Source organism: Panthera leo, chromosome B2, assembly GCF_018350215.1.
Source record: "Panthera leo isolate Ple1 chromosome B2, P.leo_Ple1_pat1.1, whole genome shotgun sequence".
NCBI classification, from domain to species: Eukaryota; Metazoa; Chordata; class Mammalia; order Carnivora; family Felidae; genus Panthera; species Panthera leo.
Genome location: NC_056683.1, coordinates 2,764,389 through 2,878,980, shown reverse-complemented (window position 1 = coordinate 2,878,980; position 114,592 = coordinate 2,764,389). Strand labels below are relative to the sequence as shown.

The 114,592-nt window shown below is 49.3% G+C and overlaps 7 protein-coding genes, 2 long non-coding RNA genes and 14 other non-coding genes across 25 annotated transcripts; 10 read left to right on the top strand and 13 right to left on the bottom strand.

The window, feature by feature from the left end:
• The first annotated feature begins 10,556 nt into the window (after window positions 1-10,556).
• On the top strand, window positions 10,557-10,650 carry TRNAI-UAU. Its single transcript has 2 exons — window positions 10,557-10,594; window positions 10,615-10,650. It is a non-coding gene; the product is annotated as a tRNA-Ile (tRNA).
• A 9,659-nt stretch (window positions 10,651-20,309) lies between these two features.
• Window positions 20,310-20,382, top strand: TRNAF-GAA. The gene has a single exon. It is a non-coding gene; the product is annotated as a tRNA-Phe (tRNA).
• Window positions 20,383-22,660: 2,278 nt separating this feature from the next.
• On the top strand, window positions 22,661-22,734 carry TRNAI-AAU. The gene has a single exon. It is a non-coding gene; the product is annotated as a tRNA-Ile (tRNA).
• Window positions 22,735-24,116: 1,382 nt separating this feature from the next.
• On the bottom strand, window positions 24,117-24,189 carry TRNAR-ACG. The gene has a single exon. It is a non-coding gene; the product is annotated as a tRNA-Arg (tRNA).
• Window positions 24,190-24,996: 807 nt separating this feature from the next.
• Window positions 24,997-25,078, bottom strand: TRNAS-CGA. Its single transcript has one exon. It is a non-coding gene; the product is annotated as a tRNA-Ser (tRNA).
• Window positions 25,079-26,674: 1,596 nt separating this feature from the next.
• On the bottom strand, window positions 26,675-26,747 carry TRNAV-AAC. The gene has a single exon. It is a non-coding gene; the product is annotated as a tRNA-Val (tRNA).
• A 3,440-nt stretch (window positions 26,748-30,187) lies between these two features.
• On the bottom strand, window positions 30,188-30,261 carry TRNAT-AGU. Its single transcript has one exon. It is a non-coding gene; the product is annotated as a tRNA-Thr (tRNA).
• A 2,077-nt stretch (window positions 30,262-32,338) lies between these two features.
• On the top strand, window positions 32,339-32,412 carry TRNAI-AAU. The gene has a single exon. It is a non-coding gene; the product is annotated as a tRNA-Ile (tRNA).
• A 4,840-nt stretch (window positions 32,413-37,252) lies between these two features.
• LOC122219456 lies at window positions 37,253-52,205 on the top strand. Of its 3 annotated transcripts, XR_006202372.1 has the most exons (6): window positions 37,253-37,770; window positions 38,303-38,452; window positions 39,794-40,027; window positions 42,098-42,281; window positions 49,945-50,129; window positions 51,306-52,205. It is a non-coding gene; the product is annotated as an uncharacterized LOC122219456 (long non-coding RNA). The 3 variants fall into 3 exon arrangements; XR_006202370.1 differs by having other exon boundaries at window positions 37,253-38,452; XR_006202371.1 differs by lacking the exon at window positions 42,098-42,281 and having other exon boundaries at window positions 37,253-38,452.
• A 5,029-nt stretch (window positions 52,206-57,234) lies between these two features.
• TRNAL-UAA lies at window positions 57,235-57,317 on the bottom strand. The gene has a single exon. It is a non-coding gene; the product is annotated as a tRNA-Leu (tRNA).
• A 3,571-nt stretch (window positions 57,318-60,888) lies between these two features.
• TRNAT-AGU lies at window positions 60,889-60,962 on the top strand. The gene has a single exon. It is a non-coding gene; the product is annotated as a tRNA-Thr (tRNA).
• Window positions 60,963-62,345: 1,383 nt separating this feature from the next.
• TRNAV-CAC lies at window positions 62,346-62,418 on the bottom strand. Its single transcript has one exon. It is a non-coding gene; the product is annotated as a tRNA-Val (tRNA).
• Window positions 62,419-81,660: 19,242 nt separating this feature from the next.
• On the top strand, window positions 81,661-81,732 carry TRNAM-CAU. The gene has a single exon. It is a non-coding gene; the product is annotated as a tRNA-Met (tRNA).
• A 2,592-nt stretch (window positions 81,733-84,324) lies between these two features.
• On the bottom strand, window positions 84,325-86,855 carry LOC122219460. Its single transcript, XR_006202379.1, has 2 exons — window positions 86,733-86,855; window positions 84,325-84,765 (listed from the first exon to the last, which is right to left on the bottom strand). It is a non-coding gene; the product is annotated as an uncharacterized LOC122219460 (long non-coding RNA).
• TRNAQ-CUG lies at window positions 86,467-86,538 on the bottom strand. Its single transcript has one exon. It is a non-coding gene; the product is annotated as a tRNA-Gln (tRNA).
• Window positions 86,856-89,658: 2,803 nt separating the features above from the next.
• TRNAQ-UUG lies at window positions 89,659-89,730 on the bottom strand. The gene has a single exon. It is a non-coding gene; the product is annotated as a tRNA-Gln (tRNA).
• Window positions 89,731-95,424: 5,694 nt separating this feature from the next.
• Window positions 95,425-95,873, bottom strand: LOC122219434 (histone H2B type 1-C/E/F/G/I). Its single transcript, XM_042937683.1, has one exon. The coding sequence runs from the start codon at window positions 95,844-95,846 to the stop codon at window positions 95,466-95,468; it is 381 nt and encodes a 126-aa protein (XP_042793617.1). The 5' UTR covers window positions 95,847-95,873; the 3' UTR covers window positions 95,425-95,465.
• A 283-nt stretch (window positions 95,874-96,156) lies between these two features.
• LOC122219425 (histone H2A type 1-E-like) lies at window positions 96,157-97,797 on the top strand. Its single transcript, XM_042937673.1, has one exon. The coding sequence runs from the start codon at window positions 96,169-96,171 to the stop codon at window positions 96,553-96,555; it is 387 nt and encodes a 128-aa protein (XP_042793607.1). The 5' UTR covers window positions 96,157-96,168; the 3' UTR covers window positions 96,556-97,797.
• A 1,792-nt stretch (window positions 97,798-99,589) lies between these two features.
• On the bottom strand, window positions 99,590-100,009 carry LOC122219452 (histone H3.1). Its single transcript, XM_042937706.1, has one exon. The coding sequence runs from the start codon at window positions 99,998-100,000 to the stop codon at window positions 99,590-99,592; it is 411 nt and encodes a 136-aa protein (XP_042793640.1). The 5' UTR covers window positions 100,001-100,009.
• Window positions 100,010-101,091: 1,082 nt separating this feature from the next.
• Window positions 101,092-101,551, bottom strand: LOC122219422 (histone H2A type 1-E). The gene has a single exon (XM_042937670.1). It carries the CDS (start codon window positions 101,538-101,540, stop codon window positions 101,148-101,150), a length of 393 nt encoding a protein of 130 aa, XP_042793604.1. The 5' UTR covers window positions 101,541-101,551; the 3' UTR covers window positions 101,092-101,147.
• A 289-nt stretch (window positions 101,552-101,840) lies between these two features.
• Window positions 101,841-102,301, top strand: LOC122219437 (histone H2B type 1-C/E/F/G/I). The gene has a single exon (XM_042937686.1). The coding sequence runs from the start codon at window positions 101,863-101,865 to the stop codon at window positions 102,241-102,243; it is 381 nt and encodes a 126-aa protein (XP_042793620.1). The 5' UTR covers window positions 101,841-101,862; the 3' UTR covers window positions 102,244-102,301.
• Window positions 102,302-106,617: 4,316 nt separating this feature from the next.
• LOC122219444 (histone H4) lies at window positions 106,618-107,026 on the top strand. Its single transcript, XM_042937696.1, has one exon. It carries the CDS (start codon window positions 106,645-106,647, stop codon window positions 106,954-106,956), a length of 312 nt encoding a protein of 103 aa, XP_042793630.1. The 5' UTR covers window positions 106,618-106,644; the 3' UTR covers window positions 106,957-107,026.
• A 3,596-nt stretch (window positions 107,027-110,622) lies between these two features.
• Window positions 110,623-111,013, bottom strand: LOC122219443 (histone H4). Its single transcript, XM_042937695.1, has one exon. The coding sequence runs from the start codon at window positions 110,993-110,995 to the stop codon at window positions 110,684-110,686; it is 312 nt and encodes a 103-aa protein (XP_042793629.1). The 5' UTR covers window positions 110,996-111,013; the 3' UTR covers window positions 110,623-110,683.
• Window positions 111,014-114,592: the final 3,579 nt, after the last annotated feature.

Below are 114,592 nucleotides of genomic sequence, written 5' to 3'. Positions count from 1 at the left end.
CAAGAGAAAAGAGTCCCTAGAGAACAAGGCAGGTGGTCCCCCAGTTTCCTAATGGCTCCTTGGTGACAGAGTCATTCTGTCAAGGTCAGGGGACAGCATCGATGTCCCTCCTGCCCTAACCAATCAGCGGTAAAAAGGTCTAATCAGGTGAATGGAGGGGGCGGGCCTCTAGCTCAGGAATGCGTGTGTGAGGAAAGCCCGAGCCGGAGAGACACGTTGCAGAGTCCGGAGAAGGTCACTAGAGCAGGCCCACAAGTGTGGAAATGGCCCAGGTTTCCTACCTGGGGACCCATAGACGCGTACCAGTCAGGGCGGCCCTGCGCTTCTCTCCGACAACAGGATACCCCGAGTGGGCCGTGCAGTTTTCATGTAACAGCCGGAAAGATACTGAACAGGTGGAAAGTTAAATGAGAATTCTCGCCCTTTGTTCAGAAACACAGACGGGACCCCCGGGTGCAAGGCAATGGGACAGGTGACGGGGAGAAACAAAACAAAGCTGTCTACGATGCGATCCTGAGGGGGGAGCAGTGTCCCCACACCCCTGCACGCCAGAGCGCCGTGTCCCCGGGTCCGGCCGGCTGGAGCAGGGCAGGCAGTCCGCAGCCCTCTGCTGGTGTCGCTCCGCGCGTCCTTCGTGCGTCTGTTCCCGCTCGGCCTGGCCCCTCCCACCCGCCTGCTGATCTTCCTACTTTCCCCGTGGGTGGTGGGTGAGAGATGGAAGTCCGAGGGCATAAGATCCTGCCTCACAGGTGCCTAGCGTGTGTGGGAGTGATGTGTCGCGAAATGTCCCTCGGCCTTGTTTCGGAAACGCGGAAAACATCGGGGGGAAAGGAGAGCTTGAAAATGGGGTGGTTCGGACAAGGTGTTTTAGTCCGAAGGCGGGAGCGAAGTTACACCAATAAGAAACCTCAGTGCACGGCTTACACCAGACGATGGAAAGGGCCCCGCAGTGCCGCGGGGCCCAGGAAGGTGGCGGGAAACCCTCCGCCAAGCCGGTCAGTCTGCAGAATCGGGAAGCTCAACGGCTTTCCCACCGTCGAGTCAGCTCGACCAGAGCGTATGAGAGAATCGTGAATGACTAGAGCATCTCACATTTCTGGAAGATACAAAGATCGAGTAAACCCAACACCCCCAAACCCCAGCGAAGATGAATGTCAAAGTGTAGAGGAATCTTCTGGCAACTGTCGTCTGGAAGTGTGTCTCTGGCGTTTTGCTCTGCAAGCCACCAAACGGAGAGAGAGAGGCTGTCACAAACGGGAAAATTTGTAGGAACCAGAGTGTTTGAGCCTGATGCCTCTAGACTCGCACAAAACCATGGCATACGAGGACCGTCCCACGGGAATCAGCCAGGCAAGGCAATACCCGTTGGGGCCCAGGGGCCCCAGGCTCTGCGAAGGGACACTCCGAAGCCAGAAGATACCCCAACTCTGCATCACATCCCCCAGGACGCGAGACAGGGCCCTCTGCTGGGCGCCTACGTGATATTTCAGTCACGGATCCGTTCGGGAGCGAGAATCTCCTGTCCCCTTCAAGGTCCTCCTACCCGGACGAAGACTCAAATGGACGTGAACTAGATTAGCAGAGAAAATAAAACTTAAAGCCTGTGTCTGGGGGAATCCACACAGACAGGGAAATTCCAAAGACAGTCAGGCAAAGACAGATGAGGCACACACGTCCTCATCAACCTTGGGGGTAGGGGTCTGGGACTTCAAATGGAAGGAATGGAATCCTCAGGAAGATGGAAACGAGTAAACGTCTGGTAAACAAATGTTTGCTGGGCCACCCAGAAACGGTGGGACGCAGGGAGGACATTCGTCCAACAGAGCTTGCAGGGCTCCCCCCCCCCCCCCCCCGACCCCCCGCGTGCCCTGCCTAGTTCACCCGGGAGTGTCGTCGTCCATGGCGACCGCTCTCTTCCTGGAGCGGGTTCTCAATCTAAATTCTTTATAGACAGTCGAGGGGGAGGTAAAGAGCTTTTCCTGGATCTGCTCGGTTTTGATAGCTTTTAACACAAAATAATCTTTATGCCAAAGGGACCCATCTTGGGGCGGCCTGCCCTGGGCCCCGACATATCCATGCCTAAGTATTAAAAGCGTATTTTTATTAGGGAAGGTGTGCCGGATTTATGTACTTCCTATTTGGCCTACTCAAGATTATGTCATTTTTTTTTTCCATTTGAATTGAATTAATGAATTACATTCATTAATTATGTAGTACGGAACCAACTTTAAATTGTTTAAATGACCACCTTCTGTTTTTTGCAAGTACGCTTAAAACGGGTACTGCTCGGGGCGCCTGGGTGGCTCAGTCGGTTGAGTGTCCGACTTCAGCTCAGGTCACGATCTCACGGTCCGTGAGTTCGAGCCCCGCGTCGGGGTCTGGGCTGATGGCCCAGAGCCTGGAGCCCGCTTCAGATTCTGTGTCTCCCTCTCTCTCTGCCCCTCCCCCGTTCATGCTCTGTCTCTTTCTGTCTCAAAAATAAATAAACGTTAAAAAAAAAAATTTAAAAAAAAAAACAAAAAAACGGGTACTGCTCGATTCTGTTCGTGAACACCTTCCGCAGTGGTGTTAGTTAGCTGAAGACCAGACTGTTCTACCCCACGGTGTGCCTGTTCGCCATAAGGGTTGTTTTGAGCTGATTAGTTCTGAGAAAAAAGCAGACACAGAAGAAGCTCTAAAAACAGAGTAGAAGTTACCCGTCTGTAAGGGCAGTTTATAAAGGAACTCTCTATGGGCGAGGCTTTCCTTCTCTGTACTCTAAATCACAAGAGCATCTTTTGGTAACAGCCCTCCAGTCTGTCTTTTTTTTTTTTTTAATTTTTAGACGTTTGCTTATTTTTGAGAGACAGAGCATGAGTGGGGGAGGGGCAGAGAGAGGGAGACACAAAATCCAAAACAGGCTCCGGGCTCTGGACTGTCAGCACAGAGCCCAATGTGGGGTTCGAACCCTCAAACTGCAAGACCATGACCTGAGCTGGAGTCTGAGCCTCAACCCACTGAGACACCCAGGGCGCCCCCCCCTCCGGTCAGTCTTGAGGGTTAACTTGCTTCAAGCTAACACACCCCTTACTTGCTGGCCCAAGGCCCTTCATTGTAACAGAACTAAGGTGCTCTCTCTGAGATTTGCAGACCACTGGCCTTGAGGAGTGAAGGACCAGAATGTTCCCACGCCACGGAGGCCAGCAAGCGGGTTTAAAGCCACCTTAGCTTTCCGATTAGCCTAGCAATTTTTTAGCAAAAAGTTTTCCTTTTTCAGGTCACACAAATGATTTTACTAATCTCCCTGTGGGTGTCTGCAGACCTTGTCCTCCTTTGCAGAAAGAACGGAGTCCTCCTACGTACCATGAAACAGGAACCCAACTCCCTCACACATCCCAGCACTGAGATAACATTAGCGGCTGGCACCATGGGGTCTGCGCATAATCAAGAAATGTTGCAGGCCCCTTTACTTCCTTTGCCGATTAACCCCCTAAGTCCCTTTAAAAACCCCTGGGCCGGGCAGAAACCTGGGAGTTGGCTTTTGGACAAGAGTCGGCCTTCTCCTCGGTTTGCCGGGCTCCAGAATAACGGTCGATTCCTTTCCAGTCAAAACTTGAGTATGGGTCTTTCAGTCGATGACGCTCAGCTAAACTTGGGCTTGGTAACATCATCAATGGAAAAGGCACTGACTTTACGCTGCGTGACAAACACTACCTGTGTTTACCTTGCTTTTCCTGATAACCTCAAAACTGGCGCCCCCATACCTTTCTCTTCCTCGTCTTTAACTAGGATGGTATTTCAGCTGGAGTTGGAAGTCACTTTGAAGAGTTACTCATTTTCCCCTGGGCGTCTTTCACATGTACCAGAGGTTCCATGTTCGTGAGCTTCTGTGTTTTTCTTTTGCTAATTTTTCACGACAGGGATCTCGGGCAAGAACCCAGAGGGACAGAGGGCAAATTATTTTTCCCACTCTGCAAAGCAAAATGAATCGGTGTTCGTTTTTTTAATTAGCAAGCTTTATTTTTTAGAATAGATTTTCAGAAAAATGAGCAGAAAGTACAGAGAATTCCTGTATCGGAGCTCTTTAATTGTGTTACTTTCATTTGTTGCTGGTATCAGAGTAATGCTGGTGTTATAAAATCAAAAACAAAGTCACTTCTTCCTACACTATGCTATTTTCAGTATTTAAATATTAAAAAGGTTCAAAGCATTCCACTCCAAAATATGCCGCTTTGGGAAAGGCGTTATTTTTAGGCAACGGAAGACCAGCAGAGACAAGCTCTTTACTGCACCCCCCCCCCCCAGCTGCTTAAATGCCTAAAATACAGTGTATTTTGTAAAGGAATTTTGTAAAGGAATTTGTAAATTCCTGTAAATTTTGTAAAGGAATTTACATTTATAAGGGAAACTTCCACTAGAAAAAGCATCTGTACCAAGAAGAGAGCTATTCCCAGAGACAAATTTATCCAGGAGACACTCTTAGCTGCACAGAAAGGCAACTTTATTTACCATGCATTTCCTCCTTTACCTTCCCGTAAGTTGCCTCTTCCAACTCAGAAGCTCCACATCTCGATTCCTGTGCGTCTCCCAGGATGGCACGGAGGGCTCGATCGTCTGTGAGATGCCTGCGTGTACGTACGTAATTAAGATAGCTTTTTTCCTCCTGTCAATGTTTTGTGTCAACTTAATTCTTGTGCCAGTCGCAGAACCCAGTCAGTGTCCCTCTCCTGCAACGTCATCACACACTTGGCTTTGCTCTGACAAGTCACTTAACTGTCTCCGTGGGTATTAGCCACATTAGTAATGCCCGTTGTCCTGGAAAATCACCAATTTTGTCCAGGTTCTCATTTTTTTTTGGTTGAGGTGTACAAAATACTCTTTTAAAATTATATTTGTACATTTCTCCTGCATCCTCGTTGTAATTCCCAGTTTTATGTTCCTGTTTTTAATAACCTAATTATTATCTATTTTATTTCTCTTCATGTTATCTATATATTTTTCCCTTTTGTTTTTTCCTAAAAATAATCTTTGGGGTCCTGCTTTTTTCCCTTTAGCTTTTTAAATTAATTTCTTATGCTTCCCTTGGTTCTTTAATTGTTCCTTTCCCACTATCATGTCTCAAACACTTATTTTCTTTATTCTTGTTTAATGATGTGAAGGTTTTAGGCTCTGAGCCCACATTGAGCTGTACCTAAACGTTCTCAAAATACACGTACAAGAAACACACATGCGTGCACACGCACACACACACACACACACACACACACAAGAAAGATATCTAGAATAATGTCTCCCTTACCTCATACTTGACTTTATTTAATCTATACAGTACAAACCATGAAAGCGCGTTGAAAACCACGACATGGCCCACGTAGCTATAGTTTCTTTATTCTGGGACGATCATCTCCCCGCATGGGCCAACTGTCACCTTGTTCCTGGTTTTACCCTTTAGCCAGTTACTTGGCCCAAAGGGGATGCTCAGTAGATTTACTGTGAAGGTGATAACTTTTCAAGCTGTTGGATGCCCGCTTGCACTCCCAGGCTCCGTGGGACCCAAGCAAGGTGCTCCTAAGGTTATGATGTGTTTTAATCATACTTAACATCGCCGGAGACACGTGACCTGATGTCCCTCCCTTTGTAGGTCATTTGCTGTCTTTCTGTTTATGAAGTTTGGTAACAATGACAAGATATCTCAGTTTTGACGGATTCAATATTTGTTTCTCCCGGAAGATGACTTTCTTTATAAATATTTGCAAACATTTTTGTTGAGGTTTTATTTCTTGTTTCACTTCATTTTTCTCTACTTCAGACACCGGCCACCAGATTGTTTAGCTCTCCATCGTGTTTCGGTAAAACCTACGTGATTCTGTTTCCGTGTTTGTCATTTTCCTTTGAATTTCATGAATTTTTCCCTAATCTTGTTTTGTCACAGACTCAGTTTGTTAGGGTTACTCGCTGTTTCTACTTTGTAAATGCTGTAACGCATTTTATTTGCTCTTCAGTCTCCGTTTTCATTCAGCTCTGACGTCTTTAAACTCATTTTGCTTCGCAGCCAGAGCATAAGCATGTGACCCAGCTGCCACCGGCCCCCCGACCCGCGTCAGGCTTCCGTTCAGGCGCTGTGGACGTGGAAAAGCAGGTAGTGCCAGCATCGGCTCCGCCGAGAGGGGCAGAAGATGTGTTCATTTTTCAGAAGAACCTTGCACCACTGCTTGGCGGTGCGGCTGTGCTGGGGGGGGGTGGTGGTGGGTGGATGGGGCATTATTGCTGGTTGCACAGCGTCTACACCTGGTCCTCTGGTCTCAGGAATTCTGGTGGATTTCTTACCCACTTGTTGCACAGTTGGGTTGGCCATATACAGGTAAGAACTCTGATTGGTACGATGAGTCTTTGAAACGTTGTTTAAAGGGCCATAAGAAACGCATTCTAACATGTCAGTTTTGGATAGTTTCTGATTTGGGTGAAAGTGTTGGTTTGAGGTTATCAGAGAAAGGGAGCCTTAGGACCATAGACCTCCACTAATCCTATCTCTCCCTATCTTCATCCTCACCGCCCTTCTGGGGAAAGAGAGAGAGGGGTGGGGAGAGAGAGAGGGGGACACACAGAAAGAAACAGAGACAGAGACAGAGACATAGAGACAGAGAGAGGGGGGACAGAGGGAGAGAGGGGGGAGGAGAGAGAGAGGAATTGAGATGGGGGATAGAGAGAGAGAGAAAGACACACACACACACACACACACACACACACACACACACAGAATCTCAGGGTTCTTTGGGTCTTGTACAAGATGCCGATTTCTCCACAGGGCTGGAGGGGGCTACAGACCTTTTGGGCATCTTTTCAGTAATTGACCCATTTTTCCACATTAATTTCCTTCGTTCCTTGTGACCTGCCAAGACATGGTTTATTCTTGGAGGTTAGTCATTCCAGATAATTCTTCCTCGAAGACTCTCCTAACGTCATCCTACAGGGAAGACGCCAACAGACTGAGGTTTGGCAGTTCTTTCATCTTGAGGGAAGTCCCCTGATCGGTGTTGGGGGAGATGAGTTTTCAGTCTGGAAGGATGTTGTGCAACCTTTGCCCAGGTTGCAGCCCCCACCTCCCACCGACAATCTACATGTTTCCAAATTGGGGGATACTACTGTTTGCTTTCAGCTCTTACGTAATTGATTCATTCTGTGAAGTACCTGGGAGTGTGTACAGAGAACCTGCTCAGTTCTCTTCTTTTAGATTGGTGCTCGTAACTGTTCATTCTTCGGGTGACCTTTAAAAAAATGGACATATAACTTTAGCCTTTTCTCCGCTTTGAATACTTGCTAGGGATCCAAACACTTTCTCTTATTTTTATTTATTTTCTTAGATTTAGAGACGGGGAGGGTTTATAATTATTAGGATCAACTAGGAGCTTTTTAAAAATGTTGATTTTGGGGATCTATCCCAAACCAATAAACTCAGTCTCTGAGGGTGAGGACTGTTTGCGGGTATGGTGCTAGGCAATTTTCCACTTCCTTCAGGGGGAAGAACCACTATTCTAAAAATACAGATTCAGAGGGGTTGGAATGTTTTGTGCCCCCAAAGCACATAGCAGCCAGGCTCTGAGGTGTTTCCAATGCTATTTCAACATTTCCGCATTATTAATATGGTCTTAAAGACTTGTGAAGAGAAGATACACCCAAAGGTAAATGGCATTTTCCCTGGGTTATAAAAAGACACCACTTTTCTCAAATGGCAAATGAAGTCCAGCCACATCTGCCTCTGGCAGACACAGAATAATGAGGACCTTGAATCATGGACTCTATAGAATCATCTTTTTGAGACAGAATTTGAGTATTTCCTAGAGTTACTGGCTGAGATGACTTTAATGGGACATTTCAGTTGCTACCATATGTCCATTGTCTTCTTGAAAAGTGGGTTAAAGACCCAGTGGTTGCCCTTTATTTGTATTGCTATTATGCAAGGGAGGGAAAAAGGTTTTCCTTGACCCTCGTAGGGTCCCTGGCCGGCTCTCAAAATTAAACTGACAAAGACAGATTCACAGGAGGAAAGCACACGAGTTTATTTGACATAAGGTGTACGTGATCCAGGAGGCTTCATAAGGAAATAAGACCTGGAGGCAGGGTTAAGCCTGATTATTTTTACGCCGAGCTTGATGAAGAATGGACGAGCATGCAGACCCGTGACAGGCCGAAAGGTAAACCGGGAGACACTGTTTGGATTCTTCCCGGGGTCCGGGGTCCCTTTCTTTGTCTTTGGAGATAAGGATGCTGTTTTCCTCAGGGTACCTCTGACACAGGAGTTTTATGACCTGCTTCAGGGCAGATGGGCAGGGGGCGGGTCAGAGTGACCTTCCTGCTTCTCACATTTTCTCAAGCTCCTTCCGCTTGAAATAGTTGATTTGCCAACTTGCCATATTTTGAGCTAGCGTGTTCTGAACCCCATCAATCACAACAATATGCCTATTTCCACGTTGGTGCCCCCCCCCCTCAAAACATAATATCACACACTACCTCCCAAACCACGGCCAGTCATTCCGAACACTGCCATTTATATCACGGCTCCTATCACCCAGGAACTCAGGTGCGGAGGGAACCTTCACAATGGATAGTCTTAGAAGGGGTTCATAAACAGGCTACTTGACAAACGTGTGGGCATAAACAGGCTACTTGACAAACGTGTGGGCAGGTTGAGGGGAAGGACAGAGAACACAGCTACTGCTGACGGGTGGTTAGCATCCCTAGGGCCTGAAGCAGCAGGGAAGAAGCCATTATTGGAGATGAAGGAAAGGTCCACTTGGATGACCTAGACGGAGGTGAGGCCCAGAAAGGAGTGCAGAGAGATAGATACCCCCACCTCCGTGTCCTCTCTGACCTCCCTCCCGCTGGTGCCCCCACTGTGAAACTGCAGCTGATGTCAGCGGCTGGTGGGGAGCCCATGATGTCATCCAGACGGGCCAGCCTTCCACATGACAGAAGGTGGAGATCAGAAGACGGTTATTATTATTTTTTTTTACCATTGACGATTCTAAGCATTTAGCTTCCTGCTTTTCCCCACGCACACGATTTTATGCTTTAAGGCCTATGTTGTGTCACAGATTTGGCTTCTCTGATGAAAATCAGCTTAAGATCCGGTGGCGCCCCAAGTCTTGTAAGTTTCCACGTCTTAAGAACAGTAATTCCCAAGATGCGGGCTCTTATCTGGATCCGGATCCGGGACACGGGCCCATGGACGCTGCCCTGGGATCTACACGCGGCCGTAGAACAGTGCCTGCCGACGGCTGCTGTTCAGATGGGATGGTCTCTAGAGGTCAGGCCAACTTGGTCTCTGCAGGGCGTGGAGGGGGTTGGGGGCGGGGCGGGGGAGGACTTCTCCGGTTGAGGGTCATCTACCGAAGATCTAGTGTTGCTTCTCACCTCTCGTGTTCAGGTGTCACACACGTGGAATGACAGCGGCCCAGCGATGGTCTGCGCTCCCCTCCCCCGCCGTGCGTGTGTCCCTGGTCGCCGGTCTATTCCGCTCAGCCCCGACTGTGAGGCAGTGTGTGGTCAAGAATACTGGGCAGGCTATTCTCCTCTTTAAACGATTCCGCTTCTCCTGCACAGGAATTATTCCATAAAAGCAAAAAGGCCTCGCATCTCGTGTGTACTTCCACTTTAATGGTTGCAATTTCCGCGGGCCCAAATCAAACGAATAAGCCAGCAGACCAATGCACACAAGGGGCTTTTATGATTAAAGGCCACATGGAGGGGACGAGGGTTGTGGGTGGGCATGACATCACAAACAGCCAGGCAAACAGCCAGGAACCTGCAAGACCGAGCGGGGTGGAGGAGGGGGGTTGGGGGGTGGAGGAATGCGGGTGGGGAGTGGAGTAGAGTGGGGTGGAGGAGAGGGAGGTGGGGGGTAGAATGGGGTATGGGGGGGTGGAGGAGAGGGGGGTGGGGAGGTGGAGGGGTTTGGGGGTGTATAGAGGTGCGGTGGGGTTGGGGTGTTGAAGGGGGTGTTGAGGTGGGGGGGTTGGAGGGGTGGGGGGGAGGAGCAGGGTGAGGATGGGGGTGGGAGTGTGAAGGAAGGGGGGTGGAGGGAGGGGGGGTGGAGGAGGGGGGTGGAGGGATGGGGTGGGGGTGTGTGGACCCGGCCTTGGCCGCCGTGACGCGCAGCACGAGCGAGGAGGGGTCTCGACTCCAGCGGTTCCCGCGGGGGCTGCCGGAGCGGCGGGCTGGGACCCGGGCTCGCGAGGAGCCGGCGGGCGCGGACTCCAGGGGGCGCGCGGAGCCGGGGCCGGGGACGCGGCTCGTCGGCGCCCCGGGCGCGGCGGGAGCCTCTCGGAGCTGCGGGCGGGGCGGCCCCACGGCTCCCGCCCACGGACGCCGGCCCCGCCCCACGGGGGAGGGGGGGGGGGGGGGCGGAGCCGGGAGGGCGGAGCGCGCGCCAGTCCCGGGGGGGAGGGGCAGGCGCCGGGACGGCGGCGTGCGTCGGCTCGCAGCGGGGCGGCGGGTGCGGGCGGGTCCCCGCGCGTCCGCGTGCCCGCGCGCCGGCCCCAGGCTCTGTAGAGCGCGCGCTGGCGGTGCGGGGAAAGCATGCTCCAGTGGCGCAATCGGTTAGCGCGCGGTACTTATACAGCAGTATATGTGCGGGTGATGCCGAGGTTGTGAGTTCGAGCCTCACCTGGAGCATGTTTTCTTCCCTTTGCGGTTTCACACTCCTTTTCTTCGGGTGCGTTTTCCCCTCCTCCTCCGGACAAAGCGCTGGAGGGAGCTTGTGTTCTTTTCCGTGGCGAGACCGCGGATATGGAGGGCATTTGGTAGTTTTCGAACGGGACGAAACCGCACACCAGAGGAGGCAAATTGAATTTATCCAGGCAGAGGCGCTTCTCCCGGGTCAGGGGGCCTCACAGCCATTGCATATCGGCGGAGGAGGCCCCATCCTTCCCCCGCTCCTTTCCTTAACGGATTCCGCAGCTCTTTGGGAAGTGGGCGGGGGAGCGGAGCGCCGGGGCGTGCTGTCTGCTGTCAGCTCCGGGGGTGCGGATGGGGGCAGGGGGGGCGCTCCCGCATCTTAGTTCTGAAGCCGCAGGGCGCCGTCTGGTGGCCGGATTCCACCTGTGACATCTTCGTGGGATTTGAGTCGCCCAGGCCGGCCTCCAGCAGTGAGGCACCGGGCACAGGTCGCTGGGTACGTACTTCTTCCTAATTTCATCAGAAAGTAAACAGACAAGGCCTGTTTGCAGAGCTGCTCTCATTCTGACGCTGTGTCTGAAATAAGTGATTCAAGGTTGCCTGTTTCTTTGTCCAGGCTGTCCTGGATTTATTCTGTCTCAGGGCCTCCTCCTCTTCTGTTCCTTAAATACGACATTCCCTACAGTTCCGTCCTCCGCTTTCCTCTCGGCTAAGGATATACGCAATCTTTGTGTGGCATTCGTTCCCTTGGTTACAGCCTCTCCCTAAGAACCGAGGTCTACCCTTTCTGTCGCACCCAGCCCTCTCGTTTGAACCCAGAGCCCAGCATCCTGCTGACCTCTGCGCTGTTCTGACCTTAACCCCGTCGGGTCTGTAACATCGACACGTGGGAAAATTATCAACCTTAAACCCACTCCCGCTCCTGGGCTCTTTACTTCAAAGGCGGTCATTTAACATATGTGGAATGCCTGCGTTTTTACTGGGTCCGTGCTACGTGCTGAGGTTACCCACTGAGGTAAAAAGATGAAGCCTCTGTGCTCTGGATGCTGAGTTCTAGGAGGGAGGAATCCGCAGTGACCAATTAAAAATAAACATCCAAGTAGACAGAGTGGTGGAGTGTTCCCTGGAGAAAAACAAAGACAGGCGACAAGGGACAGGAGGCACCAGAGTATGTGCTGGGAGTGCTGTATCGTGTAGGGTTGTGAGGGAAGGCTCGCTAAGCCAGTGGCCTGTAGGCAGAGGCCTGAAGGAAGCAAGGAAGCGAGTCTCAGGTCTCCACCTCGGAAGTCTTGCCCAGGCCCAGGGAAGAACAAACACGCGGCCTAGCTGTGGGATGTCCCCAGAAGCTCACTGCCGTGTATTTTTCCACAGAAGAGCCTCTTCGATAATTTTTGAAAAGCTAATACGTGACATGATGTTATATACGGTACCGGTTAGGACCGAGGCCAAACGATGTTCGAGGAGACGGTGTGGAAGCAGAATCCCAGAGGCACAGAGCAGTGTCCCCAGGGCTTTCCCGCGTGCTGTCCGAGGCTGGGCTGTCCCTGGCTTCCGAGGCTTGATTTTAGAGCACTGCCGCGGGTTGTTCAAAACAGAAGACAGCCATGCAGTTTTCTAGCAACTCCTTTTTCGTGAGGTTCTCACCAACTTAGTGGCTTAAAAGAGCGCAGGATCATTGCGTTGCAGCTCCTTAGGCCGCGAGTCCACGGTGGCTCTCGCTGCCCTGAGATCAGGCTGCTGGCCAGGCTGGGACCTCCTGGAAGTTCTGGGGGAGCATCCTTCTTCTTGCCTGCTCGGCTTTCAGCCTTCTAGAGCCCGCCGGCGCCTTGGCCCTGGGCCATTCCATCTCCAGAGCCAGCCACTGAATGACCCTGATCGCTGCTTCTGTGGTCACCTCTCCTTTCCTGACTCTAGTGTTTCTCCTCTTCCATCTTTTAAGGACCCTTATGATTGTATTGGAGCCCCTGGATAATCCAGGATAATCTCCCTATTTTAAGATCCTGAATTAGGCACATCTGCAAAATTCCGTTTGCCGTGTGAGGCAGCACGTTCCCAGGATCTGGGGGTGGTGGTGTGGACATCTTCACGGAGGCCTTACTCTGCCCAGCAGGATGATCGTATCTCAGGGGTAAACTCCACCACCGTCGACGGGGAGCAGCGCCTTCCCCCAGCATCTCACCTTCCCTGGTGTAGCCTACTTCCCCTGCACGCCCCCCTGGCCACCACTCACCTGCTCTCCGCTGCCATCCGGTTGCCTTTTCTAGAATTTCGTGTAAGTGAGATCATACAACTTGTGGGGTTTTGGTTCGACCTCTTCTACTTGGCATCGTGCTGTGCTGATGTCTGTGGCCGAGACTCATGTTTGATTCCTCGCATTTGTCTGTTACGCGGTCTTCTTGACTCCACCTTACCTCCTAACGTCTCTCTCTATTCCCCTGCCTATGAGATTCTCTTCATCTGGTCCATGTGCCAGATTCCTGCTCCTTCTTCGTGGCCCGGAAACAGACCTGATGGTTTCTTCCCTCTTCCTAATAGATAACTTGTAGTGCTGAATTCACATTTATCTCATGGTAAAAAAGATGTGTTTACATACACAGCCGTCTTTCCTACGAGTTTGCTTATTAAGGGCAATTACCATGACTTTTTGCTCAAAAGTGCTCAAAATGCTCAAAAATATCTATAGAGTCTCAAAATGGTACAGGAGAAGAATGCAGAACTTTGAAGAGAAAAGGAAGATAAAAAAGGAAGGAGGAAGAAGTAAGGTGGTTTGGATGGGAATGATGAGAAGGAAAAAAAAAAAAGGGTTTCTGTTGGCTGTTCCAGGTGAAAATATCAGATATTTTAAACACTATAACTCGAGGTTTTTGTAGAGTTGACACACACTTCCACCAAATGAGGATTGATTTACACGCTTGGCTGAGAAATAGAACTGGTAATGAGTTTGTTTTAGCCACTGTGAGACCTCGTGTGCCATCAGAAAAGGCCACATAGGGGCGCCTGGGTGGCTCAGTTGATTGAGGGTCCGACTCTTCATTTGGGCTCAGGTCATGATCCTGGGGTCGTGGGATCCAGCCTGTGTTGGGCCCCATGTTGGGTTCCACACTGGGCACTGGGCGTGGAGGCTGCTTAAGATTCTCTCTCTTCCTCTGCCCCTTTCCCCAGCCTGTGTGCACTCTCTCTAAAATTAAAAAGAAAGCGGGGGAGGAGGAGGAGGAGGAGGAGGAGGAGGAGGAGGAGGAGGAGAAGAAGAAGAAGAAGAGGAAACAGCCAAATATTCTACTTCAAAAATTTCCCTCTTCATTGTGTCCAGTAAAATTTTGTGACTATTTATGGAGTGATAGAATTTTAAATAGTTGAACAAGAAACTTTCTCACAATTTTGACCTGTGGGTGTCTTTACTATTTGCTTATTTCTCCCCAGTTTCCATTTCTATTTCTGGTGCAAACTGAAAAGATCCATATCCTTAAAAAGCCCTGTAAGTGATTTTATCCATAACTTAAATATGGCCCACTCTTGCGTCTTCTGTCACATCCAAGTTATGGTTCATGTAACAATTTTGTGAATTTTTATTTATTTATTTATTTTGCCTAGATAACACATTTCCTTGGCTCTGAATATTTGTGAGTATCAAGGTCCTCCCTGGTTCTATCTCCCAGCCCCCAGGTCCCCGAGCACAGGCTGTTGCTTTACGTTGTGGACGCAAATTGAATAAGCTTTTTAAAAATCTTTAAAGAGAAAGGAAAAGAGTTTCATTTGAGCACAAGTTAGTTCAGGTGCCTGGGATACACAAACCTTGCAAAGAAGAGAGAGCTCTTAGGAAGGAACATTTGGTGCAGTTATATATGTTTTTCACATTTAAAAAAGTTATGGGGGCGCCTGGGTGGCTCATTCAGTTAAGCGCCAGACTTTGGCTCAGGTCAGGGTCTCGTGGTTCATGGATTCAAGCCCTGTCAGGTTCCGTGCTGACAGCTCAGAGCCTGGAGCCCGCTTCAGATTCTGTGTCTCCCTCTCTCTCTGCCCCTCTCCTACTCATGCTCTGTCTCTTTCTCTCAAAAATAAATAAACATTAAAAAAATTTTAATGTTACAAATCATCATGATGAAGAACACTCTAGAAAGTTAGACTTTATCTTACATTTTTAGTATGTGCAACACCGCGTGACTTTAATCTTACAGGAACCAGGGAGGTTTTGAAACTTTTCTTATCTTTATGTTAGGAATGCTCCTTTTTGGTTATTATTATTTTTTTAAATAAAGCAGATGTACCGTGTGTGTTCAAGGCAGAAATAGAGCCCCTGCTTTGAGGTTTTGCTGAGTCATTTTGACCTTGGTAAATGTTAAAGCATGGCTTCCCTGGGAGCCCAGAAGCAGGGCCCATAAACATGAAAAGTTGACAATCTTCTTTGTTTTACCAATGTTGTTAGTTTCTTCAAAAACTAGAGTGACTTACATTCTCTTCTTTGCCAGATATCATTCGAGGTGAACATGTGGAGAGGACCCCACCCCTTCCCAGGTAGTGAAAACGGCCAGAGAGGTCTGTCCTTTGCTTCAGATATTGGAAGCTAATCTATGTCATACCCAAAAGTAGCAGTGAAACCTTGGTCTGTGAGCCTAATTCGTTTCAGAAACATGCTTGTGATCTAAAGCACTTCACTGCAAATATATCCAATATGTATTTGTATATTCAAGCGAACTTCAAAACCATTGGCTCAGTTGTGATCACCTGACGTTCGGCGTCACGTACGACTCGTTTTGCAAGACATCGCTCGTGTATCAAGTGAAAATTTATCAGAAACGTTTGCTTGTCTTGTGAAACGTTTGCGGAACAAGATACTTGCAATCCCAGGTTTTACTGTGTATATATTTTAGGATGGGTCTGGCCACATACCACAGCTATGTCAGAAAGACCAACCATGTGATCTAGGGTGGGGGCTTTAGGTCATGCTCTCAGGCAGCCTGGAGAGTGAGTTCAAGCACATGCGTAATCGATCACTTATGCCTGTACAATAAAGCCCGATAAAAACTCTGGGCACAGAAACTCAGGTGAACTTCCTGAGCTAACAATAAATACTCTGCATTGTCACATGTCGATGCAGAACGATCGCTTATCCTGAGGATGACAGCAATTTCATTTGGAACTCTGCCAGAGTCTGCTGGATGTGTGTCTCCTTTTGGCTGATTTTAATTTGTGTCCTTTCCCTTTAAGACACTGTAACCAATGAGTATAATAGCTCTGATGAGCTCCGGGACCCCCTTTAGCAAATTATCGAGCCCAATGGTGTTTTGCAGAACGAAAACTTGCAAATACGTGTCAGAAGCGAGGGAAGCCTAGGGACTGTGCCCTCACACTTTGCTGTTTGGCCAACTCCAGGTAGAGGAGTCAGGTAGAAATCTCCCCCGATCTGACAGTGCTTCCCATGAAACGGATCAATAGTAACATAGGGAATAAGCTTAATTATTTCTAACACCCTCTTTTTACAATATTAAGGAGCAAATTGTGGCTGATTCTCTAGGAGCCCTCTGGGAAATCTCAGTCAGTGTTAGGTGCAAACTGCGTCAGGAGTTGAAGTGAGGAGAAAAAAATGTCAAAAGTTTCCAGGTAGTAACACCTAATTAAATAGGTTCGCAAGTTAATACTTGGCTACCTATTTAACCAAGTGACAATAAGATCTTAAAGGTAAACACAGGGGACTTTCAGTTTCTGCTCCAACGTGTAAACAGTTTGGGAGCCATCACTCTCATCCTCACCACAAGAGAAAAGCTGAAAATCAATAATTCTCCCTAGAGGTATCAGGATATTGAGGTCACAGGGCGACCTGGTAACCCAAAACCTGGAGAGGAAGGAGAGCGGCAGAGGGAATCACGGTCACTGATCACAGTCCGTGAGCATCACAGAAGGTGGAATCACAGCCAATGCTCAAGTAAGCCCCAGAAGGTGGAAACGGAGCGGGAGACAACTAACAAAACAAAGAACAAGGGAAATGAGTGGAAAATGTTTACAAATACGGATGTCCTTGACTTGCAGAGGGGTTACGTCCTGCTAAACCCATCATAAATGGAAAATGTAAGTTACAAATGCATTTAACGCACTTCCTACGGGACATCAGTTTCGCTCGCCTCACATGTGTTCAGAATGCTCCCATCAGCCTACAGTTGGGCAAAATCATCTAACACCCAGCTTATTTTATACTAAAGTGTTGAATGTCTCATGTAATTCACTCAATGCTGTGCTGAAAGTGACCAGCAGAACGGGGTCAGAATGGCCGTGATACTTCCCAGCATCACGAGAGAGGACCCCACCCACATCACAGACTGGAAAAAGATCGAAATCCAAAGTCTGCTTCCTCCTGAATGTGTATGGCTCTTGCACCAACGTAAACGGAACCATCATAAATGGGGACTGTCTGTGCGGTAATCCCTCCGTACACGTGGTTCCACTTTTGACAGTTTCCGCTGCCCGCGGTCAGCTGAGGTCTGGAGGCAGACGACCCTCCTTGTGACGTGTCATCAGAAGGTCAAGAGCAGCCTAACGCCTACATCGCAGTGGCTGCCTCATTCAGCCACTGCATGTTTCAAAACCTATGGGCCTGTACAACACAAAGAGTAAATCCTAGGAAACTGTGGACCTCGGCTGCCAACAATGTATCACTCTTGGTTTATCCATTGTAACAAATGTATCATACTAATGCAAGATGCTACTAAGAGAAGAAACTCTGAATTTGGGGGAATAGGGAACCTGGGAACTCCCTGAACTTTCTGCACAATTTTTTTTTTGTAAACCTAGAAATGCTCTGAAGAATAGCCTATTTTAAAAAGTCAACATAGAAGGTAATGCCATTATAAATAACCGTAGCTGTGTCAAAGGTGGAAAGACTTTGTTATCTTACATAATCAAGGGCATACTAAAAACAGATAGTTGTAGGAGTTAAATTCTGCCATTTGGGGAGGAAATGAACTGAATTGTCACCGTTGTGCCAAAGCATGTAATGGCGGGAGCTTTTGAAGGGGGCTTGGGGTGCATTTAGAGTTACCCATAATATCAAGGTGAAAAGCCAGAGCAAAATAACTGTCAAACAAAGAAGCAAAATTAGATCCTTACTGAGCTGCCCCAGACGAATGTCTGGAGCACCTGTATCAGCAGGTGGTCTTTCTGGGATCGATCCCAGAGCCACCGTCAGGAAAGGACGACAGCAGGCTGGGAGCCCTCAGCGTCTGGGTGGATGAGACGGGTGTCCCAGGTGGGCTTTTACTCCCGTGTGACCCAGGACACCAAACGGCCAAAGACAAAAGCCAGATAGATGAGGACACCGACTTTCTTTAGGCCCTCATGAACGGGAGAGTGCCCCAGAATGCGGGATGGCGGCGTTCTCTGCAGGGTGGTTTGCCTTAGACTTTTATAGGGAATATACACAGCGTCCACATGAGGTTGTGTGGAATCGTTTAGCAACTGGGGAAGTTTCAATCAGATGAGTGGGAAGTGTTCAGTTGTGTGTCTGGCTACTTTCAAGGGGATGGTACAGAGTTCACGCAGCAGGCCTGGGACTGCTGTCCTTAGAAGGGCCTGCTTGCAGGATGGGCCTGTGGCTGGCATCTGGGAACTTAGATTCTAAGAGATTCCGACCGTTTCCCAAATGGCGGGAGCGCCTCACTGTGCCTGAGCTGTTCATGCAAAGCATACAGTTCTGCCGAACACCTGCCTTCTTCCTGGGTCTGCAGTTTTGATATATGCTAGGCAGTCTCCCCCCACCCCCAAGTATTTGGGCACCGGGTCTCTAACGAACTTCCCTGGTGGACATTTTCCATGTCTTGTCACAATTTTCGGCTGTGGGAATTAAGCCTGTCCTCTCTGACTCGCCCCTGGTTTCCCCAGACTTTGCGCCTGGTGCCTTTTTCCTTTGGTGACTTTTGCTGTGATAAATCATAGCTATGAGGACACCTATATGCTGAGTCCCGTGAGTCTTTCTCGAATCATTGAACGGGGGGGTGGGGGTGGGGGGACAGAGGGACAAACAGTTCTCATCTTAGTCAATCACTCATGTCACAAAGGCATGACATGAGAACTTGGCGAGGAGTGACAGGGGAAGGGTCTGTGTTTGGTCTTACCAGCAGGTTTGGGCAAAAGAGGAAAGATTTGTGTTTGGGCTTGTCTGCGCTTAAATACTATGATGATGTTTTGCATTATATAGGAGGTGGGGTTTGTTGACTGCAAGTTGCTCATATAATTTTTGATACAGGGTATGCTAAATTATTATTTTTTTCAGTTATCCAAATAACAGATACCCCCATAGTGTAACTATTTTAAACAATACAGAGAAACACCAAAAATATCTTATTCTCCCCTCTGTTAATAATTAATATCATTAGTCATCAAAAAAAAAAATACAAGTGAACATCACAAAGAAACTGCACGACATCCTGGCCTGAATAGCCAAAATTAGAATGGCTGACAATATCCGGTACTGGCTAGTCTATGAAGTAACCAGAAGCCTCACACATCGCCGTTAAGAGTGTATACACTTAATACGTGCATTTTGGAAAACTGTTTAGCAACATCTAATAAAGTTAAACATACATATATCCTGTGACCCAGCAATTTCATATTCTATCTGTGTATTTATGTATCTAGGTATTTATCAATGTATCTATCCATATACCTTTGTATCTATCTATGTATCTATCTGTGTATGTATCTATCTATTTATATGATGAATGAGTGCTTATGTTCACCTGAAACCATGCACAAGACGGTTCAGTGGCTTTTGTAGCCTAGAACTGGAAACCAAATGCCATCATCAGCATTAGAATGAACCGGTGAATTGTGGTGTAACCAAATGGAAGTTGATGTAAAGGAACAAACTGTCTTCACAGATAAAAACACAGATGAATCTCAAAGACAATATTGAGTGAAAGAAACCAGACATAAGAATGCAGATTCAATTTGTTTTAATGTGTATGAAGACACAGTAAAGGACAGCACATACAGTGAGAGCCCGGACCAGTGGCTGACTTTGGGAGGACAGCAAATGAGAGGGAGTCTGACAGTGCTCAGGTGCTTACACAGGGTGTGTGCTTGTAAAAATCATCAAGCTGTGCACTTAAGATTTGCATACTTTACGCTATGTAATTTATACTTTCGTAAAATGAAAGGGGAAAGGAATAAAAACAACTGAAAGAATAAAAAAATTGGGGGGGGGGTCCAAACTAGAAATTACCCCAAATGGTGTTTTCTTGAATTCTTCCAGCAGGAAGCTTTGAACCCCTACACTCCCATGGCTATCTAATTCATACATTAGAAACCCAGTACAAAATTTTCTTTATCACCTTTTTTTTTTTTGTTCTTCCTACAATACTCAGGAAACCTTAAATATGGTCACACATTGTGTAAATTTGTTTAACTTTTTTTTCGTATAGTTAACATACAGTATTGTATTACTGTATGTATAGTCACCCCCCCCCCCGTCTGATTTCTTTTTCCGTAGGATTAGTTTTGAAATGGGCAAAATGTAACATTTTCAGAAGATTATTTTTGTGTTACATTTTCAGAAAACAACACAAAAAATTTACTGACTTTCCTGAAACGTATCATCCTAAAAAGCAAATAGGCTGTTCAGAAAAGCTTATTTAAGGAGTAATTGACAAGAAACGCTCTCAGGGCTCGCCGAGATAGCTCAGTTGGGAGAGCGTTAGACTGAAGATCTAAAGGTCCCTGGTTCGATCCCGGGTCTCGGCAGGCGTCCCGCGCCCCTTTTGCAAATGTTGAGTTTCCTATTACTGATGGGCCTCGGAAACCGTGAACTCACAGCAAATGTCAGTCACCCTCAAATAAGTTCAGTCCACAGCACCATTTATGTGGAAAGGAGCCACATACATTTACCCTTACTTTATTGGAAAGGGCTTTTGTAAACTCTGGCAAAACGCAATTCTACATCTATACACTAAGTTCCTCCAGTTCCTTCAGGTAAAGAGAGCTCAGTGCCTTTTTCAGAGCACTGGGGTGTTATTAAATGCATCCATAAGAATCAGGGCATGAGCACTTAGAGTTCTTCACTTAATTACCTCTGTTTCTGCTTTCATTTAGGGTCCTTACATGGTCAGCACTTTGAATCTTGTAAGAAGTTTTGCTTACTGTATACAGCATTTTGGTTTTCAGCTCTAGGGACAGTCCTAGTGCGTCGTTTTACTGTGCAGAAAGGCGAGAATGATAGTTTAAACACAAATTGAATTGTATTTATTTTTAAAGAAGCTCGGTTTATTTTTTAAAATATAATCTATTGTCAAATTGGCTTCCGTACAACGCCCAGTGCTCATCCCAACAAGTGCCCTCCTCCATGCCCATCACCCACTTTCTCCTCTCCCCCCCCACATGAACTGAGTTTTACTAGTATTTATTAAGATTATACGTGACTATATATATGCTATAAAATAGCACGGGAATTGTGAACATTGATCTATCATTTTTCCCAAGGCAGCGCTGGATACTTAACGGAATCTAATCTGAAACATAACGCGCATCGTGTGAAATTCTCTTACAAGACATTTGCTGCACACGCTACAATATATGGCCGAGGGTGTAGGTGGGGACGTTAAAGGAACGCTTGACTAGGGGTAGGATATTTGGCGGGGGGGGGGGGGGGGGGAAGGAAGCAGACGAGCGCTCTGGTGGTCTCCGAGGACGATCTGAGGGTAGAGGCTAGGATCAATGGATTCGTTCTATGCCATTATGTTAAAGGGGGTCTTTTCACGAGCCCCTCTTCTGATCCGGAATCACTACGTTCACACGCAGTATTTCACTTAAAAGCAGGCACGGAAAAATACAGTTGTGGACGTGGGACCTTCGGTCCACGTGGGCAGGGGACCGAGGTGGGGTGAGGACAGCTGACCCGCACCCTAGGTTTCCCCAGCTGGGAGGGGCTGGGTCTGCAGGGGAGCGAGTGCGGGCCCCGCGGTGGGCCCGGAGACCCAGGGGCGGGGTCGGAAAAGTCAGGGGGCCGGGCCGCCCTGGAAACTCCGTTCTTCCCGGAGGAAGGAGTCCAGGGTAATCCCTTCGGCGTTTCAAGGCCCGGAAACCAGCGACGTGCGTCGCGGCGGCTTTGCCTGCGGAGCCCGGAGCCCGGGACGCGGTGGGGGGGCGCGGCTGCCGTGCGGACCCCGCGGTCAGGTCGCGGTGGGGCGCGCGGCTCCCCGCGACGACGAGGAGGACGCAGACCGCGGAGGCCACCTCGGGGACTCGGAAGCCCTGGGCCCCCAGTCTCTACCCGTCGACCCTGGACACTTCCAGAGCGGACCCTGGAGGCGCGTGCTTCTGTCCTGCGCCAGCGTCGGCTTTGAACCCAACAGTCGTCATCACCTGTTGATTCTCTTAGCTTTAAATAAAAGTATTCTCGGAAAAGTATTCTCAGCACGAAAGTTCGACAAATACGTGGGGAGTAACTCACGCCGGGAACACCTTCAACCTGTCTTCGGGGGACCGGCCAGGAGGCTCGTGGGACGCCCAGCGCGCAGCTGGCTGACTCCGGGGGTCCCCCCGCTCGCACGCCGCGATCCGAGGGACACCCAGCAGGTGCCGTCGGCGGAGAATTAACAGCCGGGCGCCGCCTGCCCCTCGCCCTCTGCAAACCTCCGCGGCCCTGCTCTCCCGCCCCCAAACAGGACAACTCACGGTGGTGACCCGTGCTGCTGGGGGCCGCCGTCCCGGCTCATGACGTCGGGGCAGGTGTCTGCGGGGCTTCAGAGACCCCGGGGCACAGGGCCTTTCCTGCCTCGCGCTCGTCTGCGTTTCCTTGCCTGGAACCGACCTGAACTGGACGCGTCACTAAGGTACAAGTCTCTCCGTGGATTTCCTAGTCCAAATCCGAAGAACTGGGAGTGTAGACTTCTCATTACAGGCTATGGATACAGTTCAAAATGGCCCTTAGAAGCGGGAGAAGAAAAAGAAGACATTCCCCTTAGTTTTAGGCAAACAAAACTGTAGATGAACTTATTCTTTTAGAAAGCATCCCCCATCGGGTGGACGGTTAGCTCAGTTGGTTAGAGCGTGGTGCTAATAACGCCAAGGTCGCGGGTTCGATCCCCGTACGGGCCACGCAGGGTGACCTTTTTGGCCTTCCTGGCGCGTGGACTTGGCCAACTCACTCGTCGGACCCCAAATCGCCGCGGATCAGAATCAGAAGTTCAGACCTTCCTCTTCCCAACAAGAAGGCTATGTATCTTCGCTTCGCTTGTTCTTAATTAAAAGTAACTACACCCGCTGCGAAGAGTTTCCTGAAGCAACCCGAGGGAGTGGTGTGGGAACGAGGCGGCTGTGTTTTAGGAAAGGGGGGCGTCAAGGACAGTTGTAGCAATGTGCCTGCTCGGTTTTCGGTGAAACTCCAGGAGACGGTATTATCCGGGCGCGTGAGAGAAGCTGCTAGAGAGAAAAGGAGGCAGGCGGAGGTTGGCGGTGACTCGGTTGGCTGGGGCAGCGACACACGGGCTTCGCTCCGGTCGGGTCTCCGCCCCTGCACCTGCGGGCCCCCCCGGCGAGGCTGCACCCGCTTTCTTCGGTTCCGTCCCCGCCCGCCAAGGCGCATGCGCTGACCGCAATTCACCTGCCACGCCGAGCGAGGAGACAGGCTACACATTGGGAAATCGGTCCACGTATGAGGATGATCTTCTGGGCTGGTTTGAAGAATTTCCCCCACTTGGCAGTGATTCCCCCCCAGCCTCTATGCTGGGCCCCGACGCACAGGGAGGAGGCAGGTCTGTTGAGAGCCCCCTCCACACCCCACCCCACCCCACCCCCGGAGCTGCCACCTCCCAGGTCTTCCTCATCTTCTCCCGCAGTTTACTTTTGTAAAAGAAGGGATTCCTGTCGGCTCTTCGTCCCTCGGGGGCGGGGGCGTCTGTCCCCACGATGGCCTGGCCGGGCACGTGGGGACATGTCGGGGAGGGGTGGCGACTGCGGCCGGCCGTCAGGGCCAAGCTCTAAGGGGCCCCACTGAGGCAAAGAGCCGCTCGCACCCGTGTCCCCACAGCCCAACCTTCCTTGAGGGGTTCCCCAGGAGGGGTTCCCTTTCTTGGCTGGTAGCCGTGGGAGGAAGCAGCTCGCAGGAGAGACCTCTGGGGTGAGGACCTTTCCCACCGGGAAAAATGTGGGTGGAGAAGATACTGGAAGAACAGCTTTTATTTTTTAGAGCTTCTTTGATTTTAAAACCTTCCTTCTAACGGTCTTTTTGGGCCAATCTCCTGTCTCAAGTTCAAGAGATGAAGGAAGAAAAAGCTTAGAGGATCGTTCCTTCGATGCTTCTGACGCGTCTCTTTCAGACTCAACCCACAGCCGATGTGGCACAGCATCGCGAGGGCGAAGGATCATGTTCCAGGAAAATGTGTTCGGAGGACTTTGAGGATTGTTCCAATCTTTCTTTTTTCTTTTTCTTTTTTTTTTATAGGTACCTAGAAAGCATGAAGAGAAAAAAGTGAGCCCGACGAGCCAGCCAGGAGTCGAACCTAGAATCTTCTGATCCGTAGTCAGACGCGTTATCCATTGCGCCACTGGCCCGCGCTTGCTCAGGTGGCCTCAGTGTCAGTATTTTCGTTACTTTACACAATTCACACCAGCCGAGGAAGTGGTTGACTAGGAACAAAATCTGTACCAATTCTGGGAAAGCATAATTGATTTTATGACTTGCTTGCAGAACACATTTACATAAAATGTTTTCATTGAAGACAGAGGGCGACCTGCGCTTCTCTGACTGTCCCCACGGGACACTTGTTTGGCGCCTCGGGGCTGTTTGCTTTGCTTCGTTTTGGTTTGGCTTTTGCTTGAACAAATCTCCACGGACGCAGGGTTCACGTTCCCTCTGGACTCTGTCTTCACTCCAGCTTATACTGGTGCCTGGCTTTGGGGCTCCTCCTCACCGCCCCGCCCGCAGACGTCGCCCACAGACTGCAAGAAACACCAGATGCAATAAGGAGGCGAGAATTCAGTGGAAGTATACATTTTAAGATTCGCACTTGACGGAGAAACTTGGAAACCAGGAACTCATTTACTAACAAACACAAAATTGGCTTAAATTGTACTTGGCTCTTCGAGGGAGGCAGAATAGTCGCCAGCGTGAGCAGGCGTTCGTCAGATTTCACAGCCTCACGATCAGGCAGCTGGTGTTTTTGAGCTCTCCAAGGCCGGATCTCGGCATGGACGGTGGAGACGTGGAAATCTGGAGGTTCTCAGGCGCCCAGACCAGGGAAGGGGAGGGTGGAAGTCACACCGGGCTGGTGGCCCAGGCGCCTCAAACATTCAGGGTTATAATTTGGGACCGTGGCTGAAGGGAGGGGGCCAGTTGGGACCCTCACCAAAAAGCTGCAACGCTGTGAGCAGGATTTGAACCTGCGCGGGGAGACCCCATTGGATTTCGAGTCCAACGCCTTAACCACTCGGCCATCACAGCCCCCATGGAGAAGGCCTCACTCGCTGGACTGAAGACAAGGGTCTGTCATTGACCTGGTGGCGTGGCAGAAGAGATAGGGGTGGCTGATGCCAGAGGGTCCCCTCAAAACCTTCTTCAACTTCATGGCTCTTTCAACTTTTCAGATATTTAGGCAAAAATCTTGGCAACACGCTTGACTTCAATTATTCTTTCATTCCACACAGGTGCGGGAATTCTCTTTCCCTCTGCCCTGAGAAGCATCTAGATCCAAAAACGCTCTCACCACCCAGCTGCTAGCAGCCTGGTGCACAGAACCTGCACGTCTAACGCGGAATATGCTGCAAGCATCTCCTAACGGGTCCCGCATCCGGCCTTTCCAGCCCTCACCGAACACTCCACCATGAGCAGCCAGCGGATCTTTCTGAACCTACTCCTCTTGGTGGCCCAGCTGTGCTCACAACTCAGTGGCGTCTCCTCCTTTCATCAGAGTAAGCGCCCAAGTCCCCACCTGGGTTTCCGGGCCCCTGAAGACCTCGGGTGTCACCCTGCACCCCTGCTCACCTGGCTGCAGTCGCTCTCAGCCTTGTTCTTCGCTGTAAGCATCAGGCTCCTCGCTGTCCCGTGCTTTGCCCTGCCCAGTCCCAGCCCCTTAACTACTGCAGGTGTTTCCTCAAATAACACCTGAAACTCACACCTGAAACTTTCACCTCCCCTCTTTCCAGTGCTTCTCCTCATTCTCTGCTTTATTTTCCCCCATGTCACTCATAACCACTGTAACACACTGTGTAACTTATTTATTTTGTGTGGGACCATGTGAGTTAGTTCATGGGACCATGGGACCGTGTGTTGAAATGTGAGTACTCCTGGCTCCCCATTACATGCTTATTCCTTCACATCCTTTTGGATATGCGTGTATTTTCTTCAAATTCCCAAGGCCCCGATGTTCACAATTTCCATATGTAAGGAAGAAGAATGTTCCCTCTCTTCTCTTAGGCTGGGGGCTGGGGCCTACGAATGCAACTGACAAAAGACAGACTAACCGGAGAAAAGGTTTACAAAGTTTGTTGATGTTGTTTTTTTTTTTTATTTTAATTTTACAGGCGTGAAGGCTTCACGTAAAAGAAGTGAGAACCCAAAGAAGCAGTTAGACTGGAAAGCTTTTATGCCATTTTAGCAAAGGGTGATACATTGTAGGGAAGCGGGTAGACCAAGAAAAGGGGAGCGTGGGCTCCAAGGGGCAACAGTTGTGGGAAGGAAAACAGCGGGGAAAGAATGGAAGACCGGGTTGGTTCGCAGTTTATCTCCTCAGGCTCCTCTTGGCGCTGACTTCCTACCTCCAGTCATCGGGGTGGTTCTCTCTCTGGCAGAACATGGGGGGTGGGGGGGAACCTTCACCAAGGGACACTTACGTCCTGTTTCAGGCACACAGGAGGACAGAGGGCTCTTCCTGTTTGCTTTTTCTCAGTTGCTCTCAGTTCAAGATCATCTTTATACTAAACTGACGTATTTGGGTGTAGCAAATGTTCGCGTGTGTTTTTAAGTCTGAGACCCCAGAAAGGGAGTGCAGGTTCACGTCTAAAAGGATGTAGGCTCAGGAGCAAAACGAAGGCCAGCGGCTGTTTCCGCCCGGTTTCGAACCGGGGACCTTTCGCGTGTTAGGCGAACGTGATAACCACTACACTACGGAAACCCCGTGATGGGAGAACCTGGTAAAAGTAAATATTTCTTGATGCCCCCAGGTCTTTTTCGTAGGGGAATTTTCCCTTTACAAGATTAAAGGGAAAAGATTAAAGGATTAAAGATTCCCAGGAGAAATGCGTTCACCAAAGGTATCTACCATAATGTTCAGAGAAGCCTGTTTAGCCAAAAAAATTGGAAACTACCCCAGTGCCCATGAAGGCTTTCTACAGAAAATGACCCTTGATCTGAGACTTCATAGATGAAAAGACTATGAAGCATGATGCAGAGACATCAGAAAGGGGGGTCTTGTCATTGGGAACTGAGTGGAGTGGGCGTGATCTTGGGAGGCGGGGAATGGTGGGTGGGCGGGGATGGAGGCGTGGCGGGGGGGGTGGTCAGGAGGCAGGTGGGTGGATATCCAAGGATTTGAAGGAGGGCATGGAAAGAAATGAGATTACATGGGAATATGTGGGCCAGACCAGAGACGATGAGGTGTGTGCCTTCCACAGAGGGGAAGGTATAATTTAATCTGAATGTGATGAGACAGGTTGGAGCCTAAGCTTTAATTCTTGGAGTGTAGACGTCATCAGTGAAGATTTCCTTAAAAAAAAAAAAAAAAATCAAGGTGTACTTTACACTATTAAAATGCACGAATCTTAAGGATACAGCTCAATGAAAAAATAAAAGTCACATCACCTCATTGATTCAAGAAGCCCAGCAAATGACAGCCAGGATAATCATAAGGGAAATCATAACCACCTAAATTATATTGAAATGCTTGGAAACCAAAGATTTAAAAAATCTTAAAAAGGAGGTGGAGAGAAAAGATAATACATTTTAGGTTAAACAAAGGTTAAATGGAATAATAACTATTCATTCAAAGAAACACAGAAAAAGAGGAACATAAAAAGGGGGGACAAATGGACAAAAAAATAACTTGACGATGGACTTAAATCCAAATATAAATAACTTCATATCGTGTGAGTGGGATAAACACGTAATTAAGTGGCAGAGATCGGCTGGCAGAATAGCAAAATAAGAAAAACCGGAGCCAACTGTTCCCTGCTTACAAGAGACGCGCAAGATGACTAATGATGACAGGTTGAAGGTAGAGTGACGAGGAAAGCTTCCCTTGAAATCACTAGGCATTAGAAAGCTGGTGTGGCCATATCAATATCAGCCAGAGTAGACCTGAAGGTAAAAAGCAAGACCAAGGTTAAAGAGAAACGTTCAACAACAATTCAATGATCAATTCACCAAGGACACTTATTAATTCTTGGATGAAGCGAAACTGAGAAAATTAAAATAAGAAATAGAACAACCACGACTATGGTTGGTGATTTAAAAGACCCCTTGGAGTAGCTGGTGAGAAGCTGAAAGAAAAGGGGGAATAAGTAGGATATAGAAGATTTAGGCCATGGCTAGTAACTTAGCAATTTAACCTAATTAGCACTTCTAAGATACTATGCCTAACTCTTGCAGAATACACATTATTTTCAGGTGCACCTGAAAAATTCACCAAAACAGGGCCATCGAACAAGTCCCCCAAATTTTTAAAGGACTAAAATAAACCTTCAGATATTTTCTGACAACAGAATTAAACAGGAAGTCAGTAACAAAAAAGTAGAAAATGCCCAGATATAGGGAAACTTCAGCATGACACTTCTATATAAGCCACAGGTCAAAGTCAAAGTATAATGGAAACCAGAAGGTAATTCTAACTAAAAGCTACTAGAACAATACTTAGTGGAAAATATACAGGTTTACATGCATCTATTAGAAAAAGAAGAGAGGGTTAAAATTGGGAAATTTTAAGAAGGAAGTGATGTCTTGTATTTTAAGACAGAGACTTTGGTGTGTCGAGAATGGCTTTCGATGGCCAATCTGGAAGACAGGGACAGCTAAGAGATGTTGAAGACCCAGAGAGGGACCACTAGAAGGACAGATGGCAAGGACATCTTACGCACGTTGAAGGCACAATCAACAAGACTTTGTGGTGACTTCATGGTGGGAAAGGCAGTGGGAGGAATTGAGGTTAATTTTAACCACAGGTTTCCAATGGGATTGATGTCACTTGAGTTTAGGGCGCATTGTGCTAATAGCGCCTACGTGAAATCTAAGTGCAGATGGAAATAATGAGTTTCAAGCTTGGGCGAGATCTGTTTTGGATGTGCCTATTTGGGGAGATCAGCTCCAGGCAGGCCGCCAAGATGCTTAGAGTTGATGAAGAAATTCTAAAGGATGAAGGATCAACTCCAGAGATTCTGCAATGGGTCAGCGCTGGGGACATCAGCCCTGGAAAGCGCCAAGGTGCTTGAGATTTTTTCCAGGTGTAATCATGGTGTAGGTACAAGGCTCAAGAACTTAAAACTTAACCATCTGAGAGTGTTCGACACTCCTAAGTTTGATGTGCTGTTTATGTGGAATTGCAGACACAGACTCAGCATTAAACAATACCAACACAGAGAAGAACGTGTGACAACAGGGAACAGGGACAGATGAATCCAGAAGATCTCAGCTGAGTCTGCTGAGTAATGATTTGTGCAAGTAATTATCTACAGGGTGGTCATTATCACATCCATTTCACACCTAAGCTTTCCTGGTGAAAGCTGGACGTACTTCCCAATCATTTCCCTTTCTCCAACACTTTTCATCATCACCATACTTTACCTTTCACCTTTTAATGGACATTTCATTCAGATGAATTCACCAACCTCTCCAGTGCCCAATTTTAGCAACGAATACCTGAACACGAAGAAGAAAGAAGCGCACAGCTGACCTAAAACAACACCATGTCTCCTGTAAGAGCACAGAAGAGAGCTGTCTGTTTGAGGATCCCAAGTCAGGGAACATTTAATAGGGGAGGAGGTTTGAATAAAGAATAACTTATGTCAGGAAATAAATGGTATTTAGTTAGAACTCTCTTCAGCAAAGACACAATTTTGAACGTTCAGGACTTGATTAAAATTATCTTATAGAGGAACTACCTTTTATTTTCTAGTACTGTTAACCACTCAACTCTCATGGAGTCCATTAGATTCAAATCCACTTTAAGGAGTTTTAATAAAATATTAGTCTTCTAACACCTTTGCCTTTCCTGATGGTCAAAAATCAACAGGAAAGTAATTAATCCTTTCTTAGTCATCAGTAATTTCTTAGTAATACAAAGAATATCTGAAAGGGTGTTTTCACAGCGGTTGAATCTCTGTCACTTGATCTCAAATGGCAGGGCAGAGGGGCAAACCTCAGCTAGGCTAGGTGAGGCTCCTTGCCTTTTCCTGATACGTCACCCCTAGAACAAATATTCTGGGTCTTTAAATTACTCTTACGATGTATAGGATATGCGTCTCAAAGGCGTGAGTATTCCCAGGTAAATTCAAGTTGGTACCTACCCACCTGGAGAAAACATGGGAGGTTAAATCACAAAAGCCAGAAAGAGAGCTGAGGCACAGGCCCCGCTGGGATTCGAACCCAGGATCTCCTGTTTACTAGACAGGCGCTTTAACCAGCTAAGCCACGGAGCCAGGTATGGTAGGCCTGTAAGTTACATATTATTTCAGTATGATTTCACACACCTCAACTGTAATGAACTTAGTAACTAGTTCACCGGATGTTTCAGAAATGAAAGAACAGACATGTCTCGGTCAAAACCAAAGAAGAACGTTCTCTTGGAAGGATGAACAGAGGGCCTGGATTGAAATGATTGTCTCTTTTTGGATCATTGTTTCAAGGTGGACACCACTAGACCCACTGAGGTCTGCTGGGGACACAGACCTCTGTTGAACCCTAAAGGAACAATGAGTTGACTTTCTGCTAATCATCCTCTTCTCTTAACCACACCTGCTCTCTCCTCTATTAGTGTGCAAAAGGAGAGGTCACTGGTCAAAGACTAGCACGTGTCTGACACGTGGCTCTGAAAGAGCTGTGAGGATTTGTTTGCGCCTGTCAGAGGGCCCTCCAAAATGCCGGCACTCCTTTCTCCACTCACAGACGTTGACTGCCCATGGTTCACTCACGGCTGGGTTGGCCTCTGGGAACTTCCTCCACAGAAGAGGCACCTTGCGCAAAGTTACACCCACCTCCGAGGGGCGCTCCCATCCAAGACTGGGTGATGTTAGAGTACAAATCTTTCCCCCACTCCCCTCTGCCTCGACGCAGGACATTCCTGAAGCGCCATTCCAAGCTCAAATCCCCCTGAGACATCAGCTTGAGGCCTCTGTTAAACTACACGCAGCTCAGCTTCTGCCTCTCCCCAATCCCACTTCCCTCACCCTCCCGTATTTACTGATTCTGAGAGCGTTCCCCATGAACTCAGAGCGTTTCCCGGGGAACCGACCCTTGACAAAAGGCAAGTAATGACTGATGCATACTTTGGTCTCTAGAGGTCAAAGTGAAGTCTGAATGGGGTCCGGACTTTCAGAAATCATTTACCATAGCAAGTGCCCCGGGAAAACAAGAATGATCATAATATTAATCTTCTACTCTGCAAACTTTCAGAATTCTCACCGCAGAATAACAACAAAAAACATGAAGATACCTGCTAGTTGCTTCAAACGGTATACAAAGTTGCCAAAAGAGTGCTAAATGGCCAGAAGAATGATTTATATGTATGATATTAAACGCAAATACTTGAAATGGAAAGTTAGGAAATAAAAGGCAAAGTTAGCTGGTCAAAGAATATGGTTCTCATTTCTAGGGAGAAATAGCGCATATCAAGTCCTAAACACCTTACATACTATAGTGCATATCCGAGAGAAGCCCATATAATACATACACGTGCTCACAGGTACTTATAAATGGAGGGGAAAGAAGGCTTTGAGAATGTGCACAGACCGATGAACTTCTGAAAATATTAGTACCCCTGGCTTAGAAAGCGCCGTGGTGGGAAGCCAGGGGGAAGCGGGACCTAGCAGAGAGCGGAGGATGGCAGGACTCCGCGCCCCGCGCCCCCTGCCGGCCCCTCCCGCGTGGGCGCGTCCCGGCAGGTGCATCAGGCCGTGCTGGGAAGGGCGTACCTGCTCCGAGGTTTCCCTCCTTCCTCCGGAGTCGCCCAACCGGGGCCTCGGCTCCTCCTCCGGTTTCAGTCCCGGCGCTGCTCCCGGGCCCAGGACGCGCCCCGCCTCCCCCTTCCCTCCGGCTGGGTTCGGGAGCTCAGGTCGCGCTCCGGGTCGCGGTGGGTCAGCAGCCCCGCCGACCCCAGCCCCGCTCTCGGGCGCCACCACGCGTCCGGGAGCCACACTGCAGCTCCAGCTCGGCGACACTGAGGGGCGGACTCGGCGCGGCGCGGCGCTGCGCGGGGTCCGAGGTGCGGCGTCCCCAGGGTCCGGGCGGAGCCGGCCTGTCTCGACGGTCCCCGGGAGCGCCGAGGCGCCCGGATCCCGCTCCCTGACGTTGGCCTGAATCTTCTCGGGTTTTCCCGGAAGAAGCCCGATCCCTTGAGGCCGAATATGGAGCTTTCCCCGTCCCTTCTCCCCCCTCGGCCCCTCCAGACGGGAAGGACGCGAGGAATAGGAGCGATCCTCTCTTCTTCCCGAGATTAGCCTCGAGGAAGCAATGCTGTTTGAGTGCCGTTTACCGTGGGAAAGAGCCCGTACGTGTCCTGGCCGGTTAGCTCAGTTGGTTAGAGCGTGGTGCTAATAACGCCAAGGTCGCGGGTTCGATCCCCGTACGGGCCAGCTTTTGCGCTACACGTGGAGGGTACCCGCGGGCCTGCACACCCTCTGGGTGCGGGCTTTGCTGGGTGAGCGAGTCTCCGAACTCCTTTGCTGCGGTGCTGGCCCCCAAGGTGGGCACAGTCCCCGCCCCCAGCTTGCCGGTGCCCTGCACCTGTCTCGGCCCCCGCGCTCTCGCACACTAGCGGGGGCGACAGAGCAGAGGGCTTTGTTTTCCTGTGACGAAACTCTTCTGGAAGGAGAAAAACCTGAATTATTTGTTTCCTCTGAAAACCAGTTGTGGAATCGCCCTTCCTACCACTCACCGTGGGTCATTCTGCATTCCCCGGTTCAGTCTAAAAGACAGAAAGGACTACAAAATGAGAAAAATTTTCCAAAACTTTAATAGTAAGGATTGACAAAGATCTCGGTTTCCTACACTCTCACACTTATTCTGACATGAAAGGGTTACATAACTTGAAACGTTATTTGAGGTTTCTGTTTTTGCGTTAATGATACATACATTGATGGTTTTGAAGAAAGAAACTTTAAAAAGATAAATGCAAACGTTTCCCTTTCAGCGGTATTCTTCCTTAGCCCACTTCTCACCATCACCTTCTGTAGGTCAACTCTGTTCTTAACTTCTCATTTATCCTTACTGGTTTTCATAGATACAAATATTTGTATTTATTATTATTTTTTCTTCTTTTCCCCGCAAAAGATTCATAATCATTTACCCATTGTTTGCCCTTGCACTTTTCTCTTAGTATATCTTGAGTATTTCGAATTGCACTTTCCACTTTGTACACAGTCAAAAATTAAAGCTTATTTTCAAATGAGTTGGTCCTGCCAGCCAGGAGTTGAATCTAGAAATTTCTCAACATCATACAAAGTGTCGGGTTTTCCAACACAGGGAAGGAGGTAGTGGAAATGGTATCCTTAATTTTCTCTAATGTGAACAAAGCGCTTTCTTTCTCAAGCCATATCACATTTAGAGACTTGAATAGGCACTCCTAAGCTGCTCAATTATCGAACAAAATTACAATTTTGACAAATGTGTATCGATCTTTCACTCCAGTATGGCACTGTGTTGTCCTTCATGAAAAGATGTGAAGGAAATATGAAGTGACAGACTGGAGTCCGAAAGACTGTGTGCATGACTATGATCTCTTTAAAACTATCCTGCGACTAACTCTCATGTGGTTTGGGGGGAAATGGGTAACGTAAGACAAGGGGCAAACGTGGAAAATGTGTTCCCAATTGTTGAAATTGGATGAAGAGTATATAGGAGTTCTTTGTATTACTTTTGCGTTTTTTTTTTTTTTTGAGTGTGACATATATGTTTTTTAAAACTTTAAAACTAAAGAATCAATAAGAATGTTTCACACATGTCTCAGGACATTATTAAATGTGCTAAATAGTCATTCCCTTTAGATGGTGGAGTTATGAACCATGTTTAGTTTTTTCTTTTTGCTTAGCCACATTTTCTGCAATGAGCCCCTATATATACTTATATAATGTAAAACAAACAATAACAAAAAAATTTAGAAAAAAACAAAGAAAGAGAATAAAAAAGAATCATCAATCTGTAGGATGTTTACACTCATTATACTTCTTTTCCTTATTGGGAAACTAAATAAAAGGAAGTAACCTACTAAGTAATTAAAGTGAAATTCCCAGAAAGAATTCCTCATGACAATCGTGCAGGGTACATGGCTCACATATGCTCAGAGTTTCTTATCTAGACAGGAGTTTTCAAGTCCACGGTTCATATTCGGTATTAATGATGAGATTAATATTAATTTAAAATTGGAGCAATTAATATTCTAAGGTACAATTCAAGATGCTGTGAACTTGGTTATTTGAATAGGACGATTCCTTGGAATATGATCATCCACTGACAAAATGACAAACATGCCTTTGAGAAACAGCATAGTGACTTCGTTAAAAGGAAGTTCTGTAGAGCTATCTGATTAGAATGCTGACTCAGTTTTTTATCTGTAAAATGAGCATGATTATAATATCTACCTCATAGGTTTGTTGTTATGTTTCGATATGTTAACTCATTTAAAACACACAGATAGTGCTTGATACATAATAACTGTTATATAAGATTTTAGTTACAACTGTTATTTTAAACTGTAAGATACTGAAAGACTGGAGCTGAAGTATACTGTAGCAACTCTGGGATCAACCCAAAACTGCTGGTCCATTTTATTCCTATAACACCGTGTAGGATCAGAAAAATTTTTGCCTTCTTCCTATCCAGGTTCTTTGGCTGGTCTAGTAATTAAATTGAGATAAGACTGATCCACAGGAGGAAGATAAATTTAATTTTATACATGTGAGAACCCCACAAAGAAAGGAAACTCAAAAATGTGACCAGAGCAGGAAGCTTTCCTACCGTGTAGGCAAATAAACAATCAGTTTGTGAAGAACTGACAGCACAAAGGGGTTTGGACTTGGGATAATTCACGGTGGAGAAGTGACAAGGTTTATTTGTACAGGCTTCTCAAACAGAATCTTGTAGACCCCGAATCCTTATCTCTAGTGCTAAGGATGTCCTCTACCTTTCTGGTACAGGGAGGGGACCCTTCACATGGGAGACTTCGCTCCTGCTTTTGGCAGGACAAAGGAGGGTCAGAGTGTTGTTCATGCATGAATTGTTTCTCAAACACCTTTAGTTACAAATAACCGGTATGTTAAAATGGCATATTTTGGGGTGTGATATTCTGCTCACCTTCAACCACATTCACTTCCAAATTCAATTTATGTTCTTCTCTACCTGTCCTAAGAATCACTGGTTGTTTCATCTCAGATCTGACTTCCCCGTTTGCTCGCACAAAGTTTTGTCCTGGGTTCTTTTAAAAAACTTTTCATGTTAACTTTTTTTCTAGTTCAGGTGCATTATCGTAGTCATGTGTCTCGTTTATCATTGACATTTGATTTGCATTATTTCCTTGTGGAAGGAAGCTTTTAATTTTGTTCATTATTGGGCCCCCGTATGTACGTAATTAAACTTTGGGGTTTCTCCTCCTGTTGATCTGTCTCACGTGACTTAATTCTTAGACCAGCTGGAAGAAACTTGAAGGGTAGAGGAAATTCTTCCCCTCCATCAGCACAGCAACTCAAAGGCCACGAAACCAAGTGAATAGGCCGTACTGTAGAGCCAGATGACCAGTGTGGCTGGTGAGGGAAAGGGTCTGGGTCTCTGGCCTGCCCTGCCCATTCCAGTCTCTGCTCGATCTCTAGCTTCAGGTGGTCCAGCTGAAGATTCTCCTTTTGTGAGGTAGGTTGGCCGATCTATGGGCTTTGGCATTAAGAAATAAGGAAGAAGCTGGTGAAGGGTGGCAGACAATGCCAGCCCGAAACATGCCCCTGGGGCGCAATGGTCATTTTGAGCGAAACGCTTTTGAAAAGCAGCAGATGCAAGAAAAATACTCCAGCCTTTCTTCTTATTCTTAAAAGTGGGAGATAAAATTCTCCTGTGAAAGATGTCTTTAAATATTGCTTTAAAATATTATCTCGATTGGTAATTATCTCGATTCCTTTTACCAGGAGAAGAGTAACATTTTGATTCTCAAGGATAGAAAGTTGAGGCTGAGGGAAATCCGTACAAACAAACCTTGTTAAATTCACCCTTATCTTCTGGTCACTTCACCCAATTACCTCCCTAGCCCCTGCCACCTTGCCTCATCACATTTTCTTAATTTTACTGCTCTTTGTCCAATTCCGTGTAAGCATGTGCAACTCTAACTTTGGGACATTCCCTGTGAGGCCTCCCGTGTCACATAAATCATGTTAAATAAAGTGCGTTGTTAATTGTCGTTACATTATAGGGGCCCACATCGAGAACTCAGAAGGGCAGAAGGAAAGAGTATTTTCCTTCTCTTCATTGAAGTGAGAGACTGGTTTTCTGATGTGTGCATTCTTAAAAGTCCTTGGGAAACAAAACCCAGACTGGGAAACCTCAAGTTTCTTCTACAAATAAAAGGAGGGGAGAGAGAGAGAAACTATAGATTCAAGGAACTGAAGAGACATATATGTCCAATCACTTGTTTTTTAAAATGTGTATGTGTATCTTATATACATGCTTCTTATAATATAGTCTATATTATATAGAATATTATAATTTTAATACCTCTATATAACTATATTATACAACACATTTATAAGATATATCAAACAAGTGGCAAAATTGGAACAATAATTGAATGCTTGATCTTATTTTTGTTATATTTAGATGTGATCATACTGTGATTATGTTTTTTAAGAGTCCTTATCTTTTTGAGATACATAAGTATTAGCCTTGTTCCAGTCATAGTGGAGCCTGAGACAAAAGGAAAATCAGTAATACTGATTATTAAGAATTTTGATATTGTATTCATTATGGATCTTTTGCATTAACTTTGATTTTTAAAATATTGCTTTAAAATATTATCTCGATTGGTAAGCTTTTTGGTAGCCTTGTAAATTTTGTGCCCAAGGCAGTGCTCGCTTGCCTCACCCTAGCCCCGGCTGTGCTAAATTTATGGAAGATCCATGTCTGAGATTTACTGCAAAGTGTTGGGGGAATGAGGGTTGGGGTTATAGATTAATAAGATTGCCATCAACTGATAATTATTGAAAGGGTTAGATATGGTTATCGGATTCATTATACGATTCTCTCTTTGTATGCATACTTCTGAAGTTTTCCAAACAATTTCTGGCAAATCCAACCCCTCCGGGCCCAGGTTGAAGGTAAGGAGGAGAGAAAAAGGCAGGCGGAGCAACTAACCATAGAGGCGCAGACTCCTCCCAGGTTCCTAGAGCGGACCGGAAGTGACTCCGCGGAGGGAAGCCTAGCCGTCCCGCTCGGCGGTGGACTCGGAGGTGGCTGTGCGGCGGGGAGCTCCAGCGCAGTTGGCCGCCAGTTCTTCGATCCCGGGGCCCCAGCGGGACCCCCCTCCGCGCTTCGAGGCTGCTCGAGGAGGGCCGGGCTTCGCAGCCTACAACCTGACCAGGGCGGGACGTGGGGGCAACTGTCGTGGACGTGGGTCTGGGACACGAGCTGGCCCCCACGGTCCCTTTCCTCGCTTGGGAAGCGGCCGGCGCGGGGCAAGGCACGGAAGGGCCTCTCCTCGGCCTTTGGGAGGGAACCGAGTGCGCGGATGACCGGGCCGAGAGGCGACTCTGGCCCGGGAGCCGAAGGCACCTCCCCGCCCCACCAGGGGAAGTCCCTCCGGAGCAGTGTGGCCTTTTCCCTGCGGAGGAGGGTTCGGGGTCTTGAGCGGCAGGTGCTGGAGTTTACTGCCCCGGATAACAGCATCTTCTGGAAGAGTATTCCGTGGGAGGCGAAAATGGGGCTGCGTTCAGGGACCGACGATTCTGGGCATCAGATGAGTACGAGATGGTAGTTATGGGGCGGGGGTTGGGGGGACAGGTGGTCGTCACTACTGCAGCCCCTCTGTCTCAACAGCCGGCCTCGACCTTGAGATCATCTGAAGTGTCCATGTGCGGACGGTGGTGGTCACCCCTGGCTGCCGTCCGAGCCCCCTCTTTATTCCGGGCAGAAACCCTTCTTTGACGCGGTGCCTGGTGGAGGAGACATTGTGGCTTAACCGGCACTTAATCCGTTGGCCCAGGGAAATTTACCCGCACGGTACTGAGTCACAAACTTGGGTCATGCAAGCAACGAGTAGAGGGAAAGAATCTTACCTCTTTTTATCGAATTTGAAGAACGCCGCGATATTTTTCTCGGTTTAAGCAGAGTTTTCTTCAGCAAAGGTGGAATCCGTGTAAGGATTTCCTGGCAGTGTTAGGAGCTCGGTGATGGAATTTTAGTATCTTTTCTGTCAGGAGTTAATGTGGAAATCCAGCGATGTTCTTGAAAGCTCTAGTGATTGGGGAAAAAATGACCTTTGTTCTGTTGCAGTAATTACAACACCAGGTGGAGGGATTGTATGCCAGCTGCTGCCGAACCGGTTTACACGGGTGTTCCTTCATCCTCACAACCCTGAGCGAGAGATGCTTTTGTTAAATCCATTTTTCACGCTGGTGAAGCCAAGGCCCAGAGTTTAACTCGGTGAGTAGCTCCAGATCCTATCGCTAGTAAGTGGCAGAACCAAGGGTTTGAATTCCTGTCCGTCTGACATCAAAGCCTGTGTTTTTTTACTGTGAAGCCAGTGGGGTGCTTCTGCTATAGGCTCTCTCTTTTTTTTTTTTTTTTTAATTTTTTAAACGTTTTTTTAAAATTTATTTTTTGAGAGGGACAGAGACAGAGTGAGCGAGGGAGGGGCAGGGAGAGAGGGAGTCACAGAATGTGAAGCAGGCTCCAGGCTCTGAGCTGTCAGCACAGATCCCGATGCGGGGCTGGAACTCACGAACCGTGAGATCATGACCTGAGCCGAAGTCGGATGCTTAATCGACTGAGCCACAGGCGCCCCTTATATATTTGTTTTTGAAAACCCAATTTATTTATGTGTTTCAAAATGAAAATAATAAAGAAGGTACACAGTAAAGTCTCACTCCTACCCTCCCTCCCATCCACGCCACTCCCTTCCCCGGCACAGCAAACAGGGAACTGTTTTTGTTAGTGTTTTTAGTTGTCTCTCCAGAATTCCTTTGTGGAAATACAAGCAAATACAAAGATATGTTATTTTCACTCTTTCTTATATGTTATGTGACACTCGCTTTTTTCCACTTAATGTTATATCTTAGAGATTTCCATATTAGTAAAGAAAGTTTATTTATTTATGAATAAATTATTATGATACATTAGGTATATATTTTGGTCTTCCTCCATGGTTCTTGGCTCGTAGCTCCCAAAACCTTTGTCATTTCCTAAGAGACTAGAGTAAGAGGGGCGTCTTTGGTTATAATATTTGGTGTTACACTTGGTTCCTGAAATAGCTTTTGAGTGCTAAATGTGAAAAGAGTATCTTTTATTATTCATTACAAACTTCTTTCAGCCACACCTGAGCCTATGTTAATGAAGTGACTTTTTTGGAAAGCTCTAGGAACCGGATTTTGAGATTAGAGTATTGGAACTTTCAGCTCTACCCACTGACCTCCAGGAAGGGAATGGGGCTGGAAGTTGAATCGACCACCAGTGGCCAACGCCTACATGCTGTGCTGTCTGTCTTGTATCCAAATTTGTTTCTCCTTTGGTTTCCGCCACCGTAATAGCTAGAGCCAGAAAGTCTTTCCTTCCCCAACTCCCTTGTAGTTGGAGTAGCTGGCATGTGACCTGGGTCTGACCATTGAGATTCAAGTGGAAATCACTTGTGAGGGGCTTCTAGAAACATTTCTTTAAAGGGAGTGACTTCTCTAAAGAGAGTGAAGTCTTTGCAAAGGTGGAGGGTGACCTGGCCGTCATGCTCCATCACCTCCTTGGCCTGTGCTTTGTTCTCTATCTGGAATGCAGACAGGATTCCGGGAGGAACAGAAGCGCTCACGGGTCTATGACGACGAAAGCCACAGGACGACGGCGGTTAAGCAAGAAGACAGAAGGTGGTTGGGAACTTCGTGGCTTTCTTGAACAGTGGTGCCAGCCCTAGATGATTTACCTGAGGACTTCTTGATAAATGACATACTTACCCCAGAGAAAAACTAGACTTTTCTGTCGCAGTGAGTCCCATCCTAACTGACCACCCGGCAGGTAAGTAGTAGCCCCTGCTGTGTGCCACTGCCCTTGTCACCACGTTATGTACTAGCCCAGAAAGTCCTCACAATGATCTCCTGAGATAGACCAGATGTTCTCCAAGCGCGGTCCCCGAGCCAACAGCGTTAGCATGACCTGGAAACTCGTTGGAAATGCAAATTTGGGTGCCTGACCTCAGACCTTCTGAATGAGACTCTGGGAGCAAGGGTCCAGCAATCTGTTTTAACAAGCCTTCCAGGTGATTCTAATGCATACTGAAGTTCGACAGATTCATCTCTGTACATAGAGTACTGTCCCCATTTTACACATAAGTAGACTGAGCCGAACTTAAGTGACTTGCCAGTGTCCTAAAACTAGTAAGACGAACTACTAGTGTTTCTATAATGACTACGTTACATCCCATGTTAAGAACTCCTATTCTAGAGAAGTGATCTCCAGAATTTGAAAGCATACCCCTTTGAAAGATAATAGATAATGCACCCCCTTGAACATTTTTACATTGACATATAAAATTCTCCATCATAAGTTTAAACGATGGTAAAGAATATGATTGCCAGATTGTAAATGATGACATTTTAAAATGTGTTCTGACACTCTCCTAAATTAAAAAAAATTTTTTTTTAATGTTTACTTATTTTTGAGAGAGAGAGAGAGAGACAGACACAGAGCACAAGTGGGGGAGGGCAGAGAGAGAGGGAGACACAGAAGCAGAAGCAGGCTCCAGGCTCCGAGCTGTCAGCACAGAGCCCGATGCGGGGCTTGAACTCATAAGCTGTGAGATCATGACCTGAGCTGAAGTCAGACACTTAACCGACTGAGCCACCCAGGCTCCCCTAACACTCTCCTAAATTTATCCAGTGGAATCTAAATACCATAGTGATGATTATTTTAAATGAACTATCATCCCTTTATTTATTTAAGTTTATATATTTTGATAGCACCAGCAGGGGAGGGGGAGAGAGAATCCCAAGTAGGCTCCACACTCTCAGTGTAGAGGCGACTTGGGCCGATCCCATGAACCATGAGATCGTGACCTGAGAGGAGTCAAGAGTCAGATGCCTGACCAACCGAGCCACCCAGGCGCCCCAGCTATCATCCATTGAAAAAAATAATTTGCTTTAACATCTGAAATTTTACATCCTCGTCTTTTGTGCCTGAACTTGTATTTTCATTCGCCACCCCACACAAATAAATTCTACTGTAACGTGGCTGTTTTTGGTCTACCCTGTCTTCTCTGCAATAAAATAGTATAAACAGTGAACTTAATTTTTTTAAAAAGTTCCATTGACCATAATAACTTTAAGAGTTCATTTGCTCTCAGCATTAAGTTATAATTTTTATTAGTGTAAAATCAAGTCATTGTGGATATATTTGATTATTAACTTATAGGTTAATAAAGTAAAATTGAGTTGCAAATTCACTCTTAATGAGATGGATGTGGCTGAGATATTCTAATTAATGCACGTATCTGTGGATGAATATTCCTCATTGCAAGAATGGGACAAGTTCAGTATCAATTTTATGTCTCTTTTCATTACTGTAGATGAGAGACTATATCAGTTTACGTGAATCAGTAGGTAGGAATTCAAGGATTTTGAAGTGGGAATGCTATTCTAATTTTTCCGATGCCTGTGTTACATGCCCACATCACATTATGCGTCATAAGATTGTTACTCTGATTCTGACAGCTGGGTTAGACCCTCCTCACTTGTGTGCAAAGCAAATAGGGTAGAAACCATTTTGTTACAAGTCACGGAAGGCTCACTTGCTCACCGACGCCGTCATTTCAGGGTCCTCTCACGAGACGTCTTGAGGAGGCTGTGCCTCTTGGGTCGGTGTGAAGGGCGTGACTCGGGACGGCTGGGTGGAGAGCGCTGTGACGAAAGGGAAGGTGGGAAAGCAGCAGGTTGCGGGCAGATCGTCACGAGCCTCGTGGGAATCCACGGTCACAAGCCGGTTCCTTTACAGTGTCTGTGGCCACGTGTTCCCAGGGGGGCACGTGTGTCCGGGTTCGAAAACTCCGGGAGCTGGGAGAGAGCTCTCGGAATCATCGCTGTTGTTCTACAGAGTTTAAACGGATAGATCCCTTCGGGTTTGAAGTCTCTCGCTTGGGAAGTACGCGTTTCTGCAAAGAACAACACGGAGCCAGCCTGCAAATCGCGAATTGTACTCGCGGCGTCAGTACGCTGCTGAGAGGTGATTGGTCTCATTTGAGTATCTCGGGGGCATCTTCAGCCTTCACGTATTTCAGGTAAATATTCACATGGTCTGAATACGTCCTAAATTCTGCAGACCTCTTGGCCCGGTAGCAGCAGTCACCGGCCAGTTCTTGAGTTCTGAGGGAGAAACCTTCACGTCACTTAGGACTTCTGGCCTCGCCTCCGAAGGGGGTTTCTGTGGACTCCGCACGAGGGGAAGTGAGTTGGGAATCACAGGTGTTCGGCCCGTCTCATTCTTTGCTGGCCCCACAGCCTCCTGCAGTTTCTCCTGTGTCTGTACGAACTTGCTTTTCTCTCATCCGTCACTACACGGATTCATTTCTCTTTTTTTATTGTGGAAAGAACACTTAACGTGAACCCTGCCCTCTTAAACGTACAATAGATGGTCGTTGGCCGGAGGTCCGTGTTGCGCAGCACGTTTCCGGAGCTTGATATGTTCCTTGACTGGAACCGTGTCTGTGGTAACTCCGTATGGCCCCCGGCAACCCCCGTCCTACTCTGATTCTGTGAATTTGACTCGACTATATTCCTCAAATCGCGGAATCATGCAGTATTTGTCCTGAAGTGGCTCATTTCACTTGGCATGCTATCCTCAGGGTTCATCCGTGTGGTGGAATAGTGCGAGGTGCCACTGTTTTAGGGCTGGATGACCTCGCGTTGTCTGCAGAGACCAGGTTTTCTTTAACTGCTTGAAAGTCTAGGTGGTGTTCACACCTGGGCTACTCTGATCATTGTTGCAGTGGCCACGGGAGTGCTAATCTCTCTTCCAGACCCTGATTTCGTCTCTTTCGGAGAAATCCCAGAAGTGGGGTGGCTACCGCGTGATAGTTCCGCTTCTAATATTTTGAGAAGACGCCTTCCTGTTTTCATAGCAGCTGCATCATTTCCTTCCTACCAACAGGGTGCGGGTGTTCTGTTTTCCCCACATCTTCACCAGCACCGTTGTCCTTTTTTTTTGTCTTGTTTTTTTGATGATAGCCATCCTCACAGGTATGAGGTAGCATCTCATTGTGGTTGTGTGTGTGTGTGTGTGTGTGTGTGTGTGGTTTCGATTTGCATTCCCCTGATGATTAATGCCATTGAGCATCTTTTCATATACTTGTGGGCCATTTATATATCTTCTTTGGAGAAATGTCTTTTCAAGTCTTTAGCCCATTTTTTAATTGGACTACTAGTTTTTTGTTTTATTTATTGCTATTGAGCTGTAGCAGTTCCTTACGTATTTAGAGAATTACCCCTTATCAGATACATGGTTTGCAAATATTTTCTCCCATTCTGCAGGTTGTCTTTTTGCTGTGTTGGTTGTTTCCTTTGCTGTGCAGGGCATTTTAAGTTGATGTAGTCCCACTTGTCAGCTTTGGCTTTTGTTGCCTGAGCCTTTGGTGCCTTATCGATGAAATCCTTGCCAAAACCAATGTCATGAAGCTTTCCCCCGTGTTTTTATTGTAGCAGTTTTAAAATCTCAGGCCTTACATATAAGTTTTTACTGTATGTTGTTTGTTTTTTATATGTGGTGTAAGATAAGGGTCCAGTTTCATTCTTTTGCATGTGAATATTCAGTTTTCCATCACCATTTGTCGAAGAGACTATCCTTTCTCCATCTTGTATTCTTGCTGAAGATTGGCGGACCGTAGATGCATGGCTTTATTCCTGGATTCTCCACCCTGTTCTTTGGTCTATATGTCTTTTTATGCCATTACTGTACTCTTGATGACTGTATCTCTGTAGTATTTTTGAAACCAGGAAGTGTGATGCCTCTGGCTTTGTTCTTCTCAAGATCGGTCTGACTCTTTAGGGTCCTTTGTGCTTCTGTATGAATTATAGAATTGTTTTTTCAGTTTCTGTGAAAAATGCCTTTGGGATTTTGATAGGGATTACATCGATTCTGTAGATCTCTTAGGAAGTGTGGCCGTTGGAACAATATTAAGGTTTCCACCCAATAGGAAGTCTGTTTGTAAGTTCTTTGTTTCATCTTTGTTTTGTAGTTTTCAGTGTACAGGTGTTTTATGTCCTCAGTTAAGTTTTTTCCTGAGTATTCTTTTTTGTAATAAGCTGCATTGTTTACCTAATTTCCTTTTTGTAGAGTTTGTTATTTGTGTCTAGTAGCACACATGAGTTTTGTGGGCTGATATCATATCCTGTAATTTTATTGAATTCATCTGTTCTAACAGTTTAAAGTTTTTTAATGTTTATTCATTTTTGAGAGAGAGAGCACAGGTGGGGGGGGGGGGCCGAGAGAGGGAGGGAGGGAGACACAGAATCCGAAGCAGGCTCCAGGCTCCGAGCTGTCAGCCCAGAGCCTGATGTGGGGCTCAAACCCACAAACCATGAGATCGTGACCTGAGCCGACGTCGGACACTTAACTGACTGAGCTACCCAGGGGCCCCTATTCTAACACTTTTTAAAATGGAGTCTTTAAAATTTTTCTCTATGTTAGATCATGTCTGCTGTAAACAGGGATCATTTTACTTCTTCATTTCTGATTCGTATGCCTTTTCTTTCTCTTTCTTGCCTAATGGCTCTGACTGGGGCTTCCGGTGCTGTGATGACCAGAGGTGGCAAGAGTGGCCATCCTTGCCCTGTTCCTGATCTTAGAGGGAATCTTTCATTTATTCACCTTTGACAATGATGTTAGCTGTGGGCTCATATTTGATCTTTATTACGTTTAGGCACATCCTTCTAAACCTAGTTTGTCGAGAGGTTTTATCATGAGAGGTTGTTGAGTCTTGTCAGATGCTTTTTCTGCACCTCTTAATTAGTCCTTTGTTCGGTTAATGTGTTGTATCAGGTATTCACTGACTCTGGTATGTTGAAGGTGATGAATATCCTTGCAAACCCAGCAAGAGTGTGTCCCAAATCTACTAGTTTTGGTGAGTCGAGTTCTGTGATCCCCGAGGATGAAGAAACCTTTTAGTTTTTGATTTCTTAAAAAGGGAATTTGGTGGGGGTGGGGGGTGGGGACTCAGTCAGTTGACTGTCCAACTCTTGATTTTGGCTTAGGTCATGATCCCAGCCAGGGATGGTGGACGAGCCCCGCGTAGGTCTGTGCACTGAGCATGGGGCCTGCGTGAGATGCTCTCTGTCCCTCTGCCCTCCTCCACTCACTCGTGCTCTCTCAAAAGAAAAAGTCGGGGGCGGTGGGGGGGTTGTCCTTGCATTGTTGCTAGTTGGTGGGTGTGTGGGGAGAAGGAGATCCAGGGTTTCTCGCTCCAGAAATACCATCTTCCTTCGTGTACCTTGACCAAGTCAGCCAGCTCCTGGAGCGCGGCCCAGGTGCTCGTGGTGGACTTTTATCCCCGCTGGCCACCTAGCTCCAGGGACCGCCCCCTGCTGGTGCTGTGGCCGTCCCGGAAGCTCAGCTAGTTCCTCGCAAAGCAGCTCTGCCTCTCGACGGGTCCAGTTTTGGCGATCCCACTTGTGATTTATCATTTCTGAGCGCTGGTGCAGTCATTCTGTGACGGGCCCGTTCATTCACCCGGTATTACAGGTGACTGCGTGCCAGACTGTTCTAGGCGAGGGGGACCCACACGAGGTCCCTGCGCCCGGTGACCTTACGGGCCGGTGGGAGGAAACAAAAAGTGACCTTTCTGCTGGAAAAGAGCCATGAAGCAACATCAAGTGGAGTCAGCGGACGGAGGAGGAGGAAGGACGGCAAAGGCCCCTGAGCGAAGGACTGCATGTCAAACAACACTGACAAGGAAGTGCTCATGCGGGGAGGTGGGCACTTAAGAGACTCCATCATTGCCTTGGCCTCGTATTTTGGACGCCTGGATCTCAGTTGCTTAGTGGGGATAGAGAAGCCAGGAAGGGGGGTGGGGGCGGGGGGGGGGGGAGGGGTCCGGAAGTCTTCCCCGCACTCCCACTCCGGCGTTGTGACACTTCCCCTGCCCCCAGCCCCGAATCTGTCAGCTGCTCGCCACTTACTCAGTGACCCTGACGTCGCTCTCAGTCGCGTCTGGACTTGTTCACAAGCGTGGGGTCTCCTCCTCCTTCCAGAGCAGAAAAAGGGACACTGACAAAGGATGGCTTTGTGTTGAGCGAGTGCCAGAGGAAGAGAACATGAGATCATGCACTGTGCTGGCAGAGGCAGGTTAGATCGAAATGCTGGGTCCGTAAGGATTTCCCCACTTTATGATGTCACCCCGTGGGCCGCCAATGAGCAGGCACAGTGGCCTGTGTTCTCAGTCTCCGACTGGTCCTTCTGTCCACTTCCTCACCAGAGCCGGGTTCTCTCCCGGTGACCCCGCTCCCCCTGCTGGCTCCTCCCCAGTGTGTTAGCCCCTTGCTCCTCCTCACCTCTTCCAGACTGTTCTCTCCCCCTCCGTAAAAACTCCTAGCCTGGAAGCTTTTCCCCAGGACTTGGCCACACCTTCTCCTTATTTTTGCTGTCATCTACAGCCTGTTGGGATAAGTCCTCCCGTTTTTTGAAAATGTAAGCCCTTGGAGTACTCTCACTCTGATACGACCCCTGGCGTGATTCTTGGTGAGGTTAGTACCCGGGAAGGCCGTTCCCAGTACTCCTGGCCTCCCAGCTCCCTGGTCGCTCATCCCGTGATCTTGTCTCCGCCCCTTCCTCGCAGCCCCTCATACGGCCCAGGCTCAGACCAGGGCTTTCCAACCTGAGCCTCGGCTCAGGGCCATAAATCTGTCTTGCGTGTAGACTGTACGTGCGCGTGTGTATAGTTTGCACGTTTTGTAACCCACTACTTGCCTTTGCTACTTACAAGTAAAAGGTAGAAAGTACCAAATGTGTGTTTACTCATATTTAAATAAATTTTAAAAACTCCAAAACGAACAACGGACGCACAAAGTCAGAAAGGTTCGGTGTGACCTCCAGAGCCGATCTGTCCGTCACAGTGTCTTGCTGAGAGCTGCAGGTTTAAAACTGCCTTAGACATGGTTAGACCCTCAAGCGTCTCGCTCTGTCCGTGACCTCTTCCCACTCATCCCCTCTCAGGCCTCAGCTCTATCAGCCCCCTGACCCCAGGGCACCTGTGTCCACTCCCCCCTCCCCCCGTGTTGCCCACCCCCCTCGTCACGTCCTCGCTTCCCTCCTTACCCGACGCCATTAGAGCCACCCTCTTGCACACCCCCTCGACCCACCTGCCTCATCAATACTCGTATGCAATGCCAACCCATCAAAAATCTGCATTTCTGTTTATTCACTGCCTACACCCATACAGTGAATGAAACTGGAAGAAAGCAGGCTGACTTGTCTAGCTGTAAACTCATGACCATAAACCTTGAGTGAGCCCTTCGTGCTGCCCCGTGACCCACACCATTCCCCAGCCCTCTCTTCTAGGTAACTTCTCACCTGTCACCGTCTCCAGAACCTCCTGCCCCGTGCTCACCTCGGCCAGGACCTTGCCGTCTCTTCCTCTGAGAAAATAGAAGGCGTTTTCCACACAGTCTCATGACCTCATCTATGACCTCACGGGTGTGTGTTCTGCCTTTCTTCCTAGTTACCGTGGGTAATTTGCTCATCCTCTCATCTGGGGCTAGCCTCGGGAATATTGCCGTCTCCCTCAGGTTACCAGGCTCTCTTCTGTGTGTTAAAAACAAAAGACCTTTTGATCCCACAAGCTCTTCAAAGACTTGTCTATTGTTATTGTGTCCGTCCGTCCTCTGTCCGTTCTTCCAGGGGGCCTCCTCTTCCATCCGTCTTTCTGATGAGCTCTGTCGTTCCATTCAAACAGTGTCAAGGTCGCAATGACCTTTTCATTGATGAATTGAGGATCCATTTTCATTCCTCACCTTACTTGTCTTATCGATGACATTTGGCACAGACATTTCCTCCTTCTTGAAACATTTTCTTATGGCTTCAGGGACACCTCTCTCATTTGGTCTCTTCCTATTTCACTGGCTACTTCTTCCCGGTCATCTTCGTTGGGTACTTCTGTCCCTGGGTCTCTAAATCCTGGAAAGCCTAGGATCATTCCTAGGAGCCTAGGAGCTCAGTCCTAGGATCGTTTCTCTCCTTGGGCCACACTGAAACTCACTTACTCGCGATGGTTTTAATTCCCATGTCTCCTGGGGCCCCTGGGTGGCTCAGTCGGTTAAGCGGCCGACTTCGGCTCAGGTCATGATTTCACAGTCCGTGAGTTCGAGCCCCGCATCGGGCTCTGTGCTGACAGCTCAGAGCCTGGAGCCTGTTTCAGATTCTGTGTCTCCCTCTCTCTATCCCTCCCCTGTTCATGCTCTGTCTCTCTCTCTGTCTCAAAAATAAATAAACGTTAAAAAAAAATTATAAAAAAAAAAATTCCCACGTCTCCTGACATTTCTCAGATTTAAATCCCTGTGTCTCTACCCTGGACCTCCTTCTTAATCCCCATGCGAGTATATACCATCACCTAACATCCTTGGAGGTCAAAAAGGTATGTCTGATGTAACATGTCCGAAATCAAAATGCTTCTCACCCCCTTGTGCCTGCAACTTGATCTCACCCATATCAGCAAAAAGCAACGTGGTCCTTACAGATCTGAATCCAAAACCTTGAGCTCATTCCTGACTCACGTGTCTAATCCATCACTAAGCCCAGTGGCTCTACCTGCCAAGTAAACCCAGTGGGAGACTGGCAGCGCCCTCCTCAATAAGCACATGCTCCAGACCACCATGATGTCATACGGTGTCCCTATCGCAGTAGCTCCCTGAGTCCCTTGCTTAAACCTTGCCCAGTAGTCTAATCATAAAACAGCAACTGAGTGAATCCATAGAAATGTGAGTCCGACCTTATTTCTCTGCTGCAATGGCTTCTCGGAATAAAAACCAAATTCTTTAATGTTACTGCTGGATCCTACAGTCTGGCCCTCATCACCTTGGTGATGTCCTCTCTGTCTCCACTCCAGCCGCATGCTGGCCTCCTTGCTGGAAGTGATACACGACTTCATTGTCATATGTATTCACACAGGCTGCACACAGTTTGGACATGGGGGTTGGGTAAGCTTCCAACCGAAGCTTGGGCCTTGAAGGATAGATTCACACTGGCTGATGAGGGAAGAGAAGCAGGGGGACCAGGTAGATGGGGACGAGCAGAGCCCAGGGGCTGCGCCACTCTTGGGAGATCTCCCTCTGGTAACCATATTTGTTTGCAGACCAACACCAGGCATCTGGAACAGTGTAGGCACCGCAGGGGGTAGTCAAGACATATCCGCTTACTAAGGGAATGAGATACTTGGATGGTACTTAGTGGGCAATGGGACAGAAGGTTTCAATGGAGCCCATACCGGAACTCTTGCCTATACAGGATTTGGGAAACAGTATGGTGAACTTTTTTTGGCAGAGAGGCTGAATTTTTGGAGGAAGTAGACAGAAATAAAGCTGGAGAGATAGGGTGAAGCTAGATTAAGGAAGGGCTTGGATGCTACTCAAAGGATTACATCACATGTGCTGGGGAGACTTTAGGAGGCTTCTAAGCAGAAGGACCTGATAAAGTTATGGGGGGAGAGGCTGTTAGTCTGCGGTCTGGATTGGTGGGGATGACAGCCGACCCGGGAGCGGTGTTAGAAGGCAGTATTACAGAATGTCGGGCATGACATGGGCATACGGTAGTTGTTAAATAAGGAATTAAACTGTGGGCCAGGATGGGAGATTCAAGAAAGTTTTAGGAATGAGGGATCATTAGGAATTGTTTTTGAAGGGTAAGGAGTTAATCTGGAGAGTCTGGGGAAACTCCCCCCTGCCCCTTCCCTTTCTTAGGTGATGCCTTTCCAGCGGTGGTTTAGCATGAAGACACCGAGCAGAGACAGGGTCCTCAGCTGTCATTTCCTGGCCAGCTCCTAGGTGTGGTGGTCTTTCCTGGTGTCCTGGGTGGAAATAGAGCTGCCTGGAAATAGAGCCTTGTCAGCACGCTCTTCGAAGTCTGGGCGCCCGGCACAAGCCAGGTGAGACGAGGTTCGACCTGCAGCCTCAAGTCCCCTCCTCCCCAGCTCCCCCACAGCCGCTCCTGCCCGCCCGACACCCACCCGCATTCATGGGCTCCCCTCACCTGGGGCCTGGACAGCCGGGGAGTGGGTCCTAGAGAAGGAGGGCTTCTCAGACTCTGCCATTCGTCCCTGGTTCTAGCCTCCTTAACACCGGGTGGGATTTTCATGGTCAGCGCCCTTCTCGGCTCGCTCGTTCTGCTTGAACTTTCTGTTGCTGGTTATTCCCTGAGGCCCAGAAACGGTGTTTCCTATGCGTTTATCTTCACCGTCAGGGGTAAGGACAGGCTGGAGCGAACTCCGAACATCTTGCCCTTGGGTTAGAGGGAAGATTTTAGCTTGATGAGCTTTTTAAAAAAACGTTGAGGAGGGGAGCCTGGGTGGCTCAGTCGGTTAAGCGTCCGACTTCAGCTCAGGTCACGATCTCGCGGTCCGTGAGTTCGAGCCCCGCGTCGGGCTCTGGGCTGATGGCTCAGAGCCTGGAGCCTGCTTCCCATTCTGTGTCTCCATCTCTCTCTGCCCCTCCCCCGTTCATGCTCTGTCTCTCTCTGTCTCAAAAATAAATAAACGTAAAAAAAAAAAAAAAATTAAAAAAAAAAAAACAAAAAACGTTGAGGAGAGTGCCAAGGAAAAGAAAAATCTAGGAGAAAACAGTGGTCTCGCAGTATGGAGGACAGTTTGGCTCACGGATCACGTTTCTGCAGTGGAGCCGTGAAGTGTCAGCACAGGCTGATCAGAAGGTCTGTCTCTCCCGCGTCTTGGGTTGGCACGTGCTCTTGTGTTCCTCTCGGTATCTACGCACTATCTGCAAACTTTGGAAGTGGCTCGGGGACCTGACCCACCAGAAATCACCAAAAGTGTCCTTACTTCATACACCTGTCCGGCTCGGCCATCTTTCTCCTGTCTGGGGAGTGGTCATCGGGTTCTGATTGAGGAAGGTCAGTCAGCCTCCCGGGAAGTGGATAAAGCTTGTTTCTTTGGTCTTCCTTTTCCTTAGTCTCAAGTTCCGTCAGTAGTCACTTTCCTTACTTTCTCCTTTTCCTCTTTGGTTCTGAGCATTAGTGTCCCTTATGGTGCTTGCCCATGATTTCGGGATGTATGTTAAAAATTTTGTTCTTGCTTGATTTCTTCCTGCAGTTCGGTTTTGCAGTATAAACCCCAGAAGTGGGATCAAGAAGCACTCTCTGCACCAAACGCACTTTGGACAAGGGGTAGAATGCAGAATCCGGGGAAGAATTACTTCCTTTTCTTGACAGCAGAGTGTAGAACATAGCACGTAGGACCAGCTACATACTTTGTGAGGCCCGGTGCAAAATGCAGCTGTGGGGTCTCTTGGCCGAAGGTCATCAACCATTTCAAGACAGCGACGGCAGAGCAGGAGACCGAGCAGGAGGCCCCTCTGGGTGCAGGGCCCTGTGTCTCCGTCCCAGTCACACAGCTGGACGCTGTCAGCTTGGACCTTGTGTTACGGGGTGATCACAAAACCACACCTTAGTCTCTGGGCCTGTTCCACTCCTTGAAAATTAGAGACTGTCTCCACCAGAGTCATCAGTATAGTTGTTTTCTCAGGAGCCCTCTGCCTTCACAGTTCCCAGGGTTTGGGAGCTGTTGGAGTTTTAAAATCTCAACCAAGCCACATGGACACCGTCTCATCAGAAGACCCAAAACTGAGCCGAAAACCAAGCAGAGAGAGCGAACTGAACGAAGAGGGCTCCCTACCCGCAGCTGGCGATTTCTCAGCCACCCACCCCAAAGGCAGTGTCCCCGACTCTCCCCCTTGTTCTGTTCAGGTGTCTTTCTAGAGCCCTGGATCAGAGGTGTGTTTCGTGGTGGAGGAAGTGAAGGGGTAGAATCGTGCGTGAAGAAGCAGAGAGGCAGTCTTGTATTTTGGTTCCTAAATTACACAGATGCCTCTTCTCCATTTTCTCTACAAATGTGCACTTACTGGGCTGTTTCGTAACAGTATTTCATTGTCTTTAACAAAGCTCTTCCTCCATCTGTGAAGTTGAAGTTTTAATAAAGATCTTCCTCCCTCTGGGAGCGTTGTGACTGATCATTTTTCCCCACAGTGTCGTTTCGGCAAATGCTGCTGGCGGGCACAGCGTCTGCGGCTGGCGGAGCCGTCTTCCTCACTCTGGTGGAAGGGCAGTGACCGTTTGGCGCTACTCACGACACCGCTGCTGTGGGACCGCAGAGGGTCCTGGAGACTGGAGTCAGATCGCCAGGCCGGAGGCTCGCGGCCAGGCCCAGGGTGATGTGTTGGGAACACCTGACTCAGGTGTTCGGCCTGTAAAAGTGTGGATGAGATGACAGTGTTAGAGAAGTGAGAAGTGAACGTCTAGAATGTTTTAAAAGCTACAGAAATTAATCAGGAACATTTTCATCAGGACAGCTTATCAAGGAAGGGAATGGTTTTCTTTTATGGGGCACAGGAACTAGTGATTACTGAGCACTCCCTACTTGCTGTGCTACACGCAGTGTGTGTGTGTGTCCTCACAACTCGGTGACGTAGGGGTTATTATCTCCACTGGAACCGTGAGACACTGTGGCTGGGGGGGTACGTGGCGGAGGCAGAACTGGGAGACAAGATCGCTCTGCTGCGGTGTCCACGTGTCCGTGAACCCTTCTCTTCTCAGGGTCTCAGTAAGGGGTCGGCTTCTCTAGATCTGGGGAATCTGCTCCGAAGTCTTCCTTCCGAACGAGTCTACTCCATGGTCTTTTAAAAGCACATTTATCTTTTGATCAGGGAGTGACCACCTTTGTAGGAATCCCCTGATCTAGAGAACTGAATTCATACTGGAATCCTGATAACCAACAAGAGTGTTCACTGTTCTAAGTTTCTATCGTTTCAACCTTCCTCGTCACTAACCCTGATACAGACTGTAGGTCAGACGACTCCCATCCTGGGTAAGGAACCCTGAGCGTCCACCTTACGCTGTCAGGACGAAAGATTCTTCATCAAGTTTTATTTTTTTTAAGTATTTCATCCTTTCTCCACATATAAAGATCCAAAGGATTGGTTGTTGTTGTTTTTTTTTTCACTATTTCTGCATTTACTTTTCTCCTTTTTAATTATACAAGTATTACGGAGGATTGTTGCCAAAACACATAAAAAATATGGCTACAAAAATATACATATATATATTCCCACATTAAGTAAACACTTAAGCACATTTTATAGTATAGATACTGCTGGACATTATATACATATGTATACATACCTCCATTTTTTAAAAGGATTATCCATTTTTTAACTTAATGCTATTTCTTAAGCATCTTTGCTAAAAAATAATAACTATTACATTCTGAAGAGTGAAGGTTAATAAATATTTCTTGGATGAATATATAATTTCCCTGGATCACTAGCTGCTTTGAAACCCCTACTTCAGGTATCTTTGAACACTATATTGCGTCAGACAAAAAGTATTTTGTCCCTAAGAGCAAAAAAAAAAGTAATAGGGATCTCATTTTCTCCTCCTCCCTTCTAGTCCCCTCTAGTTCTCCTCCTCCCTTCTAGCTCCTACACTTTGCTTTCATTCCCTTCTCTAGAGGTGCAGTGGGAAAGCAATTTTCAGATCCAACTCTTTCCTGGTTGGATAAACTCATCTGAAAATAAGCCACACTTGGGCCATGTGCAAAACGGGAAGTGTTATTGGTAAGCCAAGTACTGATGAAATCGAGATCTCATTTTTCCATTACCTGAAAATTGGAGCTGTAGAACAGTGGGTAAATATTTTCTCTTTTATGTAAAAAGTTAGGTAAGATAAGACTACGTTCATATTTGCAAGTATCATTAAGAAAAGGAAGGTTGTATAAGAAACTGAGGTAAAGGTGTTGGTGAGACCTGCAGAGATGGGGAAGGAGGGACCACAGACTTCAGGAACCTTCTAATACTCTCTCATTTTTCAGCCAAGTGAATATATTACTCATGCAAAAACTATATATACTGAATTGTTTCTTAAATTCTTACTGTGCTGAGATTAGTGAAAATTGTCCTTCCTTGTTTTTTAATCATGGTTTTGCATACACTGAACTGGTGTGATGGTTAATTTTATGGGTCAACTTGACTGGGCCATGGGGTTCCCAGATACCTGGTCACATATTCTGGATGTTTCCATGAGGGTGTTTTGGGGTGAGTTTAACATTTAAATCAGTAGACAGTAAACCACCTAATGTGGGTGGGCCTCCTTCAATCAGTTGAAGGTCTGAGTAGAAAAAATGGGCCTCCCTCCCCTGAAGAAGATGGAACTCCTCTTGCCAGACGGACTTTGAGCCGGGACAGCCATTTCTTCCTGCCCTCGGACTCGGTCTGAAACATTGGCTCTTCCTGAATCCCAAGCCTGCTGGTCTTTGGACCGGAACCACACCATTGGCTCTCCTGGGCCTCCCAGTTGCTGCCTGCAGATCTGATGACTTCTCAGCCTCTATATTCACAGGAGCCAACCTATATATTCCACCCTACTCGTTCTGTTTCTCTGGAGAAGGCTGGCACAAGCAGTAAAGAGAGGATGGCCCAGGGTGAGGTGGTAGGAGTGTGGCTGGCTTGACGATTTCTGTCCAAAGAAAATCAATCCAAAAAGCCTCAGTTTCCTCCTCGAATCAGTTTCCTGTTGAAAATAAAAGCCACCTGTGTGTCTCTTCCTTTACCCAGAAAGCCTGGGTGGGAGGAAAGAAACTTAGTTTGTTTTTCCCTCAGTGTTGCATTCCCAATATCAAGATGCATGTTGTAAAATATATACATATACACCATATATATATATATATATATATATATATATATATACCACATATATATGTACCATATATGTGCCATTTATGGTCTATATATATATTTATAAACTATGTATATAAACTAGTTTAAGGGATGAATTGGTAGCTATTAATTATGTATTAGAGGAAAGACTAGTATCTGTGAAGGATTGTACAGGGCTTATACACCGTGGGAGGGCAACTTGGAGGCCATCACGGAACTCTACCTGCCTCGAGGAACAACAGGAGAGGTTGGGGCTGCGTGGAAGTCGCCAGCATCACTGATGATCGGGAGGAAGTTAATAAAGTCAAGTGCCTGACACAACAGGTTCGGATCTTCCTGGTGGCAGAGATGGGTTTGGGATGGTAATTTTAGATGAGCTGACTCTGGTGGGGAGATGTGACATAAGAGAACTTGTGCAGCGACGGAACCTGGAGTCGGTGTCATTGGGCACCAGTCTGCACGACCTCGCTAACCGACCACTGAGAGACTGCTGTGTTTTCTCTTTAGCAGATTTCAGTTGGGGTAAAATCTTTGCCATCTGGAATCTCATTTGAGAAAAAAATAAATCTTCCACTTCCACCCGTCCTCTCTCTACCTCATTCACGGGAAAGAAAAAAGATGACAGAAACCACCTTTGGTAGGGAGGAGTCTTGCCTCTCCATGGAACGTTAGTCTTTCTCAAACCGACTTATTTCTGACCGTGAAGACACAGGAAGTTCCTTCCTTCTGCCGGGGATGGCCAGGAGCAAACGTGAAACTCAACATTCACACTTGAAATTCAAGGCCGTTCATGAAAATGATGCACTGAGCTGCCCCAGGATCAGAGAACGTTCCAATGTGGAATCTCGATGTTTGATCTCAAAACATAGAAGCAATTTAGCTATCAGGACAAATTTTATCTGATGTTAAATCTGATTTCGGGGTTTCTGCTAAGGACTGCTACAAAAGAAGTGTGTGAGTTTCTTCTTAGGGGAAAGATGACTAATCTATCCAGAGGCAAAGAGACTTCTTAATTCAGCAGGCATTTACGTGAGATAAGGGTTATTGTCTCCATTTAACAAAGGAAGAAATCAAGGCTCAGAGAGGCCACGGGAAAGCCAGAATTAGAACATTGGTTGTTGTCATGGTCTTTCCAATCATCTGGTCCTATGCATTTTATTTTTTATTTTTATTTTTTTAAAAAATTTTTTTTTCAACGTTTATTTATTTTTGGGACAGAGAGAGACAGAGCATGAATGGGGGAGGGACAGAGAGAGAGGGAGACACAGAATCGGAAACAGGCTCCAGGCTCTGAGCCATCAGCACGGACCGTGAGATCGTGACCTGGCTGAAGTCGGATGCTTAACCGACTGCGCCACCCAGGCGCCCCTGGTCCTATGCATTTTAGAGAACAGAATTTAGTAGTCTGGCATTTCAACGGATGGGGAGAATATGGACATTCAGTAATATGGTGTTGAGATTACTGGTAATCCTCTGGAAATAAGGTAGAGTTAGATCTGTATCTCGCATATTAAAACACAGGGAAAAATCAGACACCTCGGAGATCTAGATACAAAAAAAAAATCATGACCATGGTAGAAGAAATGGCGTTCCTCTGTCACTCGCTCTTGTAGCAGGAAAAGGCACATGCAAGTCAGACATTGAACCAGAAGGCTGATCACTGTGGGGGCACACAGTCCAAAGTGTCCGCCTCCAAAATCCCTGCCAAGTTCCAAGGCAAAGAAACCTGTGACATACCGACAGAAGGCCCGACGGACTCCTGTTTCCCCAAAGAGGAAGCCCTGACAGGGAAGGAGAGAAATGAGTACAGGATATAATAAGTCCACACGAGAGGAGACCCAGGGGGTTCATCCACTTGAAAAGATGCCCAACAGCACCGACCGGAAGGCAAGCTAACACCCCCCTGCGGGAGCGTCTTTCCGTTTGCAGACACCCACCTTCCGCTGGCGCGGGGTCAGCAGTGTTTCGGAGCCAGCCGCAGGGGCAGCCTAGCGGGGCGTGAGGTGCACCTGGCGGGTGGTCGTCCGGCGGGGCCCCAGGCCTCCGTCCCCCTTGGAACGGAAAGGCCCGCAGGAGGAGCAGCTCCTTAGGAAGACTGTGGACTTGGGGCGGCGCGTGGGGGGGCGGGAGGGGGGAGGAGGGCCTCACGCTGGCCCTCGGAGGGGGTCCGAGCAAAAATCGGTTCGCGGTTCGCGCAGGTGCTCCTGCTTGAGGACAGCGTAGGAGGGACAAGAAGAAAAGCAGGCGCGGGGTCAGGCCGTGTTCGCCGCCGGCGCCGCCCCAGGGGGGCCTCCAGCCTTCAGAAACTCGCCCTACCGGGAGTGGGGTTCGAACCCACGCGGGCACCTGCCCATTGGATCTTAAGTCCAACGCCTTAACCACTCGGCCATCCCGGTGGCTGGGCTTCTGCCCCCGGCAACTGTTTTTTTGTTGCAAGCACGGTATTCGCGCCGCGCAGGAAGGAAGCCCCGGGTTTCTGATTTTGGGGGTTGCATCGGACGTGAGGCGGGTCGTCGCAGAGGAAGCAGCCCGCCGCCTGCTTTCGGGGAGCGCCCACGTCCCCCCCCCCCCCCCCCCCCCCCCCCCCCCCCCCCCGAGCTCACTGCCTGTGCCTCAGAGAAGTAGCTCTTTCTGTGTGGTACGAAAAGAAAAACGAAAAAACGAACGGGGGAGAGACGGAGAGTAAGAGCCCCCGTCCTCCCCCTGCCCCGGTGCACCTGCTCCCTCCGCTCCCCGCCGCCGCCATCCGGACTCACGTGAGAGGCCGCGGTTTTCCTGAGCTCGTGCCCCCCCCCCCCCCCCCCCCCCCCCGACCCAGACCTTCCGTCCCCCTCCCTCTCCCGTCCCCCTCCCCCCTCCCCAACCCGGGTCTGGGCAGCGGGGCTGGGGCCCAAGGGACGTGAGGTTAAACGAGCTCGCCCTGGCGGTAGATTCGGAAATCCCTAGCGGACACAGTTCACATGCGTGACTCCGATTTTAATGGCAAGGGGCTGTAACTGCCAGCCCAGTGTGTCCCCGAAGGAGCGGAGGGTGGGACCCCGCACCTCCGGCATAGGGGGGGCCCCGAGAATGCCAACCCCACCGGGCACACTCGGGTGACCACCGCCCTCCGTCTGCGGACCACACTCCGTCAAGGGCGCTGCAAGTCGTCGCGGGGAAGGTACGGATCCGATGGGACATTTGGGGTCTCCTGAGCTGAAATGAGATCTGGAGGGCGCTACCCAACACCTAGCGTGTGACACGGCCCTCAGGGAACCGAAGGGAGGCACCACAGTGTGAGGGCGTCATGTCTGCCCTACCGGACAAGCAGAGATGACTCTTCCCGAATCTCCGTTGATGAGACCCAACCCTCGTTTTGAATGTTCAGACTGACCGGATCCACATTCAGATCTTTCCCTTTGGCTGATAAATTCACCCACAAGGAGTGGCCCCCTCAAGTCCTCCGGTTGGCCGGCTCTGGGTTCTGTCTCCGGCCAGATCAAGGTTCAACTCCTAGAAAGGAGACCGGGCCCAAGGGTCCTGCACTTAACAAGCCCAGAAGGAAACCCAGACGTCTCAGCGCTGGGGTGAGAACTGGGCTGAGGCTGGGGTTGGACACGACTGCTGCTTCCACAAAAAAAACCAGATCAGAGATCGCATCCTACAGGTATGGACAGACACAAAGGTTCCCAGAGCATTCCATTACTGTTGTTCTGAACACGGGCTACACAGTAGAATCAGCTAGTAAGTTTAGTTCCCAAATGTGAAAGTAAAAAATAAAGCTACCAGAAGTCTATGAGGAGAAGAACTTCAAACCACTTCAAAAGCACAGTCGATAAAGACATAAAACTCTAGCATTTGCTTCCATTACAACGGAGAATGTGTAAAATAAAGGACATGAGAGAAATATAAATAGATAAATGGGATGATGGGTGAGTGTATATAAGTTGTCCCAAAGTAGCAAGGGCCAGATAGATAGATGATACCGCAGCAAAAAGCCACGAACAGCAGCAAGGTCAGAAGGAAATGGGCAAGTAGGACGACAGGGACGCAGGCTTCCGCCTCCACCCGTGAAGGATGCGTGCCTGTAGGAGCTGCGCTTCCCTCGTGGGCAACAAGGAGGCCGGACAGGAATTGTGACATTTGCTGTCAGTGCAGGGCCCCCATCCCCGGCAGCAGGGGGACGGAAGAGGTGAGTCTCACAAAGGTTGTAGCTTAGGGCCTAGAGGCAGCTTCTAGCCCCAGCACGGCGGAGGGCGAGGGCGGAGGGCGACTCAGAGCCAGGCGGGGTCCCCGCATTGGGAGCACAAACAGCATCTCAAGGAGGCCAAAGCAGTCAGGATACAGGGGGCACAGGACACTGGAGAGGAGAAAGCCGCTCACGGAGAGGGCTCCGGGCTGGCTGTGCCTTCGGGGCGGAATATTGATTCACGCTCAAGGGGAGGTTAAAACTCCAGGAGGCTGGGAAAGGAGCCACTGGAAAAGAGTAAGCTGCTTACAAAGCGCTGAAAATGGTTCCCACCAGCTCTCCTGAGGAGACATCCTAACTTATGGGGCATCAGGTGGGGTCCATACCAAGGCATAACCTTAGGTTTGGATCCCCCCCCCCCAAAAGATCCAGGTAAGCCACAGGAGGCACAAATGGATCCTGCGGAAAATATTACTTGAACCTGGAGGAAAAGGGATTCCTCGTGAAGCAGTAGGGGATTTAGAAACCCCAGGGCCTGCAGTGTCATGACATGAAAACCAGTCCCACGGACCAGTTTAGCTAGAGAGATTTCCAGGCGGAATTGCGAAGGTGCTGCTCAGGCTTCAGTGAAGGGGAGGACTGTCAAACACAAACGAGCCACAACTCAGAGGGCTTGCAAGACAAGCTGTTCGTCATCCCCAGCGGCTCCGCGATGAAAAGCGATGCCGAAGTTAAGAAAGAAATGACTTTCAGGCAAGAATTAAATCCAGAGCACTGTCAGAAAATGTGGCCTCAAGATGAAGCCACAGGCGTGATTGTAAAATCTTTCGTTGGCACCCCAAAGGGAGTTAAGGCGGTATCTCAGCAGAAAAACCTCTGAGCCTCTTAAGGACTTGCCCCGCCCGTCCCATCCACAAAAGCACAACTCTTGCGGGTGTGATGCCACGGCAGCTCAGTTGGAAGCCAAGGCAAACAAGGGCTTATTTGCATGAGGTCTGCGAATGTGGCTTTTTTAATACAGAGGTTGGCCAACTTCTTCTTCAATGGGCCAGTGGACCATACAGTCAGTGTCTGTCGAAGCTACTCAAATCTGCTGTTGTAAGCAGGAAGGTGGCCGCAGATGATGTGAAAAGAATACGTGTGGCCGTGTTCCAATAAAACTTGACAAAAACAGGTAGCTGGCCAGATTTGTCCTATGGGTCACAGTTTGCCAACTCCCACTATACAAGAATAAACTCCAACAACGTTCACGAGATCGCAGGTCTTTAAAGAGCAGGGTGGTTGAACGCAGCTTGAACTAAAGGGACAGAGGACCTGGAAAAACGAAAAGAAAAAGAAAATGAAGAGAGGGGCTGGAACCTGCCACACTACAGGCAGGAGGTCGGCTAAGGCGACTCTTCAGCTGCAAGTAGGAGAAAATTCCCACCAGTAGGATGGCTGATCCCGAGGGCGCAGCCAAGGGTCCGGGAGACCGATTCCCAGACAGCACCGCTGAGTCCTAATCAGGAAGCGTCATGTGCCCACCGGAGCCTAGGATCGCCGTGGAGCCGTGTGCCTCCTGTTTTGTTCCTTTTGCACGCGAGTGTGTACACAGCGTGCCCCGTGCCTCCTGTGCCCGTCTGCTGGGAGGCAGGGAGCTCCCAAGGTACATAGGTGTTCGAGTTAAGGACAATCCTACTCGAGGATTCCTCCCCGAGGAAGGAGCTTTCCCCGGTGTCGATGACCCCATCCTGGGCTCCAAGTAGATGAAGGTGTGACATTTCATAAAACAACATGCGTCAGGGAGGGATGGGACATCGGGCTCCGTGGCTTAGTTGGTTAAAGCGCCTGTCTAGTAAACAGGAGATCCTGGGTTCGAATCCCAGCGGGGCCTTCCTCTTTGAGGTTTTACAAAGCGAGATTGTTCAAGGCAAATACAGGCAATGGGTAAAAAATAAACAAAACAAATCAGAACTTGGGTTTTATACCTGATGGAAGCCTCACATGTCGAGTCTGCCTGTCTGAGGCGTTTTGTAGAAGACTGACAAGATTATTCACCATGAATTGGCAAAGCTATGCTGTGAACCAGACGCGAGCCGTAATTTTCTAATTTTAAACCTCTATAGCTACGCTCCACATTTCCCAAAGAAGCTCGCGGTCTCAGCATTTTGCTTTTAAGGCAATCCACAAAGAAGGCAAGAAAAAGAGACAAACCGTGCATGTTGTGCAAACCGAGTGCCGCGATGACCACCCCTCCTTCTCCCGTGATTGTGGATTCTCGGACACCGCAGAATATTTTGAAAAGTACAGTGACGTGATGGGATCTTGGAAGAGTAAGAAGAATGGCGGTGGAACCAACCAAAACAGAAAACAAGAAGTCTAACAGGCGACTGGAGGCAGCTGGGACTGGAAGTACTTAGATCAAAGTAAAACGCTGGGAAAAACAAAATCAAATCCCAGAATAGAATTTTAATGTCTTAGCCGATCTTTTCCTTTTGATGTGCGAGGATGCCTCTTAAGGCGGTCCAGTCTGCAAAGGCAGCCCCTCCTCCACACGACATTCGTCGTCGAGCAGGGGGTGGCACTGTTCTCAGCTGCTTGCTCCTCCCCGGAAGGACCAGAGAGGTGGCACGGCCGCTCCTTTTGTGAGCTTTCGGGAGGACGCGTGACAGGATTTGTGGGCCCAGCGTGAAATGAAAACGCAGGGCTTTCTGTTGAAAAGTCATTGAGAATTTCAAACCAGGTAGAACATGAAGTCGGGCGTGTGGTTTGCCAGCCGTGACGCTGGCCCTCTTTGGGGGGTCTGGTTTTTTTGCCCAAAGACTGGATTTTAAAGGACTCCTGAAGGTGGAATGCAGTCCAAGGTGACGGTCAATGAGACCCGGTGCTTTTAGAAGCCCCGGGAGCTGGAGGGTACTGACTGGAGAACGTGGCACTTGAGAAACCGTCGCGCTGTAAGAACTGTGAAAACAAACTCGGTGAGAGGGCCTTCTCTCCACCTGACGTATTTTTCTGGCTTATGTTCTTTTCCCAAACAACTCCTCCTTCCAGGTCCCCGTCAGTGTCACCTGGCCTGGTGACCGGGTGCACAAAACAGACACCCTGTCTCGGGGTGTCCCCATGACTTCTCTAACTCGGGACAGGAAGGGATGGAGACGGTGCACTGGAGACCATAGATGAAAGCGAATAGAAGGCTGGGTCAGAAGGGTGACAGGTGTCTATGTGAAACACGGCATTGGCTTGTTGCAAGAGAAAAGGGTTTATTCCGCCGTGGGTATGTTTCTGCCTGGCTTCGAACCAGGGACCTTTCACGTGTGAGGCGAACGTGATAACCGCTACACCACAGAAACCCCCGCATGTGGGCTGGGCTGGTGGCGCTCACCTAGGTTTCCTGCGTTCATCAGCGTTGGTTCCTAAAAGTCCGGGGTCTTCTCTCTCCACTCAGGTTTGCGTAGTCAGGGTCCACAACTGCATTTTAAACTTGATCCAAAACAAGCACCATGCTGAGGTTAGGAGGTATCCCATTCCCAGACATTTTTAAGTGTTTAAATTCTATGAGCCTTATGCTAAAACCATGACCACCATCAGAATGATCTCGTTCTTCCCCACCCTCCACATGCTCCCGGGCGTGGCTCTCAATCTATTCCCTGCCCAGCTTGAAATTCAAAACTTCACTCCCTTTCACACAATTCCACACACATTAACCATTTTCTTTTCTAATAGACGCATTTATTATTTTTCAATAGACTTGTTAAAGAGCAGTTTAGGGTTCACAGCAAAACTGAGTAGAAGGTAGAGACGTTGACCAAGAGTTCCTATCACGAAAGGGAGTTGGATTTTGTCAAATGCTTTTTCTGCGGCTACCGTTCTGATCATGCGCGTTTTCTCTCTTAGCCTGTTGGTGTGATGGATTACATTAAGTGATTTTGGATCTGGAACCAGCCTTACACACCTGGAATAAATCCCACTGGGTCACGGTGTATAATTCTTTTGACACGTTGTTAGATTCAATTTGCTAGTATTTTGCTGAGGATTCTTGCATCTGTGTTCATAAAGATGACAGTCTGTGGTTTTCCTTTCCGGCCGTGTCTTTGTTTGATCCTGATGTTAAGATGACGCTCCCCCCACTAAGTTTGTAAGCGTTTCTTCTGCTTCTGTCTTTTCAAAGAGATTGTAGAGAATTGGTATTATTTCTTCCTTAGATCTTTGGCAGAATTCACTGTGAACTTCCCTGGGCCTGAAATTTCTGTTTTGGAATGGTATTACTTACTGATTCCATTTCTTTAACACGTGGAGGCCTATTGAGGGTCATTGTTTCTTCTTGTGTGAATTTTGGCAAATTCTGTCTTCACAACTTCAATCGGTCCATTTCGTCTAGGTTATCTGAATTGTGGGTATAAAGATTGTGCATAACATCCCTTTATTGTCCTTGGGATCTATTGTCTTGTCCTTTCTTTCATTTCTGCTATCACGAATCTGTGTCCCTTCCCTTGTTTTCCTTAGTCTAGTGAGAGGCTGATCGATTTTTACTGATTTTATTGATCTTTTCAAAGCACCAGCTTTTAGTTTCATTGATTTCCTGTCTTTAATTTCTGTTCTAATTTTTATTATTCTTTTCTGCTTGCTTTGGATAATTAGGTCTTCTTTTTCTACTCTCCTAGGATGGAATCTTAGATGATTTACTTCCGATCTTTCTTCTTTGCAAATAATATGCATCCAATGCTCTAAATTTCTCTAAGCGCTTCTTTCACTGTATGAAGCAGTGTGTTTTCATGTCATTCAGTTCAAGATGTTTTTCATTTTTCCCCGAGACATTGTCTCTGCCCCATGTGTCATTGAGAAGTGTGTTGTTTAGTCTCCGGGTTTTGGGGGGATTTTCTAGCTATCTTTCTGCTATCGATTGCTAGTTCAATTCTGTTGGGGCCCGAGAGCAGACGTTGTCTGACTTGAATGCTTTCAAATGTGGTAAGGTGTGTTGTATGGCCCAGAATGTGGTCTGTCTTGGTGTATGTCCCGTGTGACCTTGAGAAGAGCGTGTGTTCTGCTGTTGTCGGGTAAGCTGTCTGAAGATGTAGATGATATCCATTTGCTTGATGGCGCTGTTCAGCTCGGCTGTGTCCTCACTGATCTCCTGCCTGCTGGACCATTTCCGACACGAAGTCTCCGAACACGATCATGGATTCACCTGTTCCTCTTTGCAATTCTCTTACATTCTGTCCCAGGTGGTTTGATGATCTGTGAGGCATGTTCACACTAAGCATTGGCCCCTTTTGTCAAGGGAGAATCGAACCCCTTGTCATTCTATGAAGCTCCTTTCTATCTCTGGTGGTTTCCTTGCTCTGAAGTCAGCTCTGACTTTAACACGTTACTCCTGCTCCCTTTGTTCTAACGTTGGCTGCTGTGTCTGTGTCCATTCACTTACCTTTAGTCGATATGTGTCTTTATGTTGCAAGTGGGTTTCTTGTAGACAACATATAGTTTAGTCTTGTCTCTTGGTCCACTCTGACAACCTCTGTCTTTTAATTGGTACATTTAGACCATTGGTATTTGGGCTGATTCCTGGTATAGCTGGATTAATATTTTGCACAGCTGTTACTACTTTCTGTTTGGTGCCTTTGTTTGTTGTTCCTGTGTTTGTCTTCCACTCTTTTTCTGTCTTTCGTGGCTTTAATTGAGCACTTCACATTATTATATTCTATTATTTTATTTTCTCTCATTTCTTAGCATATCAGTTATACTTCTTTTGTTACTTTTTTTTTTTACTGGTCACCCTAGAGTTTGCAATATATATTTACAACTAACCCAAGCCCACTTTCAAATAACACCGTGTCTGGGGCGCCCGGCGGGCTCAGTCGGTTAAGCGTCCGACTTCGGCTCAGGTCGTGATCTCATGGTTTGTGGGTTCGGGTCCCACGTCGGGCTCTGTGCTGACAGCTCAGAGCCTGGAGCCTGCTTGGGATTCTGTGTCTTCCTCCCTCTCTGTCCCTCCCACGCTCTGTCTCTTTCTCTCAAAATAAAGCAAAACAAAACACTGTGTCACTTTACAGGAAGTGTGAGTACCTTATAACAGCAAAATAATCCTAATTCTTCCCTCCTGTTCCTTGTATCCTTGTTGTCATTTGTTTCACACATACATAAGCAAATATATGTATATACACACATGGATATACAACATACATAATCTAGTATGTTGTGGGTATTTTTATGTTGAACACCCTGTTATCAGTCAGGTCAATTTAGAGTAAGAAAAATGAAAGTTTTTATTTTACCTTCATGTATTTCTACTCTGATGGTCTTTCTCACATAGATCCGAGTTTCTGATCTGTATCATTCCTTTCTTCTGAAGAATTTCTCTTAACGTTTCTTGCTAGATGGGTCGCTGGCCACGAATGCTCTCAATATTTTCTCTGGGGAAATCTTTATATCTTCTCCACTCTGTAGGGATGACTTCACAGGGTGCAGAATTCTAGATAAATGTGTTTATCTCTAGCACGAAATATTTCACTCCGCTCTTTTTGCTTGCACATTTCCTGAGGGGGAAGCAGCTGTAATCCTTATCTTTGCTCCTCTGTAGGTAATTTCTTCCCCCTGTAGCGGCTCTCGGGATTTTTTTTCTCTATCTCTGTGTTTCTGTAGTTTGAATACGTTGCCTCTGTGTGTAGACTTGTTGGCATTTATCCCGGTCGGTGCTCCCTGACTATCGTGGGTGACGCTGCTGTGAACACCGATGCACAGAGAAGGCCTTCCTCTGCCCACCGAGATTTTCGTGAAGCCTGGCAGCACATTTGAAATCAGGATTGGACAACCCGCCGTTTCCTACTTCCTGAGGGCGGCTGCTGGGATTGCGAAGGGGGCCGGCAGACAGCCTCCGGTCAGAAGAGTGGACACCTTTCCAGAAGGAGCGAACCTAGAAACGGGCAGGTGCCAGGAGGCGACCCCGGTCCTCACACTCCGGGGACTCGAGGGGACCCACTGGAAGAGCCGTGCCAAAGGGGAGGGAGGAGGTGACGCCAATCTGATGACTATTTCCCCCACTTTAAAGGAAGTATTTTTCCATGTATGACAGTCTCAAGGGATCAAGTCTAAATCAACATCCTTTGTCATCCCCACAACCCCCCTCCGGCCACCAAAAGTACGTTTCTAAACGTTTGGTGGCATTCCCCCGTGAAGCCATCTGGGGTGGCTTTTCTTTGTTGTGATGGTTTGGATTCCTGCTTCAGTATCTCAGGGGTTACGGGTCTGTTCACATGTTTGTTGCTTCATGTTTTCTATTTGGCCGATTGGATGTTTCTAGACATCCGTCCACTTAATCTAGCTTTACCCAGTATGCTTTTTCGGAGTACTTTTTCGGAGTACTCTCTTACAATTGCTTTTATTTCTATAAAATCTGTAATAATGTCCCCACTTTCACTTCTCATTTTCATCGTTTGCATCTCCTCTCTTTGTTTTCCTTAGTCAATGTAGCTAAACACTGGTCAGTTTTGTTGAAACTTTCAAAGAACCGACTTTCTGTTTCATCTATACTTTTAATTCTGTTGCCAGCCTCTCTTCCTGCTGGCCCGCCTTATCTGAGTGCCTGCCCTACGGATTTACGAATTGCTTACCCAGTCCCCGTAATTGGCATAAACCAAGTCCTTCCATAAACCTTCACCCCCGCCCCCCCCGCCCCGCCACCCCTCCCAAAACGAATTCTCTTTTGTGTCTCTTTTCTTTTGGTCAACGGGTCTGTGAAGTTCATTCATGGACGTTGTAGATTATTCATTCTACGTTCTGCATTATGTATTTTTTCATGTGAACATGTCCACGTGACTGCAGATGGGCACTTGGGAAGTTTCCAGTCTTGACTACCATGAACAGATGGCTGGGCGTGCTGGTGATTCTACCGGCTGGATTTACATCCCAGCATCTGCAAGGCAAGTATCGACCGTCAGGACATGGTATTGTTGATTACAAGGAATGAAAAGTCTGAGATCTAGGACAGGACACAATGAACGAAAGATCTCTTGAATTGAAAACGTTTCCAGGCCTGGATACCTTCTTCTAGTCTGACCATTTCACACACGTGGTGTTCTGGAATGTGGTGGTGAGCCCCTTCCCTCGACATTTGAAAGGTTCCCTGGCCTGGAAAATAAGGTCTTCGTTCCTAATCCTAAATTTTGCTTCCTAACGTCTCCATTTGGCCAGATAGAATCACGGTTTATCTTCAAACAGAGGAATCTTCTTGCCCCTCGCCGACTCCTTAAGCCACGTTGCTGGCACCCCGCGCCCCCATCCCAGCCACCTGCCCCAGTGGCTCTGAGTCTCCGGGTTGTTAGGGGGCCCCTGCGGTGCCAGCCCCCGGAAGCAGCCTCAGCAAAGGATGCCGCCTGCGACACCCCGATGAGATGCTGGCCCGGACAGTCGTGTTCATCCTTTAACAGGTCTCCTTATCGGAAACAGTCTGAGCCCAACGAAAAGCGCCCCACGTTTGGCTCTGCCCACGGGTCTTACTCAGATGCTGAGTCCCCAGGGGCTGTCGCAGAGCCTCACAACGGGGTGGGGGGGCCCGCACCCAGTGAGCCTTCCGACTTCAGTCACTCAGGAGGCCATCCCCCTTCAGGGACAGCTCGTCCCCTCCAGCCGATCTGTTGGTCTTAGCCTCACCCGAGCTGGGCGCTCCTTTGGAACAGGTGCCCCGTTCGTTTCCCTTAAGGGCCCCGGGAGGGACACCGCGTGTGACTGATGCACTCCCTTCCGGAGTTCCCTGGGTCTCAGCGGAATGGTGTGCTGCCTCTGCGGGATCGGAGCCGGGAGCAGCCAGGGGCGCAGAGAGCTGGGGCCGGGAGCCCAAGGTGCACAGACCTGAGGGCTCAGTCGGGTGCCAGCTCCCCGCGGGGCTCCCGGCTTCCCACGAAGGCGAGGACGCGCGTTGGCCGTGCGGAAACATCTCGAGTGGAGGAGACGCAGGTACCCGGGGGTCTTCCTGGGGTTCCCGCCAGGAGACGCAGGTACCCGGGGGTCTTCCTGGGGTTCCCGCCAGGACGCGGCTGAGGGATGGAGAGCCTCAGGGGCCGGGTCGGAGGCCTCTGCTGGACAAACCCTGCTGAGAACCGGAGCCTTCTTCCCCCCTTCCCCTCAACACGCCTGTGAAGGTTAATTGTTTGTGTCAGCGTGACTGGGCTCAGGGCTGCACACAGACAGGCTGCGAAACCATGATTGCCTGGTGTCCGGACTCCTCGGGAAGCCCCGTCACCCCAGACGGGCCCAAGGGGGTGGCGCCATGACAGGAGCCCCGGAGCAAACGAGGAAGGGAAGGCGCCAAACCTCCCGCCCCAAGTCCCGAATATCCCGTCCTCTAGTGAACAGCCGCTCCCAAGACAGAAACCTGAGCGCCTGAGCGCCTGGGAGGAAGAGCTGGCCACACTCTGGCTCGCTCGGTGGGTGGGTGCGTGCGGCCTACGCCCTCTCTCTGCCTCCCCTGCGTCACCACCCGCCGTGCTGTGGGTTGTGTGTCTGACCTTGAGTCCTTTCTCGTGATGAGGCCAAGAGTGTTCAGTGACACCTTTGGGACGGAAGGGGTCAGGGCCCCGGGCCCCGGGTCTCCCCAGTTCACCAAATGCACAAGGAGGGTCAGAAGTGGATTGACCCTCGGGACACGTAGCGGGTCGGTGTCCGGAGAGCTGGGGAACCGGCGGGTGGGGGGGGGGGGGCAGGTGCAGCACATTTGTTGTCAGAAGTAGACAACAATCGCGGGGAGAAACCACTCAAAGCTGTTGCGGAGCCCAGGGCCCAGGACCGGGAGAGGCCTGGCCGCCATGGGGGAGCCTTCATGTCCACAGTAGACAGCGTTTGCTGGGAGGTACCGAGCGGGACTTCTCTAGCCGCTTGGGATTAGGGACGGGGGGTCTATCCCAAAGCAAGACTTATTCAAGTCTCCACATTCCGAAAAGAGCCACCAAAAATGAGGCCATTGCCTCCCTCAGTGGAGCAGGATATCCCCGGACAGAGAGTAGAGTCGTGACAGCGAGGCTTTTTTTTTTTTTTTTTTTTTTTCCAGGAAGCAACTTAATTCCTTCTGACACCGCTCAGTTGGGTTCTCACTCGAGGAACTGTCCTGTAGGGGGAGGCCTTTACTCAATTAGTAAAAGTATCAATCCGCACCCACAGGCGTTGGAATTCCTTTGACCTTGGCAGATGAGGGAAACCTAATCGTTGGTCTTTCCTGGATAGTCTCTGGTTCCTTGATGGTCTGGGGGAGCAAGTCTGTGGTTGGAAGGATTGTTTCTAAGACACTTTACAGGCTGTTACTACTCGCAGAACTGTCCTTGACGCCTTTTTTTTTTTTAGTAAACATCCTTTGGGCCGTTTGATAAGTGTTGTCCCTCCCTAAATGAAAAGCCTGATGCCGTGTTTTAATGATCTTTTAGCTCTGTGAGCCCGGCAATAGTAAATGCCCCGCTCTGTTTGCAACCATTCCAAGGGCTGGAGTCAGACCCCAGTTTATTTTTTCGAGGGGGGGGGGGAGAGTAGGTGGGATTGAGTCTCATTTAATCATTGATATAGCAGGCAAACTATTTTCCCGAGCCCTGGTATCTACAGCCTACACTATCCAGTAATTTCCAAACGCGCACACAATTGTTCATTTGTTCTGGAGTCAGTAGTGTGTAGTCTCTAATTCAGTTACAATGTGCCTTCCTAGCAAGGGAGGAAGGCCGTCTGGTTTCACCAAGAAAGAAGGAGCAGACATTAGTTTTCCCCATAGGTATCCCAGGGGCTGAGAGAAAAACTTAGGTGTAAGTTTTCCGGAGGTGCCTCTAGCTGTTCTCCTGCGTGTGGACGGCTGGCCTGGAGCGGAAAGGAGGACAGAGAAGGTAGCTCCGGCGTCAAGAAGGACCTCAACCAGTTTTCCTTCCATGTTGAGAGTCACTCGAGGCTCTGGGTTTCTGATGGACAGTTGGTTTAGGGGAGGCACCGTGAAGAGCCCCAGGCCCCGGTCAGTCCCTCCCAGGGACACCGGTTTTCTGAGCCCTCATAGAGAGAGGCCCCGAGGGCCTTCAGATCGCCAGCGGTTGTCTCCGCGCAAAGGGCCTGGCTTATGGGGTTTTCATTTTGGTTGTCCCCTCTGAGGACAGTCTCACTTCAGTGCTCTGAATGGCCGTATAAATGGCACTTGGTACCAGGACCTCGGGAAGTCCGGTCTGACCTAGTACGTAAGGCCACCACTAAGGCCTCGGATTCTTTTTTGTTTTTTAAGCCTCCTTTTCTGTTTTTTTTTTTTTAATTTATTTTTATTTTTTTATTTTTTATTCTTCTCTTGATCTTGGTTGTAATATACCCAGTTGGCAGCTCGTAAGAGCTCCTCTAGGCTCCCTTCCAGACCAACAGTCGGGTTTTACAGTTTTCTCTGAATATCTGGGGCCGATCGAGTGACAAATTGGTCTTTTAGGATTGTCTCAGCCTCAGGGGTGTCAGAGGAGATAGGTCAGTGTCATCAGCCTCACAGACCGTAGATTTGGGGCGAGTGGTGGCTCAGAGGTGCACCTGCACGGAAGTTGTGCAAGCCAGTCCTTGTGAGCCCGAGAAGCAGCACCCACAACAGGCAGAGGCCTTGGGCAGCGGCCAGTCGTGTGAGGAGACAAAGGTCTCTTTCCCTCCTTTGCTCCCCAGTCAATGGATGAGCCAGGCCTGGCAGTGGGGAGGGGACGTCTGACCCTGCGTCTGACCCTGCACCCTCCTGCGTCCTCGGGAGACAGAGCACCTGCCCCCTCCTTACTTACTTCCTTTTCCTCTTCTTCCTTTTTTTTCTTACTTCTTCCTTACTTCTTCTTCCTCTCTGCCATCTTCCTTACTTCCTTTTCCTCTCTGCCCCCAGCCCTACAGTGGGGACACTGAAATAAATGTGTCCTCAAACTTATGGAATTGGCCCACAGGATGGAAAGAGAGGTTTAACAAGACCAGTCGGAAGGCAGCGGTTGGAGGAAAATTAAGTCGTCTCATGTTGCAATGTCACGGGGTTGAGACTCCTCGTGGCTTTGTGGGCCATCACCCTGCCGAGGACATGACCCCTGGGCACCGTCTGACTGAGACGCATGCCGTCTTCACGAGGAGAGGGACCTGGGCGTGGGGGATGCAGAGATGGAACCCGCGTCCCCCCCTGGCTGCACCTGACCGTGGTCCTGGCCGTGCAGCGGGAGTAAAGTCCGTGCTGTCTCTGGTCCTGCCCTGAAGAGGCGCTTCCTTCAGATCCTGATCACTGGGAAGAGTTTTCGAAGGAGGACAAAGCTTATTAACACAGCAGCGCACCCTCCTCCAACCAAGGCGTGAAAACAAGACCCGAGGCCCAGGAAGCGAAAAGCACAGGCAACTACAGTCATTTCTCAGGACCCGGTGTGGGCGCCTCGCCCCTGAGGACGCTACCCCGGATCGGTCCAGCTGGCAGAGGCCCGTGGCGCTGTGTCTGCCCTGCGGCTCAAGCTGATGCTGGTGTTTGTGTCTCTCGCAGGGGTGGAGGCTCCTTGAGGACAGACCCGTGCTTCCTGCCACCCCGCTGCTTGTGGAGGGCCAGCATATTGTGGGGGCCCGCAAAGAATTGGGGATTGCAGGGGAGAGGCAACCTCTTACCCCCAGTGAAAGGACTGAGGGTCCCTGAATCCTCAGGTTCCACGGTGGTTCACACCCTCCCTGGAACTTAGCATAAGGCCTATCAGCAGTCAAGGACCCTCTCGGCTGGTCCTGTGGGGCCCCTCTGGGTCCTGGGGCCCACATCAGTTTCAGGAGGCCCAACGTCCACTTCCGGTGAGGGGGTCTTACGTTGGGCTGCTCTCGTAGGCCTGGCCCATTTCCTTGACCAGTCTTGACCATCAACACCCTCCCTCCGTGCCCTTTGCCCTGGGAACCTACTGAATCCAGATGGAAATCATAAATTAAGTTATTCCTAAACAACGTAGATGGGCAGACACGTACTGCTCAGAAACCACTCAGGGCCTCATGACGATTCATTCACTGGGTTCATTAATTCCATAGTGTTGCCAAAGGTCACTACCGTGGAGGCAGAAATGGCTGACGACCACCCACGCCAGGCACGTATCTGATCAAACAGAAGCATTTCAAAGCCAGTTGGAGGACCTCCTGTTTTCCATCCAGCATGAGAGGAGTTTACAAGTTGCCAGTCTTATCCTCATAGCGAGAAAAACACGAAACAGACTGAAAATTTGCAAATCTTCTTCCAGTCTTCACAGAACAGAGCTCAGCAGGGCAAACCACCGCCTCCCAAACTGGAGCGACAGGCGGGCCGGAGGCTCGAAGCTCACGGTACCGGAGGCCGGGAGGAGAAACCTCGGCTGGAGCGCCGCCGCACAGGGGGAAGCTCGGCGAGGAATGGAACCTCCTGCAGACAAGCGTGAAGTTACAAACTCAAGGGGGTCCCGTCTCCGGGAAGGCCCCGCCCTTTCGCGGAGTTCACCTCTGGGAGCCCTACCAGGTTCTGGAGGAAAATCCCCCCACACCTCCTCAAGGGGAGGAGAACCGTAGCCATTCAAAAATACCCTCATTCTCTTGTCCCCAACAAGGCCCGAGCACAGGGGACCGAGCCAGACAGACCTGGGGGGTGAGCGACACCCAGCTCCCAGCCCCCTCCGGCCTCTTCTGCTCACCTAAGGGGGGGAGGGGCTAACACAGAGGAAGGTCACAGCCCAAGGCCCAGGTTCACCGACAGACAGACGGGCCTAGGCACAGAATGCTTCCGTCCCCTCACACGGTGAATTACCAGGGAAAGAACTGCACATCTCAGACCTTATGTAAGAAGTCTCTGAGGAAAGCCACGATGTGTCTGATTTTCTCCTTCTCATTCCCCCCTCTTGATTCTCAAACAGACTTAGAGAACATCAAAGTTTTATATTAGCAGTGAAGGGAGTCCTGGCATTGTAACAGGAAGGCGGCGACCCCTCTGGTACTTCCTGCTAAGTGGGGGCGCAGAGGTTGTGCAGTCAGGGGTCCCCCCTCCCCCGTCGTCCAAGGGGCTGTAATCGTAGTTAGGGCTTCTGGTTCCCACCACCGTCTGAAGCCTTACTGTCTCTACACAAGAGGAAGCAAAGTGGGTTATCACACTGAGAACACAGGGGCCAAACAGGAGGGCTATAAAAAGCGTTAGGAGGGGATCAACTAAGGGCAGAATCCAAGGGCCCCGTTTCCGTACGTCATTCCAGAACCCCCAGGATTCTGACAGCTCTCGCCTTCTGTCCGAGACCCCTTCCTTCAGCTGTTGGACCGTATTTCTGACTATTCCTCATTGGTTTGCATAGAAGCAACCTTCCTCGTTTAGGAAGAGGCGTATTTCCCCCCTTCTCAGCCCTGGACAGGTCGAACCCTCTTCTATTTTGCCATACCCCTGCTGCTAAGGAGTCCACCACGGACTTTGCAACCTGTTCTACGTCATCTGTCGGATCTCGGGGTAGGTTTTGGTGAAAGGAAATCGATGAGGCTACTCCCCCAACTCCAGTACTTACTCCGGCAGTGAGTCCCAACCCAATTAGTAGAGACATAGCTTGGGTAGCTCGGTTAGACCGGGTATGTGCAGCCCAGGGAACGGTAAGAGATTGGTTGTCGGGGAGAATACTCGCTTAGGGGCTTAGGAGTGCAAAGGCGCAAATTCCCCTCCGGCCAGCAGGCAGGCACAAATCAGCATTAGTTCCACAAACAAAGAATATTCCTGCGGGGGGAAGGCACCAGGGTGACTCTTGGTTTTTACCTGTTTGATTGTATATCTCAGTTTGGATGCATTGGTTGTTAGTGAAGTTACCTATGGGGGTTGTTCCCCGTGGGTCCCTAAGACATAAGGAGGTCCGCCCTATTAGTTTTATACCAGTAACCACGGGCCCTCTTGTGACGGTTATGTTGTCTGTTGACATGTTGTGAGGGACAGCATATTGGCTACATTACCTGGGACTGGGGTGGCCTCATAACGTAAGGGGGTTAGAGAGGGGCAAAGCCAACGGTCCTTGGCTAACTTAGGGTTAGAGGAGTTGAGAAGGCGATGGGTTCAATTTAGAATCTGGGTGTAGGAGTTAGAGTCACAAGGCCCATTGCGTCTGATTTCTGGAAGTTTGGGTCTTCCTGGGTAGACTTCCAGAAATCTGCTTCACGAAATTTTGCACCGCCTGTCGGGTTGCCTTCGTGTGGGCCTGGTCTTAGATGCCCCCTCCGTCAGACAACCCAAAGTGGATTTGTTGTGTCCGGCAGACATATCCGTCTGGGAGTCTGTGACACGATGCTCCCTGCCAAAGCCGTCTTGCTTAGTTTTTCTTTTTCCTTGCCAGTAAGTTTTTCCATCGTGGGAACAGGGTGAGGCCGAGTGATAACTCTCCCTGTTGCTGTGTGTACGTGATGAACGCCCTGTGTGTAGATCCCCGTCCCGTGAGTTGTTTTAAAGGATTCAGGGCAGTGGACGCGGAGGGGGAGTTCGTGTAATGGGTCTTGAAACAGTCATCGTTACGCTGCGGAGGGCCGTCGCTTCTGACGAGAGAACTCAGCATTAACGGTAGGAGAAATTTCCTTTTGTTAGGGCAGGTTCCCGACAGTTCCTGATTCCGGGTGGGGGATGGCGATAGGCGAGGAGTATAAGGAGGCAAGCGGCTGACAGCAGGGGAGGGTTTAAGTAAGGAGGCAAGGTTCGGTGCCAGGATTCCGTCTAACTGCTTGTAGACCAAAGAGCTTCTGGCGTGACTGGAGCCGGGCTGTGCTGTCCTCCTAAGGGTGAGCCACGAAGACTGTTCTGGTTGAGGGTTACCTTCCGATGTGTCCGGTCCTCTCCTGGCAGGTGGACCAGCTTCACCCGGGAGGGGTGGATCCAGGTGGTTTGACCCGCTACCTCAAGTGCTGTGGGGGCGGTTAGCATGACTGAGTAGGGCCCTTTCCAGGTAGGCCTGAGGGGTTCCCTTTTCTGGTCTTGGATCCCTACTTGGTCCCCTGGTTTGTAAGGGTGAACAGTTATTCCCAGGGAAATGGGTATCCTCTCCGTGACCCATCTGTGCATCCCAAGAACCATTTGTCCTAGCCCTTGCAATTGTTTACGGACCTCTAAGTTTCCCCATTCGTTGATGTCCCCTTGGAGTTTAATCAAGGGGGGTGGTCTCCCGTACAGTATCCCGAAGGGGGAGAATCCTACTTTTGCTGAGGAGTGCAGCGTACTTGCGGCAGGCCCAGGGGCGGTAGTTCAGCCCAGGGCAGACTAGTTTCCTGACCGAGTTCTGCCGGAGCTCATTCGAGGGCCCGGTTCACATGCTCCACTTTCCCTGAACTCTGGGGCCGGCAGGCCGCGTGTAAGTCCCACAGGATACCCGGGTCCTGGCTACTTGTTGCGCTGCCTCGGCCAAGAAAGCCGGACGTCGTCTGAGCCTATGGTTAAGGGCGTTCCGTGTCTGGGAATGATATCCCTTAGCAGGGCCTTGGTTACCCCTCTTGTGTGTTCGGTGCGTGTGGGGGAGGCCTCCGCCCAGCCCGGGAACGTGTAGATGAATACTGGGAGGGATTTGTATCCTCCCCTGGGTCTACCTCCAAATCCTCGAAGGGTGCCTGACCACAGCGTTGGGTTCCCATGGGCCCGGTGGGGTTTTGTTTGGCGCTGTTTCGCGCACCGAGGAGGCAGTGTTGAGAGGCCGAGGCACGGACGGACGGGAGCCGAGCGATTACATAGTAACGGCTCCGAAAGGTCCCAGAGGCAGGTTTTCCCAGATGGGTGAGCTCAGGCTGTCGGAGAACCACCAGGCCGGCGAGCGGCTCCGGTACGGAGACTCTTTGGTCTGGAAGCACCCACCATCCTTCTGTCTGGCCTCCTGTTCCCTGCTGTGCCCCTTTTGTCTCTTGGATCGTGTACCTCGGGGCGGTTGGCAGTTCCAGGGCCAGCGTGACTTTTGGGGGCGCTGTTCGTCCTCCCGCTGCTTGTTGAGCTGCGGCGTCTGCCCGGCAGCTACCTTCTGACACTGAGTCAGTCCTTTCCTCTTTGGTGTCCCTTGCAGTGGGTGACTGCTACTTCCCTGGGTTCTCAGACTGCCCTTAATAGTTGTGGGATTTCTTCCCGCGTTTTGATTTCGCTTCCTCCTGCCGCCCACGTCCTCTCTCCTTGTATAGGGCCCCGCGTGCGCGTGGAGCGGCGGAGGCGTGGCACGAGTCAGTGTCTGTGTCGGCCCTTTTGTCCTTCCCGAGTTCTCGTGCTCTGAGGAGGGCCCACAGCTCCGCTCTTTGGGCCGACCGTCCTGGCGGCAGGGCCTTTGTTTCTACGACCTCACACTCGGAGACTAGCGCGGAGACTAGCCAGATGGTGTGTCTGGCCCTCGTTCGTGAAGCTGCCGCCATCGGTGCGCAGGATGAGGTCAGGATTGTGTAAGGGCCTGTCTGATAGGCCGGCTCGGCTAGAACAGACTTCGTCCAGTGCCTCCGCACAGTCATGCCCTGCGGGCAAGAAAGAGGCGGGGTTTAGGGTTTTTCCGGCTTCCGGTCTTACTCGTCGGTTCTCACTTAGCCCTCCCTGGTACCGGGTCACCCGAGCGCACGGTGGCCGGTGTTGCCCGCCGGCAGCCATGAAGGAAATAACAGAATGGGAAACCTAACGTTTAGGTTTGGTCGCCACGGGCATTTGTCCGCATCCTTGATTAGAAGTGCGGTGGCTCCCAGTGCCCTCAGACAGGGTGGCCGTCCTGCAGCAACTGAGTCAGTCTGCTTTGAAAGGTGCGCCACCGGTCTTCGCCAAGGCCTAAATCGCTGGGTGAGAACCCCCAGGGCCGCCCCATTCTTCTCATGTACGGACAGGTTGGAATGTCGCGATACATCTGGGAGCCCCAAGGCCGGTGCCTCTGTGAGTTTTGTTTGTACGGTGGCGAAGGCCTTTTCTTTTCCCTGTCGTGTCTCGTGTGGCGGCCTGGCCAACTCAGAACCCTGGCATCCATATCCGACAGAATCCTGCCGCTCCCGGGAACTCTCGGACCTGCCGGCGGGTAGGGGGAGCCGGGGTGGCACAGGCTGCCTGTTTCCTTTCCGCTCCCGGCATCCGTTGGCCTTGGGTGATTTTGAAGTCCAGATATTTAACTTTCCTGTCGGCAGATCCGTGCCTTTTTCTTTGACACCCGGTATCCCGCCTCTGCCAGTAGCCTGAGTGGGGCCCTGGTTCCCTCCCAGCATTGGGTCCGCGTGGGACTGGTCGGCAGGAGATCGTCCACGTTGGAGGAGGACACGTCCTAGGTCCTGTTCCGGAAACCTGGCTAAGTCAGATGCCAGCGCCCCACTGAATAAGATGGGTGGATTTTTGAAGGCTTGCAGCAGTCTAGTCCAAGGGAATTGCCCCTTTGCCCCCGTGGCAGGGTTTTCGCTCAAAGGCAAATAAGGGTTGACGATTAGGCGTCGACTGGAGACAGAAGGCATCTTTTAAACCGAGGCCTGTGAACCATCCTGCTCCCAAGGGTGTGAGTCCTAGTAGAGCGTATGGGTTAGGCAGCGCTGAATGCGGCATGATGACTGCTTCATTAATGGCTCTTGGGTCCTGTACAGGATGGTAATCATTTGTCCCAGGCTTTTTTATGGGCAGCAGAGGAGTATTCTACGGGGACTGACATCGCTTCAGAAATCCCCATCTGAGTAGCCTGTCCAAGTTTGTCCGGATCCCCAGGCGTGCCTCCCGTGGGACCCCATCTTGGTGTATTTTGACAGGTCGGGCCCCAGGCCTTAGGTCAATTAGTATCAGGGGGTGGTTTTTTGTCAGACCAGGGCGGTTCCTTCTGCCCAAACTGAAGGGAGTTCGGCTTCTAGCTCGGGGGCCGCTGTTGGCTCACCGGGAGGGCAAGTATATAATCTCTGTTCCTCTTCCCGTGGATTCATCAGGGACAAAACCATGGGTTGGGCCTCTTTGTTTAGGTGCATTGCGTCTGTCCATCCGAGGTGAAGGCTATTTCTGCTCTCAACTTGGCCAGGAGGTCTCACCTAACAGTGACAGCGGGCGGTCGTGTAGATACAGGAATTCATGAACCTCCTGGTGACCCCCAGCCGGCACTGTTGGGGACCGCGCAATGGCCTTCGGGTTTGCGGCCCAGTGGCTCCTACGATGGTGACTTGTGACCCGACAGAGGTGCCACCTGTGTGTCACCAGAGTGCTCGGCTCCGGTGTCGACCATGAAGTCTATTGTCTGGCCCTCTCCCTTCGTTTTGACCACGGGCTCGTGGGGGCCCAGCTGGAGAGAGCCTGGTCGTTCCTAATCAGAGTCCACTCGTGCCCGTCCCATCAGGTCGGCCTCGGGTGGTTCCGGCTGGCAGCTGGGTGGGGAAGTTTTCGTTTTTCCCTTTTGGCGGTTGGGACGTTCATTTTTCCAGGGTCCACATTCCTTGCAGTAGGCACACTGATCCTGTGTCAGTGGCGCCCTTCTCTTTTGTTCTTGGATTCCTCAGGGTGTCCGTGGGGGCCCGTCCGGCGGGGGTGGCGCCCCAAGGCCGCGGCCAGGAGAGCTGCCGGTTGTTCCATTCTTCGGTCCGCCTCCTTTCTGGCAGCTTGGTCCCGATTTACAAAAACCCTGTTGGCGATTTCCAACAGTTTGGTGGCGTTCTTTCCAGTGAATCCTTCCCGGTTTTGGGGCTTCTGTCTCATGTCACACTGGGCCTGTCCCACGAAGGCAGCAATGACCATGTGCTGGTTTTGGGGAGCTTCTGGGCCGAATGGAGAGTAAACTCTGTAGGTCTCACATAATCTGTCATAGAAGTCAGCTGGACTCTTCTGGCTTTTGTAGGACCTCGGATACTTTTGCCATGCGGGTGGGCTTTCTGGCCCCCGCTTTTACCCCTTGGAGGAAGGTGAGTTGGCATCTCTGTAACCGGGCCCTTCCCTCCTCCGAGTCGGGGTCCCGGCGGGGCTCCTCGTCGGGCACAGCCTCCCGTGCCCAAGCCTCAACGTCTAGTTGTCCATCTGGTGCCTGGGTCTGGAGCCATTTTCTGGCTTCAATGACAATTCGTGGGCGCTCTTCCGTGTTGAAAAGGGTGAGCAGAGGCTGCTTACCGTCGACCCAGGCAGGACGGGGGGTCTGGACCAGGGACTCTAGGAGTTCTGTCGTCGCCTGCGGTCTCTCAGATCGGGCGGGTGTGGTGTTTGCAGTTGAGGAGGTCAGTAGTGGAGAACGGTCGGTAGCAGAAAGCCGATCCTCCCTCTTTTGGGGTCTTAACGGGACCTATATTCTCTGTGGACCCCTTGTTTCCCGTAACAGCAACTGCATTGCCGTTGGGGATCCTGGACCTTGAGCCACAGACCCAAGCACCGGTTCGGGTGACCCTGGGAGGGGTGGGCTAGCCGCTGGTGGAGGCGAAACCGACGGAGGTGGTCTGTCGGGCAGGTGAGGTTCCCCTCTCTTGAGTGGTGGGGCATAGAGGGCATATGGTGGTGGAAATGGAAGGGCTTCTGAATTTTCTGGGAGGATGGGGGGCGTTTTTTCCCGCTGTGAGGTCTTCTTCTCGGCCTGTGCCACCAAGACCCTACATTGTCCCTCACTATTAATGCAGAACCGGACCCAAGGAGGCTGGACTTGGGCTGTTTCCAGCCACTGATCAATGTATGGGAATTGATCCGAGGGGCCAGGGTCTCCAGTAACTACTTTATAAACAGCTCGGACCGTGCGGACATCTAGGGTGCCCTCCGAGGCCAGCCTGCACCGAACGTGGGCCATCCTAATTCACAGACCGTGCAGAATGTCCCAGGGATCAGTCTTATCCCATAGTCTCCCGAGAACGCCTTGTTGATCATGCAGTCCAGTATAGTCGGCTCTGGATCTGGACCCTCCCAGGTACAGTGTCACAAGACGGGAGGATCCTGTCCCTTTGTCCGCCTGGCTGCTCCCCTCGCTGGGATTTGGGTGCCTCTTAGCTTTGGCAGGTCAGTATCCTGGATCAGGTGTGTCGGGAGGGACAGCGTCCCCCGGGCCCTGATGCTGCCTTCAGCCGGAGGAAATGGAAAGAGGTCTCCAGGGAACCGCGGGTTAGGACTCATTCAGTCTCTGTGGCCAGCGCGGGGGAAATGTTTAAAGCGTTGAGAGAAAAAACTCCCGGTGTGGGATTCCGTATGCAGTGAAACTATCCTCCGGAGTGAAGAAGGGATTTCTCCCGCAAGCAGAAGTAGAAGGAATCCCGTGTCACAGACGGGCCTTGTGAGAAATGTTAAAAAGAAGTAAGGCAGAGAGAAGGCGAACGAGTAGGTGAGGAAACTGAAATCAAGGTAGACTGAGGGAGGCCGTGTTCCGGTGCCCGTGGGCACCCTCTGGGGCTCTGGAGGCTTGGGTGGGGGTGGGGGCAGGGAGAGGTCCAGTGACCGCGTGGGCCTCAGGGCACGGGGCTGGGGAGGAAGACCAGAGGCTTCCTCCCCAGAGACTAAGGGCCCAGACTGCAAATCTTGTGGGCCCGGTCCTGTGCTGGGGGCACGGATCTGTTTTGCCGGGATCCACGTCGTGCGCATCAGTCGCTCACCTTCCTCCTCTGTAGCGTCTTCCTAACCTCGGTCTAGCTGCCCAGTGGCTCAGCCTGCCTCCGAGAGAAGGAAAGACTCCGATGCAGTGGCTGGAATGAAGGCTGGCGGAACAGGCCGCTGTGGCGTAAGGATTGTTTTGAGCGGAAGGCAGTGGAGAAGCCGCGGATACAAGAGGCTCTCTGCACCGCCCCCCCCCCCCCCGCTCTCCCCCCCCCCCGGTCCCCCCCCATGTGCCTAAAAGCCGGGCGGAAGTTTACAAAGTTGTCCCTCTTCCCCTCCGTGCTGGGAAACACAAAAGGTGTCGACCCTTGTCAGGGAGAAGGCACGGACAGAGCTGTGTCCCAAACGTCCGCTGGCTTACCGTGCGCGACCCGGTCACCTCCCCTGCCGCCCCTCCCCCCCCCCCCCAACTCTTTCCTCGCGTCTTCAGCGGCGGGTGGGATTGGGATTTGGGCGGAGCTCCTCGTCCTGCGGGTACGCGTGAGGCGTGCACGTTAGTAAACGATTTCTTTTGCGCTGCTGTTGTTACTGAGTTACTGAGACCGGAGGGCCGGAGAGAGAATTACTTGTCCTCGCCGACAAGGGTGATGGCCCCCACGCCCTGCGCGTCCCGGAGCCGGGAAAGCAGTTTCCGAGAGGCCGGCGCGGGATCTGGTGCCACACGCAGCGCGAGGACAGCCGCGCAGGGGCCGCGGGAACCGGGCGCAGGGGACACCTGTTGCGGCCACCACCGCGCAAGCCGGCAGGAGCCGGGCGCAGGGACAGCGGCCACCACCGCGCGGGCAGCGGGAGCGGGGCGCAGGGCGCAGGGGGGGTACCCGCCTCACCCCGGTTGCCAGGCGAAGGGGCGGCGCGCGGGCGGGGCGGTCGGCCCGGCGTCTGTGTGCCTTCCTCCCCCCGCCAGCGGGCGGCCGAGCCCAGAGCAGCTCCCGGGTGCGCGTCCGCGCTCCCGCTGCCGAGCGAGCCGCTCGGGCCGCCGCGCCACCTGCTTCCCGGAGAAGGCGGCCCGGCAGCGACCGAGGCGGGAGCGGGGGGTGGGGGGGACAGGGGCGGGAGAAGCGAGGGGCAGCCCGGCGAAGGGGCTGCTCCTTCACGTGATAAAACAAAAGAGCCGGGACGTCTCCCGCGGAGCAGAGTGGCGCAGCGGAAGCGTGCTGGGCCCATAACCCAGAGGTCGATGGATCGAAACCATCCTCTGCTAACTGGACCTTTTGGTGGAAAATGTGCATTCGGGCTCCTAGTAGTCACCTCTGACATAGGACCTGATTTCTAGAAACGTGTGGTATGTTCATCCTTTCTCCTTCAAATGATAGCATGACTCTCTCATGGCTCGTTTCAGAGCAGAGGCAAATCTTACTCGAGGAGGGAGAAGGGGAAGGTGACAGGTGCCGAGCTTCCTTCCGGCAGGCGGTCAGCGCACCTTGAGGGCGCATGTGACCGTTGTCGTGCAGTTTTCTTACGCCTCAAGGACAAGCATTACTTACTTTTGCCCAGGCCGCTGGTTACTGCAAACCTGCCTTTTTACTTGGGTGGGGTTTTCCGCTTCTTTCACTCCTGTGTCTATTCCTGCGCACGATTTTATGACACTCATTTCGAGTCCATCGTAATGGGCTGCAAATTCTTCTCTGAAGCAATGTTATGTGCCGGAACCGGGAAGGTGTCTTTTATAGCCTCTCCTTGTCCATACGTGCGCAAAGGAGATTCACGGGAACGTTGGGAGAAACACAAGAAGCAAAGTTAGATGTGAAATGGTAGAAAACACTGGAATCCACTAGCATAAAACATTCCAAATGGACACCAAATTCCATGGACAAACGAGGAAGCAAAAGAGTCCTTCTGACACGTTTGCAGAAGACAAATTTTACAAAGAAAATTACTAATCGAAATACTTTTTAATGTGTGCCCGGGTTGTGACGAGGGGACAGAGACTCTTCTGAACAGCGGGACCCCCACAGGGCAAGACAGCCGAAGGGAAAGTTCGAGTAATCATGTTCATACAGGAGTTTAGTGGTGAAGACGTTCCTGTTGGGCAAGACCAGTCCTGTTCGACGTATTCTGCTTGTTTGGCCCCTAAAAGCATTTTCACCTTAAATGTCCAGCCAGAGTGAGGAACACGTACACACGCAGTATTAGTCACAGATGGCCAGGGAAGCTGGTGACGTAAAAGGGTAGAACTGGGTGTAAAGGAATATGGAAGAACGTTTCTCTGACTGTACTTTCTGGGAAGCCTTTACCTTTCGAAAGCTACATTTGTGAAGGTTCTACAGGTTCAAAAATTAATATGAAATCAACAAGAATGGGAAGGGGAGGGATGAAAAACCAAAACTGAAAGCCAATGAGCTGAATTCTTTTTTTAAAAATATTTTTAATGTTTACTTATTTTTGAGAGAGAGAGAGAGAGGCAAAGAGAGAGGGAGACACAGAATGTGAAGAGGCTCCAGGCTCTGAGCCGGCAGCACAGAGCCCCACGTGGGGCTCGCACCCACGAACCGGGAGATCGTGACCTGAGCTGCAGTCGATGCCTAACGACTGAGCCGCCCGGGCGACCCCGGAAGACTCTTGTTTAAAATAGAATATTTGACACTGTGATGCGGCCTCAGCTGCTGCTGCTGCCTCGGCACCTCGTGCTGGTCTCCAGGCGCCAGCTGCGGAGAAATCCTTTCCTCCCCACGCTCCTCATTTTCCTTCCCCCCATCCCGCCCCGCCTCAGCTCTGCACCTGCCGCTCACACCTCTGCCCGCCGCTCACACCTGCGCCCACCACTCGCACCTGCGCCCCCTCCCCCGCTCACACCTGCGCCCCCTCACACCTGTGCTCTCCACTCTCGTCTCCACCCACCGCTCACACCTGTGCCCACCTCTCTCACCTGCGCCTGCTGCTCATACCTCCGCCTGGGCGTCACGGTTCTTCCCGAGGCTTCTTCCGCTGCCTTGATCCGGGTTTCGGCTCGCTGCTCCCAGTAGGTTTCCTCGGCACCCCAATTGCCCCCATCGGACCCGCACATAGTCTGCTCCTTTAACAGCATCCTCCCTCCCGCCCGCCAGCAAGCTCCCAGCGCGGGACCGTCCTGCCGCCTTGCGCTCCGTGGGGTCCCCGCCGCCGTCCAGCGCAGCGTCCAGGTCAGCTCGTGCCCGGAGCAGGAGCCGCAGCGCACCCTGTCCCCATCCTCACCGGAGCCGGGTGGCTCACCCCCCTTGTGTCCCAAATCTGCTGCGTGTCTTCCCGAATGTCTCCTTGATCCCACCCCCATCCCATCTGACCCCCAACGTCCTTGCTCCTGAGGGCTGGGCTGTGATTAAAGGCAGACGAGGTCCTGGTTTGCGTGGCCGCGACCGAGTTCACCTGCAGAAAAGGTCCAGCTCGCTGCACTCCCGGCGCTTGGCCTCATCCGCGCTCGTCTTCCCGGACTCGGTGATACACTTTCGGCGGACGCTGTGGGGTCCCCCCGCCCTCGGCTGCCGTGGCCGCACCTTGAACGAGTCCCTGTTTGTGGAAACGGGCCGAGCGTTTTGGAAGCTCAGCCGCAGGAAGCACGGCTGCGCGCCGAACTTGCCGGAGGTTCCCCGGCCCTTCCGGCCCCGGGCTCCGCTTCCGATGCCTCCAGCTCAGAGTGAACCTTTCCGGATTCCCCACGTAAATCCTTTGATTCACGCGAATTACACCCACCCTCGTGGGATTCCAGGATGTCGAGCTGCCACCCAGTTTGTAAGTCTCTTGCCGCTACCGGGCGAGGTAAGTGCGGTCCTGCTGAAGGACAGGGCGCTGTCAGACCGTCGATGCGGTTTTCCAGGCATCTCAGAAAGAGCGCAGACAACGCTCTGGTTTATTTTGCAAGTAGCCAGAGAAGGGTGGGGGAAATCAGAAGAAGGAACAGGGAATAGTGGAGCAGAGAAAAACAGGGTCAGACTGTCCTTGGGGTGCAGATCGTGTCCCCAGAGACGGAGCCCTGGGCCCGATTCGTGCAGACTGTGAGCTGTATCATTCCAGACGCCCTCAGACAAATGCTCCAGACTTTGACGACCGCCGTCGTTATTTTCTGCATCCCTTCAAAGCCTGCCAGGCTCGCCAAGGAGACCCTGTTGTGTTCAAGAGCACCGGTGTCTTTGCCCTGAGGTAGGTAAAGAGGCAGAGACCCACAGGACTTGGGACCCAGCTCCCGAGGCTTCTCTCCAGGCTGATGAGCTCATGTCTATGTTCACCAGAAGCGACTTAGCCCTCAGCTCTTTACCAGAAGCTGGAAATTAAAAATGAAACATTATTGGAATCTCCAGCACCCCTCCCCTTTATCTTCCTATTCCTCTGTACCTGGAAATTTCAATAACCTAAGGGAAGAATGCTCTAAGGGAATTAAAATGTATTAAAAGAAACTCTAAGCAGAAAATTTTTAGCATTGTCAGAAGTATACAGAGAGGGAAATAGATACATTTAAAAATGGATACAAGGCAGTTAACATACAACAAAGCTAATATTTCCATCCAGCAAGTGAAGGCGATTTTAAAACAAATTGTGATGGTGTAACTAACTTGACCTATGGAAGAAAACAAAGATGGACATTTACTCTCAACCATGTTAAAAATCAAATTCCAGATAGACTCGTGACTTAGATACAAAATATAAATTAATAAAATACGTAGTTGCAATTAATAAGACAACTCAGAAAAAATTTTACTTGGAAACTATTGGATATTTAAGCGAGGAAGGTTTAAAACAATACTCTTCTGGGGCGCCTGGGTGGCGCAGTCGGTTAAGCGTCCGACTTCAGCCAGGTCACGATCTCGCGGTCCGTGAGTTCGAGCCCCGCGTCAGGCTCTGGGCTGATGGCTCGGAGCCTGGAGCCTGTTTCCGATTCTGTGTCTCCCTCTCTCTCTGCCCCTCCCCCGTTCATGCTCTGTCTCTCTCTGTCCCAAAAATAAATAAAAAACGTTGAAAAAAAATTAAAAAAAAAATAAAACAATACTCTTCAATAAAAGTTTATGAAATCATAATAAAACACCTTAACTCAAATGTACACAAACAGAAGGGGAAATCCACCTGAAAATTAGCAATGAACCAGTCAGAAATGATGTAAAAGGGCTGCTTTGTTCTATGACTTCATTGTTTGAACCAAGAACAGTTTCAAGCAATTTTAATTCTGTATTTTTGTGCTTTCACACGTTTTCCAGCACTCTTCTAAAATATTTCCTCATAAATTTAAATCACTCCCAAGAATGTAACTTGTAGCATATGGTAAACTTAAGAAAGAATCCAATCAATGATTGAATACTGTCCATTGGAAAGTAAAAGCTTTAACGATCTACATGCACTAGGATTTTCTAAAAATATACTTGGTGAAATAAGTAAGACAGAGAAAGACAAATACCTTATGATCTCATTTATATGTGAGATCTAAAACAAACCTGAAACTAATATGATGTTATATATTATTTATACCTCAATTAAAAAAATATGGCATGCTTTTAAGAGTTGAAAGTGCTCATGAATTCTCTTTTAAAAATATTTCTGTTCTATATCTGCCACAAAATTTTATCCCAGTATATTGCATTTTTATGCTTAAAGTCTGTGATTAATGACCCAATTATCCCAGTCTAAAACAAAATCATATAAAAATTGAGGTATGATTTTTAGTTATTTCAGGTGTGTAAGTCTCTCTACTTTAAATGTTTTTCTTCTTGTTTGAGCAGCTATTAAACCTAATAGCAGGCAACAAAACATTAAACATACTTTTTCATAAGTACAGGATATGAAAAATAATATTATACTGGAACTTAATGAAACTGATGGGACTTCCTTCCCTTCCCTCCCCCCACCCCCTTACAGTCACGTGTCTACAGATGAAATGGAATGGAACGGAGCGGAATAGAAATGGTTTGGAAAAGATAGTAAAACGACCAGTAGTTTATAGAAAGGTGGGGATCAAATTGAAAAGGAAACCCTAAGGTCCCACCGAGATTTGAACTCGGATCGCTGGATTCAGAGTCCAGAGTGCTGACCATTACACCATGGGGCCCACCTGGCCACTTTGCCCCCTAATTTGGTGACATAGTTCTTCTTGCCCAAGTCCCCTGATCTATAAGCACAGGTGACTTTTCCACCTCCGGGATGGAGTCGTGGACGTTCACCTGTCGCACATCTCCTACCCCAGGGTCTTATTGGAAAACACCGGCTTCCAAACGTCAGGAACCCTCCCGCCCCCCCTTTTACCTGCGTATTCCCCCAAGCGGTTCCGGAACGGGGTGCTCCGGGCCCCTAAATAGGAGCACAGGTGAGGTCGTGACCCGGGCCGAGCCGTCATCGAGGTTCAGGTTTTGTGACAGGTGTTTGTATTGTTACCTCACGTGAGGCTCACACGCGCCCTGGGAGGTGGGGACACCTGAGGCCGAGGCCTGCGGTCCTTCACTCCGCTTGCTTATCAAGGCTGATTTCCTTCTGCGGGCCCTGCACCTGCGCGGGGGACCGGGGACAGGACTGGAGGAAGGTCCTTGCGGCCCTGGGGCACCTGTGTGTGTGTGTGGGGGGGGGGACCGGTGACGGGGAGGGAGGAGGGTCCCTGCGGCACCTCTTTGGGGGTGGACTGGGGACCGGGAGGGAGGAGGGTCCCTGCGACCCTGGAGCACCTGTGTGTGTGGGGTCCGGTGGCGGGAGGGAGGTCCCTGCGGCTCCGGCACCAGCCCCGTGCCCTCCAGTCCTCTCCCCGACGGAAAGAGCGTGTGGGAGGCCACCGAACGCACGTGACTCGGGGAATGCGTGTCGTGGGGCGCGCCCTGGACATAGCGGAGTAGCGTACGGACCTGGCACCTGCTGGAGCGACACGGGGGCCTCCCGCCCGCCACCGCCCTTTCGTTGGCTGCGTGCGCGCTCTGGGTGCTTTCCCAGGATCCGGAGCCTGTGGGCGCGGGACAGCCGGGCCGGGCTGCCCCCCGGGACTTCAGGATCCGGAGCCCGTGGGCGCAGGGCCGCCGGCCCGGGCCGCCTCCCCAGATTAAAGGCTTCTGCGGCGAAGCGCTGCGAGGACGGCGCGCCCCCTGGTGGACACAGACGGCAAAGCGCAACAAAGCGCCGCGAAACCAGGCCGCCCCCAACACCCCGACCCAGGAGGACCGAACCCCGCAACGCGCCGCTCTCCCTGTAAACACCGGGCTTCTTGCGGGGTCCCCTTGCAGAGCGAGTTTTGCAGGGTGGTTCTTTCTGGAAAGGGGGGCTGGGAATTTTCCTGAAGCCTAGAACAGGTGCAGGTCGTATTCGCGCAGAGTGGGTAGGAACTCGTCGGGACAGAGGGTGCAAATCCTCCGCGGGTCCTTCAATCCGCCAAGACACGGCGCAGATGAGGAAAAGGTCCTGACAAAGAACACCTTTAACCCTGCGCCGGGAAAGCCCCGACGTTTCTCATTCCTCCACGAAGGCAGCCAGAGGTGAACACACTAGTTCAATCACAGTTTCCGACGCCAAAGGAAAAAAAGAATCCCAATGACCTTGACCTTGGGAGGTTCAGGGAGGGCCCCTGACTTGAGCAGCAGCGGCTCCCCGTTTATCAGCACGTCTGTGCTCTTGCTGGGCGCCTCCTGCGGGGGGGGGGGGTTTCCCTTCGCCCGCAGGTGAGCCGGCTGAGAGCCCGGGTGTGACCTGAGCGGGCGCCCAGCAAGGGCACCGTCCAGGAGCCTATGTCTCCGTCCTGCGCCCTCGGAGACGAGATCGGAGCACCCTCAGCCCAAGTCCGCTTCCTGTGCCCACTCCGAAGTCTTCAGCGAACGCACGATTAGGGCGCTCCGGAGGCGGGCCTCGGGAGCTGGGCAGGAATGCAGGGAAAGGGGCCTTTCTTCCCTGAAGTGAGTTCTTGCCCAAAACAGGCGAAATACGGTGGTCCGACCCCCTCCTCCTCCCTTTAGCCACTGAGTGGCCTCATTAAGACCACTCGTTGTGGACATTCATCTCCAGGGAGACGTCTGCTCCGGTCTGGGGGCAAATCTCGTTCTTAGCGGGTGTAGACCTCGGGATCATGGAAGGAAAAGGAGTGAGAAGGAACCAGGTATGGGTTCTGGGATGGGTGAGTCAGTCCGGGTGCACGGCCACGACCAGGGCCCGTGGGACCCAGACCTGAAAGGTGAGCGGGCGTCAGGACTGACCCCTCCCCCTCGCGCAGGAGGGAGGGTTTCTTGCACGAGGAATTGAAACCCGAGGCGGGATGAGAAGGGGAACACCGAGGAGGCACTGACGCCCGGGGCCAGGGAGCCAGCGGCGGCCCCAGGGAGAAGGGCTGCAGGGTGCAAGTTGGTTTTTGGAGAACACGAGGGCAGAGGGGGAGGGCGAAGACATTGAGTGGGTAGAAAACGAGAAGAGACGGGGGAAGAACGGAAAGAACAGAAATACTTTTACCCCGGCTGGTGACTAGAAGCTGACGCGACACCCCGCGAGGGGCAGGAACAGTGACAGACGGACGAGGCAGGAGATGCGGGCAGGTTAGGGCCGCGATCGTGCTGCGGCGAGAATTCTGCAAGCGACCAGCACGGGCGTCCACGCAGCACGACTCACGTGCAAGAAGGAATCTCGGAAGCGTGCAGCTCGCCGAGGGGAGGGGGTGGGGCGAGGGGGCCTGCAAGGGCTGGGGGCCGCGGGAAGCTCCGAGGGGTCGAGGGGGGCCGCAAAGGCTGGGAGCCACGGGCAGGGGACCGTTCGCTCTGCGGGCCTGGGCTTGGTGAGAGCGTCCGATGGAGGAGGCCAAGCGCGGGGAGGGCGGACCCGCTCAGACCGGGTATTGATCACTTCTCAGCTCAGATCCCTTTTCCCGTCTCACAGTAATCTGGCCATTCCTCGTAAAACGGAAGTCCTTCTGTGTGCACTACCTCCTCTGTAGGAATCCAGCCAAGGGCACACGTGGGGGACAGGAGTCCCCCCCCCCCGACCCCCCCCAATCTGGATCTGGGAGCAGTTTACAGGATTGGAGACTGCTTCTTGTTGTGCGCGTTTCTCCGCGGGGTCTCGCTCGCGCGGGCGGGCTCTGGCTTCCGGTAATATTATTGGTCGTTAGGGCTTCGTATGGGCTGCCTTACAGGGGGAGAGGGTCGTTTTAAGAGAGATCACGGGAAGAAAAATAGAAAAAAAAAAAAAAAAAATTGGCAAAGAGAAGCCCGGAAGGTCCCACCGAGATTTGAACTCGGATCGCTGGATTCAAAGTCCAGAGTGCTAACCATTACACCATGGGGCCGGCGGGTGCCGTTGCTTAGCAGGTATCCCTTGTGATAAATATTCATCACTGAGGCGCTGCATCCTAATCCCCAGATTTTCATTTTTTTCCTCCTCCTTCCCCCCCGCCCACCAAGTAAAGCTGTATCGCCCCCTGCAGGCGCATTTTGGAAATGTGGGAGTGCTTTGGCTGTCTCCATGGCTGGGGGCACGAATGGCTGTTACAGGTCAAGACCGACCCGAGAGGCCGAAGGCCTGACCTACTCAGGACAGTCTTCTACAAAGACTGGTCCTTAGGACTGCGCGGCTTTGGTGGCACCACCTTCTGTGCCCTTCATCCGGTTTTCAGGCGCCTTTTTTAACTGAAATTCCTGCTCCCACCTTTGCACCCGTCTGTCCATAGTGAATCGTCTCGTGGACATCTGGCAGGACGCTGTCGGACTTCGTTAGCGTTTTGAGGTTAATTCTGACGTGGGAAGTCACAGTTTCTGGTCGGGGGTGTTGGGAGACTCACGGTTGGAATCCTAAGTCACCACAGGAGAAGTCTGACCGCTGTGAGGCCGCCGTACTGTTAAGTGGCCCGGACCCCGTGTCAGTGGTCTGGCCCACAGTGTCAACGCACAGGGGTGGGGATAAAGATGCCGTCAGGTGATTGTCGCCCTCCGCAGCTATGCCGAGAGTCACCCCAAGTCGGTGAACTTCCACCTGAGCTCCAGACATCTTGGGGCACATCCTGACCACAGAATCCACGAATATAACGAAATGTTTCTTATGGTACCAGATTTTGGGCTGGCTTCCTATGCAGTAATGGTAACCAGAAAAACTTCTAGAAACAGGAATTTTCCCTGTCTACTCCCTCAGTATTGCCCGGTAGGATTGTCCTCAATTTGTCGTCACCGTAAGTAATATGTTAATGAACATCAGCGTTCGTGTCTTCTTATGGGCCTATTTAAGAACTTGCGATAGGCCTCCCAACATGATGATTGTTTACAAAATTGTTGGCCCTGGGGTCTGCAAGAGTGGGATGGAATTTGAAAAGTTAAAAATATGAAGTAGATGATTAAGGCTAAGAAGAACCCCCCCCTCCCCCCTCCCAAAGACGCCCTCTAAGGGCCATGTATTGTTATATGAAGCGAAAAAAGACATTTGTGGGTCATCACTCACGCAGTGTCGTTCCAGAGTCTGCCTGGTGCTGGGGGTATGGTGGAGAACGGGATTCCTCTGTTAGAAGTCACCTCTTTAGGGAGAGTTTTACAAGAATACCCTTCGCTGCCCTGGATCCAGATCCTAGCGCACGGGAGGCCATCGGCTCTCATTTTGCGGCGCTAATTTTCAACAGCTGCCTAGAGAACCTTCGGGTTTGTGAGGTTCTATGCAGGAAGTAAGTTGCACTATGAGGAAGAGGCAGACGTGGCTGCCAAAGTGTGGTCCCAGATCAGCAATTATCAGCATCACCTGGAACTTGTTAAAAATGCAAATGTTGGGCCTGGTGGTCACAGACCCACTGAATCAGAAACTCTGGGGGTGGGGCTCAGCAATCTGTGTTTGAACAAGTCTTCCAGGAGAGTCTGATGCACCTGAAGTGTAAGAACCACTGTGTCTGAGGGTCTCGAACATGTTTGGCCTCAGTGTATACAGAACGTTTCTCACTGGTCACCTATTAACCATTGGCTGTCAGCCTTGCTGTGCTGTGTAAATACCTAGCACCAAACACCATCCCCAGAGACTCTGATTTAATTGGTTTGGGGAGGGGTAAAATGCTCCCAGGTCATTCTAAGCCTGGACAGGGTTGAGGGCTCCGGCCTCTGGCCCCCACCTGAGAGAAGGCCTCCCTCTTCTACTCACACTTTCCACGCCTCTCACACTCCCCTTCCTCCCACCTTAGACTTCAGAAGAATGCATCAATCGGTGGCCTGCTTTCTTAGAAAACATAAGTTACTCAAGGAGAGGAGGCGTGGTCTGAGGTTTGAGCAGGAACTTCTTTCTGCGGCCACGTCTGTCCGTCGGGGACATAGTCACTAGTCGGCCGCCCTAGGTCTGCTCTTTCACTGTCTTATCTCTTGTCAACGTGAGCTGCGACAGACTGAAGCAGAAGTTCTTGTAGGAAAATGTGAGGTTAAAGGAAACCGATTTAGAAAAAAACTTGCACGAAAGAAGATGGGGACTGTTTCTATACTAAACACCAAAAAATAAAAACCGAAGAATTCTCTTCCTCCTGGCAATGCCAATTAGAAAGAAGGACCTCCTGGATGGTAGAAGACAAGGCCCCACTTCTCTTGTATGAAATAAAACCCTCTTCAACTTCTTTTCTATTTCTTCACGTAGAATATAAAGTCAAGCCTGCCCAGTGAGGCCCTGTCTGCATACCGTACTGCGTCCCATATGGAGTTCTGTGCCAGTGTTCAAAGCTGCTACCCAGCAGTTTGCAGGTGATAAACACAGAGGAGTTTCATTAGATTTGTAAGGAAGTCTCCTAGGACCTCGGAACACGAGACATCGTTGCACAGCCTTCTGGCATTTATCTCCAAAGCGGGCACTTCTCATCCATTGGCTTCTTTGATCATAGGCTACAGAGGCAACAATGTTGTATATGAAATCTTTCCTTTAAGCAGGTCATAAATTCTTCTGAGCCTCTTCTAGTTCCAAAATAGTGATACTTTCTTTTTCTCCTTCATGCTCATGGAGCAAAGCGATCCTATGAATGCTGGACTAATTTAATAAATAATTTGAGAGCCTGCTTCACTTAAATAACCATCCAGTTATATTGGCGTGTAGAATTTTGCATATTTCAGAATCTTACTTGATAAGCTCGTCACAATTCGTATTAATTGCTTTATCTCGAAGGCCTGCCATTTTCAGAAGCCTGCGCAGAGTACAGAATGAAGCCTTTGGTATAACATTCCATCAGACTAATGGCTCGGGCCCATGGACTGCTCCCTTCTGCCTCCCCTTGTAGACTTTAGTCCCACCAATGATTACTGATTCCTTGAATGTGATACCCACTTTCCTACTTCTTCTGCCTAGAATGTTGTTTTGTATGATCCCCACCCCTACCAGTAATATCACCTGTCCTGTGCTCCTTGGGTTTTCCATACACATCTCTGCCAAGGCATTTATTATGTGTGTTTTATCTGTATTTGAGCAGGGGGATTCTTAGATTTATTTATTTGTTCGTTCATTCATTCATTTATGGGCAGTGCATGCCTGATTTAAAATTGGAAGAGCATAAAAAGGTTATAGTTGAAAAGATCCTCCCTGAGTCGTTGGCAGTTTATCTAGTATCCTTCTAGAGGCATTTTACAATCATACAAACATATGTATACAAAATTCTCTGCACACTATCCTGTGCCTTACTTTTTGCACTAGCCAGTAATGGAGACCATCACATATCGATACCTGGAGAAGCCTAATAGTACCCAGTCGTTACAAATGTGGATTCTGAAGCTAGATTCTTTAAAAATATGTTTGCATTACTTATTGGCTGTGCAACCTCAGGCTGTTTACTCAACCTCTCTGAATCCCTACTTTATAATCTATAAAACAGGCATAGTAGTAATTTCACTCATAAGGTTATTATAAAGATTAAAATATGGAATTTATGTGAGGAATCTTTTAGGACCTCGTCTGGCACGTGGTAAGCAATACATATTAGCTACTGTTATTAAGAAAAAGAGCATTTTTATTTGTTTTTACCATCAGAATAATGCACTGTAACTTATCGCTTTGTTTTTGATCACTCAGATTGCTTCTAGTCTCTTGTACTATAAACTGGGCTGCTGAAAAACTCTGTACACATATGTCATTTTGCACATTTTCACGAATAATACAATCCCAGAGGTGGTTTCTGGGTGTAAAAATAGATGCATTGTTTTGAAAGAGATTGTCAAATTTTCTTCCATGAAAGGATTACCAATTTTCAGGGCCCCCAGTGGTGACTGAGAATTAAGATCATGGAGTCTTACTCAGGAATTTCCATTTCTAACCCAACATACAATGACTGGCTTGTAGTGAGTATTAAAGGCAAAATAAAATGTTAGTTTAACTGGTTGGAAGGATTGGGAAATACAGTGGGGTTTTGGTGGCGGCAAGAAAGCATTTTAAAATCTGCTTTGGCATCTTTTTTTCCTAGCAAAGTCACAAGACTACTGGAAAGGAGGTGGACACAGAAGACTTTTATTTGTCACTTTGCGTTGGCCTACTACTACAGAGATTTCTTTCAGAAACTGGAAAGAGGAATAGATAAAAATTACTGAAGTTTCATTACTACCTTAATACAACAGGGTGGCGGGGGACCATAAGTAGCAACTGGCCGGAGTGCAATTGATTTACTGGCTTTCTGGTAGCAAAATGCCTTACTACTGCCATAACGTGTTTTCACCTTGGTTATTCCACGTGACTCTAACACAGACAAAGATACCGGCAAGAAGACAAAGGAACATTGAGTGACTAAGAGCCGCAACCTTCCTTTAGACCTCTCATTGTCATCTCCGAGTTATTCCCATTTTACAGAGGGAAGACGTGGAGATCTGTACCTTATGCAATTTGCTGCAAGACACAGCAAGAACTGGCCGGATGGGGCCAAGAGCCCAGCATGGTGCTAGGAACCTAGTTAATGCCCAATAAATCTGAAGAAATGAGGGGGTTACTGTAGAAGGATGATAAAAGCAAAGGCCTTCATTTACACTTTCCCTTCTCATCAGGGCAGGGATTATGCCCTAAAAGAGGCAGCCAATCCTACCAAAATCGAGGACTCAAATTTGGCAGCTTAAATTCCGTTCACGTTTTTTTTTTATTTTTATTTTTTGGCTGTGTGGCCTTGGGTAAGTGACTTGTTTTGCTTTACTTGAGAAAGGGAGGTGACCGTGCCCACTTCACAGAGCTGTTCTGAGGTGTTAACATGCACTGAGCACTGTACCTGCCATATTGGACGCCGTGCACCTGCTGGCGGTGTGTCCATCCTGCAGATCGGTACTCAGAGCCGTGCAAGGGGTGGAGCTGGAGCGAGAGCCCGGAGTTTCCGCTCCTATCCAGGGAGCCCAAGAACTTTGCTGTACCTTGTGCCCACATGTGCAGAATGGCGAATAGCACGTGGAGGCCCACATTCACTGACTAATCTCCTTTTCTTGCTTTAAATATCTAAAGCCGAGCCCTTAGGGCTCTTTAGTCCCTGCGAGGGCACCACGAAGACTGCCTCACCTCCGCCCAAGACGACCTCGGAGACTCAACGTAAGCTTTAGCACCCACCTCCCCCTCCTCCACCTTTGGAACGAGGAAGTGGGATGAATTGTGAGGCTTTCCCGCCCGTGTTCCTCTAGTTTCCACTTGGTCCGCAGAGTTCAAGCAAAAGGCTGGCCTCACTCCACTCTCCTTTCCCTTCAGTGCTCCAGGTTGTGACTTTGGTCCTTGGGGTTTCCACTTATACGGCCACTATCAGGTGTAGACATGGCAAGCGCGGGAACGCACGGGGAAGGGTGGTGCTAAGCGCCACCACAACGCTGCAGTCACGTCCAGGGCACCACCAAGCCCGTCACCCAGTCAACATGGCAGCGTCGAACCCACCTCCAGCCTTCTGGACGAGAAGACCCGAAGGCACGGTGCTTAAGGTGTCCCTGGAAAACGTGATCCGGGACGCTGTCACCTACCCAGAACAACACCCGTTTCCCTAGTAACAACAGTGCACCAGCTCTTCCTTAGCAAGTTTAAGTGGCTCTGAAAAGAGCCTTTGGGATTGGTTAACAGGACGCTTACTTGGCGAGTCTACTTGGAGCTGGTGTACTTGGTGACGGCCTTGGTGCCCTCGGACACGGCGTGCTTGGCCAGCTCCCCGGGCAGCAGCAGGCGCACGGCCGTCTGGATCTCCCGGGACGTGATGGTCGAGCGCTTGTTGTAATGCGCCAGGCGCGACGCCTCGCCCGCGATGCGCTCGAAGATGTCGTTCACGAACGAGTTCATGATGCCCATGGCCTTGGACGAGATGCCGGTGTCGGGGTGCACCTGCTTCAGCACCTTGTACACGTACACCGAGTAGCTCTCCTTGCGGCTGCGCTTGCGCTTCTTGCCGTCCTTCTTCTGCGCCTTGGTCACCGCCTTCTTCGAGCCCTTCTTCGGGGCCGGGGCGGACTTGGCTGGCTCAGGCATGGCCGGGACGACACAGGACGCGCTCAGAAAAAACGAAACTGTAGGGCGGGTAAGACGCAACTTGTCCGGTTTATATAGAAACCCTTATGCAAATAAGGTGTAAGTTACAGTCCTGGGTCTGATTGGTGGCTAGTCAACATGACGTCAGTAGTTAGCTCTGCCCAATCACGACGCGACACTCCCCAAACTGCATTCTCGTTGGAGAAAATAAAGCCACAAGCTTAGCCAATGCAAAGCCTTCTTTTTCGCGCCCAATCAGGGCTATAAAAAGTGCTGGGTGTGTGCTCGTGTCTCCAAGTGGCTGTAGAGTGTTTAGGTGGTCATGTCTGGACGCGGGAAGCAGGGCGGCAAGGCTCGCGCCAAGGCCAAGACGCGCTCGTCGCGGGCCGGGCTGCAGTTCCCGGTGGGGCGCGTGCACCGCCTGCTCCGCAAGGGCAACTACGCCGAGCGGGTTGGGGCCGGCGCGCCGGTGTACCTGGCGGCCGTGCTGGAGTACCTGACGGCCGAGATCCTGGAGCTGGCGGGCAACGCGGCCCGCGACAACAAGAAGACGCGCATCATCCCGCGCCACCTGCAGCTGGCCATCCGCAACGACGAGGAGCTCAACAAGCTGCTGGGCCGCGTCACCATCGCGCAGGGCGGCGTCCTGCCCAACATCCAGGCCGTGCTGTTGCCCAAGAAGACCGAGAGCCACCACAAAGCCAAGTGAGAAGGAAGCTTGGAAACCACTGAAAAACAAAAGGCTCTTTTCAGAGCCACTTCTATAGTCCTAAAAAGGTGACACGACTTGTTTTCTTCTCACGTTCTTTCGTTCAGGATGATTGAAGTGCAATTTCTAGTTGGGCTTTAGCTTCCTGTTCATACTTAAGAATTGGTATTGTAGTGGCCAAGGGCAGTGTGCCCCCAGGTTACCACATTGGCATATGACTCTGAACTAAATACACTTGGGAAACCTCCACTGTGTAAAGACACTCGGACTCCTCCTGTTTCTCTGAAAGCTGGATCACCAGAGACAGGAACTCTAAAGACTCGGGAGCTGCAGTTTCTGCTAGTCTGCTTTTGTTCAACTTGTTTCTTCAGTCCAGGATCTCAAACATGTTTTCTGTATTCTGCCAAATCCTAAGAGTTTTGTCTAAAAAGTAAAAACTTCCGCCTTGGTCATTGATTGGGGTCCCAAACTTCAGTGGGCCTCTGCATGTAATAAAACACACTTTTTATTATTCTAGTTCTTAAACCAGGTTAGGAGTGGGTACAATGAAGGGAGAAGAATTTTTTCCCTTTCCTACAGTGTTTAGGATACTTTGCTAACAAGTTAACATTTGTGAACTAAATAGACTGATTTCAAAGTCATTTATTTGAATGTACAAGGACATTAAGTTGATTCAAGGTGACTACCTATGTCAGTATCTGAAAGTTTGTCGTAGGTGACAATTTTACTATCAAGGTAACTTTGGGCAGGATGCAGGAGTGGTTTCCATATATGGTACACAAAACCACTGGGGTGTCAGGAAGATGGTAATTTTGAATTAAAAATTTGCCTTTAAAGAATAATTTGGTTTTAATGATCTGTTTACTAAAAGTATTCAAATGCAGTTTATAGTATTATAATTATTCATGTGTATATTCATGTATATGAGTATATACATCTATTACCACATGGCCAAACGTGTAGATGTCCAATATAGCGGTACAATCTTGGTCGTAACAAGGATGGCACTGAATGCTAAGAACTGCAGTCCAAGTTTTCGTGATGGAGACCCAGTTTGAAAGAACAGAAACGCTTCCGAAAAGACAAAGGCCCTTTTGAGAATAGTGAGTTCAAAGATCCTGGTCCGTTGTCCATATTTCTACACAGGCAAAGCAAGATCCTTGTATACTAGTCCTTGGAAAAGACTGGAATATTTATGCTACTTACTAGTTTTGCAATCTCAATAAATGGATGCACAAAGACTATTTTTTCCTGTGGCCTCATTTATTAAATTGTAATGTACTTATACTTTCCACGAATTTTCGTTTCATATTCAGGTACTATACATTAAGGACACAACAATAAGACCCTGCCTGTCCAAAAGAAACTCATTCTAATGGGATAAAACCCAAAAGTAAATAATCAAAACACAAGATAGGAAGAGAAATAAGCACAGGACTTTGGGAGGACTAAGACGGAAGGATAAGGAAGGAGAGGGAACATCTCATCTGAAGGTTGGAGGAAACTGGGAATTAGAGGAAAGGGTGGGGATCTCAGCACAGAATGAGCAGCACCAGATTCATGGCTTGTGATATTTCAGGCAATGACACGAAGTTCGATACTGGCCACAGAGCAGATTGCAAGAGACAGGAAGAAGCCAGAAGGGATCTGTAGGCCACTTGCTTGGTTTTAAAGACTTTTATATACTAATGACTCCCAAACCTTACTTTTTATGTACTAATGACTCCCAAACCTTTATGTCCATCCCAGACTTACCTCCTGAGTTAAGATGTACATATTCACGTACATTCTGAAATTCTTGCAGATCTCTAGGAAAGTGAAAATGCACATCCCAGACTGATCAGACCATCCCTCCTCCTTCAGTGAGCCTTAGAAGATGGCATCACATTCGACACGTTAGCATGAGCCAAAATGATCTGGGGTCACTGAGCATGCATTTTTGCGTGCCATTCCTATAGCAAAACTCAATTCCTCTTATGGGGTGATGAAAGCACACCTTGAAGGCCCAGAAAGAGCTGAGGTAGGTCACGAGATAATGTTTAGCACATGGAGTGGTTTCAGAGACTTAGACCCACAGATGAAAAAATGACCAGGTCCACACAACTAGAACTACTCACTGCCCCTGAATAAGTCTTCATATAATCAGAACGGAAAGACCAACTTGGAGAATTGTACTTTTTGCATACTCTGCCCAACCAGCAAGAGTATTGATCAGGGTGCACAGGGCCCTTAATAGCTGTTTCCCAGCCCAGGGGTAAGGAAAGCTTCACTTACACTCAATAACAATCTGTTTTGGATCAGCACAGCCTCGTGAGTGTGTGTGTGTGTGTGTGTGTGTGTGTGTGTGTGTGTGTGTGTCTGTGTCTGTGTGTGTGTAGGGAAGGGTAAATTGGGAGGGTGGGAGGGCACTGCTTTCCTCCAAATATACCTTCCCTTCCAGAGGAAGGCAGATTACCGAGAGGATATTTATAATACATTGTTTTGCTGGTAGAGGCTAGTAGGGCATTTTTAATTGGTAAAATACTGGCATTATCTTAAAACTCTGGATGTGGAAATCATAGGAACTAGTTAACCATGAACCCACTCACCTGAAGGCAATTGACACAATCAAGATGGGTGATTTTAAGTTAGCAGTTGTGACCTTGGAACCCAACTTCAAGAGTACAAAGTAACTTAGAAATTTCTTCCCACCTTCCTCAAAGTTGAGAAGGGACAGGGAGAACAAGGGAGAACATGTGCGGGTAGCTTCCTTGTGTTCACATCAAGTGGTCTACCAAGAAAAAGGGTTTAAGGAACCCCAGAGCAGAGTGGTTAAACAGGACTAAAAGTATAAATCGGAGTGCAAGCAGGCCAATAGCTAAGTGCACTTGTGAGGGTCTTTACTAACTTCCTAAAACACTGCAAAGCGCCCGGAAATGGTCGTTATCCACCGGTGAAACCAACCCGTCAATAAGTTACAGGGAAACAGTCCTTTTCAGCGTACATGTGGTGGCTCTGAAAAGAGCCTTTGGGAAGGAGTGACGGACCTTGTGGCTCAGGCCCGCTCTCCGCGGATGCGGCGCGCCAGCTGGATGTCCTTGGGCATGATGGTGACGCGCTTGGCGTGGATGGCGCACAGGTTGGTGTCCTCGAAGAGCCCCACCAGGTAGGCCTCGCACGCCTCCTGCAGCGCCATCACGGCCGAGCTCTGGAAGCGCAGGTCGGTCTTGAAGTCCTGCGCGATCTCGCGCACCAGCCGCTGGAACGGCAGCTTGCGGATCAGCAGCTCGGTGGACTTCTGGTAGCGGCGGATCTCGCGCAGGGCCACCGTGCCGGGCCGGTAGCGGTGCGGCTTCTTGACGCCGCCGGTGGCCGGCGCGCTCTTGCGGGCCGCCTTGGTGGCCAGCTGCTTGCGCGGGGCCTTGCCGCCCGTCGACTTGCGCGCCGTCTGCTTTGTGCGAGCCATGGCTTGGACGTTGGATGCCAGTAAGAAAAGGAAGCCGGTTCCGTTTTATTTATAGTGAGAGTCAGAAGCTGATTGGACAAAAGGGGACCAGCCTACACAACCGGTAACCGGATTGGTTAAAGACTCGAAACTTTTATGGAGCGCCGAGTGTGCTGATGGTCTTGTCCACGACCTCAATATGTATTTTTTGTCCGCTTTATATTAGCGATTTCCTGTAGAAATAAATGCAAGCTACATAAGAAACATATTTTCACATTATATCCACATTAGAACGAAATAAACAAATTATTTTAAATATTTTGTTTAACCTAGTATTTCCAAAATCATTTCAACATGTAATCAATCAGCAACTGTTAGATATTTTACATTCCTTTCTCCAAACTCTGCGGAATCCAGTGTGCATTTTACACGTACAGCACTTCTTAATTCAGACTAGCCACACGTCCCGTGATCACTAGACACAACTGGCTACCATTCTGGACAGCTCAATTCTATACCATCTCCCCTCAATTTTTTCTACTTTTTACATTTTGGGATTTGTTATTTTTCAACAAGGAAATTCTAACTTGCATGCAAACAATCCACAGACTAGAAACTTCATAGGGAAACATTGTTCCACTAACTTCTCATTTTCAGAGAATACAAACCAATTCCATTGCAGCATACATTGTTTTTCTGCTAACTTGTAAACTCAAAATTACGATACCTGTCTTGTTTTACTAACGGGGGAGGAGAGACTGGCTTTGCAAAGGACATGAAGCATGGTGTGTAATTTAGCAGAATTACTCGTATTCCTGTTTTAAGGATTATCTACTTCCCCACCACCAGTAACCTATGGTGGGTCTACCCATCTGCATGTACATCCAGAAATTCTCACTCGAAAGTGGCAAGTCCATACGATAGGTTCTTTGGATGACATGAAAAGTTAGAGAGGACGGATTTGAAAACTTTAGGACTAGGAAAGCGAACGTTTTACTCGATTGCTTTTGCTTAACGTATTAAGTTGCGAGACTGATGACGTTTCAGAATTGTTATCAAAAACAAAAGGTACTTCGTGTACAGTTCTTCACAGGAAATTGTAGGTGGCTCTTAAAAGAGCCTTTGGTTTATGCGGGAGAGAGGCGTTGTGGCAAATTAATCCAGGATTCTATTTGCCCTTGGCTTTGTGGTGGCTCTCGGTCTTCTTGGGCAGCAGCACGGCCTGGATGTTGGGCAGGACGCCGCCCTGCGCGATGGTGACGCGGCCCAGCAGCTTGTTGAGCTCCTCGTCGTTGCGGATGGCCAGCTGCAGGTGGCGCGGGATGATGCGCGTCTTCTTGTTGTCGCGGGCCGCGTTGCCCGCCAGCTCCAGGATCTCGGCCGTCAGGTACTCCAGCACGGCCGCCAGGTACACCGGCGCGCCGGCCCCGACCCGCTCGGCGTAGTTGCCCTTGCGGAGCAGGCGGTGCACGCGCCCCACCGGGAACTGCAGGCCGGCCCGCGACGAGCGCGTCTTGGCCTTGGCGCGAGCCTTGCCGCCCTGTTTTCCGCGTCCAGACATGACCACCTAAACACTCTAGAGACACTTGGCGACACGAGCACACAACCAGCACTTTTTATAGCCCTGATTGGGCGCGAAAAAGAAGGCTTTGCATTGGCTAAGCTTGTGGCTTTATTTTCTCCAACGAGAATGCAGTTTGGGGAGTGTCGCGTCGTGATTGGGCAGAGCTAACTACTGACGTCATGTTGACTAGCCACCAATCAGACCCAGGACTGTAACTTACACCTTATTTGCATAAGGGTTTCTATATAAACCCGACAAGTTGCGTCTTACCCGCCCTACAGTTTCGTTTTTTCTGAGCGCGTCCTGTGTTGTCCCGGCCATGCCTGAGCCAGCCAAGTCCGCCCCGGCCCCGAAGAAGGGCTCGAAGAAGGCGGTGACCAAGGCGCAGAAGAAGGACGGCAAGAAGCGCAAGCGCAGCCGCAAGGAGAGCTACTCGGTGTACGTGTACAAGGTGCTGAAGCAGGTGCACCCCGACACCGGCATCTCGTCCAAGGCCATGGGCATCATGAACTCGTTCGTGAACGACATCTTCGAGCGCATCGCGGGCGAGGCGTCGCGCCTGGCGCATTACAACAAGCGCTCGACCATCACGTCCCGGGAGATCCAGACGGCCGTGCGCCTGCTGCTGCCCGGGGAGCTGGCCAAGCACGCCGTGTCCGAGGGCACCAAGGCTGTCACCAAGTACACCAGCTCCAAGTAAACTCGCCTTTACCAGAAAGATCGGATTTTCCAGACACATACCCCAAAGGCTCTTTTTAGAGCCATCCACGCTTTCTAAGAAAGAGCTTGTTCGCTGTTAGCCTTGCTTAATGTAGAATTGGGTGTTGTATGTTCTCTTAGAAGTAAATAATTTATGAGAAACTGACATTCTTGTTAGGATTTGCCTGGAGCATTTTAGCATCAAATTTGAAGTTGCTTTTTAGTATGAAATCTTGTGTACTAAGAAAAAGTCAAGATACCACCTCGGTTTTCTAAGTTGGGCTGCAATACTATTCAGAGGTTCCTATGGTGAACTATGTAGAACGTAGTGATTTCTGGCTTCTTCCACTTAATCTGTGCCTAGACCTACGCTAGTTTTCTCCGGGGTAAGAGGAATAAGACAGGAACATGGGATGTGGGTCTTCGTTGATATGGCTGGTGCCATCTACGTGCCCCCAGACTCCCCTGATTCTACCTCCAGCTCCATCTTTTACTGCTTTATAGTTGGAAGGTAATGTTAATGTCAGGACAGCAGTGCTGATTGAAAACTTGGTGACTTAACATCACCAGACAGCGTAGTTCAGACTATTCTATTTTCTACTTCCTCACCTGGTCACCTCTGTCAGTTTACCCCACGAAGGCGTCCATACCGTGCCCCTCCCCCCCGCCCCCTCGTAAAAGTATAAGCATTATTAAAGGGCCGTCAGTAAAGGTGTAACAAATACAGTTTGAAAAATAAATCTGAGCCCTTTCCCATCAGGCTAAATGAAGACTTGGAGAAGTTTCTTTTCCTTCTCCGCCTCTTCAATTCTCTTTAATATTCCCAGTAACTCAGTGTGTCTTTTTTATTTGTATAAAGTCCACCGTTCTTCACTCCTCCATGTATGCAGCAAATTGGTCTCCAGTGCCTGGTAGGTGCTAAGACACGTTCCTGCAATGAGAAAGTCCCAGCATCTCCAGAGGAAACAGAAGAAAATGCGGACTTGTGCAAATAAGCTGGGAAATGAGCTAAGTGGAGCCTGCTGAGTGGGTAAGACCCTGTAGCGGGGAGGGAAGCCTGCTCCAGGCAGGTTGGTCTGAGCACCTAGCACACCCTTAGAGACTTTGGAAGCTACTTTAGAGTGCCTGGAGGCTGGGATGCCTGGAGATGAAGGTGGAAAGGCCAGCCGAAGGTGGGGCAGAAAACCTTAGATAGTGTGAAGCCCGGCACACCTTGTCAAGAAACATAATGTTTATCTACTGGGAGAAATCAGACTGCAGAAATTGAAAATGTTGCAAGACGTAGGATTCTGAATCATTTTCCCGGTGGCCCGGGTGAGAACAGATTGAAAGGGAGTGAGATCCGGGTCAAAACGTTGGAAATACCAGCCAGGGGCGAGGTCGGGACTAAGGAGGCAGCAGTCAGAAGAGGAGGCCGGACGGGGAAAAGGAAGCAGAAAGGTCAGGCCTTGCTGCACACGGACGGAGTGACAGAAGGTGGCAGAGCACGACGGAGTGACAGAAGGTGGCAGAGCACAGGCTGATGTCCAGCTTTCAGCTGGAGCAATGTCAGTGCTCAAGAAAGGGGGCTCAGAAAGGGGACTTGGGAGGAGGAGAGGCTCGCCACGCTCATTCCGATCGGGTTCCAGACTCGCTGCCCCCAAATACGGCACCTTGGCCCTTGGCATATATTAATATCTTGAGCTTGAAAGAGTTTGAGAAACTAAAAAGCTGGAAGGTCGCTCAGGCCCCCCTCCCCCTACCCCGCTCCGCCCTTTGACCCTGAGGCGGGAGAAGAGCCTCCCCAGGGAAAGGTGCCCTCCCTGCACCCAGAGGAAGGGAGGCCTTCTTGTCACCGGAGACAGGGAATTGGGGGCCAAAAGGCCATTTGAAAAAACCTTATTATTTCTTCAACTGACTACCCCAAGCCCAAAGCCCTGTGTCTTGTCCATTCCTCACAAATTCATCTTTTTTCTAAAAGGTATGGAGGTTCCCCTGAGAGAGTCACTTTGAGACGTCCTGCTCTTGTGAAGGCTCTCATGTAGAATGGAAAAATTCAGCAAGATTTGGACCCTTTTTTTCCCTGTTGTTCTGTCTCACGTTGGTTTAATTCTTAGCCAGAGATCCGAAGAGGATTGAGAATTGTCTATTTCCCTACATTTCATTCAGCAAATATTTATTGCCCCGATACTAGGAGCCTGATCCCGTTCTAAGCCCAGCAATGTGACAGTGACCTGGTTCAGAACAAGTCTCAAAATGCCCCTTTGACAAGTGGACTATTTGGCACAAGAACTAAAGCCAATCAACAACCTCACAGGCCAAGAAAAACTTTTGCCCCTCCCTTAACTGCCTTAAAGGATTTTGATAAGGGGTTGATAACAGGGAGAGCTATTACCAGACAGAACGTTTAATGTGGAAAGATGTTGCGAGGCCGGGCAAACATCTGATTAACCAAACAGCGGCTCTTATCTTCCTGGGATTGGCCCTCCTCCCCTTTGCAGCCCCCGGTCCCCATCCCATCCCTCAGCCAGGGAGGGGGGCTCAGCCTCGACTGCCTGACTGCCTTGGAGTCTCTTATTTTTTACAGGGCTTCTGTACTTATGAAATCAAATTTGGTTTTTTCCCCCATTAATCTGTTGTATGTCATTTCAATTAGTGGACCAGCCAATGAACCATGAAAGGAATAAAGGGAAAATTTCCAGTTCCTACAATGTACAAAATGACGAGCTCTTTCTTTTAAAGATGTCAATTTTTCTGCCCCAGTTAATAAGTGCAATGCAGTGATGTGAAAACTTCCAAAAGGGGCTCATTTTTCCTTTAAACCTGAAACAAGATCCAGTATTTTGCAGGGGAGCAGAATATACCAACTCAAACTATGTCGCTTTGGTATTTTATCAGTGATGGTAAACTCACATGCACAACAGTTATCGCTGGCACAGGTGAATGTGATAAGAATTTTGTGGAAAGTGTAGTAATATTAATCAAATACCACAAAATCTGCATCCTTTCTGACAAAGCATTTCAACTCTAGGTTATCCTCAGGTTTATGTATAAATCTCCTTTAAAATTGAAAAAAAAAAAAAGAAAGCACATTATGTTAAGTACTAGAACATTTGTTTAAAATGTATCATAGAAACTGCTTATGATGGAATATCACACAGATATAAAAATAATCACTTTTTTCACCTTCAGTCATGTAACTTTTCCAAAGTTCCAAGTGAAAATAGATTTCCTTTGGCAAAGGAAACTGATTAAAATATAGAACAGAATAGACTTTTTGGTAATAGTTCTGTCAGGGAGGGAGAATATCCTGTCCGTTTCTAGGTCCTTCTAGCTAGGCTAAGAATCAAATTGACATGAAACAGATTAACAGGAGAAAATCAAATATAATAGTGTACGTACAGAGAATCCACACAGACATGACATTTCAAAGACAGTCCAGCAAAATGAGGCATATGTCAGGCTGAACTAAGGAAGGGACAGGGGTCTGGGACTTCAAAGGGAAGGAATGCACTGCTGAAGAGTTTGGTTAACCGACATCTGCCGGTCCACTCAGTGGGGCATCGAGAGGACTCTGATCAAACAGGCCTTGCCGGGTCCCTGCCCATCTTCTATACGTAGTTCATAATATAGTTATCGACTGTGAAAGCTCGCTTCCTGGAGAGGTCCTCTATGCAATTTCTTTTTATTTAGTTGTGGAGGAGGTAAAAAGCTTTCCTGAATTTGCTGGATTTTAATAACCTTCACGCCAGACTGGCCCATCTTAGTGGCCTGCCCTTGCCCCCACAGTTCCAAGTATGAATCACTGTTAAAAGTGACACATCGATCAGTGGGGAAAAGAATTCTTTTAAACATCTGGTTTATTAAGGATTTACTAGAGAATTGGTTAAAGTGTACTATAGAGAATTCTTAAGGAAGAATACCACGTGGATATTAAAAACATCTTTTTTCTCTTTAGAGAGAGGAAATTGACTAAAAATATAATCAGCATAAAGAAGTTCCACAATCCCTATGCACGGGCACTGTGTAAATTTTCTTTGAAAAAAATATGTGCATATATCTGTTCACCAAAATATCAAAGTAGCCAGTAGTCGCAAGTGCTCTCTGTATCCTGGGGTAAGAGCTTGCTAGTTTATTGCTTGCCCTTTTTTTTTTCTTTTTTTTTTTTTTTTGCATCTTTCATAACATTCAAAGGCAATTTTTAAAGTTTTAACACGTGGTCACAAAAGGTACTAGGTATAGAACAAAACAGCACAAGGAAACCGAAGGCTTTTTTTTTTTTTTTTTTTTTGGTCAGACTTCCCTCCCCCACTGGGTGGCACTTCGCGGCTTCCTTAGGTTCTCAGTTCGGTCCGCCAGCGGGTATATAAAAGCCCGCCGCTCTGGGGACGTGATAGGGTTTTGTGGAGGCTTCCTTGTCGGCATGTCTGGTCGCGGCAAAGGCGGGAAGGGCCTGGGCAAGGGGGGCGCCAAGCGCCACCGCAAGGTGCTGCGCGACAACATCCAGGGCATCACCAAGCCCGCCATCCGGCGGCTGGCCCGGCGCGGCGGCGTCAAGCGCATCTCCGGCCTCATCTACGAGGAGACCCGCGGGGTGCTCAAGGTGTTCCTGGAGAACGTGATCCGGGACGCCGTCACCTACACGGAGCACGCCAAGCGCAAGACGGTGACGGCCATGGACGTGGTGTACGCGCTCAAGCGCCAGGGCCGCACCCTCTACGGCTTCGGAGGCTGAGCTCCAGGTTCCCGGCTTCCGGGGCTCTGCGCACCCCCGTCCCGCCCTGTCTACAAACAAAAGGCCCTTTTCAGGGCTCCCCCCACTCTCACAGAGGAGCCGTGACGCTGGTTTGACGCTCGCTGGTCCGCGTCCCGCACGGGTCGCTCCCTCCTGTTGCAAACCTACAACAGCGAACCTTTCCGCCTGGCTTGGGGTCTTGTTAGCTGCGAATTTGCTCGAGGAAGCAGGTCGTGTGAAGAGGCTTCTGAGGCCTGCGGTGGACACAACTTCCTTTTTGAGGCTTAACTGTGGGCCTGCTGGGGAGACCCCCTCCTGTGATCGGCCCCTTGCCAGAAGTCCTGCAGAGTCCGCTTGGCAGAGTTGAAAAAGTTTTCAGACTTAAAGTTAGGGAAGTTTTTATTCTAAGAAAGGTGGCAATCTATTAAGTTTGTAATTGAGGGCTCCGTCCCCTCTAAATGTCACCTGTCAATCAGGTCAGTGGTGTCTAAGTCTGGAGGGGCCATTAATGTCCTATTGTTCGCCATCACTTACTTCCCACGAAGAGTAGACGGCTTTTAAAAGTTAACGCTAAATGTGTTTTTGTATGTTTTAAGGGCAAGGATCCTAATCGGCGCTCGTTCAGCGTTAATTTACGACGTACAAATGGTGGATGTAACACATGGAAAATGTACTTTTAACTCGTGGGGAAATGTCAGCTTTGGCACCAGCAAGTGGACCCACGTGAACTTTGGACATAAAGACGAATCTCTCTAAGCATGTAAAACAAAATATTGTGAAAGTTAAGACGTAAATGTCCTGTTGTATAACTTTGCTTACTGAAGTGATGCGAGGTGGTGAAACGTCTAAACAGAGTCGTTATAGAAGCATCACTTGGTTGTGAGAGCAGGTTCAGTTCTAACTCTTTCCTGGGCCTCAGTTTTTTCACCTACACGGTTAGGAGGAGGAAGCGGAGGAGGAAGAGGAGGAGACCTCACTCAAAGGATTATTTTGAGGACTGAGTTGCTATGTGAAGCACTTGTCATTTACGCTCCGCCACTAATTGGCACCTCATTTTGTGACCTCCGGGTGTGAGCAACTTTTCTTGAACAAGCACATTCCAGTAGAGATCCAGCCACATTAATAGGAGACACTATAGTCTCTTAGGGAGCCGTGCATAATACTCTGGTGTATGTTTTTTTCCAAACAACTTTGCAAATGTCGGAGATATTCTATTTATTTATTTACGGAGTAGAATTTAGTGTTTCATTACTTACATATAACACCCAGTGCTCATCCCAACAAGTGTCCTCCTTAATGCCCATCACCCATCTCACCCATCCCCCACCCAATGGAGGTATTCTCTTGATTATTCTTACAATGTATACTTGTTCATTTGTACTCATTCTGGGTTTATGCCTTGCTGGCCTCAAAATACACCACCAGAGGGGCGCCTGGGTGGCGCAGTCGGTTGAGCGTCCGACTTCAGCCAGGTCACGATCTCGCGGTCCGTGAGTTCGAGCCCCGCGTCAGGCTCTGGGCTGATGGCTCGGAGCCTGGAGCCTGTTTCTGATTCTGTGTCTCCCTCTCTCTCTGCCCCTCCCTCGTTCATGCTCTGTCTCTCTCTGTCTCAAAAATAAATAAGCGTTAAAAACATTAAAAAAAAAATATTTCATCTGGTTAACTTAGGAATGTATAGTTTATTTTTGATTTGCCCTCTTTTTTCCAATTACACGATATATAAGAAAAGAGTTCTCACAATTGTATATTGCTAATTACAAAGTACATCTTTTCTCATAAAATGAGAAAATACGTGTGGCCTCCTGGCCACGTGGGAAACTACAAGAGGAGTTTAGATACAAGTAATACCTTCAGAGTTTCATTATTCAAAATTTGGGGCCTGGATTTATGAAAGGTAATATCAAGAAATTTTGAATGTTTCTTTAAATCAGGCTATGAACATAAGCCATGGATTTCTGAAGACAAGTACTAGAATATTAACTATAAAAATAACAAATGTACAGAATACTTAAGGATTTTTTTTTTCAACGTTTTTTATTTATTTTTGGGACAGAGAGAGACAGAGCATGAACGGGGGAGGGGCAGAGAGAGAGGGAGACACAGAATCGGAAACAGGCTCCAGGCTCCGAGCCGTCAGCCCAGAGCCTGACGCGGGGCTCGAACTCACGGACCGCGAGATCGTGACCTGGCTGAAGTCGGACGCTTAACCGACTGCGCCACCCAGGCGCCCCTTAAGGATTTTTTTTTTAGTTGTTTATTTTTAAGAACTGAGAGACCGTTACCAGAATTATTCAAGAAATCAGTGGAAAGCCGCAAACAGACAATAGACCTTCAGAAGGTGTTGGGGAAATATAATCAAAACCAAATTCTCCCGACAGACAATCTCCTACTGGAATAGCAAAGACAAAAGGAAATCTCATTCAAAACACTGTGGGTTTTGCAATTTAGAGTCATATGTTAGCGGAAGTTAGCGCAAGTATTCCCAGGAAAATGAGAGATCACAATCATTAAGAAAGACCGCACTGTATTTCCGAGATGCATCCAGGGTCCTGAGTTGGGAGAAGGCCAGGTGCATATTTAGTATTTGACCTTACAAAGGTTAACTCTTGGTGAAGCACGGGCAAATGTTTAAAGTTTTTAATTTCAGCTTTAGGGGGAAAAATATCTATCTATCATCTATCTATCTATCTATATCTATATCTAATATCTCGATCACTGTTTACTTTTTCTATATACCTGTGGGAATTACTACTTCGGCCTGTGTATATGCACTGGCCGAGCTTTCTACCCACCTCCAGATTGTCACCTTTGACTTTGGGTTTCTTTCTCTACTTGCTAAGATCTGGTCTGGAGGAATATTAAGACCTACTTTGAATTTAGGTCTGGATTCATGTCCTAACCCCTTGTTTGATTCCTTTTCCACTCTTCCACTCCCAAGATCCCTGCAGTAGCCCCTCTGGGTTTAGGGTCTGCCTTGTTTTGTCACCCTAACATTTCTGTAATGCAACCTTGTTTCCCTTGTTACTTAGTTGAGATGCCTTCCAATTGCGTCCCACCCTCAGCACCCCTCCGTGGGGGATTAGCCTGCAAGTCTTCTACCACCTACCGGTCTCCACACTGGGTGGAAACCGGGATCCGAGCCAGGGGGCCAACCACGTGCTGCATGCATCAGAAAGGGGGCAAGGAAGGACGGCTCGTCACTACTGCTGCTCTCCAGTCCCCTTAGCACGCACTGGTTTCTCGAGCAGAGGACATAGGTCAGCAGAATAAAGGCCACTAAACAGGAACTAAACTTGAAAGCGTCGAGAATACTAAACGCACCAAGCCACGAATTCAGCGCGGAGACGCGGAGTCCGTCTCGTCTCCGTCTCAACCCTGACACAGGTACACCTTCTGGACAGAAAAAATCGTCCCACTTCCAACTGCGGCCATACCGAAGCTCCTAGTGCAGCATTAAACCCCCAAACGCCAGACCTAAACGTTAAACAGAGAACACCAAGCACGTTTGCTAAATACACTGATGCCCAAGGAAGACGCGGGCAGTTGGCAAGAAGACTTTCCTAGTCTGGACACGTAAGGAATAGGAGTGCAAAGGCCAGAATAGGAGTTAACACAACAAAGCCAGAAAACACAGCGAAACCCGCGTCACGGCTCCTTCGCTGAGAGGATGGGGGCCCTGAAAAGGGCCTTTTCTGTGCTTAGGGAGGTCGTGGTGGGTCCCGGGCGCTCAGCCCCCGAAGCCGTAGAGGGTGCGGCCCTGGCGCTTGAGCGCGTACACCACGTCCATGGCCGTGACCGTCTTGCGCTTGGCGTGCTCCGTGTAGGTGACGGCGTCCCGGATCACGTTCTCCAGGAACACCTTGAGCACCCCGCGGGTCTCCTCGTAGATGAGGCCGGAGATGCGCTTGACGCCGCCGCGCCGGGCCAGCCGCCGGATGGCGGGCTTGGTGATGCCCTGGATGTTGTCGCGCAGCACCTTGCGGTGGCGCTTGGCGCCCCCCTTGCCCAGGCCCTTCCCGCCTTTGCCGCGACCAGACATAGCTGCCCAGATGTGCTATGTAAGTCTCAGCGATAGCTCCACGGGCCCGACCGGCGTTATTATAAGCAGTCGTCGGACCTAATTGAGAACTGAACGCGCGGGCGGGAACCGAGGCGCCTTGACCACACGCCGGGCTCCGCCCCTCTCTGGGCTGAGAGCCAATGACGGTGTGGGGGAGGGAACGGAGTGAGGAGTTTCACTTTTAAGCTCTAGATTTTTCTGAAACCGTTGATATTTGTATCTGAAATTATATCTTCCCGTGAGAATGTTCACAGGGGCTGATTTTTTTTTTTATAAGCAAGTGCTGTACTTTCTCCTTCAGAAGGGGATGATTGGGAAGGGTACCCTAGGACGCCACCCCAAAATAGGAGTGCGGAGCTCAGGCACACCTTCCCCAAACATGCCCCGTGCGTGTGAACGGTACGGTATACGCCGCCCGCACATAGGCCTGTCTGACATAAGGGCTATTTCTGAGCAGTTTAGAGAAATACCAGACGCAGGAGAATCTCTAAAACCAGAGGAGAACTCACACTTTCTTAAGGGGAATTTCACATTTATGAAGGAGATCTCAATCGGTGTCTCCCTCTCTGTGCCAGAAAGAGAAGGACGACTAGATCAGCACAGAAACTTGTCCATGGAGAAAGCCCGGCCTTGATTCTGCAGAACAACCTTGCCTTGTTTACTGTCCTTTTCCTGGGAGCCCATAACTGGCTCCCTGTGCACGCCCCTCCCGCATGACATCTTTTGTCTTTAGTGGAAGATCGTATGTAAGGGGGTGGCTTGGGCCTTTTCAGGTGTTCTCCTCAGTTTTTCAGACTATCTCCCAGGAATACATGACGTGTATGTCATTAAACTTCTGCTTGTTTTCTCTGGTTACTCAGCCTTTGCTATGGCAGGGGGCGTGGGGGGCGGGGGGGGGACGTACAGAACCTAGCAGGATAGAGGGTTAGTTATTTTTCCTCCCCTACAGTGTTGTTTTGTATTACATCGATGTTTTACGTTGCAGTTGCATTAGAGGGCCTAATTTGCCATGACAGGTCTCATGGTTTCTTTTCAAAAAGTTCTGATCTAGTCTCACAAGGTTCCTTTCATGGGCAACTTTAGAATCATTGTAGCAGTTTCGGGGGAAAAATCCCTTTAAGATTTTGATCACAATTGCATTAACTGTCAATTCACTGGAGTGCAATTAAAGCCCTACAAAAATGACGTACTTATATCCATAAACTTACCGCTTGCAGTTTTTTTAAAGCCTTTTAATTTTCAACGACTAAAATGAAAATTTGGTTTTCATATAAGACTTAAAATAGAATATTCTTCGCATACTTTGGATTTTATTTCTTAAAAACAAGTACAAGATCATACTCTGAAATTTTGACACCAATATAATTTTGTAAACTACTGTAACTAACGTCACCCATTGTTCAAGTGTGTGTTTTAGGAACCGGTTAATAGCTGAAAAAAAAAAAATGCGGTTTGAAATTGTATCTTCTCTACTGATTGGGTTTTGGTCACTTGCTTATGCTTTCTAAATCTTTGTTCATGTACAAAATGGGATTGGGATAGTAACAGTAATCACCTCAAAAACAGTGTAAGAATTAATGAAGATAATTTATGCAAAATACTGCATCTACATGGCATGCTTCTATTTAATATAACAAGTAATTTTTATTTTTAGTACCAAATTTAAAATATTTTATATTTACTTTATACTTTAAAATATTTTTACCTTAATACACATGAATTTAAAACATTGTACATGATATACACAATGTTAAATAACTAACAATTATTTTTACTACATATTATGTTATTAACAGAGTCTATGTTTATTTTAATATGTATTATATTATGTGGGGGAAGGGTGAAATATTTCCTTTCTTCCCTTGCTAATCTAATAATTAAATTGATATGAGACAGATTAACAGGAATGAAACAAACCATATGTATGGGAGTCTCCTAAAAATACAGCCCCTACAGGTGCCTGGGTAGCTCAGTCTGCTAAGTGTCCGAATTCGGCTCTGGTCGTGATCTCACGGTTTGTGGGTTCGAGCCCCGCGTCGGGCTCTGTGCCGACAGCGCAGAGCATGGATCCTGCTTCCATTCTGTGTCTCCCTCTCTCTCTGCCCCTCTACTGCTCACACTCTCTCTCTCTCAAAAAATAAATAAACACACACACACACAAATAGAGCACCCAGGTAATGAGGCTTATATAACATACTGAACTAAGGAAAAGGGAAAGGGTCTGTCTGGAGGTTTAAAAGGAAGGAAGACCATTCACAGGAAGGAGAGAGAAGGTGTTTGGAAAATAAAGGTTGCCCTGTCATGCAGATACATTTCCCAGGATAAAAATATCTCTCAAAAAATAAAATAAAATAATAAAAGGTATCTCTGGTAGTACCTTTTCCTGGTACAGGCCCCCTTTCCAATGTAAATTTAGGCAGGTAAGGAGGAACATAAGAGGTTTTCCTGAATCTGCTAGGTTTTGATTGCTGTTAGCTCAAAATAATCCTTAGGCCAAAGAGATATATTTTGGGCTGGAGAAATCTGCTGTCCCTCAAAAGATTTTTTATGGACATTTATTTTGGTCAAAATATATTTTTAATAGTTATTACCCTAAACAAAATGAACATGTTACTTTTTTCCTCTGTTTTCATTTCTATATATGTATGTACATCTTCATCAAGTATTCTGTTTTGAAATAACTTCTTTTTTAAAATTTTTTTAATGTTTATTTTTGAGAGAGAGAGAGAGAGACAGACAGACAGAGCATGAGTGGGGGAGGGGCAGAGAGAGAGGGAGACACAGAATCTGAAGCAGGCTCCAGGCTCTGAGCTGTCAGCACAGAGCCCGACGCGGGGCTCAAACCCACGAGCTGTGAGCTCATGACTTGAGCTGAAGTCAGATGCTTAACCGAGTCACCCAGGCGCCCCTGTTTTGAACTAACTTCTAATCAGTGTTTTAACAGCTAAAAATGTAAGTGAAGGGTGATCGCAGCAGAGGGTCCATTGCTACCCCCTCTTCACCAAAGCCCTGTCTCTTGAGATACTACCACTGCACCAGGAAAACCAATATTTTCATGTAGACAACTTCAATAGTAAGCATATAGAAAAATCTGGAAGCCGAGAGATTTATAAAAACCACACAAAAGCAACCCTAGGGGAAAGTCACTGAAGCCTCAGAAGTTTGTACTGGTTGGCGGATCCCTAATTCTCTGCCCTTGGTGTTCGCGCCCCGGCCTGCATCCCTGCCTTCCTCCAAGCCGCTGGGGCCCCTGATCACTTAAGCTGTTTCATTATTCCACCACGTAACTCATATTCATCGACAGCAGTAGCATTTATTTAAATGTGAGATTGTTGGTAGATTGGGGGAGGAGGCAGGAGGCCGATCAAGCACAGCCTCTTTCCAGATAAATACCATGAACTGAAAAAGGCAATTTACGTCTTTCCGACCGGTCTTTGCTCCTTCGACCCGTCTCATCTTTACGCTGCCTCCACTTAGATTGACTCCAGTTCCTCCATGGGATCTCTTTTTTATTTACCTTTCCATCTTTCTCTCTCTCTCTCTTTTTTTTTTTTTTTTTTGCTTTTATTTTATACC

Bases quoted from the DNA above. Each gene is read 5' to 3' on its own strand.
- LOC122219425 (XM_042937673.1), top strand. From the start codon at position 96,169: ATGTCTGGACGCGGGAAGCAGGGCGGCAAGGCTCGCGCCAAGGCCAAG.
- LOC122219434 (XM_042937683.1), bottom strand. From the start codon at position 95,846: ATGCCTGAGCCAGCCAAGTCCGCCCCGGCCCCGAAGAAGGGCTCGAAG.
- LOC122219443 (XM_042937695.1), bottom strand. From the start codon at position 110,995: ATGTCTGGTCGCGGCAAAGGCGGGAAGGGCCTGGGCAAGGGGGGCGCC.
- LOC122219437 (XM_042937686.1), top strand. From the start codon at position 101,863: ATGCCTGAGCCAGCCAAGTCCGCCCCGGCCCCGAAGAAGGGCTCGAAG.
- LOC122219444 (XM_042937696.1), top strand. From the start codon at position 106,645: ATGTCTGGTCGCGGCAAAGGCGGGAAGGGCCTGGGCAAGGGGGGCGCC.
- LOC122219422 (XM_042937670.1), bottom strand. From the start codon at position 101,540: ATGTCTGGACGCGGAAAACAGGGCGGCAAGGCTCGCGCCAAGGCCAAG.
- LOC122219452 (XM_042937706.1), bottom strand. From the start codon at position 100,000: ATGGCTCGCACAAAGCAGACGGCGCGCAAGTCGACGGGCGGCAAGGCC.